The 144179-nt window shown below is 39.8% G+C and overlaps 1 protein-coding gene across 1 annotated transcript; it reads right to left on the bottom strand.

Annotated features, from left to right (window-relative positions):
- Positions 1–25842: 25842 nt before the first annotated feature.
- On the bottom strand, positions 25843–137730 carry LOC126482393 (staphylococcal nuclease domain-containing protein 1). Its single transcript, XM_050106507.1, has 15 exons — positions 137466–137730; positions 137126–137244; positions 136895–137037; positions 136649–136815; positions 119434–119604; positions 117273–117440; positions 116681–116845; positions 116473–116597; positions 116129–116335; positions 88252–88435; positions 79210–79351; positions 64464–64768; positions 63217–63666; positions 32610–32816; positions 25843–27703 (listed from the first exon to the last, which is right to left on the bottom strand). The coding sequence occupies exons 1-15, from the start codon at positions 137508–137510 to the stop codon at positions 27593–27595; spliced, it is 2709 nt and encodes a 902-aa protein (XP_049962464.1). The 5' UTR covers positions 137511–137730; the 3' UTR covers positions 25843–27592.
- Positions 137731–144179: the final 6449 nt, after the last annotated feature.

The raw sequence follows: 144179 nt of genomic DNA, 5'->3' as shown, positions 1-144179 counted from the left end.
AATGATCAATCTGATGACTACAGGATGTGGATTGAGAGTACATAAAAAAAAGAATGAAAGCAATGAGAAACAGCAGAAATGAGAACAGTGAGAAACTTACTATCAGATTGATGGTCACAAAATAGATGAAGTTAAGGAACTCAGCTACCTAGGTAGCAAAATAACAAATGATGGATGGAGCAAGTAGGACATCAAAAGCAGACTAGCACTGGCAAAAAGGGCATTCCTGGGTAAGAGGAGTCTACTAGTATCAAACATAGGCCTTAATTTGAGGAAGAAATTTCTAAGAATGTACGTTTAGCACATCATTGTATGTTAGTGAAACATGAAACATGGACCGTGTGAAAATCAGAACAGAAGAGAACTGAAGCATTTGAGATGTGGTGCTATGGATGAATGTTGAAAATTGGGTGGACTGATAAGGTAAGGAATGAGTAAATGAGGAAGTTCAGTGCAGAATTGGAGAGGAAAGGAATATGTGGAAAACACTGACAAGAAGAAGAAGCAGGATGATAAGATATCTGTTAAAGCATTAGGTAATAACTTCCATGGTATGAGAAGAGGGTGTAGAGGGTAAAAATCGTAGAGGAGGACAGGGACTGGAATACATCCAACAAATGATTAAGAACGTAAGTTGCAACTACTACTCTGAGATGAAGAGGGTGGCACAGGAGAGGAACTCATGGGGCAGGCCACATCAAACCAGTCAGAAAACTGATGACTAATAATAATAATAATAATCAATGAGTACTGGTTTAGAAACAGGGAATGGAGCAACAATGAAATGAGAAATGAAAGGGAAAGACTAGAGTGGCCGGCACAAAAGTACTGTCCTCAAGGTCACGGCTGCTGCCAGCCACCAGTAGGGTGATTCGCCCGCCTCTCGGCTTTGTTGCCATGTAGGTACCGTTAGTGGTGTGGTAGGTCAGAGTAGCTCAAAGCTCAATGTTACCTTGCTATATCGAGTGTTCACTTCTGAGCTCAGTGTCTTACTGTCTTTATAAAGGTGCTTTGACGTGTGTTCGGTGGTGAAGAACAATGCAAGAGCAATGGCCTACTTGTAGTACTCCTCCGGTCGGTGTGCGTAAAGGGTGGAAAGACATTCATAAACAATTGAAAATTATCATATCAAATATGATCAATTTTTTTTATTGATCTGGCCGACAATGAAAAAATGAGGAAAAACTTAAATTTTGCACATATTCATAAACTTATTGTTAAAGCGTGTGGTGTCTCCAAGTCAACTGTAGGCCATATTAGCAAATCTGTATCATTGGCAGAATCTCCAGATATGAATGAGCATTTAAATTCTCCAATAAAGGAATATGAACGTGAACGGAAATCAACCAACTTTGACAATTTTAACAAAGAGCTCGTGCGTAGAACTGTACTTCACTATTACGACAGAGGAGAGTATCCAATGGCTAAAAAAATACAGATTGACCACCATGAAACAATTAATTACTTGGGCTCAGAGACCTCCGTTCTTCGTCTTCTCCGCTCCCTTGGTTTACAATTCAGGAACTGTAATGACAGACGGAATTTCGTAATGTAACGCAGAGATATTGCAGCAGCAAGAGCAAAGCTTTTGTGTACAATGCACTTCTTGCGTGCGGAAGACAGCAGGGCTGTATTGTACTGGGAAGAAACTTAGGTTTCACAGAACCACACCAATAAGTATATATAGCACGTCTACAAAGGAAATGGCAGTTTGACAATGCCTACTGGTAGAGGTGGTCGATTAATCATTGCCCACGCTGGTTCATTAACCACAGACTTCACATCAGAGGCCAAACTCGTTTTTTGTGGTGGGAAAAGTTCTTGCCAATCCAATTACCATTCAGAAGTGAATGGAGAAGTTTTTAAGAATTGGTTTATTCGACTGTTGTCTGCACTGGAAGAAGGATCAGTTATCACGATGGATAACGCCAGCCACCACTCCATTCAGATAGAAAAGCTGCCAGGTTCAAATTGGCTTGTGGCAGATATTATTATTATTATTATTATTATTATTGTTGTTGTTGTGGAGTGGTTAAAGAGAAAGAATGTTTCATTTGCTGTCAGTGAAACGAAGGCTGAATTCCTGTCTAAGGAAGAAATCGTAGGTGCCATAAAGATTTACGAATTAGATCAACTGGCAACTGAAATGGAACACCAAGTGGTATGGCTACCACTGTATCACTGCCACTATAATCCCATTGAATTGATATGGGTCCAAGTAAAGCGATAAGTAGCGAAAAGACATACTACTTTCAAACTTGCTGATGTCGAGAAACTAACACACGAAGCTCTTGACAACGTTACTTAGCATGACTGGGAGAGGTGCATAAAACATGCAGAAGCATTGCAAGAAACTGATTTCTTGAACCAGGGTTTGAGAGAGACCATAGTGGAATCTGATAATACACCTGGCTGAAACAAGCAACAGTGAATCTGAAGACATGGAGCCAGAAGATCCTTCAGTTTGAGTAAGTGCCATCTATGTAAAAAGCTGACTTGATTTAAATGTTTGTCTATTCATTTCAGTTATAGAGGACATACTGCAAATGTTTTTCCCTCACAGTAGATGTCTGGTAAATTTATCACAAGCGGTGGCGATTAGTTTACTTGACATTAACATTAATTAAAATAATTTTGTCAATTCTGCATTAATTAACAACAGTTTTCCTAAAAACATGTATTGAATGTCTTTACATTCAGATATAATCTTACTGCATTCAGTTTACTTGTACATTCGAAATTTAACTCCCTTTTTTCATAGAAGGATTTACTGGCTGTTTCGTAGTAAGGATAATGCAGTTTATAAAATGACAAAACACTGTGAAGCTTCTGTATTGACTGTATAAATAATTAATGCAGTAACGTCAGAACAGTCCCAGCACCTATTCTGATTCTCCAGGAAGAGCATAGAACTCTATGATATTTGACGAATTTACAAAAATCTAGAATGTAGAATTGTGTTACTTTAGTATGACAGAGGTTAGTATCTGATGGATAGAGAAATACAGGATAATGTCCGTGATAAAATTGATTATTTTGGCCAGTCATTTCAGTGCACTGTCTTCTCTGCCCACTTGGTTTTTAATTCAGAAATTGTAATGATGGACGATATTTGTAACACAAGACAGGGACATTGCAGTAAGAAGATCAAAGTTTATGTGTACCAAGCACTACTGCGTGCTGAGAATGATAGGCTTACAGCAAATTTAGAAAAAAACTTGGGTTTCACAAAACCTTTCGAACAAATATTTTGCTCAACCTCAGTGAATGACGAAGGATATGTACTAGCAGCCAGTAAAATATTTTTGGGAAGCAGGGAATATCCTCAGTCATATTAAAGTAAGCTGTCCGAACAAAACTCTTGGTGATGGCCTATGATGACTTGGGCGCTGTTGCACACGGGATATCGCAGAAGTAATTTGCCTCTGTACATGGTACGGTACAATAATGATGTCTGAAATGTTAGTAGTTGTCTTAACAACTTTCTCGCAGGAAGTTTCTTTGCAGTCTTACAGAACGAAAATTCATCATCGACTACATTTTCCACTATGCTGTAGGCACAGTTTCACACCTCTTGTAATATTTTATTTTTTATCTCAGAATACTTTTTATGCTTCCAAAATAAAAGACACAGCATATCCATCTAAACTTTGAGGATGTTCATACATTTTTGTTTTCAGTCCAATTACATTAGTAATTCTGTTACTACCATAGGTTGAAGTAAGAAATTATTTTCCTTCAAAATTTCATGTAATGTTAGTTTTAATTTTTTTTCATAGCAGTATTCCATCATATTCTAGACTGAAAATAGAACTGCCCAATGCTCCTTTTTTTTTTTTTTTATGAACATTTGAAATTATCACTATGAAAAAAAAACTGGCAATGCTGTAAGACTGCGTGATGACCTTGAAGCCCTATTTCTGTGCCAGCCACTATAGCTGTTGTGGTTGTGGAGAAACGAGTGTTTGAAGTAGTTGCCACCACATTATGGTGATCACCAGGCCATATTATAAAAGAAATGAACATGAAATGGATTAATGTTCATAGAAGAGACACAAATGTTGATGGTGTGTCACTAGAAGGACCAGGTACAGCTTCTTCTTCGCTTTTTTTTTGTGGTAGTATTATCATCGCTATGCACAACACTGCATGCTACAGCGCACAATACTGTTATGTAGCTAAGACTGGCAGAGGGTAAAAATTCCAGAGGTGCACAAAGTCACCAGACTTTAGCTGATCAGAGAGGGGCCAAGTTAAATTATGCAGTCTGGGGTACTTCCAGTAAAATGAATCATCTTCAAACAGGTCAGATAAGTTTTGTAATAGAATACTAATTGAAGTGGCACAATGATTAAAATACTGGACCCATATTCTAGAGGAGGGGGGCATTATCAGAGGGGTCCTCACTACCACCTTTTAACAATTTATAGTTAAGTGTGTCAGCCCATCTGTTAATTATAGAAAATTAAACTTGTAAGTTAACTAACTGGAAAGGACCCACTTTGCTTCGTCATTTTTTCAATGTACTTTCTGAATTGCAAAAAATTTGCAGTTAATGATTTCATTTATGCAGCATCTCACTTATTTAAAGTATATTTTTTGTAAACTGCTTTTCATGTTTTGTTTTTGGATGTGAAGGTGAACATGCTATGTATAGGTATATGTGAAAGAGACACTGTTCCTTTAAATTCAGTATGTGGAACTGGAAATTTTGCTGTAGTGCTCTACTGACAGTCACTCTGTTCATTGATTTTGTTGGAATGTGGAGCCTTTCAAAGCTGAATGGTAAATTAGTTGAAATGAATGAAGTTCATGGTATGAATACTGATTTGTCTTCTTCTATTCCAGTTAATATTTCTGCCCCTATGATGTTGTTTACTAGCTTTCTTTGGGAGGGTATGCTGGGGACATTGAGCAAATTTATGAATTCTATTGGGAAGTTTACACTTTTCTCTTAGTTCATCATTGTATCGATGGATACAATGATGAGAGTACTCTACGGCATTGGCCCCTTACATAGCTTGCATTTATTGTGAATCTCTAGCCCAGAACAAAGTCCCAAATGAATGGAAAAAAGTGCAGGTGACTCCTGTTTACAAGTAGGGCAAAAGAACAGACTCACAAAATTATAGACCAATATCCTTAACATCAGTTTGCTGCAGAATTCTTGAACATATTCTCATTTTGTATGTAATACATTTCCTGGATGTGGAAAAGCTTCTCTCAACAAATCATCAGGGATTTAGAAAGCATTACTTATGCAAAACTCAGCTTGCTCTTTTCTCACAGGATACTGTGTGAAACATACAGGAAGGATGAGAGGCAGATTTCGTATTCCCAGGTTTCTGGAAAGTGCTCGACACAGTGCCCACTGCAGACTTTTAAGGAAGTTATGAGCATACGGAATAGGTTCCCAGATAAAAGACTGGCTCAAGGACTTCATAAGTAATAAAACACAGTATGTTTCCTTGACATCAAGTGTTCATCAGACACGAGGGTGTTGTCAGAAATGCCCCAGGGAATGTGATAGGACTAGTCTTATTCGCTACATACATAAATGACCTGACAGACAGGATGAACAGCAGTCTGCAGCTGTTTGCTGTGGTGTAAGGGAAGGTGTCATCATTGAGTGACTGTAGGAGGATATGAAAAGACAGAATTTCTACCTGGTGTTATAAATGGCAGGTTGCTTTTAATGTGTAAAAATGTAAGTTAATGCACATGAGTAGGAAAAACAATCCTGTAATATTTGAATACAGCATTAGTAGTGTACTACTTGACACAGTCATTTAAATATCTGGGTGTTATACTACAGTGATAAAATGGAGTAAACACATAAGGACAGAAGTAGGGAAAAGAGGAATCATCAACTTCAGTTTATTGGGAGAATTTTAGTAAAGTGTAGCTCAACTGTAAAGGAGACTGTAAACAGAACACTAGAGTGACCCATTCTTGGATACTGCTCAAGTCTTTGGGATCCCCGTCAGATTGGATTAAACAAAGACAATGAAGTAATTCAGAGGCATGCTGCTAGATTTGTTACCAGTAGGTTTTATCAACCTGTGACTATTACGGAGGTGACTTGTGAACTCAAACAGGAATCGTTGGAGAGAAGGCAACACTATTTTCACAAAACACTATTAAAATGTGGAGAGAACTGGCATTTGAAGCTGACTGAAAAACAGTTCTACTGCCATCAATATACGTTTCACTTAAGGACCATGAAGACAAGATAACAGAAATTAGGATTCACACGGAAACATGAAGACAGTTGTTTTTCCTGTGCTCTATTTGGGAATTGAACAGGAAAGGAAATGACTTGGAAGTGGTACAAGGTACCCTCTGCCATGCACCATATTGTGCTGGCGGAGTATTTATGTAGATGCAGAAGTAGATTTAAATATATTTCCTCCCTGGATATCATGTTCTGGATTCGCCGATCTGTTTGTCGAACTACGTCATTTTTCGTTGCTAAAATTGTTTGCTCACATAACCATTTTTTGTTTACGTAGTTTCTCTCTATAAGCAGATGCACTCTCTCTTTTTGAGTTTCTCCTGTGTTATTGTGATGCAAAATTCTTTGGTTAAAATGATTTTTACAAAGTTTGATGTCTACCCACTTTCATACAGTCTTTCCTTTTCAGTATAAAGTTGGGAAAGTCCTATTTCACCATTTTAAGCAGGAGAGTCTCTCAAGGAGAGTTCTAAGTGTTGTGGCATTTGCTATTGCGATGAACAGTACTATGTCCACAGTATCGCATCCTGTACTGTGTTACTTGTTTGTGGACAACTTCTCCATTTTCTGTGTGTCCTTTAATCCTGCAATGGCTACTCGGCAATTGCATTTGATGATCAGATAGTTGAATGAATAGTCAAACAACACAGGTTTTAATTCTCACTGGACGAAACTGTTTGGGTTGACTTTTTTTTCCTCTCCCACTCTCTTTTAATTTACTGATTTTAAGTGGGTAGACCAGGGTGACACTTGATTTTGGAACTGATATGTGTTGTTTTCATTACAATAACAAACAAAATAACAGAACTGACTTCAGACCTTTATTGTAATCCTTAAGATTGTATTATGTATTTTAAAGTGAAAAATGTGCACCCAGAGGATGTTACACAACGCCAATGAAAGGCCTTCACAGAGCGTGAAGGCACTTGGTTGGAACTCTGAATGTCCAATTGTCAACCTAGAACAAAAGTTCAAAAACTGCTTTAAAGTTGGTGATATTATGTAATGTAGTACGTAAGGATACTAAAAAATTAAAAAATGGCAGCACTCTGAAATAAAAATAAATTTTTTTGACAAAAAAGTCATAAAACATGCACCAAAAATCAAAATCATAGTATATAGCAAAAATACTACATTTTTGTTGTTGTTATCTTCAGTCCAAAGACTGTTTTGACCCAGTTCTCTATGCTACTCTATCTTGTGCATCCTCTTCATCCCTGAATAACTACTGCAACCTAAATCTTTATGAATCTGCTTATTGTATTCATCTCTTGGTCTCCCTCTACAATTTTTGCAACCCACACTTCCATCCAATACTGAATTGGTGATCTGTTGATCTCAGAATGTGTCCCATTAACCGATCCCTTCTTTTGGTCAAGTTGGACCACAAATTCATTGTCTCCCCAATCTATTCAGTACCTCCTCTTTAGTTTCATGATTAACCCATCTAATCTTCAGCACTCTTCTGTAGCAAACACATTTCAAAATCTTCTGTCCTCTCTTTCATACATGGCTACAATCCAGACAAATATCTCCAGAAAAGATTTCCTAACACTTAAATATATCTTTGATGTTAACAAATTTCTCTTATTCAGAAATGCTTTTCTTGCCATTGCCAGTCTACATTTTATATCGTCTCTACTTCGGCCATCATCAATTATTTTGCTGCCCAAATAGCAAAACCCCCACTACTTTAAGTATTTCATTTCCTAATCTAATTCCATAGCATCACCTAATTTAATTCAACTACATTCCATTATCCTTGTTTTGCTATTGTTGATTTTCATCTGATATACTCCTTTCAAGACACTGTTCATTCCGTTCAACTGCTCTTCCAAGTCCTTTGCTGTCTCTGACAGAATTACGTCATTGGCAAACCTCAAGGTCTTTATTTCTTCTCCCTGAAATTCAATCCCTACTCCAAAATTTTTTTTTGTTCCTTTACTGTTTCTTCAAATCCTATGTACTACAGTAGAAAAAACTCCAACTCATATGTTACAAAAAGATATAATGTAGTTGCATTTATACTTCATGAGTTTTTCCTAGTCTAATTCCACAGCATCACCTAATTTAATTCAACTACATTCCATTATCCTTGTTTTGCTATTGTTGATTTTCATCTGATATGCTCCTTTCAAGACACTGTTCATTCCGTTCAACTGCTCTTCCAAGTCCTTTGCTGTCTCTGACAGAATTACATCATTGGCAAACCTCAAGGTCTTTATTTCTTCTCCCTGAAATTTAATCCCTACTCCAAATTTTTTTTTTGTTCCTTTACTGCTTCTTCAAATCCTATGTACTACAGTAGAAAAAACTCCAACTCATATGTTACAAAAAGATATAATGTAGTTGCACTTATACTTCATGAGTTATAGCTCCCGCCATCTTGAAAAATGGCATTTTGAAAATAAAAGCATCTAAAGTTTCAACTTGCATTTTTAATATTGAAACTCCAGACCTTTAATTGGCAATGCCAGCACTGGGATTACTTTTCACACCTTTTTCTCTATGTATAAATATGTTAGTTTGTCATTTTCAAGCACTTGTGATTTACTTGATGTAAAAAACAAGCGAAATGACAAGTTAAGCAGATGCGAGACAAGCACATGCTTTCAGACTGTTTACCACAAACGGATCATGTTACAATGAGAAATCTTGTTGGGAATGGTATTTTAGTTGATACTAATGCAGTCTGTGATACTATCCAAGACTAACAGGGCCTCGGTTCAATTGGTAACTATTATACACTCCTGGAAATGGAAAAAAGAACACATTGACACCGGTGTGTCAGACCCACCATACTTGCTCCGGACACTGCGAGAGGGCTGTACAAGCAATGATCACACGCACGGCACAGCGGACACACCAGGAACCGCGGTGTTGGCCGTCGAATGGCGCTAGCTGCGCAGCATTTGTGCACCGCCGCCGTCAGTGTCAGCCAGTTTGCCGTGGCATACGGAGCTCCATCGCAGTCTTTAACACTGGTAGCATGCCCCGACAGCGTGGACATGAACCGTATGTGCAGTTGATGGACTTTGAGCGAGGGCGTATAGTGGGCATGCGGGAGGCCGGGTGGACGTACCGCCGAATTGCTCAACACGTGGGGCGTGAGGTCTCCACAGTACATCGATGTTGTCGCCAGTGGTCGGCGGAAGGTGCACGTGCCCGTCGACCTGGGACCGGACCGCAGCGACGCACGGATGCACGCCAAGACCGTAGGATCCTACGCAGTGCCGTAGGGGACCGCACCGCCACTTCCCAGCAAATTAGGGACACTGTTGCTCCTGGGGTATCGGCGAGGACCATTGGCAACCGTCTCCATGAAGCTGGGCTACGGTCCCGCACACCGTTAGGCCGTCTTCCGCTCACGCCCCAACATCGTGCAGCCCACCTCCAGTGGTGTCGCGACAGGCGTGAATGGAGGGACGAATGGAGACGTGTCGTCTTCAGCGATGAGAGTCGCTTCTGCCTTGGTGCCAATGATGGTCGTATGCATGTTTGGCGCCGTGCAGGTGAGCGCCACAATCAGGACTGCATACGACCGAGGCACACAGGGCCAACACCCGGCATCATGGTGTGGGGAGCGATCTCCTACACTGACCGTACACCACTGGTGATCGTCGAGGGGACACTGAATAGTGCACGGTACATCCAAACCGTCATCGAACCCATCGTTCTACCATTCCTAGACCGGCAAGGGAACTTGCTGTTCCAACAGGACAATGCACGTCCGCATGTATCCCGTGCCACCCAACGTGCTCTAGAAGGTGTAAGTCAACTACCCTGGCCAGCAAGATCTCCAGATCTGTCCCCCATTGAGCATGTTTGGGACTGGATGAAGCGTCGTCTCACGCGGTCTGCACGTCCAGCACGAACGCTGGTTCAACTGAGGCGCCAGTTGGAAATGGCATGGCAAGCCGTTCCACAGGACTACATCCAGCATCTCTACGATCGTCTCCATGGGAGAATAGCAGCCTGCATTGCTGCGAAAGGTGGATATACACTGTACTAGTGCCGACATTGTGCATGCTCTGTTGCCTGTGTCTATGTGCCTGTGGTTCTGTCAGTGTGATCATGTGATGTATCTGACCCCAGGAATGTGTCAATAAAGTTTCCCCTTCCTGGGACAATGAATTCACGGTGTTCTTATTTCAATTTCCAGGAGCGTAGTATTGTATCAATTGCTTTCTAGCGTTCGGATGCACCAGACTCCCCTGCAGTAAGTCGAAGTTTTAACATATTTTAACATTTATGGGACACACTGTATGAATGAGTCTTAAAAATATTCATTCTAAGGAATATTTTAAGCCAATAAAAAATCAGGCTAAAAAACATTACCCTTGTCTACCCCCATAAGGCTTGGGGATACTGTTCTCACTTTTAAGGTAAAGGTGGAATATCTGGGCTTCACTTTTGCTGAGAAGGTAACATGGCTGCCACATCTTAAAGAACTGAAACTGAGATGTCCCAAGGGGCCTTTGTGTGACCCCAACCTTAATACAGTTGCCAGGTTTACAGATCAGCAGGCCGTCGAACCTCAAAGTTGACTATGAGCGTGTTAAGCTGTAATCAGGGGCTTATTGTACGAGTTAAATTGCTAGCCTGGGTGCAGAGGCCGGTGAGACTCTGCTGTCTGTTAGACATCATCTCCTCATGGTACACCAAGCATACAAGACTTTGTCCATTCAAAAATCGTTAGCATCCATCTCCGTTGCAGAGCTGTCATTGGAACAGCTGTTTCATCACTGTCCGTAAGCAACGAGACCGTGTGGGATCCATGCATGGGAGAACCTCGAGTTAATACAGGTGGGGGCGTTTAAGGCCCAAAGCCAGGGGTGGAGTAGGGGATTCCCCTGACTACTAAAGACACACAGCTTAGTTTTTGAACTGCTTATAGTAATAACTGTACACCAGACAATTTTTTCAAAATTAAATTTAACAATATTTTACATTGACACTTGCATTTTAATACTGTTTACACTGATGAGTCTAAGCAGCTGGATTTTATCAGCTGATCTATCATGTTCCCCAACAATGTCCTCAGGGTGGGGCTCCTAGAGCCATTTTCTGTTTATTACATGAAATTCCTTGCTATTCTGAGGGCACAAGTTTTTATTTCTTCTCCATGGATTTTAATACCTACTCTGAACTTTTGTTTCCTTTACTGCTTGCTCAATATACAGATTGAACAACATCGGGGATAGGCTACAACCCTGTCTCGCTCCCTTCCCAACCACTGCTTCCCTTTCATGTCCCTCGACTCTTATAACTGCCATCTGGTTTCTGTACAAATTCTAAATAGCCTTTCGCTCCCTGTATTTTACCCCTGCCACCTTTAGAATTTGAAAGAGAGTATTCCAGTCAACATTGTCAAAAGCTTTCTCTAAGTCTACAAATGCTAGAAACGTAGGTTTGCCTTTCCGTAATCTTTCTTCTAAGATAAGTCGTAGGGTCAGTATTGCCTCAAGTGTTCCAACATTTCTACGGAATCCAAACTGATCTTCCCTGAGGTCGGCTTCTATCAGTTTTTCCATTCGTCTATAAAGAATTCGGGTTAGTATTTTGCAACTGTGACTTATTAAACTGATAGTTCGGTAATTTTCACATCTGTCAACACCTGCTTTCTTTGGGATTGGAATTATTATATTCTTCTTGAAGTCTGAGGGTATTTCGCCTGTTTCATACAACTTGCTCACCAGATGGTAGAGTTTTGTCAGGACTGGCTCTCCCAAGGCCGTCAGTAGTTCTAATGGAATGTTGTCTATTCCCGGGGCCTTGTTTCGACTCGGGTCTTTCAGTGCTCTGTGAAACTCTTCACGCAGTATTGTATCTCCCATTTCATTTCTATCTACATCCTCTTCCATTTCCATACTATTGTCTTCAAGTACATCGCCCTTGTATAGGCCCTCTATATACTCCTTCCACCTTTCTGCTTTCCCTTCTTTGCTTAGAACTGGGTTTCCATCAAAGCTCTTGATATTCATGCAAGTGGTTCTCCTTTCTCCAAAGGTCTCTTTAATTTTCCTGTAAGCAGTATTTATCTTACCTCTAGTGAGATAAGCCTCTACATCCTTACATTTGTCCTCTAGCCATCCCTGCTTAGCCATTTTGCACTTCCTGTCGATCTCATTTTTGAGACGATTGTATTCCTTTTTGCCTGCTTCATTTACTGCATTTTTATACTTTCTCCTTTCATGAATTAAATTCAATATTTCTTCTGTTACCCAAGGATTTCTACTAGCCCTCGTCTTTTTACCTACTTGATCCTCTGCTGCCTTCACTATTTCATCCCTCAAAGCTACCCATTCTTCTTCTGCTGTATTTCTTTCCCCCATTCCTGTCAATTGTTCCCTTATGCTCTCCCTGAAACTCTGTACAACCTCTGGTTCTTTCAGTTTATCCAGGTCCCATCTCCTTAAATCCCCACCTTTTTGCAGTTTCTTCAGTTTTAATCTACAGTTCATAACCAATAGATTGTGGTCAGAGTCCACATCTGCCCCTGGAAATGTCTTACAATTTAAAACCTGGTTCCTAAATCTCTGTCTTACCATTATATAATCTATCTGATACCTTTTAGTATCTCCAGGGTTCTTCCATGTATACAACCTTCTTTCATGATTCTTAAACCAAGTATTAGCTATGATTAAGTTATGCTCTGTGCAAAATTCTACCAGGCGGCTTCCTCTTTCATTTCTTAGCCCCAATCCATATTCACCTACTATGTTTCCTTCTCTGCCTTTTCCTACTGGCGAATTCCAGTCACCCACGACTATTAAATTTTCGTCTCCCTTCACTACCAGAATAATTTCTTTTATCTCATCATATATTTCATCAATTTCTTCATCATCTGTAGAGCTAGTTGGCATATAAACTTGTACTACAGTAGTAGGCATGGGCTTTGTGTCTATCTTGGCCACAATAATGCGTTCACTATGCTGTTTGTAGTAGCTTACCTGTACACCTATTTTTTTATTCATTATTAAACCTACTCCTGCATTACCCCTATTTGATTTTGTATTTATAACCCTGTATTCACCTGACCAGAAGTCTTGTTCCTCCTGCCACCGAACTATATCTAACTTTAACCTATTCATTTCCCTTTTTACATTTTCTAACCTACCTGCCCGATTAAGGGATCTGACATTCCATGCTCCGATCCGTAGAACACCAGTTTTCTTTCTCATGATAACGACATCCTCTTGAGTAGTCCTCGCCCGGAGATCCGAATGGGGGACTATTTTACCTCCGGAATATTTTACCCAAGAGGACGCCATCATCATTTAATCATACAGTAAAGCTGCATGCCCTCGGGAAAAATTACAGCTGTAGTTTCCCCTTGCTTTCAGCCGTTCGCAGTACCAGAACAGCAAGGCCATTTTGGTTAGTGTTGCAAGGCCAGATCAGTCAATCATCCAGACTGTTGTCCCTGCAACTACTGAAAAGGCTGCTGCCCCTCTTCAGGAACCACACGTTTGTCTGGCCTCTCAACAGATACCCCTCCGTTGTGGTTGCACCTACGGTATGGCTATCTGTATCGTTGAGGCATGCAAGCCTCCCCACCAACGGCAAGGTCCATGGTTCATGGGGGGAAGTGGTATTGAGGAGAGATGAATTTGTTGCACAGCTAAACATTAGCAGGTCCAAGGCCAAACGCACAGGGCGCGCTGCAGCCAACTTGGCTGGTTGACCATTTCCGCCTCAGGTGAGCAAGTCATCAGAAACAGGTAAATCCTAGATCTGTGAGGTAGGAGACAATGTACTGAAGGAACTAAGGCTGTAAGTACAGGTTGGGACTTGTACTCAGGTAGCTCAGTTGGTAGACCAGTTGCCCGTGAATGGCAAGTTTCCAGATTCAAGTTTCAGTCGGGCACACAGTTTGGATCTGCCAGGAATTTTCAAATGTCATTTTGTTAGTGTACCATTAAAGAGAGAGAGAGAGAGAGAGAGAGAGAGAGAGAGAGAGCAATCATCAGGACTGAGTACACTACAAGGTCTCTCTATGAGTCATTAATCATTCTGTTTCCCCTAAAAATTTTGAAAATTGTAAGACTGTTATTATATAAATCATCTTATACATAAAAAATAATCTAAAATATGCTCCCTAATAGTGATGATAATTCATTAGTAGCCTATTCTATTGAAGGACTGTTCACAGCTGCCATTCCACAAACAGGAAATAGTTGAGTGAATAAACACAGTTGATTTGATCTACTGTACATTTGTGCACGTCTGATATATTGGATGTGTCAGGTAATGCTTCACTGTAATTGTCTGCTATACACGGACTGAGCACACAGAGTAACTGAAGATGTATGTGCCATGCAGAAATAGTCTATAAACATGTTTCATCAACGGAGTGCAACCAGTTTTCATACAACTCCTAGAAATCTGCAACTTCAAACACCCTGCCAAAATGGAGTGCCTCAATTGCACCAAAACTAGATCCTTTTTATCTGATATAATAAAAGGCAGTTATAAGATTAAAACCAGTTCTACAGGGTGATGGACAGCATCCCATATTGTGTTTGGTCCGTGTCTCCTCCACAATTAGTGACAATGCATTGTCATGGGGCAGCATTCAGGTATATGGCAACCTCCCTTTAGACCTGATGAAGCCTAACTCACAAAAATTTCTTTTGTGTAAGATATGCAAAAACATCTTCTGGATCATACTTAAAAAATTCATGCCTGATTTGTTCATGCTGGCTACTTTTGTCCAAGAACCACTTGTATGCCACTCAGCACCTCACCTTTATTGCCCTGAAATGTGATTAAAAAAAGGTTTGTTACCAGTTACAGTTTGGCCAAAAAGATTTGGATTTGTCTCCAAAAATTTCAATTTCTATGATGCCGTAAGACGCCTGGTACTTGGCAAAAAAACTTCTTTGTCTTTCCCTTCTGCAGATAAGAAGTTGATAGCACCACCAACCAACCAACCTTGTACTGTGGCGTTCTTGCCATGTGGCTCACTGCTTCTTCCTGTTTCTCCAGTGCTTGTGTATTTTCTGTCTGTACTCTATTCCAAATTTCCCTAATCACTGTGGCAAATTCCTTAACACCCTCTCCAATCTTCCCTTTCTTTGCTTTCAATATGTCGAACAGCGATGGCGTTTTTATGACCATATGGCTATAATCCTGTATTCATATGCTGTTCTGAGTTGTAGACGGAGACGACGTACTTCAAATAGACATCCCACTTGGTGTGACTGGATGCAACGTAGTATCCAAGCATCTTCCCAATTGTCCTGTGCACCCTTTCAGTTCTTCCATTGGCTTGTGGATGAAAGGACTTGTTCTTAACTTCTTCACATTCAATAACACGTACACAATTCCTTGAATAGATCTGAAATGGAATTCATTCCCTGGTCTGTTACTACTATTCGAGGCACTCCAAACTTCAGTATCCAGTTATTAACAGGTCCATGTCCCACTGTTGCTGCCTGCTGGTTTGGCATTGTGATCATTTCTTCATATTGTGAAAAATGTTCGATGATTGTGAGTACATACTTATTTCCTGCAGGTGTTTAATTTGAATGGACCTAAAACATCAATCCCCAGAATTTCGAATGGTGCTAATCATTCAGGCGACCTCTGCAACGGAACTCTTGCTCAATACAAATCTGCTCTCTGTGCACACTGTAAGCAATGCCGCACATACTGGTTTACATCTGTCTGTGCATTTCTCCACCAATACCTTTCTGCTACCTTTTGTTGTTAGATCTGCAATCTCCATCATCCGCTAATACATGACGTGAGCTTCTTGTAGCAGTCTATTCCTTAGCTTCGCTGGTACCACTACCCATGATCCCAGCTTGGTTTCCCTGCATAGCAACCCATCCTGCATACAATACTGCTTAAAATCGTCATCCATTGTCTGTGTAGTTTGTCATTCCTTATGCTTGTTACCCCCAATACATAAAACATCTATTTTTCTACTTAAGCCATCCACATTTCCATGCTTCTTCCCAGGTTTATGTGTGTCTTTGAAATTAAATTCAATTATTGTTACTGCCCATCGCATCAACCTACCAAAAGAATCCTTTAATCCCAACAACCACTTTAATGCCACGTGATCTGCTATTAATCTTCAACTTTTTACCAAAAAGATAACCTTTCATATATTTAATTCCATAAATAAGGCTTTGCATAATTTGTCTTGTTGGGCAAGCTACTGGATGTCCTGTGCCTTCTATCTCTTGGACAACACACAGCCAAGTGCATGGTTTGGTGCATCACACGATAAAAACAAATTCTCTATTACAATCCGGAAATACGAATATCAGACTCCATGTTAAAGCTTCTTTTAGCTCCTCAAAAGCATGCTGGCACTCTTCTAGTACCCTTTTTTAACAATTGTGTCAATGGTCTGGTAATATCCGCAAATCCTTTTATGAACTGATGGTAATAGTTATGTCTTCCATGAACATACGCACAGCCTATGTAACCATCAGGCATAGTCGTCTGTGTAAACCACTTCATGGCCCTGGTACATGTCAAGAATCGAGAGGAAGTGATAGCGGAGAGCCACAGGGTTAACGGAGTCCTTAGGGCCATGCGAAAGGTCCAGAAGAATCTGCGGCCTAGGTATACACCATGGAGGTGCACAAGAAAGGACCTCGAGGAGTGGTGGTAACGGCAAGGACTGCAGTTCAGACAGAAGGGACCAGATGCGAACCCCAACCTTAAGCCCTAACCTGGACCACTGATGTGGGAGATGAACAGCTATGGTTGGGAAAAGTAGATGGTAATTTGGATGCGCAGGAGAATTATGAACATGCGCAACATAACTGGTGGGCGATTGTGCATGCCTAACCTTCAATGGAGGGACTATGGCCTCCACCAGGACACTGGTCAACGGACTCGCTCTAAAAGCTCCTGTCGCTAGGCGAATGCCACAGTGGTGCACTGGGTCAAGTAAACGCAACGCTGAGGGCACCGCTGAACCATAAACCAGACAACCATAGTCAAAGTGGGATTGAACAAGGGCTCTGTAGGGCTGCAGCAGCGCAGAGCGATCTGCACCCCAATTGGTGTTGCTCAGGCAGCAGAGGGCATTGAGCTGCTACCAGCACTTCTGCTTAAGCTGATGAAGGTGAGATAGCCAAGTCAATTGGGTGTCGAAAATCAGTCCTAAGAATCAATATGTCTCCACTACAGTGAGTGGATCATCATTAAGGTAAAGTTCTGGTTCTGGATGAACGGTGCGACGCGACAGAAATGCATGAGACACAACTTCGCAGCTGAAAACTGGAAGTCATGGGCTAGAGCCCATGACTCTTCCTCACGAATGGCTCCCTGTAGGTGCTACTCAGCAACACCAGTACTGGAGCAGCGGTATGAAATGCAGAAGTCATCTGCATACAAAGAAGGTGAGACCCACGGGCCTACAGCTGCCGCTAAATCGTTAATAGCCACTAAAAACAGAGGGACACTCAATACGGGCCCTGCGGAACGCCATTCTTCTGAATACAGGGGGAACTATGGGAGGCACCAACTTGGACACGGTAAGTATGGAGCGACAGGAAGTTTCGGATAAAAATCAGGAGTGGGCCCGGGAGACCCCACATACACAATCTGGAAAGGATATTACAATCTGGAAAGGATATGATGTCGCCAGGTTGTGTCGTATGCTTTATGTAAGTCAAAAAAGATGGCAACCAGATGTTGAGTCTGGAAAAGGCTGTTCAGATGGCACACTCGAGGGACACAAGTGGTAGAGCAACCCTGGCGGAAGCCACCCTGACATGGAGCCAGGAGGCCACATGATTCCAGGAGCCAACCCAACTGCTGACACACGATATGTTCCAGCAGCTTACAAAGAAAGTTGGTGAGGCTGACGGGCCAGTAGCTATCCACATCAAGTGGGTTTTGACCAGGTTTGAGCACAGGGATGATGGTGCACTCCCGCCATTGCAGGAGCTGCGTCAGGGCAATGTGCAAGGGCACTGAGGAGCTCCCACTCTGTAAATGGGGCGTTATAGGATTCACTGAGGTGTGCAGTGAACAAGAGGACTTTCCTTTCCATCTGTCGTTTGAGTGTGTGAAAGGCTGAGGGGTAGTTCATACGACGCAGAGGCTCGAGCACACTGCTCAGCAAAATGCTCGGCAATCGCCTTTGTGTCTGTAGATAACACACCATTGATGTTACTGCCAGGGACACATGTTGGGGTCTGGAACCCAAAAAGATGTCTGATCTACATCCAGACTTTGGAAGGTGACGTATGGTACCCAATGATCGACACGTACCTCTCACAACACTCCTGTTTCCATTGCTTTATAAGCTGGCGGATACGGGCACGGAGCCACGTAATGGCTATTAGGTACCCTCTTTAATTGCCTCGGCAACTTCCAGCGACCACCAAGGGACTGTCTTTTGGCAGGGGCACCCTAAAGAATGAGAGATCACGTTTTCCGCCGCAGAAACAATCGTCATAGTGACCTGCTCAATGACAACACTGATGGCACCATGTGGGGGAGATTTAGTGGTGACAGCAGAGGTGAAGGCTTCCCAGTCTGCCTTGTTTAAAGCCCATCTGGGTAGGCGTCTGTGGCTATGACGCCAGGGGAGTGACAGGAATATGTGGAAGTGGTCCTTACCACACAGGTTGTCATGAGCTCTCCATTTGGGAACAATTTGGGGTCATGTTTCTTAGCATTGAAGTTACATCTTGATCGCTTGGAGACTGCTGGTGTTTAACCACCAGCAAGAGATGACGTACTACACTTCGTGGCGCATCACCCGCCCTGAAGCCACCCACTCCTTCCATGGGCGCCACCCAGCTGCAGCAAAGGCCACCTGGCAGGATGGCCATTGCCAGCAGACCCGATGCCCCAGGGTGACGGGCATCTACTCCTTGGCATATGTGGGTAGTTAACAGCGCAGGCATCAGCAGCGCGATCCGTGTGGTCAGGGGTCTACAACCAACAGGGTACATGCCGGCCCCATCACAACGGACTGGCTACCGTGCTGGACATCAGGCACAAACAAGCTAAGAAGTCCACTATCGTCGACAGCGCAGAAAGTGATACTGCACAGAGGATGAGGAAAACGCACCCAGGAGGGTGACCTCTCACAACAGCTGGAGAATGAGTGGAATTACAGATCCATGTTGACGAAGGATGGGAGAGGTCTCAGCAGCGCATGATGGACACTATGAGCCATGTAAGGCACCCTTCCCCAGTTGGCTCGCTCTTCGGGAAAATTTTGAAAAATGGAGGTAAAACCCTACAGGGGACCATCACATAAATGCTGAAACATGGGAGACTCCTTTTAGTTGCCTCTTACGACAGGCAGGTATACCTCAGGCCTATTCTAACCCCTGGACCCGCAGGGGGATCGGGCACCTTGGCTGTACACATCTCATTTCCGCATGCAACCCTCTTAAAAAGAGTGTCAAGCACCCTTTGCTCAGTTTCTTGCAAAATAATTTCATTGACTGCAGCATCCTGTCCTAAGTCGTAGGTACATCCATTAATTTGCCTGTCTTATCCGCAAATTATTCACAGTTTCTGTATTTGTCTTAGCTATTACCCCTAACTGTTCCTTATAGCTTCTGGGACTATTTTGTTTCATATGTCTCAGAATTAACCCTTTTTTAAATTGTTCAAATGATGTTGCTCTCTTAGAGCTTCTGTATACCCTTCATGTTTTTGCTTCCCCTGTTAGTCTCAATTTTGCCACACTCAATAATTCCTTATCAGACCAATCTTCCAACTGAGCGCTTTCCAAGGTCTCCCACAAAGGCCTGCACATCCTTGGTTTCCAACTTGTGACTGACAAATTTATACCCCATTGTGACGGTTGCAATTCTACCAAGCCATGCAGTTCTGTGTTATGTGCTGTTAATAATGCTACTTTTCCTAACAGTATGTGTACTGCTTCCAGTTCTGACACACCTTGTGTTTCTGGTTCTGTCAAAGCTTTGTCCTTGACAACACTCAGTTTCAGAACTAACACTTGCAAGACAAGGACATAAAATACATTAACTTAATTCTAATGTCTAACCATGAGCCATCTCAACTCCTGGCACTGCCTAGCCATATGTCCCCAACAGTTACATGTATAACATTTTACTGAAACTTATTTCGTAGATGGTGCTGAATGACCCCTCAAAGTTACACTGTGCACAGTAACAGGCACTAACAATCATGTTTTCCATTACCTCTAAAACTAAACAAATCCACTGGTTCTGTACTCGCAATAAAACCTACTTTACAAAATGCGCAATTGTCAAACTGCTCCTCCATGATCAAAATACAATTAAAAAAAACTTTTTTGACTTGTCGTACCATCGGCTGAGGGCTCAGATGGTGCTCTATGGCGATATCAGTATTCTGACAGTGTTGAATGATGCTTGGATTGTCACCTGTGAAGAGTGAAATGAATCAGTACAACAATAGATTTGTTCAATTAATTTCGTTGGCCCCTAGTTCATCAGAAACAGCAGGGGGGAGGTGTCCAGTTGCCTCTCTTGTGAAACAATATACCTCTGGCTTTGCTGAAAGCACAAAGAGCAGGGCCAAGTGTGGCGTCACTCGAATGCCGCTGTCAGTGACATCTCTGGCTGCATCCATGATGACAGTGCAGCAGCGCAGCCGATGATGGCTGTGAACTTCCTCCAGTGATCAAGCGGCTACCTTGTGACTCAGGGCAGGCTGACCTGCCTTTTGTGGTCAAATAGCGGACCCTGTATTGTATTCCAGTTGTCACTCTGGGTGTCACAGTCTTGTGGTGCAGGCTGTCATAATGAGAAGACAATCATTTAGTACACAATGGTTGAGTACTTATATGCTCCAGGCTATGTTCATTTAGGGCTTAAGTCACATACTCTAAACACTTCTGGTGATAAGTGAGGAAAAGTTTCCATCCCTCCACTAGCATAATGCATGTCAGTCACCAATGTTTTGCTTTGCAGTGTATAGCCCTTCACCTCCACCCAGCATGTCATTCTCAATGGAGAGCAGTCTTTCGAAGTAAGAGTGATTTCAGGTGTGCCGCGGGGGAGTGTCGTAGGACCGTTGCTATTCACAATATACATAAATGACCTTGTGGATGACATCGGAAGTTCACTGAGGCTTTTTGTGGATGATGCTGTGGTATATTGAGAGGTTATAACAATGAAAAATTGTACTGAAATGCAGGAGGTTCTGCAGCGTACTGACGCATGGTGCAGGGAATGGCAACTGAATCTCAATGTAGACAAGTGTAATGTGCTGCGAATACATAGAAAGATAGATCCCTTATCATTTAATTACAATATAGCAGGTCAGCAACTGGAAGCGGTTCATTCCATAAATTATCTGGGAGTACGCATTAGGAGTGATTTAAAATGGAATGATCATATAAAGTTGATCGTCAATAAAGCGGATGCCAGACTGAGATTCATCGGAAGAATCCTAAGGAAATGCAATCCGAAAACAAAGGAAGTAGGTTACAGTACGCTTGTTCGCCCACTGCTCAGCAGTGTGGGATCCGTACGAGATAGGATTGATAGAAGAGAGAGAGAAGATCCAACGGAGAGAAGCGCACTTCGTTACAGGATCATTTAGTAATCGCGAAACGTTATGGAGATGATAGATAAACTCCAGTGGAAGACTCTGCAGGAGAGACGCTCAGTAGCTTGGTACGAGCTTTTGTTGAAGTTTCGAGAACATACCTTCACTGAGGAGTCAAGCAGTATATTGCTCCCTCCTACGTATATCTCGCGAAGAGACCATGAGTATAAAATCAGAGAGATTAGAGTCCACACAGAGGAATACCAACAATCCTCCTTTCCACGAACAATACGAGACTGGAATAGAAGGGAGAACCGATAGAGGTACTCAAGGTACCCTCTGCCACACACCGTCAGGTGGCTTCCGGAGTATGGATGTAGATGTAGATCTGCTTTATATTTCTTGGCATTCTTTCTCGTAATTTCATTCTTATCTCCTGGCTTCACAGAATTACTCAGGATGTTTATTTGTTCCGTTTGCCGTTTCCTTTGGTTCCAATTATCTACCACAACTTAGTTTTCTAGAGCTGCAATCTTTTTCTGATTTGTTACGTATTATTCTTCCACACTTTGTGACCAAATTTCTTCCTCATTTTAGTGCTGGCTTCAGATCATCTACCACCAAGTCTTCTGACTCCTCAACTGTTGTAGGCTCCTGATTTGTACCTAATCTATAAAATTATTGCTTTCAGAGTTACTTAAATTTATGTTATTACATGATGAGGGTCCATTTTGTGGTGAGAATGATGCTGGTGATGCATTTGAAACTTTTAAGCAAGAAATGTCAAAATTATAGGACTATCTCCAATATTCTACTTGCCCTTGATCCAATAATTATTTATATAGTGTCAGGTTTCCTGCAATATCAAGGAGGGTGGAAAAATAGCAGAAAATTCGCCGATCGGATGTAAAATTTATATACTGTGTGGACTACTCTGTATGCTTATTATAGGCCCATAGCACGATATTACTATCTACATACACATAGAAGGATATGCAAAATGGCGATTACTCTTTGGTACAATAAAATACGCTAAAAAGGAGAAAGAATTGCATTATTCAGATCTAAGCTAACAATTTTTTTTTTTACGGTGAGTATGTTTAATAGGCCTACACTTTTTTTCCTGAAAACAGCACACGACATTATTATGCACTTGCCATTTTTGGTTAGTCTGTTCAATCTACTGCATACATCAACTAATCATTGAACCATTAATAACTCATTGCATGTTAATCACTACACTGCTAAACAAAGTTATTCATCACCAACATACTAATTATTGCAATGACATAACAATGAACGCAATATATTAAATTTCCAGGCAGAAACATTCTTCTGAGGTTCAATGTTCCATACCTAAGAATTGAATGTTACAGAATATGATGTTTTCATACTTTGCTATGGAAGAGCTGAGCATATCTGTATTGAGGTAAAGGATTTTTCATCTGACTTAATATGTAGAGCCATGTAAAACTGACAATTTTTTAGTTACTTGCATTTGCTGTCTGAATAATTACATTAAAAAAGTTTTTGTTTTAAATACTACACCATCTACTCGATGTTTACGAAGCCTCACATTTATTCTTCACTAAAGGTGATCATTTGTTCCCTTGTTTTAATTTATTGTGTTTGCACTGGAAATAAATCGAAGGTGTTGTCAAAACTGTCCGAAATAACATTTGTGTCAGACAGCATGCAGGCTTTATCACACAATCCCAATGCATGGGATACATATGTGCATTTTTGCTTTTAGTGCAGAATCCCAATAAGCAAACAGCTGTCAGTATTATGTAAGTGGAGAACATGAGAGTTCTAGACTTTGCAAGTGCACGAGTTCACCTACTCATCTCTTCATATTGGCCAGGAAAAAGAATCCATCGCAAGATTTACTGGACACACTTAGTACTTGGCGCATTTTACAATGCCACTTGTTTTCAAGTCATCAAGGGGCTTCATCATCTCTCTTTCCATCATTGTTGGATACCCATCACCCATGGACTAGCTATAATTGTTACCCTTAAGGCATTTGCCAAGCATCACTGCGTGGTCCACATGATGGAACAAGGGAGTTTGCCTTGCAGCACATTGTAGTTGATGGGACGCAGACCTCAAATTTATTGCAGTGGCTCTATGAAGGCTGCCTTCTGCATATGGAGTTTCAGAAATGCACCCAAGAAGGTATTCCTTAATGCAATATAACTTCATGAATATATGTCAATATGCAGTGTTCGCCTGATTTGCCTTTCACATGACCTGCTTCCATGGACAGAGGTTGCTTTAGCATCTACATGTGGGGCAGAATACAGGGAAGTACTTGTTGACAGATTGGGTGACCGCATTAAGGTATTGATGATTTTTCACAAAAAAGCACATTTTAGACAGATTATGGTTCCAATGTGATAACGCCTTCCAGGTACAAGGAACACAGAAGTGTATTCACGGATCATTTTTCTGGGAAATGGATAAATGTGGAGGCCTAGTTTCATGGTCTCTGTATGTCCATCCACCCTTCATAATGTTTTCATTTCCTATTCACACGACCCCCCCCCCCCCCCTTCTTCACTCGTGTCCACTGGTCCATTGCAGATAGCACTCTTAGTTTAAATTTACCTGTCTGTGATTTGTTCATGAACAGTACATAAATTTTTCCCACTGTTTATGTCATAGTAATTTCCCATCCTGATGGCCCTAATCCTGTGCCAGGTTAAATAAATCAGATAATAATAAATACGCTGTATTTCTTCCTGTGAGGGAAAGTATTCTTCTCTGCCTCTAAATGTGGAAGGCATGGTAGTGTGCATTAATGAAGGTCTAACTATTGATCAGCATATAGTTCAGTGATAAAGATCCCAAGTAGTCTAACTGTTTTGAGAGACAGGAAAATCACTTTGAACATTTGCTGCGAAGGCAACATATTTTTTGTGACAAATAAGCTGTCATTAATAGGTGGGGACAGGGAAAAATTGTTTTATTTTTTGTTTTTTAGCAAATTTGGTGTTATTTTTTTGATTTTTTTAAAACAGTTTGCTCTTATTTCTGCAAACCTCATTGTTGTTTTTGTACTACATTTTGTGTTATTTTTTCCACACTTCTAACTAGATTTTGCTAAAGGTTGTGCTGTTTGTCATATCAGTTTTATTTTTGCCAAAATCCGATATTGTTTTTATAAAATTCATTTTTTGGCCAAATTAGCTTTTTTGAACATTGACTGCATTTCTTTTAGTTTAAGTTGATGCTGTCTTTTTGCCAAAGTCAGAATTTTTTCCAAATTAGATTTGTCTGCTAAATTTGGTGTTGTTTATTCATCATTTCAATGTTTTTTTTTTGCCATCCACTGTAATTTCGTCATGTGGGTTGCATGGGAAATGAACTGAGATTTTAAGATTGTACACCAAAATCAGTCTTGAGAGAATTTGAAAGCTGCAGTTTTAACAATTAATACCTATTAATCATCCACTTTCTAAAACTGAGTGGTTTGAATACTAAATCTTGTTCAACATTTACACATTGAAAAACTTTATAGTTATTCTTGTTTTATAACAATGTTTGTTCAAGTAACTTATCCTTAACTGAACAGTTAATCACGTATGTTCACCATTGAGACTAGTGTTCTACTTATTTGTATATGTTTGGTTAAGGAAACAGGACGTACTATAGGGAAGACAAAAGTTAGCACATACAACCGAATCTACCTAGAAGCTATCCTTCCAGCTACAGGGTAGCACTGTTGCACTGTACTGGTTAAAGATTCTTAAGAATGCTATTACGAAATTGACATTTTATGTCAACCTAATCATTAAAGCAGTAACAGTTGTTAAAAACTAATAGGAAAAGTAATTGTAGGTGTTGCTATCTTCATTTCAATAAAATATTACATTTATTTCCATATTAGTATGGTATGATGGCATGTTTTGAAAGATAACAAAGATAGACAAGCCTTATTCAGCAATTCAAACCTCATTCTGGAAAACAGTCCTACTGACAATTTTCAGTTTTTGATTTGACTTTAGTACATTTTCACTCAGTAAACAGATACATACAATAGGGTGAAAAAAATTATGCATTTTACAATGAAGGAAAAAGGAACCCTGAGCACAATAAACTATATGTAATATTTTGTCAACAACTTTATTTACCATCTGTTTAAACACATCCCCAAAATCCACCAGAGTATTTAGCCATCATAATCTGCAACTCAATAAGGTAGATAACGTAAACCTCAACATCTGTTGCCATTCATTCTATAAAAAACAAACAAAAAACTCTAAAAAACTGTCAGTCATTGTCTGAGACATTCCCTGCCGATTTTACATGTTTACTGTCTACTCAATGAAATAGTTCTTAATACTAAGCAAATATGTTGCTACTGTGAATCAATAGGTCTCATTATACATGAAATGGCACATCACAAGACTGAGTCCAGTGTTGATAGTTTTTAATCAGATGAATATCTCGTATTCAGCACATTCTGTACTTATGGCTCTCTCTCTCTCTCTCTCTCTCTCTCTCTCTCTCTCTCTCACTCACTCACTCACACACACACACACACACACACACACACACACACACACACACACACACACAAACACACAAACTTTTTTAAAAAATTTTTACAAAAATGCTAGACAGTCACTTATCACAGTAACTATTACTGTGTCATTTAAATTTCATCATTCCAAAGAAAGCATAGACATGCGAACTCTCTTCCAATATGCAAAATTGAATCAGGTACACTAAATGTAATTGTTAATGATTTTTAAAAATTATATGTATTATTCTGAGTTCTTAAATTTACTATCACTTTTAAATCTGAGTTTTTGTGAAATGCATTGACAGTGTTTTATGCCATAGTGTACCAGTGTCTACTTTCAGTGCTCTAGATGTAAATAATAGTTTCTCATACAGAAAAGGAAAAGTCCTGTCTGTAACCTTACAATAAATTTAAAAATTTTATTCATATTAACAAATACACTGCTAATTTTCCAGCAGTGTTGCAAACTATGTGGAGGAAATAACTCCACCCCTGAATGCAATAATAAAATATGAAAGCTTTCAAACCTACAGCTGGCAGGACAGTGAATCCAGTAAACAAAGAAACTTTCAGGAAATAGATTAAAGACTTTAACATAAGGCTTTATATTTTCAGGAACATCCTCAGTTGATTTAATATTGTACCATCCATTTTTTCTGTCGAATGTATTTCTTCCATTAAATGGACTTTCCATGAAGTGTACGGATATAAGCAAAATTGGAGTACAAGTAATTACAAAACTTTATATTCTTTCTTTTTCATCACAGCTATAAAAACTTATTCCTTCCTTCAATTAAACATTCATAATATGCTCTATATTGATAATCTCTCAATATTACAGTAACCAAAACATAATTGAATGTAAAGTGTTTTACTAAATGAGAGCAAAAATCTATACTCTAGTACACAAACAAAATTTCTCACACTAAAAATTCTAGTATTCCTGCAAGGTCAAGCTAAATTAATATACATAATCTTAAAAGTCACATGATGCATCACAGCTCATGCAGTAAAATATTTTATATAATCTGGCAACACTGGTTATCTGAAACAATCATAATACACAATCAAGGACATGCCATTTCTCACTGTGACCTAAAAAGTAATCAATTGCTTCAATAATTCAATGGGTGTAATAAATACTGTGATGATCAATAAGAACTGTCATGAATACATTTCCCATTTACTCATTAAAATCAATAAATACAATGAATTTTTGTTTGCTCTTTCTTGTGGTTTACGTGTTTACCATTCCTGATAAGAATTCATGTTATTTCTGTTTTCCTCCCTGTTGCGGGCACCACTGTTTCTGCATTCAAAGCCATTTTCATTTAACGACCCAAACCAAATTCTTTAGCATCATCATCTCTAATGTCACCATATTCCCACACATTGAGGTGATTCTTCTTTGCCACTTCTTCTGCAGCTTTGTATTCTTCAACCTTAAAAAGCAAATATTTGAAAAGATTATAACATCAACAAGATACTCTATATTATCCATAGTACTTATGCAACTATTTGAGTACAACAGTATAATAATAAAAACAATCTCCCCCCCCCCCCACCCCATACACTCTGTCTGTCTGTGGAGAAGGAATTAGTCTAAACAATTAGTATATTTTTCCTTTCTGTATGTTTCATTTCGTTGAGGCACTAACTACACTGATATACTAAATTAAATTCCATTTTGGAATATTTATTAATTTCTTTGTTATTAAGTTATGGCAGACATCTTCAGTGTTTCCTATCATTACCACTTACAGCATTACAATCAGCTGTCTTGCTGTTGTCGCCAAAGTAATTCTCATTGATGCTGTACTTTGGTCCTGAGCTAGCAAATTTATTTAATTAATTATTTCTTAAGTTTTTAATTAAACCTGGCTTGCCATGCAGTATTTTTGTATTGAATTATCATGTGTTATTCCAAAAAGTTATATTAATAGCCTTGATCAGATTAGACCGTACATAAATGTGCTGGTAAACATTATTGTGTTGTGGCACAATTTGCATTATTACATGTGTGTTGTTTGTGTCACAATAACTACACTACAAATTTTTGTATTAGTCTTTCTTAAACATTTGGCCGGAAGTATGTTTCTTTTAATCAGAGAATGTGAACTGAAAAGGGTAATTTTCACTTTGCATTTGCATCACATTTATGTAATAGAAAATGGCCACATATTGTTGCAACAGTAGTTTTGGCCAGGCATTTGCAATCAACCAAAGGTAATTGAACGAGCCATTAGGACAATTCTGCAGCTAGGCACTCCAATAGTACTGGCTCATCATCCTGCAACACCTCTCTCTGCTGTCAGTGACGAACAGGACTGCTACATGCTGTAGAACAGTGCAGGGTATCCACAGCCCCCTACTTGACAGGAACCTCATTCCTAAACACTGTCGGAGCAAGTATAAATTCTTCCCGCTCAGGTGGTAGCAGAATTCCTTCACAAGCATGCATTCCAGTCATCAGCTGAATGCGTGACTAAGCTATCAGAGCCTCATCGAGTGTGTCGCCAAAAAGGCCAAGCTACTGAGCTACAAGCTGTCAGCTAGCGTTGACGATAACAGGCTGCTAACTGGAATCATTTAAATGAGGCCACCTTATGGGTGACAATGCTCGACACTAAAGCCACACTCTGAAGATTGTGGGTTGAACTAGGAATGTTGTCACATTCCTGGCACCTGCCTCGTGTAGCTTACACTAGCCAAGCCAACTAACTCTGCTGTGCCGCGGAGCTGACACCTAGGTTGGGGTCAGCAAAGGCAACGTCGACATCAGTTGCTGTCCCAGCATGCTTTACAGGCTGCTATGGTGATGATAATGATGATGATGATGATCGGTTTGTGGGGTGCTCAACTGCGCAGTGCTTGTACAAATTCCCAACCTTTGCAACATCCAGTCATCTCAAGGCAGGTGCTATGAGCCAGTAGGGTCAGCATGTGTTGCCATCATCACTGTATGAAAACAACTAATAATAAAAATGTTCTTGTTAGAAAGCACTCTTATCTCTGAGCTCGCCTCTGTATTGGAGGTCCCATCCCTCAGCTTCCCAAACACAGCTCGCCTGAGGCAGATGTTACAGTCCTTCAACACTGGTGTTAGCCAATTGTAGCAGTATGAATGAATTACGAGAGCCTCTTTTGGAATAACTAGCTAGTTATGTAGTGGACTAACAACCGTATTGTACTACAATTATTTTGTTCTTTTATACTTAAGCAACTAGTGAGCACTTCTAGTGATTCAGACTCAAAGCAATTTACACTGCAGTCACGAAAACTGCCACAAAGTTTCATTTAAAGTTCAACAGTAGGTGTACATTTCTTCCCAATCCCTTCAGTTGTGCTTCTAATTCCAATACCACATATTAGTTTCTTCTTATTCAAATAGCATGGTGAGCAATGGAAGATTTGATTGCTCCAATGAATCCATATGCGCTGTAATTAGTTTAATCTTTTCATCATAGTTTCCATGGGAGTGGTGATTAGAGGGCCTGAAATATATTCCAAGTTCTTCACTTGATACTAACAATAGAAATTCCTAAATGGAATAATACCTGAGACTGGTTGTTGAAACCTTGTGAACACAGTTTCAGAACTAACTGGTATACATCCTCAAACATTTCATGACACCCTTCTTTGCAAACATTCGAAATTCTGGTTAGTCCTATTTGGTATGAGGAACATACAATTGAGCAATATTTTATTACTGGATGCACAAACATTCACCTTGTGAACTGACTGTGGACCCAGTATTCAGACAATGATGATGCCTGCCACCTACCTCACCCGAGACTGAACCTACATGATAATTCTATTTTATACACATGCAGACTGTTACATCTAGTTATGTGTATGGCTTGACTGACACCAGTCGTGAATTACTGATTTTTGGCTCAGGGTGTAGTTAGTGCCGACTTGCCATCAAAAATAATATGCTGCATTCTTCCTACCAAGCAATCAACCCAATTACAAATTTTATATCTAACAAAAGCGCTGGCAGGTCGATAAGACACACAAACAAACACAAACATACACACAAAATTCAAGCTTTCGCAACAAACGGTTGCTTCATCAGGAAAGAGGGAAGGAGAGGGAAAGAAGAAAGGATGTGGGTTTTAAGGGAGACGGTAAGGAGTCATTCCAATCCCGGGAGCGGAAAGACTTACCTTAGGGGGAAAAAAGGACAGGTATACACTCGCGCGCGCGCACACACACACACACACACACACACACACACACACACACATCCATCTGCACATACACAAGCAGACATTTATAAAGATATATTTTTCCCACGTGGAATGTTTCCCTCTATTATATTCATATCATCAATTACAAATTTTGGTTGACATCCCCATATGGTTGCACTTTCATTAAGAAGTGTTGAGTGTCATGCTGAGTCAAATACTTTTCAGAACTCAAAAAACACTACATCTATCCGAATGCCTCGATTCAGGATGTCACGTGAGGAAAGTGCAATTAGAGATATGCATCATCATGTTTTTGGAATCCATGCGTATTGGTATTTAGAAGGTCATTCTGTCTAAGATACATGATTAGTTCTGAGTTTAGAACACATTCTAATATTCTACAACAGACATATGACACTAATAACAGGCAGTAGTTTTGTTTAAAACTTCTGCTAGCCTTCTTGTAGATAGCTAGATAGGACCTGTGGTTCCTTCCAACTATTGACCATAATGTTTTTTTATTTGAGGGATCTATGGTTTACAGGTGTAGCTTTACAAACTTTTACAAATGACCACTAGAGGACACTACTGAGATGAGACACTACTACTGTTTCAAATTATTTCATCTGTTGTGGTAAAAAATTGAATATTCAATCCTAAATGAATATTTATCTGTGAAGATAATTGTTTCTGATCACTTTCGCGTTATATTATCAAAGCTCTAAACCGAGATCATCTCAACTGGCACAAGGAAATGCCAAAGCCACACACAACACTGTAACAGGAGGTGAAACTTTTATATATTTGTATGAACCTGAAACTAAGCAGCAATCAACATGTTTGTGTATGCTAAGAAGGACCAAAACCAACAAAAGTGGTTCATTTGCTTGCTTCTGTGGTTATACCAGACACATCATGACCACTGATAGCAAGGAGTGAAGAAATGTTAATACTGTATGGTATACCATTTGTGTACCGTAAGTCACTGGTGAAATTAGGAAAAGCAATGGTTCAAATGGCTCTGAGCACTATGGGACTTAACAGCCGTGGTCATCAGTCCCCTAGAACTTAGAACTACTTAAACCTTACTAACCTAAGGACATCACACACATCCATGCCCGAGGCAGGATTCGAACCTGCGACCGGAGCAGTCGCGCGGTTCCGGACTGCGCGCCTAGAACCGCGAGACCACTGCGGCCGGCAAAAGCAATGGAAAACATTGCTTTTATCATATCAATGCCAGCTTTCACAGCATGTCAACCATTTCACTATTAATAGAGAAAATGATAATACTGCAATAAATGATTTGGGGGGGGGAAAAGGGAGAGAGAAAGAATGAAAAAGATGGCCAACTCACATCCAAATTCTGTATAGAATCTGATAGGGACTGTCGGGCAAGGAGTTTTGCACAATTTTAGTGATTATAGCTGTTGTTCAAGACCACTGGCATAAATATTGATGTTATCCACCTTTACTGTGGTTTGATAATTAAACTGGGGTAGTACTCCTGTATCATCCTTTTTAAAGGGACATTACTAAAACTGAGTTCAACATTTTTACTTTTACTTTGTACCTTTAATGGAGGTTGTGTGTCAGCCATGACTTTCTGGACACACAACTTTTGTACCACTAACAGATTTTACAGCCTCTAGTAGTTTTGTGGATTACTGAGAAGGTTACAGCCAAATACCATTTCAATCAGATCAGTCACTAATTTAGTTTTGTTCAACTGAGCTCTCAAGTTGATGTTTACTTTAATTACTAATCATTTCTGATTTTTATGCATGTCATCACATATGCTCAATGTCTTGGATTGATGTATGGGGTCACCTAACTTTCCTTTTAAATTGGGATGGAGGGAGGGAGAAGGTGTCCTATTCTTAATGGATATCTATTTCCAACAACCTCATTCTTACAAGTGGGTTCCTCTCAGCCTAGTTCGAGTGATCTGCCCTTTATAATGCTCCCCATTTTATTCCTCCATTCCCTTGATGTGGAAGACACTACTAGTTTCAAAACAATGATAGCGTAAACACATTCCTGTGTGTATCAGCAATACTGACATTTCTTACATGCTGGACAGCAATTGTCTTTTCTAATAAAAACATAATACGGTTAAGAACACAAACACGGAGCATTAAGTGAGAATACTTACTAATTTTTGGAGTCTTTTTTCTCTTCTACTGTCAACCAAAAGGAGACCATCTTTAATAAGATTTTTAACGATATCTTCTTCATGGTCATTAACTTCAACCAATGTTACATGGGGCAGGTTGCCTATCCTGTATTCTACGTTAAGTAAAACAGGACGATTTTCCACATCACTGATGAAAGCTTTGACTGCTTCTTCTCTGTAGTCATTCTGCAAAGAGAGAAGATTAAAAATATTTTTAAATGAAGGGATAACAGCAAGTAGGCAACTGCATGAAGGCCAGCAATGGGTTTTTCTCACTTTGTGTAATCATAAGCAATGGAAGATCAGATAATTCATGTAAGCTCTTCGCAGCGGTACATTTCTGTATGGCACCCCTCTATGGGCGGCTCATCAGTGCCATAAATGAATTGCGTGAAATTTGTGGAAACTTCATGTACTCTTTTTTATTTAGATAGCAAGTGTTCCATGTAAGTCTACTGTTCCAAACGCTAACTCAAAGAATATGGCAGATTGTGTGTTACTGATAACAATGGAAACCCCCATGGCAATATTATGAAAAAGATACATTTCCACTCACCACACAGCGGAGTTGCCGAGTCACAGATAGGCACAACAAAAAGACTGTCTAACAAGTAAGCTTTCAGCCAAAAAGGCCTAGACAATACACTAGACGACACACATGTGTAGGCAACTCACACACATGACCACAGTCACTGCCTGCCGAGGCCAGACTGTGAGCAGCAGTACGTAATGGGAGAAGCAATCCAGGTGGTGAGGGTCAGGAGGAGGCCGGGGCAGGAAGGAGAAGGATATCAGGGTAGGGATGGGGGACAGTAAAGTGATGCTTGTAGCAGCATACAGTGTGAGTGAGTGTGTGTGTGTGTGTGTGTCTGTGTGTGTGTGTGTGTGTGTGTGTGTGTGTGTGTGTGTGTGTGTGGGCGGGCAGGCGTGCGTGCATAGGTACGTGTCTCTCCACTGGATGGTGAGTAGTGAACTATCCTTTTCATAATGCTGTCATTATTCCATACTGGATTTTCCACTGTTTGGATTCCTCAGTGAGTAAGACAATCATCACAGTCTAACAAACACAGCTTTTAGAGTGTAACTGGCTTATGTACAATACTAACAAAATTCTACTATTGTGAGCATATACAGTGTCATACGCATGTACTGCACAATTTTCATGAAGTTATATGAAAGAATTTTTTAAAAAAAAGAGCAAAATAACTAATTCACATGAATGACCTAGACGACACTAACCCACATCTTAACACTGCTAGTTCATGTGTCTTTCAGAGAACTTGTGGTGGGTGGGGGAACACGGCAATCAGGTGTAGCAACACCTGTCGACAATGGAAAAGTAGTCACTGGTACCAAAAAATTTACCACTTAAAAAATACTCTGTGTCCATCAGCAGCAACATCTAGACAACAGCTAAATTTGTTATAAACTTTACACAATGTATCCACTTTTACAGAAGTTACGGTGGCTGTTATTCTGTTTTTCACTTCTTCTATATCATGAGGTAAAGTGGAGATGAACACAGTTTAGTAACTGTCAAAGTTTTCATCACTGAAGTGATGTTTCATACTAAGTTAAGTCAGTACTATGACTGGACACTATATTCTTTTTAGTTTTTGGAATCAAATGAAAACAGAAAATAATTTTCCCCCATGCACACACACACACACACACACACACACACACACACACACACACACAAACCCGAAGTTCCATCAGCTAACTTAATAGAGGAAAGGACTATGGGAAACAACACAACTGAAAATCTCATATTTTTCTACACCTTCAGCTCCACTCCTTTTGTGGCACCAAATGCTCTTCGACTGCCCCCTACCGTTTTCTCTCCCATTTTTCTTTCTTTCTGTTATATCCTAGCCAGTAATGCCAACCGAGCCCGCTGCCAAAAGGTTGGCAGCATCAAAGTCCGGACGCCGTCTGCATAAGCAGCGCCAGCGATACAGGAAATCGCCGCAAGTCTGCGCGCGCCACCGCTGGCTTCTGGCTTCTTAAGCGCTGGAGTCGTGAGCGCTAGGACAGTTCTGTATTCGCCGCTCAGTTGTATACTCGCCACCGAATTGTGCAATTGTTAGTCAGTTGTGTGTTCATCGCAGCAGAGTTGTTGTTTGTCGTCAGCCGACACTGACCTAGCCGCTCCGACTCGAACTAGACAGATTTCTGTAGACACCGAGTTCACTACTGTGTTTCTGTATCTTCATTAATAAAGATAAGTACCGACTTTTATTTAATCAGAGTGTTTGGGGTTTCATCTTTCTGTTTACTGTTCCAGCGGACGGGTCGGCCCGCTATTAAAAGTGTGGCGGTGACTTCGTAAGCCATTTCTACAGCCAAGTGTTTGTCGCTACGAACACCGCCACAAAACTGGCGACGAGGGCTTCAGAACTCGTGTGCAGGGCTGGTTCAACTTGTTTCTGGTTATACTAATTATAGCGATAAACTTTTGGGGGCTGGTTTAATTTGCGTTCACTATGTCTGCCGAATTACAACAGTTGATCTTGTTACAGAGTCAGCAAATACAAAGTCTGGTGGAAGCAATCGCCAAACAAGCGGCTAATCCTCCAACACAAAAGGAACAAGCACAGGCAGCACCACATTTCCGTGCTTTTGATGCATCACGAGAAGAATGGCGAGAGTATTTCGCGCAGTTGCAGGCGCACATGACAGTCTACAAAATCACAGGTACTGAGCGGCAGCTTTATTTAATTTCCACTGCAGGCGTGGAAGTCTATCGACTACTTTGTAAGTTGTTCCCGGAATCCCAGCCAGAAGCTTTAGACTATGACGTTGTTGTTCACAAGCTTGCTGAGTATTTTGAGTCGCGAGTTCATGTGGCAGCAGCCAGATTCAAGTTCTTCAGATTAAAGAAACTGCCACATCAATCTAATAAACAGTGGTTAACAGATTTACGGGGCCTCACCCGTCAGTGCCGATTTAATTGTGTGTGTGGAGCTTCCTACAGTGATGTCATGTTACGGGACGCTATTACTCAAAACATTGCAGATTCTCGTATTCGTACTGCTATCTTAAAGTTGCCTGACCCGTCATTAGAGACTGTGATGAACATCATTGAAGCCCAAGATACTTTTGACTATGCTGAGTGTGAGTTCGATCAGCCATGTATTTCTCAAATTGCCTGTGCTCAGCGAGTTGTGTCACGCCCGCGGCCCCACCGGCAGAGTCAGACTGTAAACACTGGCCGGCCGCGTCATGTTAAACACATTCGTCAGCCGCGTGTGCAAAATAATAGAGTTAAGTCTTGCCCTAAGTGTGTTCTTGCTCATCCTCGTGAACATTGCCCGTTAAGAAACGCGGTTTGTCACTTTTGTCAAAGGAAAGGACACATCCAGACTGTTTGTGCTGCCCAGCCCATGGATATTCATGTTCTTCAAAGCCAGCCCGCCCAGACGGTCGCGTTTAAAGACTCTTCCACGGTTCGTGTGGGTAATAAACTTGTTCGCAATAAGCCACCCACCCAGCCCTCTGCTATGCGACCCAAGCATAATTCAAACGCTGTAAAACGTAATGTACAGACTGCAAGTGAAGCGGGAGTTGTTGTTCCACCCGCCCAACCCACGAGTTGTCGTAAGCAGCGAACACGCGCTAAACGCGCTGATTTTGTGTCTTCCGCCTCCACTGCACCGATCCAGAGACAGTGTAATAAACTATTTGTGAAGCTACGCATCCAGGATAAGACCTTCAATTTTCAATTAGACACTGGTGCGTCTGTGACTCTCATAAATAGTGCTACGTATGCGGCTATCGGCCGCCCTAAACTTTCAGCGACAAAACATTCTTTGGCTACATATAGTGGCGAACAAATTCCTGTGTTAGGTGTATGTAGCGTGCCAGCCACATTCCGTGGCAATATAAAAACAGTTTCATTCACAGTGCTCCGCGCTAGACAGTGTAAACATTTTCGGATTAGACTGTTTTGACTTGTTTGGCCTGTCTATCCAAGACAATGTGTTGCAAATTAATTCTGTTGTTGTTCCTCAAGACAGCATAACCGATTTGTGTAAACGATACAGTGACATATTTAAAGACGAACTAGGTTGTGCTGCGAACTTTGCCGCTCATATTACGTTAAAAGATAATGCTCAGCCTCGATTTTGTCGTGCTCGCCCAGTGCCTCACGCCCTCCGGGCACCTGTAGAAGATGAACTTCGTCGTTGGCAAAACAACGGTGTTATTCAACCCGTTTCAGCGAGCCAGTGGGCTTCTCCCTTAGTTATTATAAAGAAACCGTCTGGCAAGTTACGTTTGTGTGCTGATTTTAAGTCGACAGTTAATCCTCAGACTGTCATTGATTCTTTTCCTTTGCCTAGACCGGACGAGCTGATGGATAAGTTAGGGGAAGCTCGTTTCTTTTCCAAAATTGATCTCCGTGAAGCATATTTGCAATTGCCCCTCGACGAGCAATCACAACAGTATTATGTCATAAACACGTCATTGGGGTTGTTCCGTTTTCTGCGTTTGCCTTTTGGTTGTGCGTCAGCTCCAGCTGTTTTTCAGCGTTTTTTGTCACAACTTCTGGCTAATGTGCCATCGTGTTGCAACTATTTAGACAATATTGTCGTGTCCGGTCGGACGCCTGCTGAACATTTCCGTAATTTGGAGTGTTTGTTTAAAGTGTTGTCTCAGGCAGGCCTACGTTGCAACATCGATAAATGTTCATTTTTCCTTACGGAGTTGGAGTATCTGGGACATGTTATTAATGCTCAAGGCATTCATCCCTCCCAGTCACATTTAGCAGCTATTCGTGATTTGCCCGCCCCTCGCAATCTGCAGGAATTGCAAGCAGTTCTTGGCAAATTGACGTATTATATTAGGTTTATACCTAATGCATCACAGATTGCTGCACCGTTGCATCGTCTCCGCCGTAAGAATGTTCCGTTTGTGTGGTCAGCTGATTGCCAATCAGCCTTTCAGCAGCTTAAAGAGGCTTTATTGAATGATCATTGTCTGGTCCATTACGACCCTAACAAGCCTCTGGTGTTAGCTTGTGATGCCTCTTCTTTCGGCCTCGGTGCTGTGTTGTCTCACCGAGTCGGTAACACCGAACGTCCTATTGCGTTCGCATCTAAATTGCTAAACAAAGCTCAGTGTAATTATAGCCAATTGGCCAAGGAAGCGTTGGCTATTGTGTTCGGTGTCACAAAATTCCATCACTACCTCTATGGTAGACCATTCTATTTAGTAACGGATCACAAGCCCCTGACGTCACGGTTTCATCCGTCTAAACCAGTTCCTCAGCGGACAGCTCAGAGACTACAACGTTGGGCTCTTTTGTTATCACAATACCAGTATGAGATACTGTATCGCCCTACAGCTCAGCATGCAAACGCTGACGCGCTTTCTAGATTGCCGATTGCTGCGGATGATGTCTTCGATTCCTCTGAAGACTCTTGCCATCAGATTGACGCCGATGAGCATCAATCCCTCCGGGATTTTCCGATTGATTATCGTCAGGTGGCACGTGAGACAGCTACGGATCCTCATCTGAGTTTACTATTACGTTTTGTTCAACGTGGTTGGCCGTCCAAGGCAAAGGACATATCGGATCCTGTGGTTCGTCGCTATTATCCGCAACGTCATCTGTTGTCTGTTTCGCAAGGAGTTTTGCTGTTACGCACCGAGAATGACCAGCTTCGTGTAGTGGTTCCCCAAGTGCTCCAATCCAAGGTCCTCGACTTGTTGCATCAAGGTCATTGGGGAGTGGTCCGCACCAAGCAGCTTGCCCGCCGTCATTGTACATGGATCGGCATTGATAAGCAGATTACGCAGATGTCTACAGATTGTTCGACGTGTGCCGAACACCAAGCTGCTCCGCCTCAACGCTATTTTGAGTGGGCACGCCCTGCCGGTCCCTGGCAGCGAGTACATATTGATTTCGCTGGTCCATATTGGAATTTTCGTTGGCTCATCGTGATAGTTGCATTTAGTAATTTTCCGTTTGTTGTGCCCATGCAGTCTACAACGTCTGCACAAACTATACAGGCGTTGACTTCAATTTTTTGTATTGAGGGTCTTCCAGAAGTTTTAGTGTCTGACAATGGTCCACAATTTACCTCTGCTGACTTTGAAAGTTTTTGTTCTGCCAATGGCATTCGCCATGTTCTTACTCCGCCGTTCCACCCTCAATCGAATGGTGCAGCGGAACGTTTTGTACGCACATTCAAGGATCATATGGACTGCCTTCGTGCTACGCACTCTCGTCAGCAGGCCCTCCTCACGTTCCTGTCGTCGTACCGGACCACGCCACGCGACGGCCCTTCGCCTGCGGAGCTTCTCCACGGCCGTCGTCATCGCACCCTACTACGGTTGTTGCACCCCCCGGATCGACCCGCCGCTTCTGAGCATCGCACGCGTTTTCCGCGCAACGACGCCGTTTTTTTCAGAGTTTATCACGGTCGCCGTCGTTGGGAACGTGGTACCGTGATAAGTGTACAGGGTCGCGGTTTATATAGTATTCAAGGTGCTACTGGGGTGCACAGGAGGCATCAGAACCAGTTGCGCCGCGCTGGCCGCCCGGATTCTGCCGCTCGTTCTTTGTCCACAGATTTGGTCCGCGGCGGGTTCCAGCCGCGCCTTCCGACTTCGCTGCCGCCCTCAGGGCAGCAGCAGCAGCAGCCGTCGCCGCTACCACGCCGACAGCCCGTCCCGTTGATGCCTCCCGCGCAGCTTCCTCCGGGAGCGCCCCGGGTGGTCGCTCCGGCGCCTGCGGTCCCTCTTCAGTCGCCACCGCCTTCGGAGCTGATGGACGTCGACCCCTCAGCCGGGCCGCCTTCCCAAGCGGTGGCTGTGCAGCCTGTCCTGCAGCCGCTTTCCTTGGGCACCCCCAAGGAGTCTGACACTGCAGCGCCTTGTCCGGCGCCCACTCAGCAGCCGTCGACGCAGCGTCAGGAGACGCTGCCTCTCTTCGTGGGTCCCGACGCCCCGTCGCGTCCAGTACCAGAAGCTGCGCCCGTGGTCACAGGCGTGCACCCTCACCTCGGTTTTCAGTCGGTGTTTCCCGAGGCCCCGCGCAGCCAATGCTGGGGTGCGGACCGGGGACTGCCACCGATGACAGTCTCCGCCCCGGTCTCGTCCGCTACGCCTGCGGCCAGACCCCTCCCCTGCCGTCGACGCTCGCCACGTCATTATTCAACGACGGTGCGGCGATTTGGGGGGGAGGAGTGTTATATCCTAGCCAGTAATGCCAACCGAGCCCGCTGCCAAAAGGTTGGCAGCATCAAAGTCCGGACGCCGTCCGCATAAGCAGCGCCAGCGATACAGGAAATCGCCGCAAGTCTGCGCGCGCCACCGCTGGCTTCTGGCTTCTTAAGCGCTGGAGTCGCGAGCGCTAGGACAGTTCTGTATTCGCCGCTCAGTTGTATACTCACCACCGAATTGTGCAATTGTTAGTCAGTTGTGTGTTCATCGCAGCAGAGTTGTTGTTTGTCGTCAGCCGACGCTGACCTAGCCGCTCCGACTCGAACTAGACAGATTTCTGTAGACACCGAGTTCACTACTGTGTTTCTGTATCTTCATTAATAAAGATAAGTACTGACTTTTATTTAATCAGAGTGTTTGGGGTTTCATCTTTCTGTTTACTGTTCCAGTGGACTGGTCGGCCCGCTATTAAAAGTGTGGCGGTGACTTCGTAAGCCATTTCTACAGCCAAGTGTTTGTCGCTACGAACACCGCCACAAAACTTTCCCCTCTACTACTCTTCAATCTCCATAGCTTTTAATCTCTCACTTATCACACAACAAATGTCTACAACAAAATTCTACTACTGTCTCCCCATTTTGTTCTACAGGATAGTACCAAATAATCATTTCATAACAATTTGCTTTAACAGATTAAATGTAGGAGAAATATCAAACCACCACCTTTACTGTGATAACAACAGTGTGACTCCATTTTCCAACCACCACCCACTTCCTTCAGCTAGGGTACGCATACTCCTTTCTTGTAAATTATCATTTGCTAACTTTTTATACCTCTCCATGCTCCCACAGTTATCTCTTGCTTTTTTTGTAAGCCAGTATAATTTTTTTAGTTAAATCAAATTTCTAGTTTGGAAACTGTAAGCCGATACTGAAGTAATTCATACTTTGTGATTGAACTAGGATTTATTAAAGGTAACAGGAAAGCGATGACAACATGTCATACTATCATTCCAAAATTATAGTAAAGGAAATTGCTGAAAAGTGATTTTGGGTTAAATGCATCACCAAATCAGCAGCTATTTGTGCCATCCGATATAAAAGTAACAAGAGTGTAGGACTGTCAAACTCAAATACGCAACTATTCTTTAGATATCATCAGTTTACTTTTTCTGTGGGACATTTAATGAAAGTATCTTTCTATGGCAGTGTGGCGAAATTTGGCATTAATGAGTTATGGCAGCAGATGAACGATGTGAATGTCTTTGCTTATAGCTTGAAACTGCCTGCAGTGTGTCTCCTGGGCTCATCACCATATTGGTTGGACTATAGATCAGGCTCATCCAAGAATTGTACCCAAGGGGTGCGGCCGCAAGGCAGTGTAGTTCAGCACCCCGTACATGACTGTGTCACTAGTGCCTGCATAGGAGCAAGATAGAGAGCTGTGGAGTGAGTGAGACTGCACAGCACTGCTCTGCGCTGGACTGCCCCGCTGTCAGATCCAACATAAACAAAACAACAGAGGAAGCGCAGCTCTGTAAAAGTGGTCGATGAGCGGTAAAACAAGCAAACCATTTCCGGTTCAGTTGACAATTAGTGTTCATGTCGCAGAGTTACTACGCGAAGCTTTAGAAAACGTTATCCAAAACAAGAATGGAAGGATTCTACTAGTACTGCACATGCACACTCGTCATACGTACGGTAGGCATCTTCTAAAAGAAGATCAATTTCTTAAATGAACTAGTGTCATAAATATCCTATTTTAGAAATAATTTGATGTAAGGGATATAGAGTCTCATTGTTACTGTTAGTAGTTACAAGTAAATGCTTTTGTTGTACTTCTTTTTTGTATCCCTTTTCGGAGCTTAGACATCGGATCCTTAGTTTGCTGTTTTGTACGCAATAATTTTAATTGACGAAGTTTGAAAACTTATTAAGTAAACAGAATTAAGGTTATAAAGATCTTTAATCCTTACACTCAACATTGTTAAAGAAGACAATTAACTCTTTTTCGCGAAAATGATTTTGTCTAGGTTTGGCACAATATTCCGGGAGACTGATAATCTCAAAGATTTAGTAAATTTTTATTGCGAAATAGTGAACGGTTCTTAGTCTTAGCAAGCTTTAAAACCGAAAAATGCACTCACTCACAAATACACATGGAACCCAACACAGAGAGAACTTTGGCCACGTGCTTATGTAATAGAGGATACTTCTCCCATGGAAAACAACTGTAAAAGTCATCCGAAGTTTTACAAATAAGGTCAATCAGTTCTAGTTGAAACACTTGTGAGATGTCCTCCGCCCGAAGGGAAAACGGGTGAACAAATATATCTAAGGCTGGTTGAAGCTCACTTATCTCCAAAAATCTGTTTCCAAACACTTCTTCTAATTTGCAATTGATTTGTACATAATCTGATATATCCACACCATCTTTAATGCTGTCTAATGCAGGGAAGTGTCGACAATTCTCCTTACGCAACTGTTTTTCCCCACAATTAAGTTCTTTTTTTAAATGTTTGAATCGTCTGCACTAAATCAACAACAGACTGATTTTCGCCTTGTTCGAAGTATTTAAATGACCAGTTGGGTCACTCACAAAAGTCAAATTTGCCACCCACTTAGGATCAGGAGTAATTCTTCTGGACATCCTTCCATTTCCAAAAATGTATTGATTACACCCATCAAGCAGAAAACCCGATGAAGCACCTTCCCATCTTACTTCGGCATGGTAGGGGACGTCTGGGTATTCCGCTTTGATATCAGCCAGAAATTCTTGAAATTGTCGACTTGGGAGTCCACGTGAGCAAAGATAATTAACTGTTCGAACAACTGTGTCCATTACATTTTTTAGTTTGACAATCTTTGCACAAAGTGTCACCTGGTGTATCAGACAATGGACTGTGGCGAATAAGGAACAGCTGTCTTCAGCTATTTTTGACGTGACGTAACCCAATAATTCAGTGTGTATCCCTCGTAGCGCAGAGGCTCTGTCCGTTGTTACACTGGTTAGGCATTACCATTTTAAACCCACTGACCTGAACACGTTTTTCACAGCTAGAAAAATATCCAAACCCGTGGTTGTTTCTTTTAATGGTCTAAGGTCGAGAAATTCTTCGGTGACACACAGACTGTCGTTGACAGCCCGAATAAATATAACGAGGTGAGATATGTCTGCAACGTCCATGGACTTGCCAGGAGCAATAGAAAATGAAACGGAGTTTGCCGCTATCTCCAGTAATTGCTGATCCATATCTGAGGCGAAAGAGATATTTTTTTCAAATTTTTCCACGAGATCTGCTGGACAAATACAAATCACCAAGTCGACCAGGCAATCCTTGATGAGATTCCCAGCTGCAAAGGATTTCCCTGCTTTCGCAATTCTCAGCGAGCATTTGTAACTTGAGTGCAAACTTTGCCCTCCTGTTTCCTGATCTAACCAAGTGGAAAAACCTTACAATTAATTTTGTATGATCCTGCTTTTAAAACACTTTTTATAATTTTAACAATTAATTGTTTCATTCATTGAAACCCAAATAAAAAAGTATCAAAAAGATTGGTTTCTGATTCGTTTTCCCCCCAATTCCTCTCAAAAGTGGCCATAGACACTAGCAAGGACAGTGAAATGTGGTTGCAAAATAAATTTTTATCTGTTGGAATATTTGCATTTTAATTAATTGAAAACATAGATCAAACTACAATATATGTTTTCCCATCCATCAAAACACAAATACACAAAAATAAAGAATGACTCTTAATGACACTTTACTGCCGGAGAGAGCATTTGCACGGTTTTTCAGAAAGTACCAAAAAATAACGCATCTGAAACTTTTGTCTGTGCGATGCAATTTAATGCAACCTAAATATAAAAATTAACAGAAAATAAATGTTCCTTGTTGCTCAGGAAGTTTCATATCAGCGCACACTCCACTGCAGAGTGAAAACTTCATTCTGGAAACATCCCCCAGACTGGCAAAGCCACGTCTCTACAATATCCTTTCTTCCAGGAGTCCTAGTTCTGCAAGTTTCACAGGAGAGCTTCTATGAAGTTTGGAAGGTAGGAGACGAGGTACTGGTGGAAGTAAAGCTATGACGACACGGTGTGAGTCTTGTTTGGGTAGCTCAGGCGGTAGAGCACTTGCCCGCAAAAGGCAAAGGCCCGAGTTCGAGTCTCGGTCTGGCACACAGTTTTAATCTGCTAGTACGTTTCATATCAGCGCACTCTCCGCTGAAGAGTAAAAACTTCATTCTGGAATCTGATATTCGTTAACTGGCACACTGCTAAGTGACATATCAGATTATGAAATATAATTTTATTTATTTCCCACTGGGTTTAAATAGTGCGGATGCGCCGCTGCTCCTTTTTTGTCTGCTGCTGTTGACTATCTTGATCCACTGTAGCCTTACATCTGTTGACTAACAGTTTTGTGTCGTATCAATGCTTTTTACCGCTGCTGTCACGGTGGTCTGTATTCCGTACGAAGCACACGTACAGCAGCATGGCGAGGCGCGGTAGGTGGACCGCACGGGCATCCAAGCAACACGGCTCGGCCACTGCAGCAACATACGAATTCGCTGGGGGCCAGCGCCCTACATATAAAAATTAACCGAAAATAAACGTTCCTTGTTGCTGACAATCTGCCAGAAAGTTTCATATCAGCTAGCGCCCCCCAAGGGCACAGTTTGGATGAGCCTGCCCTAGATGACAGGGAAACTGTGGCCTAGTCAGATGAGTTCCAAATTCAGTTGGTAACAGCTGACTGTAGGTTTCGAGTGTGGTGCAGACTCCAAGAAGCCATGGACCAAGTTGTCAGCAAGGTACTGTGCAAGCTAGTAAAGGCTCAATAATGGTGTGCGTCGTTTTTACTTATGTATTGGTTCCTCTATTCTGTTCGGCTATTTGGAGACCATTTGCAGCCATTATGGACTTCAGTTCCGAAACAAAGATGGAATTTGTGTGGATGCCAATGCGCCATGTCGCCAAGACACACTGTTAGCGATTGGTTTGCAGAACATTCTGGACAATCTGACCAAATGATTTGGCCACTCGATCACCTGACATGAAGCCCATTGAACATTTTTGGGACATAATTGAGAGGGCTGTTTGGGCACAAAATTCTGCACGGGGACCACTTTTGCAATTAAGGATGGCTACTGAAACAGCATGGCTCAATATTTCTGCAAGGAGACTTCCAACAACTTTTTGAATCCATGCCACTTCGAGTTGACGCACTATGTATGGCAAAAGAAGTTTCGACACGATATTGCAAGGTATTTCATAACTTTTGTCACCTCAGTGTGTATGCATTCACTTTGACACAAGTGATTCTTTAGTATGTCGCATTTTTCTCTTAGTAAGTGCAAATTTTTGTTACCAAAAATCAAATTTTCTACTGGTACAACGTTGTAGTTTTCCTTTACTTTATTTCTGCCTCTTGTAGAATCTTATTATTTCTTGGCTACAAGTCTTAATTTGAGCAGCATCCTTTTCTTCTTACATTCCACTCATATCATTGTAGTCTTTTTCCATTACATCCTACATTTTAAATGTATGAAGAATGTGCGTTTTCAACATCGAGTACAACAGATTTACTTCCATATTTTCTCAGCTAAGACACACTGCTTCCAAAGAAGTCTTCCTTTACAAGGGTGGACTGAAAGATAATGCCTCTGAGTTTTAACATAAAAACTGGTAAGGCTTTTTAAATAAAGCAAATGTTATTAACATTCTACATCTTTATTCTTCATGTCTACGTACATGCAGCCTTCTGCTACTAGAGGGCTCCAAATTGTAGCGCATAATATGGTGGTGTGTAATATAACTGTCAGTGCCTGAGAAACAGCGTGCAGTAGTTGAATTTTGAGACTGAAGAGTTCGTCCACACATGGAGCACCCTCTTTTTCACAACGACGATGCTAGAACTCATATGCACTGCAATATCTGCAACAATCCAATGGCTTGTGTTCACTATCATTGATCATCCTCCATACAATCCTTTCTGACTTGCCCCCCATTCAATTTTCAGCTGCATCAAAAATTTAAAGAACACCTTTGAGGACTTCACTTTAATAGTGATGAAGTGGTGCAAGCAGAAGTGAGGTTGTGGCTAAGTCAACGAAGTCCAATGTTCTACAGTAATGGTATCAACAAACTGATCTCTTGTTGGGGGGAAAAATATGTTCATTGCCAGGATGACTATGTTGGGGTATGAACGTACACACGAAGAATAAAGGTGTGAAATGTTAATAATGTTTGTTTTATTCACAAAATTTTATGAGTTTTCACATAAAAAATTCAGAGGCATTACTGTTTAGAATGCCCTCTTTCTTACATTCCTACTACTGCTGGCCAGAGAGGCATGTCACAACACCCAAGTTTTATTAGCAGTAAGCATGCCTGGCAGCTCGAAAACCCATGTGCAATAAGGAAGACTCCTGAGGACGTTGCAGTCCAAGAGAGTATAGACTGTTATTAAATACAAATTAGGTGCTACTGTTTGCAGCAAAGAATTTTCTAAAATGATGTTACAGGGCAAAGCTATTGTAAATGCTCCCAGTCAGTCCCACAATTTTTTCCAAAAAATGCATCTAACCATGGTTGATGGTATTGGTTACCTAAACAACATGAAATTTCTTAAGAATCTGGAGGAAAAGGGACTTATAACTGTGTGTAAGCAAACTGTGAGAAAAAAAAACAGAACGAGTAATTTAATCCTATGGAATGGGATACCATAAATTCAAAGAGGAAGTTGAATGAGAAAGACAGGTGAACAAGGTAAGTAAACTTTTTCTTACTGCAAAATTGCCTTAACTGTTAATATATTTATCCCACTGTGAGAGAAGACAGTCAAATACCTTTATGGAAAAATATTTGACGTTGCCTGTGGAACCGTGACTGTACCCAGATGTGCATCTCAGTCCAAAGTCAACTGACAGTCAGGAACGTCTTTCCTCAGGGCTCCAGAAATATGAAAATCACACAGGAAGAGATTGGAACATTTTGGCAGGTGTATTTTACAGCTTGGTCAAAACTACCTACAAACAAAATAAGACACACGTTGCTGAGGTTGTTTCGACTGTGCGGAAGTTTTGCTGGGAAGTGCTTGCACATCCTCCAAGCAGCCCTGATCTCTTCCCATGTGATTTCCATATTTTTGCAGCCCTGAAGAAAGACACTTGTGGCTATCTATTTGCTATGGACAAATAGCTTGGGGGGAGTCACTGACTGTCTTGTCGCACAGTGGGAGAAATTTATTAACAGTTATGGTGATTGCTTTTGAAATAATAAACCATTTACTTTTTTCCCCATGTGGTTCATCTTCATTTGATTGCCCCCTTATAAAAAAGGCAATTTGTAAAGAAATGACATATTCACATTTTTACTAATAAATCAGGTCATTAAATGAAGGACACATCTAAATTTCACAAGAGATAATGCTACTATGCAAGAAAAGCCTGAAAGAGGATATGTCCAATTTCCCTTCCTTTGATAAGAAAGGTTAATAAGAAAGTTCAATATCATTTGATCCTCAAATATACAAAACAACTATGCAAGCCATAAATGAATTTGGAGAGAACATAAGCTGCTTAAAACAAAAAAGGTTGTTATAATTTTCTGTGGACTTCCAACAGTATCTGATAGCATGAACCTGTCTTCCTGGTAAACTAGAAAGATGTGGGTTTAGGGGAAATGTTTTGCAGGGGATTGATCATGTTATACCTATCAAAGAAAAAACTAAGACTGGTTATAGCCTCGAATAAAAAAATAATCTGTAGTAATGGAAAACTGTTTTATAAGGTTTAATTCTAGATCCAAATATTTTCATATTTTACATAAATTATTTACCTGTTGACATAAATTCTATTTAGTACTATTAACAGGTAATACCTCAGAGGTGACTAAAACCAATAGCTTTGAGAAAATTCCACAATTTTTCTCTATTTCAAAAATAATGCAGCTACCTGGTTTTGATTAAATAGCTTACTATCAAGGTTCTGAGTAAAACTTAATTATGTATTTTAAAATTATACAATGAAGAAGAAATGAACTCCAAGTCACTCACAAAACCCAGAAACTATAGGAAGCAGATAACAGCAAATTCTGAAGACTATATTTGAACAAAAATCTGTTCTGGTCCATAATCTATTCAGCAAACAAATTGAAGAGTTCAGTGCTTGTAATGTCTAATCTTTCAAGACAACGAACAGGAACGTGAAAAGGTTATGGACAAGTCTTTTTTGAATCAGTTATAAGATACAAAATTATTACTTTTATTATTATTTGGAAATGCAAATGTTGAGCCAAAAATATTTGTCACCAGAAAGAAAAATTAGAAATATGTAAAATACAAAACCTACAGATTCATGGTGTTATTTCGGTATCTGACATTGCCAACTATTCTGTCTGAACAATTTTTATCTGCTTTGCTTCATGCAGCGCAAATCCTCAAATTTATTTGAGTTAATACATTTCCAACATAATTATTGCAATGTAACAGGACATTTGACTGAATACTTTGGTCCACTATTGATATTCATACCAGCTAAAGATGATTGTGGTAGTGGCTATTTGTTAAGTAGTGTATAAAAAAGGAGCAGGTATTGTGCATCCCAGTCTGCATTTGTAAGGTGGGTGCATGCACTCTAATAACACGGGCAGTGGCGAGCAGTTGTGAAATGCTCACTGTTCATTTGCCTTACGAGGCTGTGTGTTGTTGTTGTGGTCTTCAGTCCTGAGACTGGTTTGATGCAGCTCTCCATGCTACTCTATCCTGTGCAAGCTTCTTCATCTTCCAGTACCTACTGCAACCTACATCCTTCTGAATCTGCTTAGTGTATTCATCTCTTGGTCTCCCTCTACGATTTTTACCCTCCACGCTGCCCTCCAATACTAAATTGGTGATCCCTTGATGCCTCAGAACAAGTCCTACCAACCGATCCCTTCTTCTGGTCAAGTTGTGCCACAAACTTCTCTTCTCCCCAATCCTATTCAATACTTCCTCATTAGTTACGTGATCTACCCATCTAATCTTCAGCATTCTTCTGTAGCACCACATTTCGAAAGCTTCTATTCTCTTCGTGTCCAAACTATTTACCGTCCATGTGTCACTTCCATACATGGCTGCACTCCATACAAATACTTTCAGAAACGACTTCCTGACACATAAATCTATACTCGATGTTAACAAATTTCTCTTCTTCAGAAACGCTTTCCTTGCCATTGCCAGTCTACATTTCATATCCTCTCTACTTCGACCATCATCAGTTATTTTGCTCCCCAAATACAAAAACTCCTTTACTACTTTAAGTGTCTCATTTCCTAATCTAATTCCCTCAGCATCACCCAACTTAATTCGACTACATTCCATTATCGTCGTTTTGCTTTTGTTGATGTTCATCTTATATCCTCCTTTCAAGACGCTATCCATTCCGTTCAACTGCTCTTCCAAGTCCTTTGCTGTCTCTGACAGAATTACAATGTCATCGGCGAACCTCAAAGTTTTTATTTCTTCTCCATGGATTTTAATACCTACTCCGAATTTTTCTTTTGTTTCCTTTACTGCTTGCTCAATATACAGATTGAATAACATCGGGGAGAGGCTACAACCCTGTCTTACTCCCTTCCCAACAACTGCTTCCCTTTCATGCCCCTCGACTCTTATAACTGCCATCTGGTTTCTGTACAAATTGTAAATAGCCTTTCGCTCCCTGTATTTTACCCCTGCCACCTTCAGAATTTGAAAGAGAGTATTCCAGTCAACATTGTCAAAAGCTTTCTCTAAGTCTACAAATGCTAGAAACGTAAGTTTGCCTTTCCTTAATCTTCCTTCTAAGATAAGTCGCAAGGTCAGTATTGCCTCACGTGTTCCAGTATTTCTACGGAATCCAAACTGATCTTCCCCGAGGTCGGCTTCTACTAGTTTTTCCATTTGTCTGTAAAGAATTCGTGTTAGTATTTTGCAGCTGTGGCTTATTAAACTGACTGTACGGTAATTTTCACATCTGTCTGCACCTGCTTTCTTTGGGATTGGAATTATTATATTCTTCTTGAAGTCTGAAGGTATTTCGCCTGTTTCATATAACTTGCTCACCAGATGGTAGAGTTGTCAGGACTGACTCTCCCAAGGCCGTCAGTAGTTCCAATGGAATGTTGTCTACTCCAGGGGCCTTGTTTCGACTCAGGTCTTTCAGTGCTCTGTCAAACTCTTCATGCAGTATCGTATCTCCCATTTCATCTTCATCTACATCCTCTTCCATTTCCATAATATTGTCCTCAAGTACATCGCTCTTGTATAGACCCTCTATATACTCCTTCCACCTTTCTGCTTTCCCTTCTCTGCTTAGAACTGGGTTTCCATCTGAGCTCTTGATGTTCATACAAGTGGTTCTCTTATCTCCAAAGGCCTCTTTAATTTTCCTGTAGGCAGTATCTATCTTACCCCTAGTGAGATAAGCCTCTACATCCTTACATCTGTCCTCTAGCCATCCCTGCTTAGCCATTTTGCACTTCCTGTAGATCTCTTTTTTGAGACGTTTGTATTCCTTTTTGCCTGCTTCATTTACTGCATTTTTATATTTTCTCCTTTCATCACTTAAATTCAATATTTCTTCTGTTACCCAAGGATTTCTACTAGCCCTCGTCTTTTTACCTACTTGATCCTCTGCTGCCTTCACTACTTCGTCCCTCAAAGCTACCCATTCTTCTTCTACTGTATTTGTTTCCCCCATTCCTGTCAATTGTTCCCTTATGCTCTCCCTGAAACTCTGTACAACCTCTGGTTCTTTCAGTTTATCCAGGTCCCATCTCCTTAAATCCCCACCTTTTTGCAGTTTCTTCAGTTTTAATCTACAGGTCATAACCAATAGATTGCGGTCAGAGTCCACATCTGCCCCTGGAAATGTCTTACAATTTAAAACCTGGTTCCTAAATCTCTGTCTTACCATTATATAATCTATCTGATACCTTTTAGTATCTCCAGGGTTCTTCCATGTATACAACCTTCTTTCATGATTCTTAAACCAAGTGTTAGCTATGATTAAGTTATGCTCTGTGCAAAATTCTACCGGACGGCTTCCTCTTTCATTTCTCTCCCCCAATCCATATTCACCCACTACGTTTCCTTCTCTCCCTTTTCCTACTCTCGAATTCCAGTCACCCATGACTACTAAATTTTCGTCACCCTTCACTATCTGAATAATTTCTTTTATCTCATCATACATTTCATCAATTTCTTCGTCATCTGCAGAGCTAGTTGGCATATAAACTTGTACTACTGTAGTACTGACTACTAAATTTTCGTCACCCTTCACTATCTGAATAATTTCTTTTATCTCATCATACACTTCATCAATTTCTTCGTCATCTGCAGAGCTAGTTGGCATATAAACTTGTACTACTGTAGTAGGTGTGGGCTTCGTATCTATCTTGGCCACAATAATGCGTTCACTATGCTGTTTGTAGTAGCTTACCCGCATTCCTGTTTTCCTATTCATTATTAAACCTATTCCTGCATTACCCCTATTTGATTTTGTGTTTATAACCTGGTAGTCACCTGCCCAGAAGTCTTGTTCCTCCTGCCACCGAACTATATCTAACTTTAACCTATTCATTTCCCTTTTTACATTTTCTAACCTACCTGCCCGATTAAGGGATCTGACATTCCACCCTCCGATCCGTAGAACACCAGTTTTCTTTCTCATGATAACGACATCCTCTTGAGTAGTCCCCGCCTGGAGATCCGAATGGGGGACTATTTTACCTCCGGAATATTTTACCCAAGAGGACGCCATCATCATTTAATCATACAGTAAAGCTGCATGCCCTCGGGAAAAATTACGGCCGTAGTTTCCCCTTGCTTTCAGCCGTTCGCAGTACCAGCACAGCAAGGCCGTTTTGGTTATTATTACAAGGCCAGATCAGTCAATCATCCAGACTGTTGCCCTTGCAACTACTGAATGCTGCCCCTCTTCAGGAACCACACGTTTGTCTGGCCTCTCAACAGATACCCCTCCGTTGTGGTTGCACCTACAGTACGGCTACCTGTATCGCTGAGGCACGCAAGCCTCCCCACCAACAGCAAGGTCCATGGTTCATGGGGGGAGGCTGTGTGTATGCTTTGGTAATCCAAGCTGGCGGTGTCATGGATGGCTTTGAGTAAGAGGGCCACTGACAATGTAAATGGGGACCCAAAACAGATTAATTACTTTTATGTTAAAGAGAACTTTGATGAATGGCACAAGGATCAGACATAATGGGTCTGCAAATGCTAATGTTTTATATTTGGTTATAGTACTTTAAGTTCTAATTATTAAGATCTGTCATTGTGAGACTAAGACTTTAAATACCTCCAAGTAGTAGTCGTGATCTAGCACCGCATTATCACCAAGCAAGGATCAAAGTCCAGAACAAAAGACAGTTTATAAACAGTGGTGGGACAGAGTAGCTGGACCACCAGAACAATTTCTAAAAGTGACCATTCATCAGCAAGATTCATAACAGGTAACTGGCAGCACATCCGACATGGTGAAAATGTATCAAGCGCAGACAGCAGCTAAATTACACCAGTAAGAAGAAAACAACATCAATCTCTCATTGCATTATGAAACCAGGAATATCAGAAGTTTCACGTTTTCAAAAGATTTAAGATGTATGCTCAAGTTCTACAATAAATTTTTATGAAAATGTACAAACACTTAAAGACTAGGAATATACAATTAATGTAATTCAGCATTTAAAACTGAACTGTAACAAATGTCTTAACAGTTCATCTGTATGTGATGAGATAATAAAATTGACCTGAGTACACCATAAACATCCATTTCTGAGCATCTAATACAGTAACAATTCAATGCACTGCTTTAACTTCCTCATATAACATCTAATTTTACTACAAAGCAGAATCTCAAAGGAATAAATAAACTGCCTCAATACCGTATTTACTCGAATCTAAGCCGCACCTGAAAAATGTGACTCGAAATAAAGAAAAAAAAAAAAATTCCCGAATCAAAGCAGCACCCAAAATTTGAGACTCGAAATTCAAGGGGAGAGAAAAGTTTTAGGCCGCACCTCCAAATCGAATCAAAGTTGATCCATTGTAATATGAGACACAATTTAGGTTGAATGAATGACGATACGGCTGTAGTAGTTTGGTTCGAGTCGTAAGCTTAGCAGTTAAGCTTTACCAGGTAGCCACTGCTATGCGTCAGGCGCTCCGTCCGTATTTATACGGGTACCCTTCCTTTTTCACGTGCTTCGTCTGGTTTGAATCTATTGCTTATTTTGCTTCGATCTGATAAGTGCCGTTTTCTTTGTTATAGGTGTTTACGACACTCTAAGCTGAAAATGCATTACTGTACTGTGTCATGCATTGTTTGTCGCATTCTGATAGTGCGTGTTTACGGTCTGTCGCCGCTTGCAGCATGGCTTGCTTTTGTGCGCGCTACTGCCGCTAACAATAAAAAAATAGAGAGGAATCGTCTCATTAGCGAAACAATGGCACGAGACTGCTATTTGTTGTTACTTACACTGCTGCTTTCTTTGATAATGATCAACAAGAACCAAATAATAGACTGCGTATGATAGAACATGTTCTGAACGAGAGTTAGGCGAAAATTTTTCTCCGTTTGAAAATCTTTGCGGCCGCTTCTTTAGTACATCAAATTCTGCACATAAATTAGAGTCATCTTAGATTTGAAAATCTAGTCAGCTGCCGTGCTTCACTTCTGACTGTATCACTTAATACGAATATAAACATGACACGATACGTATATTCTTCCGCGTTTGCTGTTGTCTCACTCTAGTTTCGTAGTTTATTAGGCAGGAAGGATTTAAATGAGATAGCAGCAAACACGAAAGAAAACATGGCAAAATGTTTATATTCGTCTTATTCTTATGGTGAAGAGAATACTGCATGTGATTCACAATTCATACAAGTTCCTATTAGCAACCATCTCTTGTCACAGGTAGGAAAAATTTCAGAACGTAGAGTTGGCCATATCGACAAACATCCCAAACAGTCTTGCCAGTCGGATTTTCATAGTACATTAAAATTCTGCTACATTCGAAGATGAACAATACGGAGTTGTATTTACTTCGTTGGATAATGTGTGAAAATGCAGTTGTCGAAACTCTGGGCGGAGAAAAAAAGCTCGTCTTCCACCTTTTTTTTTTTAATTCATTTACTGACGCAGGTTTGGCGCCAGTATTTATCTTTGTGCCTACAAACCATGCCTGTGTAGCGCTACATATATTCGACGGCAGTTCGTTGTGGCGGCACCTACCAACATTTTTCAGAACTTCCGCTTGCTTTGCACCCGATTCTAAGCCGCAGGCGGTTTTTTGGATTACAAAAACTGGAAAAAAAAGTGCGGCTTAGATTCGAGTAAATACGGTATATCCGTTTTAATCAACAGATCTTGCAATCTCCACGAGTCTTCCAGAGTTCTCTGATTTCTTTTACAGTTCCCCCAAGATTTTTTCCACAGAAAAATCCACTTCCCTGAAAATGTCATGATTTCCTGACAAAATCACCCTGCGTCAACAGTATCCACGTTGGAACCTAAATTTAATCATCATCAGACTACAGCAACTGATGACTTGTGCCATTTTATTAGGAATCTATAATTTGCTATGCAACCTAAGAAAGGTACCTTTCTCATACTGTGCCTCACACTGGCCTGTGGCTCTACTACTGCTGCCCATAATCCCAGCTCTTAATTACTGCAGTTCCTTATAGGAACTCTTAACAACCCAAAGAGCTTACTATCTCTTCCAAGAGATTTTCATTATGCTCCCACATGGTGGCTACTCAAATTTAGAAAGAAAAAAAAAAAAAAAAGGTCCTGAGAATTCCAGATGTGAGGAGGCAAATGGCATCAAGAAGCTCCTGATAAATTAATCGTGTGGGAGGATGGCAGCGTGCCAGAATAATGACTTTTCTTTCCTCTCAACTGAGAGATATACCAGGCATATACAGTGTTTAACCACAGTTTTTAAACATACATAATTTATATGGAATAACATTCATATAATTAACGCACTTTGAGATATTAAGTATTTTAAAATTTGTGAGTCATAAAACTCAATAAAATTCAATTTCAATGCTCGATTAAAAACAAAGAATTCCCCAAGATTTTATGAAATTCCCTGATTTTTTTCAGGTAAAATTTAATTCCCTGAGAATTCCAGGTTTTCCAAGTGAATTGCCACCCTGTCCCAACATAACCACCACCTCTGCACAAAATTTCCTCAAACCTGTTACCTAACTTCTGCGGCCTACTGTCTAAAAAGCTGTATTCCTACATTAGTCAGGCCTGCACCAGTATTATTTCCATTCCACATACTACTAATTACTACGTCACCTTAACCTATGACAATGGGCATGGTTGGATGTTGGCAGAATATTTATTCCAACCAGTACCCACATGAAAGCAATATTAAGGAATCCTTTCCTCACACCTTCATTTCATACATAAATGTCTATTTCATCTTTGGTGGGTGAAGTGAAAAATGATGAGATCATCAAATTGCTCTGGAATCAAAGGTGGCATACCTACCGTACACTTTTCATAGATTTCTTGAGCGGGCTTTTTCTTAACTTTAGTGAACAAATCCAAAGAAATGGTAATATTGCACATCATGTCCATAATTAACATGTAACTGATTTTTTCCTTAGTGATGATTAACTCAGAATCAATCCCTATTTTAAGAACATGCAGCCCACTAACAACAGTTGTTTGCCTTTCTATGTGAAACACACACTTGCAACCCTGGAAAGACACTCCTTGCTACACAAGCACACTGCCTAACCCTTGTCTTCATTCCCTTCACTTGCATGAATACCCTAGTCTATAAACTTTGTTATGTCACCTAGCCCAATAAGAACAAGGTGTGTGTGTGTTGTGTGCGTGTTTGAGGTTTATGGGCACTAAACAGCGTGGTCATCAGCGCCCAAACGCATAAAAACAGGAACACATGCAGGAAAGGGACTAAGACGAACAGCGAACAAGGAGAATGGCTAAAAGACACAGAGCAGACGCAGGTCCAAATCCTCACATACAGAGGCAAAACAAGAGGAGAAGGAACACACTAAAAAGGAAGGGAAACAAGGAAAAGAGAACAGAAACCGAAGGGAAACAAGGAGGTAATCACGACTGGCTGACCTCTTACCTAAAACCTGGGTGAGCCAGTCACCCAGCAGCACATTAAAAGCCTCTCCCTAAAATCCGAGGCAACAAATTGGACAGGACAAAAAACCGTAAGACCTTAACTACAGTCGTTGCGTCATTTTGTAAAATAGAGGGCAAATCCAGTGGCAAAGAAACCACCGCCCTCTGGTCAGAGAATAAAAGACAGTCAAGCAAAATGTGGCGGACAGTAATCTGGACGCCACAAGCACTGCAGATTGGGGGGTCCTCCCGCCGGAGCAAAAAACCATGCGTTAAGGGACTGTGCCCGATGCGGAGGCGAGTGAGGAGAACCTCATCCCGCCTGCATGACTGGTAGGACGTACGCCATGGCCGCGTGGTGGCCTTGGCCAGACGCAGCTTGTTTTCACCGACTGCCAGCCACTCCTCTTCCCACTGACGCAGAACGCGAAAACGCAGGAGGGAGGTAACAGCATGGAGGGGGACGGCACATGCAACAACATGAGGGAGGGAACATGCATCTTTGGCAGCCACATCCGCCAGTTCGTTTCTCCTAATACCCACGTGCCCCGGCACCCAGCAGAAGGAAACCTCCTTCCCCTGCCGTTGCAGGTGGAGCAGGGCATCATCATGGATGTTCTGGACGACCGTATCCGCTGGGTACAAGTGTTGCATGGTCTGAAGGGCACTCAGGGAGTCAGAACAGATGAGGAACTTAAGACTGGGAACACATCTCATCTGCTCCAATGCCCGCAAGATCGCAAACAATTCGGCATCAAAGATGGTAAACGCCGCAGGAAGCCGTAACTTGACGACTTGATCAGGGAAAACAACAGCACAACCAACAGACTCCCCCTGTTTAGAGCCATCCGTAAATACTGGTACATGGTCCGGATGCTGGTTTAAAATATCATAAAATAAGGAGCTAAAAACAAACGCAGGAGTGCAGCTCCTCCGGTACTCTGACAAGTCTAAAAGGACGCTGGGCCTCTGGAGCAACCAGGGAGGCAGGCGAGTAAAACCTTGTCGTTGGGGGGCCACATGCTCCACACCAAGGGACTCAAGCAAATGCTTGGCACGAATCCCAAATGGTCTCGTTGCCCTGGGACGACTGGAAAAGAGACGTTCCATAGGCGGTCGGGCAACGGTGGGGTACGCAGGGGAGGTGGGACAGGCAAGGAATTGAGACACCCGTCGCACCATGAGGAGTTTCCGCCGGATGGCGAGCGGCGGTTCCCCTGCCTCAGCACACAGGCTGAGGATGGGACTGGTACGGAAGGCACCAGTGGCCAGCCTGATACCCTCATGGTGTACTGCGTCAAGAATCTTCAGATACGAAGGCCTTGCTGACCCATACACGGTGCAACCATAGTCAAGACGCGATCGGACAAAAGCCCTATAAAACTGCAGCAGACACGCCCGATCTGCTCCCCAGGACCGATGGCTCAGACACTTCAAAATATTCAGTGCCTTCAGGGCCCGCACCTTCAGGTCTTTAAGGTGAGGCAACCACGACAACTTGGAATCAAAAGTGAGGCCCAGGATCCGCACAGTGTCGCTAAAAGGAAGAATGGTGTCCCCCAGACGCAATTCAGGGGAGGTAAAAAGACGTCGAGAACGATTAAAGTGAACACACACACATTTGTCTGCAGAAAAGGTAAAAACCGTCTACGCAGTCCATGCCTCTAATCGCTGTATCGTAAGCTGCAACTGCCGACTAGCAGTGACAAGACTGGAGGAAGAACAGAAAACAGCAAAATCGTCCACAAACAAGGAGCATTGGGCAGGACTCCGGATAGTGGACGTGATACTGTTAATGGCGACGGCAAAGAGGGTGACACTTAGAACGCTTCCCTGGGGAACACCATTCTTCTGCACATACAAATCAGATAGCACATTACCAACCCTATATCGAAAGAGGCAGTGGGAAAGAAAGGACCGAATGAAGTTGGGGAGACGGCCACGAAAGGACCGAATGAAGTTGGGGAGACGGCCACGAAAGGACCGAATGAAGATGGGGAGACGGCCACGAAAGCCCCACTCATGGAGTTGATTGAGGATATGGCGGCGCCAAGTAGTGTCATACGCCTTATGAATGTCAAAGAAGACACCTAGACAATGCTGGTTACGCAGGAAGGCATGCTGGATGGCCGCCTCGAGCAGGGTCAAGTTGTCTATAGTTGAACGACATCTCCGAAAGCCACACTGAGAGGGGCTAAGGAGCTGCCTGGTCTCGAGCAGCCAAACCAGGCGACGGTTGACCATGCGTTCCAACGTCTTCCCGATACAGCTCGTCAAAGCAATACTCGGATAACTACTGGGATGCGTTCGGTCCTTCCCCGGTTTGAGGAGGGGAATCAAAATCGCCTCCCGCCACGAGTCAGGGTACATGCCGGATAACCATATCATATTAAAACAATCCAGGAGAACTTCCTTGGAAGGCAGTAACAAGTGCTGCAGCATGCTGTACCGGATTTGATCATGACCAGGCACAGTATCATGAGCCACAGACAGCGCCGAATCCAGTTCCCACATTGTGAAGGGGCAGTTGTTGGGCTCAGAATTTGGAGACCGGAAATCCAAGTGACCCCTCTCGATGGCAGTGCGGTAGCGGCAGAAATCTGGATCACAGTTAATAGTGGCGGTAGATGCCACAAAATGCATGGCCAGTGTCTGGGCAATGTCTCTCGGCGCCGTGAGAAGACTTCCCTGATGCAGCAATGCCGTGACAGGTAGTTGGCTGCGTTTCCCGGAAATCCTCCTGATGGCTTCCCATACTTTCGTAGAATTAGTGGAGTGGGAGATGGAGGTCAAGAACGATTGCCATGACCGTCGTTTGCTCTCTTTAATCACGTGCCGCGCTTTGGCCCTTGCCACCCGAAAGGCCGCAAGATTGTCAGCTGAGGGACGGCACTTGAAGCAGCGCAGAGCTGCACGGCGGGCTCGGATGGCTGAGCGGCACTCAGTGGTCCACCAAGGGACAGGACGCCTCTTGGGATGACCGGATGATCGTGGGATTGTTAATTCAGCAGCATTGGAGATCACGGCTGTAACATGGTCTACCCATTCGTGGACGCTGGCACGGTGTTCCAAAACAGCCAGTTGGCTGAAAAGTGTCCAGTCAGCTCGGCAGAGGTGCCACCGGCGCGGCACTGGTAATGCCATAGCCTCATCCAGGAGGTGAATCCAAAGGGGGAAGTGGTCACTAGAATGGAGGTCAGCAGCAACCTCCCACAGAGCAGAATCCGCGAGTGCTGGAGAGCAAAAGGAAAGGTCAATAGCTGATGACGGCCCAGAAGCAGTACAGAAATGAGTGGGAGCACCAGAGTTGAGGATGCACAGTTCTTCAGACATCATGAGGCTTTCCAGAATGCGACCCCTGGGGCAAGTAGTCGAAGAGCCCCATAAGACATTATGAGAATTGAAGTCCCCCAGAAGAAGAAATGGGCGGGGGAATTGGCTAATAAGGTCTGCGAGAGCCTCAGAGTCTATCGCATCATGAGGTGGTAAGTAAAGTGAACAGACTGTGAGCCTCCGACCCACAAGAAGGTCAACTGCAACTGCTTGCAAGTCTGTAATGAGAGGGGGCTCAGATGAAGGGTGCATGTCACGCACAAAAACCGCAACACCACCCTTTGCCCTTTTCCCCGTCAGATCATCTTTCCGATATACGGTATAGCCCCGTAAAGAAGGAGCATCAGTGGCCCGAAAATGTGTCTCTTGGAGACATAAGCACAAAGGGCACTCTTGTACAAGGAGTTGTAATTCGGCCACATGCGTCCTGAACCCATTCAGGTTCCACTGTAATATGGGAGCCAGTGATCAGGGGGGCTGAACTCTCACCCTGCCTCTGTGCTTTGGAGGAGAGCCCGTACTGGCCGGAGATTGATTCCTGTGGCGAGAAGATCGCCCCCGGTCGACGTCAATGTCCATCACCTCCGATGACGACCCACGGGAGATGTCAGACACTACAATGGCCTCGTCATCGGACCGACCCTGACTAGTCTCCTCAGGTGGCAAAACCTTCAGCTTCGGCGTCTTTGTCTTGGGGGGCTTAGAATGCAGAGCCTTGTCAACAGGTGGAGCATTACTCGCCTGGGCAGAAGGCCCCATATGGGGAGAGGGAGGAAGTACCCCAATGTCAGCAACCACAGCCTTGTCCGACGTTGCGGGGAGAGCCGCAGGTTGCAAAACAACTGCATCAGCACAAGTGCACTGGCAAACGCAGGTATTAGTGCTAACACTAGCAACCTCCGTTTGCGTAGCAACAGTGGCCAGTTGTACCGGTTTTTTCAGAGCGGAAGCGAAAGATGTAGTAAACACAGGAGGTTGCATGGCCTTAAACAGCTTCTTGGCCTCACCATAGGGGATGCGCTTAGATGTTTTAATCTCCTGTATCTTCCGTTCGTCGAGATAGATGGGGCAGACCCGGCTCCAGACAGGGTGACTCCCAGAGCAATTCACGCACTTCACAGGCGATGAACAATCAGCTCCTTCATGGGCAGGCTGACCACATTTACCACAAGTGGCTATCCCATTGCACCCCAACGTAGTATGCCCAAAGCGCTGACATTTAAAGCAGCGCATTGGGTTGGGGAAATATGGCCTTACTGGCAAATGTAAGAACCCCGCTTTAACATGCTCTGGGAGTCGTGGGCAACTGAACGTGAGAATAAACGAGTCGGATTTGACTAGGTCTCCATTGACTCGTTTCATAATATGCTGCATGTCAACAATACCTTCATCAGCCCATTCAGATTTTAAGTCGTCTGTGGGGATATCCACCAAGTCCCTACATGTCACAACACCTTTACTGTAGTTCAGAGTGGAGTGGAGCTCGGCCTCGATAGCGTACTCACCGAGACAGGTTGCTTTCCGAAGAGAAGCGACTTGACGGGAACTAGATGTCTCAACTAACAGAGTCCCATTGCGCAGTCGCTTCACAGATTTAAGTGTTCCTGCAATTCCCTCAAGACCCTTGTGGATGTAAAAGGGAGAAACCCTCTCAAAGCTACCCTCCTTCCGTTTAATAATCAAAAACACATTCTGATTATCACCATGTGCTCTGTTACGACAGTCTGATAAATCTCTATCAACACTAGACGCTGGAGGACTCGCAGCACGAAGTCGCTTCTTCGATGGGGTGTGTTTTCCTACCAGTGGCCCACCCAAGCCACTGGTAGGGGGAAATGTAGAGGCCGAAGGGTCCATTGCGGTCCCACAAGCAGCTAGGGAACTAAAGGTCCGCTCAGACAGAGCCCCGCGTGCCTGAGTAAGCCTTATACAACTGGGGTGCGGCAGGTGCCCCAGAGGTTGCCCGCTTGCGACTGTTCCACCTCAACAGCCATGCATCTCATAGGCGCGGAGCACACCGGAAGATTGAGGTGTTTTTATAGAGGTTGGCTTTCCTCGCAATCCAGGCGGTCAAGCCAAGATTACCATTCCCCGCAGCACACAATATTCCACCGCCGCGCCATACGGTCGTCGCTGAAGCATGTCCGGGGGATACGGTGACAGGAGACTGGCCGCGCCGACCAGTCCCCAGCTCAGGACCCCGGGGTCGCCAAGCCCGTACTCAGCAAATGAATGCTGAGCCCCTGGGGGCAATAAGAACAAATTTGACTTGGCAATATTTTGACACAAATTACTGTATTGGCATGGAATGCATCAATCAACTTCTCCACCTGAGTTGTTATTTCCGGAAGCCATGAAATGAAACCAGGCTCTCACTACCTATTACTTTCCTCCACCACATAGTGTACCCATTACATTTCAACCTCTGAAATTTCCATCTCAAATTCTATACTCCTTCTCCAGATCATTTTCTTGCCTTATGCATTGATGGCATACCATACCACAATATAATTCCCGCACATACTACTATTATTCCTGCACTTACATACACTAACAGTGTATGCACAACTGTTCAACTTTATATGACGACACACATTTGTCAAAAAGAAAGAATTAGCGCAGTCTATTCCGTCTGCCAAAGGACAAAATAACCATTAACCCAGTAATAATGTGTCTGGATGTCACCAGTCAGTATTGTTTTACAACAGGTGCTCTGTTCTCAATACCCAACTGTGCTCAAATTAAATTAACTAACACTATCATGATCTGCTTCCTTTCTCCTCTTCCTCCTCACAACATTTTTCCTATATCTCTTTCCAATTTAGTTTTCCATTTTGTATCTCCTACACCTTTCTAGCTTGCTCTCTCTCAGCTGCCTGTAGTGCCATTTGCTTCCTCCCACCTCCACGCCTACAGTGTTATTTATTGCTGCCCATTTTTGCTGCATTTACACTTTTTATGTTCAGACAATCCATCTCTTACATCCCTCTGGTTTTTTCACAACTCCATCACTTTTCGCATTTTCTAATATCTGTGGTTAGCATGGTTTACTTAATCCTTCCAACCTCCTCCTCTCATTTGTTGGATGAAAAAATCACCAGTGATTAAAGTAATGAAGTCTGCTAGACTATGTTTGAGCAGCACTAGTGTGCACACATACTATGTGGGCATACTATAGAAACTTAAAAAAAAAAAAAAATTTTTTTTGGTTTCAGGAGTAAATGCAAATAAAATGTTGCATCCTAACTGCATACAACGAATATGCTGCATTTCATTCTTACATTGTCCTAGTGCTGCATCTCAATTGGAGTGTGGATTGTGTAGGGTGGGGTGGGTGAGAGTAGAAAAAAGTTGGGAAGGGGAAGAAGGGTAAAGGGACACCAAAGATATGGAGGCAGGAATGTGCCTCTCCCAGAGGACCTGTGTGTGGCACTTGAAGAAAAAAAAAAAAAAAAAAAAAAAAAAAAAAAACCACAACAACAACAACACCACAAGGAGACTGCAGAAAGAAAAGTCGGGTTGAAATGAGTGGTATAAGAACTAGAAGAGATTGAAGCCAGAAAGATTGCAGGATGTGTTGTAAGGACAGGTTTATTCTATGTAATTGGCAGAAACTGGTAATTAGGAGGGGTGGTTGGGGGTGGGGGGTAGGGAGAGAGGAGGAGGAGGAGGAGGAGGAGGAGGAGGAGGATAATCTGGATCGGAATGGGATGGGTTGTGAAATGGCCAATGAAGTTAAACGGAAAACTAACAAAATACATACATGGTAATAGTTCTGCTGCATTGAAACATTGATTGGAAACCAGAAAATATCAATATATTACTGTGTAACACATCATTTAGTCAATAGTTTCTAATACAGTTAATTAACATGTATGCAACTGTTTTAGAAGAAAGACTAACAATTAACTACTTACATCATTCCTTGGTAGCTGAACACAAGCCAGTGCATATTCCTGAGCAAAATATTTCTCAGAAGAATATTCAGCTGGCAGTTTTGCACAATCTGAAACATTAATTGTTTCCCTGTTGCCATAGTCCACATAAAAAACAGACACATTGGAGCCAGAAATCTTCTCTACTTTTGCTCTGTACCACTCACGATCCAAACTAAACCTGGCAGCACAAAGTTCACCTTTCTTAGGTGTGTGAGCACCAGGTAACGGAGGATTAGTTGTGAATTCTTGTCTTATTTTTGCCATCAGCTGTTCTAAGTTTGGAACTTGGTCAACCATCTGAGCATAGAAATGCAGATCCGGAGTAGCTTCAATAATGAGTACTTTCTGGTAGTCTATTTTTCTTTCCACTACCCTCTCTTCTTCAATTTTTTTCTCTTCTTCATTTTCTTCAACATAGTCCTTCCATATCTAGGTACCACAGAAATACAATGTTAATATAAAAAATTAATTAGAACAATTAATTAATAATACTTGACTAATTTTGTAATAAACAGGTTAAATCTCCACGTTTCACACAAAGACCTACAATTTCAATGTATCTAAAAAATAACAATAAAGGAAACTAGAGGTGAAGGAACATTATGTAATAGTTTTCACTTGGAGTAACTGAATTTTTGATGTATTGCCTGTTGGCTTTCACCTTGGGATTTTTGGCCAAGATTAAATTAATGATTCATCTGACGTTCCTCCAACATGAGTGGGTGGCTCTGTCCAAGATTCACTAGCAATGAAGCTTGATTCAGTCACTTGTACTGGTAAAACATGAAACAAATGTCCATCAAAGATCCCCAGATCAAAGCCAACAGGCAAAATGTCAACATGGAACCACAAAAACCTCAACAGTTTTGCACTTTGTTTTGTCTACAGTCATCACATTTGTTAACTATGCACAATGATTACACTGATGCAAACTGAAAAATTGTCTAAAAGCTCTTTTCAGTAATGTAGATTTCCAATAGTTAACATAGCACTGTGAAGATGACTGGCAGTGACCAATAAAACACACACACACACACACACACACACACTTTATTGAATTTATTTATAGTACGATACAATCACAATGTGCTTATTATATTACAGTTTTGAAGTGTCCTACTGAACAACTAAAGCAACAGACATACGTTTTGGTACAACAATTCTACTACCTCCCCCACCATGCTAAACATATTATTTCTTCTGAAAGCTATAATGGACATACATACTTTTAATTTCTTCGCCTTTGCTGTGTCTTCTGCTGTTTTCAAAGCACGATAATGCTCTGATCGCTCAGCTGTTGGGTGAACAGATGCCAGTCCCGTTTCCACTAGTGCAACTGATAAGTTAACACCCTCAATCCATAGCCATCCTATGAAATTTCCTGCTTTGTCCATTGATTCCACATGAATTTCTACCTCACGTTGCAAACATTTGTCTTTTGTGAAGGCCAAGGCTTCTTCACCATAAGGTTCACCTTCCACAGTTCCAGTATTTCCTGGTCCTGGTCTTGAGCCTCTTGGGCAGTTAATACCTGTGACACAAATTTTTACTATCTAAGTAATGGTATATATTGAAAAATTAAGATTTGTAACACAGGAGCTTTAATCACCATGATCAACTGTATATACAAACGTATGTAGCCACCGCACAAACATGTAGAATACATGAAAAACCTTGACAAGAAGATTGACACTGTTCCTAAATGTTGTTCTCTGGAAGCCAACTTTTATAAGTTCATAAATGTAGTAATTGAACGCTTTTTGAAAATTGATAAGGAATAAGTAGCTTTTCACACATCACAGCAATGTACCTGCCCGAAACTTATCTGTAAAGGGCACTGAAAATGGTTGCTGCGACAGCTCATGTGACAGTGATTTCAGCAAAATTATTCAACCAGCCTTACAAATAAAGTTACTAGTTGTGTACGGTATGTGTAAAGTAGAGACTTTAAAGTGCCTTTGCATAAAATTCTTGTATTCACAACTTGCAAAGTTTGGGATATCCTATAGCACTGTTTAGTTCCTGTATTTCCTACTTCAGGTTGCTGTTACCCAGCCACTCCTTCATGGAGCTGTGTTGTTGGATCAAATTTTGAATGTTGTTAGTAGACACACTTATTAGGTGTTATTTCTTTGTTACTGAATACTATGGAATTACCTCCGTCAACACAATTTTAAATTACTATTCACAATATAGCGGAGATGCTGAGCCGCAGATAGGCACAGTTTTATTTGTGACAGTCTTTTTGTTGTGCCTATCTGTGATACAGCATCTCCATTATATGGTTACAATTTCCCTTTCATAATATTGTTACTTTCCATCCTGGATTTTCCATTGTTTGATTTGTTTTAAATTATTGATTTTTAATTTTCTGTTACTTTTTCCTCATTACTGAAACTTTTTATTTATTTATTTATTTTATTTTTTTTACGAGTTTGCACCTTTTTCTTTTTCTTTACTATCATCCTTGTCAAACTGACAGTCACTGCACAATTCTTATATTGTTCCTCTGTGTTATGATATTTTCAGTTTTTCTAATGAGATTCTTTATGTACTGTTATTTTATTTTTTTTTACGAGTTTGCACCTTTTTCTTTTTCTTTACTATCATCCTTGTCAAACTGACAGTCACTGCACAATTCTTATATTGTTCCTCTGTGTTATGATATTTTCAGTTTTTCTAATGAGATTCTTTATGTACTGAAACCTTTGCTCATGAAATATTTCCATCCTGACCCTGTTCTGAGTGAGACAGATTAAATAGGGATGAAATGAATATCAGAACACTATTAGTTCTCAGCAATATATCTCCATTTACATAAGTCTTGTCTTAAGACTTGTGTCAACTTATGTTTCATTCACCCTCCATGAATTTTGAGTGATCAGTTGTGGGCTTTTGTGCATGTGAAGAAAAAAAGAATATCTGTAAAGTGCCCAGGGTGTATAACCTCAAACATCTGTATGACAGCTAGTTTTTACAGTAACTAAAACAAGTATGAATACCGAAGTACTTATGTATGGATACTAATTATAAGTAATATTTTCAACATAATCACAGTGGTCATTACAACTTTTATTGTAATGGCGCTCCAGCCTTCCTAAAATGTGTGGCACGAAGGTAACTCTTGTGACTTGCTGCTTGGAGTAAGGCATTCTAGTTGAAGCCAGTTAAGACCCTTGTGTGAGAGATGGCTTTACTTTGACACAATGAGATTCATTCTTAACAATTTATTTTACTTTTAAACATAAAGCATGCAGCTTTACTGTATGGTTAAATGATGATGGCGTCCTCTTGGGTAAAATATTCCGGAGGTAAAATTGTCCCCCATTCGGATCTCTGGGCGGGGACTACTCAGGAGGAAATCGTCACCAGGAGAAAGAAAACTGGTGTTGTTCTGATCGGAGTGTGGAATGTCAGATCCCTTAATCGGGCAGGTAGGTTAGAAAATTTAAAACGGGAAATGGATGGGTTAAAGTTAGATATAGTGGGAATTAGTGAAGTTCGGTGGCAGGAGGAACCAGACTTCTGGTCAGGTGAATACAGGGTTATAAATACAAAATCAAATAGGGGTAATGCAGGAGTAGGTTTAATAATGAATAAAAAAATAGGAATGCAGGTAAGCAACTACAAACAGCATAGTGAACGCATTATTGTGACCAAGATAGACATGAAACCCATGCCTAACACAGTAGTACAAGTTTATATGCCACCTAGCTCTGCAGATGACGAAGAGATTGACGAAATGTATGATGAGATAAAAGAGGTTATTAAGATAGTGAAGGGAGACGAAAATTTAATAGTCATGGGTGACTGGAATTCGTCAGTAGGAAAAGGAAGAGAAGGAAACGTAGTAGGTGAATATGGATTGGGGCTAAGAAATGAAAGAGGAAGCCGCCTGGTAGAATTTTGCACAGAGCATAACTTAATCACAGCTAAACCTTGGTTCAAGAATCATAAAAGAAGGTTGTATACATGAAAGAGGCCTGGAGATACTTGAAGGTTTCAGACAGATTATATAATGGTAAGATAGAGATTTAGGAACCAGGTTTTAAATTGTAAGACATTTCCAGGGGCAGATGTGGACTCTGACCACAATCTATTGGTTATGACCAGTAGATTAAAACTGAAGAAACTGCAAAAAGTTGAGAATTTAAGGACATGGGACCTGGATAAACTGACAGAACCAGAGGTTGTAGAGTGTCTCAGGGAGAGCATTAGGGAGCGATTGAAAGGAATGGGGGAAAGAAATACAGTAGAAGAAGAATGGGTAGCTTTGAGGGATGGTATAGTGAAGGCAGCAGAGGATCAAGTAGGTAAAAAGACGAGGGCTGGTAGAAATCCGTGGGTAACAGATATATTGAATTTAATTGAAGAAAGGGGAAAATATAAAAATGCAGTAACTGGAGCAGGCAAAAAGGAATACAAACGTCTCCAAAATGAGATCAACAGGAAGTGCAAAATGGCTAAGCAGGGATGGCTAGAGGACAAATGTACAGATGTAGAGGCATATCTCACCAGGGGCAAGATAGATACTGCCTTCAGGAAAATTGAAGAGACTTTCGGAGAAAAGAGAACCACTTGTATGAATATCAAGAGCACAGATGGAAACCCAGTTCTAAGCAAAGAAGAGAAAGCAGAAAGGTGGGCGGAGTATATAGAGGGTCTGTACAAGGGTGATGTGCTTGAGGACAATACTATGGAAATGGAGGAGGATATAGATGAAGATGAAATCGGAGATATGATACTGCGTGAAGAATTTGACAGAGCAATGTCGAAAAAGGGCCCTGGGAGTAAACAACATTCCATTAGAACTACTGATAGCCTCGGGAGAGCCAGCCCCGACAAAAGTCTACCATCTGGTGAGCAAGATGTATGAGACAGGTGAAATACCCCCAGACTTCAAGAAGAATATAATAATTCCAATACCAAAAAAAGTAGGTGATGACAGATGTGACCATTACCGAACTAATAAGCCACGGCTGCAAAATACTAACATGAATTCTTTACAGACGAATGGCAAAACTGGATAGAAGACGACCTCGGCGAAGACAACTTTGGATTCCGTAGAAACGTTGGAACACGTGAGGCAATACTGACCCTATGACTTATCTTAGAGGATAGATTAAGGGAAGGTAAACCTACATTTCTAGCATTTGTAGACTTAGAGAAAGCTTTTGACAATGTTGACTGGAATACTCTCTTTCAAATTTGAAGGTGGCAGGAGTAAAATACTGGGAGAGAAAGGCTATTTACAAATTGTCAGGGTGTATACGCGAACAAGAAAAAAAAATTCCCGGATTTCCTGATTAAAATTACACTTTCTCCCAGGTGGAGATACACTTTTTCCGTGTAAAGTGACAGTATAGTTTTCCTTGGAACTGTAAAACTTATCAGTCCTTTGAATGGTTATGTATGGTTTTATACTCTCGGCTCTTTAGAAAACCAAAAAAAAAGATCACACACGTTTTGGAAAGATCTTTGATGTGCAGCAACATGTATGCTACATATTTTTGTATCACGAAAGTCTAAATTTAAATTCTACCAAACGCCGCATGGTACTTTCCGAAGCATTGAAATCAAGATTGCAGTGCAATTTGTAGCCAGTCATAGCTTATGTCACATGCTCTCGCCAGCCGATGACAGAGGATATTCGAGCATAGGACACGTGATGTAGTCAGCCAATAGCGTTATCATTGTTAAGTAGGGCGTGCACACAAATAGGAAATGTCAATGGTTTAAATAATAATATATATACTGTTACTACAAGAAGAGCGGAGTTTTCACATATTATCTTGGTCTCTAAGATTAATAAGGCGCGTGTTACACTTTGAGATACATCCCACAAATGTGCCAGTAAAATTTTTAATAAAGACATAAATGTCTTGATCTTCTGGGTTCGAAATTTTTATAAATGTTTGTACTCATAGACCTGATTTTTAAATGACAGTCAAACGCTCTGTGATCTAAGAAATTCATCGTACTTTCTCGCACACAGTTCATCCCACATAAAAGGAAATTTACTTTGAAAATAACGCTTTTCAAATAACCATTCGCAATATTTTCCCGCATCCTGTTAGAAATAGGTTTGTTTCAGTAGTTGCCAGAGAGCGCCAGATAACAGGCGTCATCGCGCTTGCGCAGCTACCAGGATGCTGGAAGCTCGTATGTTCGTAGGTGTAAGGCATTAAAAATCTAACATTATGTCATAAAAGAAAAGAAACATCAGAGGATACTCCAAGAGCATCGAAATTTCATGCACCATACTAAAATGCGTAATTCGGCTTAAAGTGCACATTCACATGTAAATTTTTTTGGAGTACCAGTGCTGTATTATCTAATGTTTGGTTCTTCATTATGGCATAATGTCATACGTGATAGAAGATGAAAACATGCACTTTTGAAATGCAGCGAACAGTTTAAACTAGCCATAGTGTGGAATGAAACCACTTCATTTTAAATAAACTTATTGCCTCATCGGGAATGATTCAAAAGCCAAATTGCTTTAGCAAATTGATAAAAATAACTTCATTGTTTTTTATTTTTTTATTTTTATCAATTTGCTAAAGCAATTTGGCTTTTTAATCATTCCCATTGGCCCCCCCATGAACCATGGACCTTGCCGCTGGTGGGGAGGCTTGCGTGCCCCTGCGATACAGATAGCCGTACCGTAGGTGCAACCACAACGGAGGGGTATCTGTTTGGAGGCCAGACAAACGTGTGGTTCCTGAAGAGGGGCAGCAGCCTTTTCAGTAGTTGCAAGGGCAACAGTCTGGATGATCGACTGATCTGGCCTTGTAACAATAACCAAAACGACCTTGCTGTGCTGGTACTGCGAATGGCTGAAAGCAAGAGGAAACTACAGCCGTAATTTTTCTCGAGGGCATGCAGCTTTACTGTATGATTAAATGATGATGGCGTCCTCTTGGGTAAAATATTCCGGAGGTAAAATAGTCCCCCATTCGGATCTCCGGGCGGGGACTACTCAAGAGGATGTCGTTATCAGGAGAAAGAAAACTGGTGTTCTACGGATCGGAGCGTGGAATGTCAGATCCCTTAATCGGGCAGGTAGGTTAGAAAATGTAAAAAGGGAAATGAATAGGTTAAAGTTAGATATAGTTCGGTGGCAGGAGGAACAAGACTTCTGGTCAGGTGACTACAGGGTTATAAACACAAAATCAAATAGGGGTAATGCAGGAGTAGGTTTAATAATGAATAGGAAAATAGGAATGCGGGTACGCTACTACAAACAGCATAGTGAACGCATTATTGTGGCCAAGATAGATACGAAGCCCACACCTACTACAGTAGTACAAGTTTATATGCCAACTGGCTCTGCAGATGACGAAGAAATTGAAGAAATGTATGATAAAATAAAAGAAATTATTCAGATTGTGAAGGGAGACGAAAATTTAATAGTCACGGGTGACTGGAATTCGAGTTTAGGAAAAGGGGGAGAAGGAAACATAGTAGGTGAATATGGATAGGGGCTAAGAAATGAAAGAGGAAGCCGCCTGGTAGAATTCTGGACAGAGCACAACATAATCATAACTAACACTTGGTTTAAGAATCATGAAAGAAGGTTGTATACATGGAAGAACCCTGGAGATGCTAAAAGGTATCAGATAGATTATATAATGGTAAGACAGAGATTTAGGAACCAGGTTTTAAATTGTAAGACATTTCCAGGGGCAGATGTGGACTCTGACCACAATCTATTGGTTATGACCTGTAGATTAAAACTGAAGAAACTGCAAAGAGGTGGGGATTTAAGGAGATGGGACCTGGATAAACTGAAAGAACCAGAGGCTGTACAGAGTTTCAGGGAGAGCATAAGGGAACAATTGACAGGAATGGGGGAAATAAATACAGTAGAAGAAGAATGGGTAGCTTTGAGGGATGAAGTAGTGAAGGCAGCAGAGGATCAAGTAGGTAAAAAGACGAGGGATAGTAGAAATCCTTGGGTAACAGAAGAAATATTGAATTTAATTAATGAAAGGAGAAAACATAAAAATGCAGTAAATGAAGCAGGCAAAAAGGAATACAAACGTCTCAAAAATGAGATCGACAGGAAGTGCAAAATGGCTAAGCAGGGATGGCTAGAGGACAAATGTAAGGATGTAGAGGCCTATCTCACTAGGGGTAAGATAGATACTGCCTACAGGAAAATTAAAGAGACCTTTGGAGATAAGAGAACGACTTGTATGAATATCAAGAGCTCAGATGGAAACCCAGTTTTAAGCAAAGAAGGGAAAGCAGAAAGGTGGAAGGAGTATATAGAGGGTCTATACAAGGGCGATGTACTTGAGGACAATATTTTGGAAATGGAAGAGGATGTAGATGAAGATGAAATGGGAGATATGATACTGCGCGAAGAGTTTGACAGTGCACTGAAAGACCTGAGTCGAAACAAGGCCCCCGGAGTAGACAACATTCCATTGGAACTACTGACGGCCTTGGGAGAGCCAGTCCTGACAAAACTCTACCATCTGGTGAGCAAGATGTATGAAACAGGCGAAATACCCTCAGACTTCAAGAAGAATATAATAATTCCAATCCCAAAGAAAGCAGGTGTTGACAGTTGTGAAAATTACCGAACTATCAGTTTAATAAGTCACAGCTGCAAAATGTTGTTGTTGTTGTGGTCTTCAGTCCTGAGACTGGTTTGATGCAGCTCTCCATGCTACTCTATCCTGTGCAAGCTTCTTCATCTCCAAGTACCCACTGCAACCTACATCCTTCTGAATCTGCTTAGTGTATTGATCTCTTGGTCTCCCTCTACGATTTTTACCCTCCACGCTGCCCTCCAATGCTAAATTTGTGATCCCTTGATGCCTCAAAACATGTCCTACAAAACCGATCCCTTCTTCTAGTCAAGTTGTGCCACAAACTTCTCTTCTCCCCAATCCTATTCAATACCTCCTCATTAGTTACGTGACCTACCCACCTTATCTTCAGCATTCTTCTGTAGCACCACATTTCGAAAGTTTCTATTCTCTTCTTGTCCAAACTGGTTATCGTCCATGTTTCACTTCCATACATGGCTACACTCCATACAAATACTTTCAGAAACGGCTTCCTGACACTTAAATCTATACTCGATGTTAACAAATTTCTCTTCTTCAGAAACGATTTCCTTGCAATTGCCAGTCTACATTTTATATCCTCTCTACTTCGACCATATCCGTTATTTTGCTCCCTAAATAGCAAAACTCCTTTACTACTTTAAGTGTCTCATTTCCTAATCTAATCCCCTCAGCATCAACCGATTTAATTTGACTACATTCCATTATCCTTGTTTTGCTTTTGTTGATGTTCATCTTATATCCTTCTTTCAAGACACTGTCCATTCCGTTCAACTGCTCTTCCAAGTCCTTTGCTGTCTCTGACAGAATTACAATGTCATCGGCGAATCTCAAAGTTTTTACTTCTTCTCCATGAATTTTAATACCTACTCCGAATTTTTCTTTTGTTTCCTTTACTGCTTGCTCAATATACAGATTGAATAACATCGGGGAGAGGCTACAACCCTGTCTCAGTCCTTTCCCAACCACTGCTTCCCTTTCATGCCCCTCGACTCTTTATAACTGCCATCTGGTTTCTGTACAAATTGTACATACTAACATGAATTCTTTACAGACGAATGGAAAAACTAGTAGAAGCCAACCTCGGGGAAGATCAGTTTGGATTCCGTAGAAACACTGGAACACGTGAGGCAATACTGACCTTACGACTTATTTTAGAAGAAAGATTAAGGAAAGGCAAACCTACGTTTCTAGCATTTGTAGACTTAGAGAAAGCTTTTGACAATGTTGACTGGAATACTCTCTTTCAAATTCTAAAGGTGGCAGGGGTAAAATATAGGGAGCGAAAGGCTATTTACAATTTGTACAGAAACCAGATGGCAGTTATAAGAGTCGAGGGACATGAAAGGGAAGCAGTGGTTGGGAAGGGAGTAAGACAGGGTTGTAGCCTCTCCCCGATGTTGTTCAATCTGTATATTGAGCAAGCAGTAAAGGGAACAAAAGAAAAATTCGGAGTAGGTATTAAAATTCATGGAAAAGAAATAAAAACTTTGAGGTTCGCCGATGACATTGTAATTCTGTCAGAGACAGCAAAGGACTTGGAAGAGCAGTTTAATGGAATGGACAGTGTCTTGAAAGGAGGATATAAGATGAACATCAACAAAAGCAAAACAAGGATAATGGAATGTAGTCTAATTAAGTCGGGTGATGCTGAGGGAATTAGATTAGGAAATGAGGCACTTAAAGTAGTAAAGGAGTTTTGCTATTTGGGGAGCAAAAAAACTGATGATGGTCGAAGTAGAGAGGATATAAAATGTAGACTGGCAATGGCAAGGAAAGCATTTCTGAAGAAGAGAAATTTGTTAACGTCGAGTATAGATTTAAATGTCAGGAAGTCGTTTCTGAAAGTATTTGTATGGCGTGTGGCCATGTATGGAATTGAAATGTGGACGAAAAATAGTTTGGACAAAAAGAGAATAGAAGCCTTCGAAATGTGGTGCTACAGAAGAATGCTGAAGATTAGATGGGTAGATCACATAACTAATGAGGAGGTATTGAATAGAATTAGGGAGAAGAGAAATTTGTGGCACACCTTCACTAGAACAAGGGATCAGTTAGTAGGACATGTTCCGAGGCATCAAGGGATCACCAATTTCGTATTGTAAGGCAGCATGGAGGGTAAAAATCATAGAGGGAGACTGAGAGATGAATAAACTGAACAGATTCAGAGGAATGTAGGTTGCAGTAGGTACTGGGAGATGAAGAAGCTTGCACAGTACGAGTAGCATGGAGAGTTGCATCAAACCAGTCTAGACTAAAGACGACCACAATACCAAATGTATTCTCTTAAAGGTAGTGTGTTTTTGGTAGCTATATATTGGTGGACAGTTTGCAATCTTCACAGCATTACTGGAAGTCCTCGTATGTATCCACTCTCAGGTATTAAGTTCCAATGCTTATTGATAGCACAAAGGCAATGTCCTGACAAGTGCTTTTTTTTAAAACTAGGGCAACATCAAAATCTTAAGGACCGAGTTGTGTCTAGGAAACCATTGTCTTTGTGGAGCATTCCAGTGTCCCCAATGTTTGACATATGAAACATACCTTCTGCCCACATCCCTTCTTTATGAAAACTTGTTCGACAGTTTTCCAGAAACACAAATTCCCTGCAGTTAAGAAAGAATATTTGTTCATTTGTCCTTTCTTCTGTCAAAGAGATTGGCTAGTGTACAACTTTTCATTTTGATATTTAGTTCTGGGATCGTATTCTAAATTCCTCATTTTTTCCCCTTTCAAGAAAGTCAAGCATACATTCTTAGAATCAACCTTTTGTTAAAGTGTGAGAACCATCTAATCATAGGCCTTCATCAAGCCTAAATCTTCATCTGGTGAAAGGCTAAAGATTTAAATTTAGTTCACTACCTAACTGGCCTACAAGTCTTTCTCCTGATCACTCTTCATCAGTTTTTCTTATTGAAGACCTGTCTGAGAAATCTGTCTTCAAATTTACTACTTGGATCTCCAAGAATGTTCCCACAGGCTTCCTGCAACATTTTAAAATGGGCGATTCCTCCTCAAAGATTTTAATGGGCACATACTATCTCTGAATTTCACTGTTCCATTTTCTGTAATGAATATAGTAACTTAATTTATCGTACACTGTACAATTACATATTTCACTGACAAAGTCAACACCTTTACTTCGCATTAAGAAGTTTCTGAACACACAAGTGAGGGGGAAAAAGTCTGCAGTATTAGCAGATCATTATTAGTGGTAAAAGTCTAATTTTCGGCCACATTTAATATTTACTCTGCAAATAAACTTACTGTTAAGCCAATTCATCAAAGTGCACAGCATATCCTAATTTGAATCAAAATGATCTGCCTGTCAACATCTGTGGAGCTATGTACAGCTTCACAAAGTCTCAAACGAATATTGACTGCCTGCCACAACACAAAGCTTTGTTGCTTCTGCAATTTGCAAGCTACTGGGTACCATGATGACTTTGCTCTACAAACAGCCTATGGATTATGTTTCCATTTGCAATATAAATGGGAGAACTGGTAAATCACAACAAATCATTGTGGCGATTAGTTCAAAAACAGCCAATACATTTATGTACTATCTGTAGACAAAAACCATTTTCATATGTAAGTTTGTTTTGTTTTTGGACCAGACACATTGAAGCCCATCCAGTAACACATTTTTAAGTGAACATAGGTATGACTTGGACTAATCAGAATGCTTTCTTAATAAAAGGCAAATGCCTTGGTGCACCATTTGGTGTTTTCACTCACTGCACAAAAGACCAATATTATGAAAATATTTTTATATACAAGTCAAGCTCAATATAAGAAACAGTTTCCTTGGTTATGTAATGCTGATTGAAGTTTGTTCTCTCTCTTTTATAACATTCTCAGCAAAGAAATAGTTTTACACAAAATCACAGAAAATACTTCATGTATACCCAAATGAAGCATAATATTTACTCTTATACAGTATGTTTTATGTAGTGTTATTTTCAGTTTTTGGATATTAACATTGTTGTGTTCTGCAATACGAAGACTGGATTGATGCGGCTCTCAACACAAGCCTACGCAAAACTGTTGCATCTTATAACCAGTTGAACTTGCCAAACCTTTATCTCCATCTACAATCTTACTCCTCATGGTTTCCTCTCTCACAAAATGAACTGTTCCTTGATGCTTTGGGGTGTGTGATCAACCTATCCCTTCTTTTAGTCAAGCTGTACTGTAAATTTCTTTTTCCTCCCATTTGATGCAGCACTTCATCATCAGTTAATTGATCTATTTCTTTACATAAAGTGTAATTAAAAAAAAGCACTCTTTGAATAAACAGCTTCGTTAACAAGATCTTGCAGCCTAAAGGTAGCAAAATTCTGAGGCTCATATTTTTTTCAACTACTTTCATAGATATGTAAAGACTACACAGAGAAAAACAGAAGCTGCATTTTGTAGGCTAGTGTTACTAGCAAGACTTTGAAATATATTTGTTTATAACCCACTATTATTTCCTGATTTTTTCAACAGCTTGTTTTTATCTGGCCAGAGTTAAGAACTATATTTACTTCTCTTCCAGCTTTTTTACACTTTTTTAAGAAACTCCAAAAGTTAAGAGTAAACTTCGCGCTTAAAGCTAAGAGTGTCACTCTGTAGCAGCTACTCCTGTACCAGAGGCCTGCAAACAGACTATCATAAATGCTGTTAGTATGCTTATTTACTTCCACTTTGGAAAGATTTAAAACTACTCTTTTTTAATGGAGCTATGTGATGTGAAACAATTGGTTACTACTAGTTTTAATTACTGTTTCTGAAATCAAATGGGTTTAAATTACTGTACAGTAAATCTAAAGACAAACAAAATTGTTCATACAGAAATCTGCAGAGTCATTTAGTTAAGCCCAGAAAACTGTAACACTGTAAGACAACACATACTTAGTAGTGCTGGAAAGCAATAAAAGGAAAAATACTGGGAACAGGGTTTTTGTTTGCAGATGACTTTCAGTAGTTCTCTCTGGCACAAAGCAACATAGAGCTCTACGAGTAAGTGAATTAAAATGTAGAACTATTTGTCATTCTGGAGACGTGACTCAGTAAAATGAAACAAATTATATGAAATGTTGCAAATACTGGTTACAAATGCTGTTTCAGTCTTCTTCACAAATTATTATGTTAACAGTAAGGAATAAAGATCAGCACACTAAATAAAAACGAAGCAGCCTTAAGATTACATTAGCATATTAACTCAGACACTACAACAGTCTGAGTAGTGCACAAGAAAAATGGAAAGAAGATTATAGTTTCAAATTTCACTGATAATGACACCTTCAGGTATGGCAAACAGGATCGGGAGGGGAAGGAGGTGTCCTCTTTTTCAAAGAAATCTCACCCATTCATCTTACTGAATTTGGATGCGTATTTGAATCCCATTCCTCTAATACGAGAGCTAACTGCCTTAACCACTATGTCCCCATGTTCAGAGAGAGAAATAGATGATGTTGGAAAATAAGTTAAATTGCAAAACCCAACAAAAATCACAACTGATAGCTTCCATTGCCTTTCCAAGAAAATGTATCAAGAGAAAAATTTAAAGAATGTGTGTATATATATATATATATATATATAAAAAGAAAGATGATGAAACTTACCAAACAAAAGCGCTGGCAGGTCGATAGACACACAAACAAACACAAACATACACACAAAATTCTAGCTTTCGCAACCAATGGTTGCCTCGTCAGGAAAGAGGGAAGGAGAAGGAAAGACAAAAGGATATGGGTTTTAAGGGAGAGGGTAAGGAGTCATTCCAATCCCGGGAGCGGAAAGACTTACCTTAGGGGGAAAAAAGGACAGGTATACACTCGCACACACACACATATCCATCCACACATACACAGACACAAGCAGACATTTGTAAAGGCAAAGAGTTTGGGCAGAGATGTCAGTCGGGGCAGATGTACAGAGGCAAAGATGAAGCTGAAAGACAGGTGAGGTATGAGCGGCGGCAAATTGAAATTAGAAATTAGCGGAGATTGAGGCCTGGCGGATAGCGAGAAGAAAGGATATGCTGAAGGGCAAGTTCCCATCTCCGGAGTTCTGACAGGTTGGTGTTAGTGGGAAGTATCCAGATAACCCGGACGGTGTAACACTGTGCCAAGATGTGCTGGCCGTGCACCAAGGCATGTTTAGCCACAGGGTGATCCTCATTACCAACAAACACTGTCTGCCTGTGTCCATTCATGCGAATGGACAGTTTGTTGCTGGTCATTCCCACATAGAACGCTTCACAGTGTAGGCAGGTCAGTTGGTAAATCACGTGGGTGCTTTCACACGTGGCTCTGCCTTTGATCGTGTACACCTTCCGGGTTACAGGACTGGAATAGGTGGTGGTGGGAGGGTGCATGGGACAGGTTTTACACCGGGGGCGGTTACAGGGGTAGGAGCCAGAGGGTAGGGAAGGTGGTTTGGGGATTTCATAGGGATGAACTAAGAGGTTGCGAAGGTTAGGTGGACGGCGGAAAGACACTCTTGGTGGAGTGGGGAGGATTTCATGAGGATGGATCTCATTTCAGGGCAGGATTTGAGGAAGTCGTATCCCTGCTGGAGAGCCACATTCAGAATCTGATCCAGTCCCGGAAAGTATCCCGTCACAAGTGGGGCACTTTTGGGGTTCTTCTGTGGAAGGTTCCGGGTTTGAGGAGATGAGGATGTGGCTCTGGTTATTTGCTTCTGTACCAGGTCGGGAGGGTAGTTACGGGATGCAAAAGGTTTCCACTGTATGACTACATGTCTATGTTGCAACTCTAATTATTCACACACCTGCCAATGATGTGTACATGTATGAAGTTACACTGACATCTGATCACGTCTCCTGGCTGATTCACTTTTTTTGTGATAAATTTCCCACGTGGAATGTTTCCCTCTATTATATTCATATATATATATATATATATATATATATATATATATATATATATAGAGAGAGAGAGAGAGAGAGAGAGAGAGAGAGAAAAGCATACAGCCAACTGATGTAATATACTGAAGTAAGATACAGAAAGCTGATTGAAGTCTGTGCAAAAGAAAGACTGGAATAAGTGGGGAATACTTCATGTTTGTTCGAGTGACTTCTCTAATATGATTATTTCTGTTAGTGTTTTCCAAAACTTTTTCTGTACTTAGTTTTGTACTTGTGTAAAGTAGTTACGTTATTATTCTTATGCTCTAGAGACCTATTACATTTTTCTACCCAATAGGGTGAGAGGAATGTGATGGATGTGTCCAATGAAAAAATTAATTCAATGATGCAACTGTAATTAGCAACAGTCATTCAATCTTTATGTTATTTTCATCAATTATATTTGCTGTATCACCAGTAGCACCTCAGAATTTCAATCAGATAGAGAGCAGAAAGACTTATAAATTATCTTACCTCCAAGTAGGAATGTAACAAGACACGTCTCCTTTGGGATATATAGTCTTAGGCGCGAACCACTGGCAACGAATTCTACTATTGCTTCTGTGCGTTGTGCCCTCTGGAGGAATGGTAAGAACTGTTTTGCTTTATTTAAATCCTGGAAAAAAGTTTTCAAAAAATTAGTCTTATCTGGAATGAAAGTCATTAAAGGACTGAATAAACACATAATGCAAAAAGTTCATGCCCATTATTAATTCCTATATTTTAGTGATATTCATAAAATATTTGCTTCATGTTACTTCAATTTTCTTCTCTAGATTACTTCAATTGCAAAATGCGTCCGTAACAACTTGACAATCCATTATACATTCCAGTTTGACACATGAAATGAATAAATTGCTAATGATAATCACCTACTGCGTATCCATCGCTCTTCAACTATCAAGGTTTCCACTGTATGACTACATGTCTATGTTGCAACTCTAATTATTCACACACCTGCCAATGATGTGTACATGTATGAAGTTACACTGACATCTGATCACGTCTCCTGGCTGATTCACTTTTTTTGTGATGCAGTTTATGTCTAACCACAGTCTGTTGGTAAGATGTAACGAGGTGGTATCCATGTGGCACATACTTTTACTTTCCTATTGTTGATCTTGCTCTCAGAACCATTACTCAAATTTATTCCCTGTAACTGAGTTCCCTGACCACATCCATGCCTTGCTACATGCAACTGGAATTTCCTTCTGGGATACAATTAGGAGACCATGAATTTACCCAGCATCCATGACCTCTCGTTTTCATCATTTAAAGCCATAGGTTACACATGTAAAATTTAGTAGGTTTTAGCAGTTGTCTACTCTTTCAATTCGGATTCTAAAGTCATGTAATGGTAGTCTGGGTCCACTGCCTCACCCACCGAAAGGTAACTTGCTGAAGTCCATCTTTCGTGTTGTTGTTGCTGCTGCTGCTGAGGTTTTCATTTGTAACACTGGGATAGTGTCAGCTCTAAACCAAGTGGAAATTGGTTCCTGCTACACTGTTGCTCACAAACTTCAGCCTACTAAAATGTTAAATGGGCTCTGGCATTATTTTGGACTTGCCAGGCAGGTATTACTACAGTTGATGACATGACTGGCCACCCTGGGACTGTGTCAATAGCGTATGTTGAAAACATCCATCATTCTTATCAAAGGTGTCGCTTATGCAAATTATTTATTGCTTTAAGTTAACATCTTGACTCTGTCCTCTTCCAGTAGCCCACATCCTACACCCTATTACCGAACTTTTGTGATCAATGGCCCTTTATGACAATTTCAACATGCTGCGCATTGCTTGTCTATATCGATACATATACTGATACATATACTGATCCTAGTTTCTTCACATGTCTTCCCAACAGTCTTCGTATTTACAAAAGACAGGACTTCGTTTTTAATTAGGCTTCTTTTGAATAATCACTCTGCTGTGTACAGGAAAGCAACCCGAGCCTGTAACACCAACTTTCTCGTTCTCTGCTTATTCTCTTTAGGATAATCACGATTTTTGTAATACACTTACCAATTCTGACAAGTTGCTGTAAAACTCCTAACACTACAACTACAGCCTACTCAAACAGCAACATCTCTCTGTATGAAACTGAAACCAGTCTTGCCTTACAATGAAATGATTGTTACCATCAATTTTCCTGCAAAGTATGTTGGTCATTGAGAGTTCCAACATTACATGGAAAATGAAGTACCTCAGGAAAATAGCTGGCAGGTTGGGAAGGAAGGTCAGTTGTGGTCCCTTGCCCAAGGATATGGAGGAGGCTCTGCCAGCATCTGCTGAACATACTGAGTGCAACGGACTGCAAATCTCAACATTTGTTGGCACAAATAACACATCTGTAGTCAGAGGCCATGCTCCGTACCTATAGCTGAATTCACATGAGAAGATGAAGCACTGCTCACTATCTGTAGCATTTTACCCAGTATTGATAAAGGTCTTTTGATTTGGAGTCAAATGGAAGGCTAAAGCTAGAGGTTCAGACAGTGATCAGCATCTCGGATGAGGATTTCTTGAACTCTGCTATCATATAGTGACATAATCTGTATAATGTGCACACATGGTAGGCGTGTCTGCGGATCTAGTCCTGCATGTAGCCAGTGACAATTATCAAGGAGATTGTTAGTGGAACTGTCCAGGAGGCATCCAGCTAGCAGCCACCATGCAGTGGTGATCAGCCATACAGGGTCACCTTTGGGTCAAAGGCACACCATGATAATGGCAGACCTTCTCGAGCATCCATACATGGTGAAATATCACTATAAATTTATGCTGAAATAATTTGAAACCCGTAGAACTAACAGAAACAAACAAAGTCCATGCCGATTTGGGACACTGAAAACTGGCAGTACACCTCTGACTGTTCTGCCACAATCCATGCACACAATTGAATTTTTGTTTCTTAAATGTTCAAGTTGCTGAAAGTAAGACCTTTTCATGACTTTTTATGCTTTAGTAGTATTGATTAAAAAAGTTTAATGCACACTGTAATTCTATGAAGATTAATAACAGCTGCACAAAACCATATTCCATCCCGAGATGCTGGAGTTGGCGGTCATGTGTGCATGTCGTGTGCTTGCTTGTGTGTATGAATAGTGTGTGTTTCTCTTCTGCTGTTTAAGGGTGTGGCCGAAAATTTTATGGAAGGGTCTTAATTGTGCCTGTCTGCAACTTAATATGTCTTCTTTACATCAAGTAGCAATCTATCTTTTCCTACACTGAAAATATATGCCTGTAGGGCAAGAGCTACCAGAATATATGACAATCTGTGCTAACACTGTTAAAGATTCTAATGACTTCATTAACTATATACAACAATTAAACACATACAACAACATGTAATAGGGAGAGCCTAAAACAGGTTAAGTAATTTCAGATCATACCACTGCAACAGGTAATACCTGATTAGCTTTTTAAACCACAAAAACCAATTCATACAATAACAGGCAAAAAATGTAAACTATATTATCAAAAGTATCTTGATACCTATTAATGGGCATTTATGCAAGGTGTGCGTCTTTAGACTTTATGTCTGCCTGAACTCTGCTGGGAAGACTTTCAATAATATGTCTGGATGTGTGTGAAGAAATAAATGCAGCCCAGTCTTCCTTAAGAGCCGAAAGCAAAGAAGGTAGTGATGTCGGACTGGGGTCTGGAGTGAAGTTTGTGTTCTAACTCATCCCAAGTTGTTTCATTGGGTTCTGGCTGGGAATCTAGGCAGGGTGGGCCAGTCTGGTTCAGAACAGTTGCTGTCTGTAAACCAATGGCTTACATATGACACTTTATGATTGGGTACACTGTCATGTTGATATAAACAATCATCATCCCAAACTGTTCCTCTATTGTACACAGGCACAATGCTGTAAAATGTGTTCACATGCCTTTGCATTTTATTAATCACAATAAGAGGACCATACTCAAACCATGGAAAACAATATGCTTACCACAACACGACTTCATTCGTACTTCAATGCTGGCAGAATACTCGACAGGAGGTAATATTTTCCACGCATTCACAGAACCCAAACTCTTTCTTACAATTGCCACAGGATATAGAAAAATTCATCATTCCAAATCATTTGTGTTCAGTCACCCAGTGCCCAGTGGCATGACTCTTTACATCATCTCAAGTGCTGCTTAGCATGAGAAATAGTTTGTGTGGATTGTAAGGAGCTGCTTAGCCACTGTACCTAATTCGTTTTAGCTCCCTATGCTGTGCTAGTGGACTGCTGGCAGCACTTTGGAACTCAGGTGAGTGATTCCTCCTGCCAATTTCAAGTAATATTTTACAACCACCGCCTGAAGTGTTCAATAGTCCTCCTTTGTCAAGAACATAAAGTCTGCCTGGTCTTTGTTTGAATAGAAAATTTATATAAATGCTAAAGTCAGGATCTGACATTACCTCCATACTACAAAAAATACTGCAGTATTTTAAGGAAAGTCATTAAAATGTCCAGAAGTATGGAAGTCCTGAAAAATAAACAACAGAGATAATAAGATTAAAAGTATATGGGATTGTCAAACAGGAGAAAGGACAGCCAGCCAATGTACAGGATACTAATCAGTCACAAGTTCCACAAGTACTTTTAACAAACACTTTCTAAATGGAGGAGCAAAAAACGGGGTTCAATGGTTCAGTTGAAGAAGAAAGAGGATATATTAAAAATGTCATTCCATAAAACTTTATGCTACTAGAAGCAGTACCAACATCCTCCACTGAAAGTAACAGAATTCTAAAAAGCAGGAGCTCTCATATGCTGTTGACAGAATTTCAAACAGAATTCTGAAAAGTTGCTCTAACTTAATAAGGAATATCCTCAGTGATATTGGTAACGCATCAGTGGCATAGGGAATCTTCCAGGCAGCTTAAAACATATAATTTTACGCCTCTTCATTAAAACAGTGGGTGGCTAAACAGGCTTAAACAACAATCATCCAGTTTCCTTACTGACGTCTTTAGCCAAACAAAATATTTGAAAAAGTAATGTACTTAATAGCAGTCTCACACTTTAGTGGAAACAATTTACTTGGCTTATCACAGTTAGGATTCCAGAAGGGCTACTCAACTAAGAATGCGACTTTATAAATTCACTCATCAAATAGTACACACCTTAAATAATAAAATACCGGCAGTTGGTATTTTTTGTGCACTTTCAAAGGCTTTTGTGCAGATCATGTAACTATTAGAAAATTAGAAATAGGGTGGAACTGATGGTTTTATGCACAGCTTATTTGAATCGTACTTATGAAACAGAATGCAAAAAGTTGTGATGAATAATTCACTGTGGAAAAATCACAATGAGTCCTGCAGGGTTAATTTTGAGTCCAGTTCTGTTCCTGATATATATGAATGACATTCTACTTAACTTTCAACAAGCAGAATTTGTTACTTTTTGCAGATGATATTAGTGTTGCTACTGCAAAACCCATTATAGGGAAAGCAACTGAAGAGATTGTAAATAATATTTTCGAAACAATTAGAAATAATTATAATATAAAGAAAATTATATAAAAAATAATTATAAAGTAAATGGTATTTTCAGAAGAATTACGAAGTTGCTCTCAGAAAATGGACTCTCCCTAAATTGTGGAAAACACACACACACACACACACACACACACACACACATTCTGTACAACAAACAGAGTCATAACAACAACTTATGTATCACAATAAGCAGGAGTCAGAAAATAGGATAGAATACTTCAAATCTTTGAATATACATACTGATGAAAACTTGCACTGGAAGAAGCATATTACTGAGCGTCTCAAACAATGAAATTCATCTACTACTGCTCTTTATACAACTGCTTAGCGAAACGAATTAACCTTTTGCCATATTTAGCATTTTTTCCACTCAATAATGTATTGTGAAGTAATTTTTCTGGGGTAACTCACCACTCTCAAAGAAAGTACTGAGTGCACAAAAGTGAGCACTAAGAATAATATGTGGTGTTAACCCACAGATGTCACACAGGTACCTCTTTTATCTCTTTGAGGAGATAACTTTCACTATGCTGTCACAATACATACATTCACTCATGCAAATTGTGATTTGGGAACAAAGTGATGTCCAGTGTTTCCAGTTGTTAGTGCAGCCATAGGTACAGCACAAGCTTAAATTGTGAAAGGATGAGGAAGGAAATCATCTACGTCATTTTATCAAAGGAAGGTCATGGCATTTGCATGGAGCAATTTAGGGAAATTGCGGAGAACTGAAATCTGGATGGCCAGACAGGGATTTGGATCAGCATCATCCAAAATATGAGTCCAGTGTGCCACCTTGCTCTGTCACAGTTTTTAATTGCAGGCGAGCACTGTAGTTCAAACACTATAGCTTTTAGGCATTTTACATTACATTTTGGCAATCTGCAGGCTGTGCGCTGGAAGAGTGTTGTACGACAAGACTATATAAGGTCCAATGAGTGAGCAGACGAAGTAGTAAAAATACAGACAAGAAAATTTCGCATAAATGATGAAATGAAAAATAATGTGAAATCTGTAATTTTTAACAACAGTCACAAAATTTGGGGGTTTCCCTGTTCAATGTAAAAATTCTATAAAGCCGAGGGTGGCAAGTTGACTACTATTGGTGACTGATAAGTTAGTGAATAATGAAATTGGATTGACCTTTTTTCTCAAGGCTGAGAATTTTGTAAAATTTTAAAATGACATATGATTTCCCGTGTGGCTCTAGATGTGATATCAAAAGAAAATACTCTGTTTCCAACTACCTCCATTTCAGTAACAGTTCTTCACCCAATGTCATTTTCCGACACCTTCGCACAAACTGCTGTACAAAAAAATGCGTAATTTTGACAATCTTTAACAATCTGCATCAACCAACTACATATTTTCATTGTACAAAGGTGTCAAAACTGGCACTTTAGTTGTACAAACATGTAAATCAACATAATGCCTGACTACTTTTCAATTAATTAATTACAATTTTGTTACATAGAGTGTAGTATATGAATACTCTGTGTTAAAATAATTTTTGGAACTGAACTAAGGAATACAGGTTTTCATATTTCCACATAGCTAGTACATAATTATAACTTATAAATAACTTAATTATAGAAAGCAACTATGAAGTTCAAAGAAACTCAATCTTATCAGCAAAGACTTTACCTTTTAAAGTTGTGTATGGAAATGATTAATTCAAGATGGAACAGTTCCTTATTGATGTGGGGACCATGTATGGTGCAGTAAATGTCAATAAATTGCCACCTCATCCAATCACTATTTCAATAAATTTAAAGGAAACAGGTGACCGTCTGCTTAAAGCTTTTCTGAAGAGGTGAGGAATGTTTTTAGTGACAGAGGAGGGGCACCAACAGTCAATGAAGTGATTCACATTGTAAGATAAATGACAAGGAGTGACTACACAGTAACAGTCAAGGAGGACAGTATAACAAGAGTTGAGTTTTGGGCATCACAGTTTTCGGGGATGAGATTAAAGAAGTAGAGAAAATATTAAACAAGAAATTATTGGAGGAAATATTAAACAAGACATTACAGTGTTTCAATTTATTCAGCACTGTGCAAAACATGTTTCTTGGTGAAAGAGGTCCAAACACTGGAGCAGCACTTCGTCAATATAAGGGGCTCTCACACTCAGCGCACATACTCAATATTGTGCACGAATGCACAACTCTAAGACGTATCAATGATAAGGAGAATGATTTACAGTGATTAATAAGTTCTTGTCAAACTGTCAACTGTTGTTTTAAAAAAGATCTGGCCTTCAGAACCACCTGCAGAAATTGAGAGGAAATTTGGACACACAATGGGATACCAAAGTAGACATTTTTGAGTCAATTAAATTTCAGTGGTTTGAAGTTCTAGCAATTCTGTCAGAGATAAATTAAAAAAAATTAATTGATTCTGGTGACGAAATGTTTGATGACAATAAGCTTTCTGACACCATTTAAAAATTTTTACTGTTCCCAACAAGAACATTTAACTTCGAAGTCAGATTTGTAAAATATTATGAAACTACATAATAATGATCTGTGAAGTGCCTAACCAAACTTTTAACATGTGTGACAGTAATATTATTCTACAACAGGCTGTTTCAGATATGGACAGGGACAGTGGGGAGCATTGTCTCTTGTTGTGAACAATCAAATAGGGTGGCACAGCAGGGTCTTGTAATCTGTCTGCCGTAGTTTACACGATTGCTGACCTAACACTCTTAGCACTCGCATCAAAGTGTCTCTGAGCAGCTGCAGTGAGCACTCCATAGAGCTCCTGCTTTATGACACTCATTGCACCTTACTTGGTCCACAGAGCAATAAGGAACTCTACCACCTCACGTAATTAATCTCCACATGCAACTTCAAAAGGTAAAATAACTTTGCTGACAAGATTCATGAGTTTTTTTTTTTTTTTTTTTGCTACCTTCAAATACCTACATATATGAAACTCATGGATGCATATCTTGTAGATGTGGATAGCATTTATTGCATCCAAGCTGACTTCTACCTACTGAAGTGAACAGGAGTGCAGTCCTGACTTCATAGATACACTACAATGGTCATGCCCAAAGGTGGATAAGCCACACTTACCACAAATTGTACTACCAATCAAATGGCAAGTTCTTCAACAACAGTTTAACTAAAAGTTATTTTTCAGCATTACCTAGAATAAACTATAATTTCCAGTAGCAGTATCATATGCTGGAGAATTTTAGCCCTCCGTCCACCCACCTCTCTCCAGCATGCACTGCTCAAAGACAGCAGTTATTACCCAGATAGAGTATGTGTTGCACGCACAAAAGGATTTAACTTAGAGGTACCCCTTCCTACATTGATTTTGCAATGATAAATACTACAGCCACCTTTGAACTATTCTGTCTCAAGTGTTGGACACTTTTCAACAAGTACTGGAGTTTGCAAGATCACACAGCAACATAGGTAAATCAACTAAGTGCAGTTTGAATACTAACTGATTATCTCGTGATTCTTCACTGATATGCTTAAAAAATCATCATTTATATGTGGATTCAGCAAATACTTGTGAACATAAAAACTGACGTGTGTGCGCAGCTTGACTACTCCTGCGAAACATGGCTCCACACACTCATCTTTGGCGTTTTTGACCAGTTCAACAATGCCCATAATCTAAAGAGCTACAGATTATCAGGGTTTTCTATTCTGCAGTCCATGGTGGAAATGTAGTCTTTGAAAAAACACCAAACAATGTTTAAGTAAGATACACTGCTCTTACACAGCACTAAGTGTGAGAAGTCCTGCAAAGTCTCAAGATCAAATATGTCTCCACAGAAGAAAAATCATTCTGTTCACCAGGAGGGCATTAGGAATTTATCAGTTATATACCTGTAATATTTACACCCTTTCTTTTTCTTTTAATTTACAATCTGATGCTTCTGACACAAAAAATGGTTCTAACTTTTCAAAACACTTAGACTTATTAGAGACATGGGTTGTACAGCAGTGCATTTGAGAATTTAATGCTGGATGTAATATGCATGTACTCACCCCAGACACGTCTGCCACACGATGATTTGGTATATTTTTCTTAGAATGCAATCCATTGCCAGACTTCGCTGCCTTCATTTCTGCTGCCAGCAGTTCATCATAATGAGAAGATCGCTGGTCATCATCTTGGCGATACCTGACTACGGTGGCCAGACCTTTACTAACCATTGCCTCTGCAACATTCCTTAAAAATAAATAAATAAAATCAAACAACAGGCTCATATGAAAAGTCTTTTAGATAAACAGATGTGTCAAAGTATATCATTCCCATATCTTCCAATAAAGGACAGAACGAAGTCCCAATGACATGCTGAGCTCGTAATCGTAAGAACAAAATAATATGTTACTAATAAAACTGAAATAAAAACAAAACATTGTACCAAGTTACTGAATAAATGGCTCTTAAAATTAAACTAATTTTATTACTGTTACAATGTTTTCAGTACGAACAGGCAGAAATCAGGCTTCAAATGCACCTTATTCCAAAAAATGCTCAAACATCATATGGATTGCATTTTGCCCTCCCAAAAAATTTCCAATTCCAACAGCCTTGTCGCAGTGATAACACCGATTCCCACTAGATCACCGAAGTCAAGCGCTGTCGGGCTGGGCTAGCATTTGGATGGGTGACCATCCGGTCTGCCGAGTGCTGTTGGCAAAGAGGGTGCACTCAGCCCTTGTGAGGCAAACTGAGGAGTTACTTGACTGAATAGTAGCAGCTCTGGTCTCATAAACTGACATACAACTGGGAAAGCAGCATGCTGACCACAGGCCCCTCCTTGTCCACATCCAGTGACACCTGTGGGTTGAGGATGATACGGCAGCCGGTCGGTACTACTGGGCCTCCACGGGCTGTTCGGACAGTGCTTCGATTTAAATACATATATTTTTTTAAATTTCCAATAGCAGTATTTCAGGACAAAGATTCAACACCCTTTAATAATTTTTTTACAGAATTTTCTGCCAACAATTATTCCACTTTTAGTACTCATTTGCTGCACGATCTCACCTCCTTCCTCTACCTGACCATGATGTTCTTTTTAATCACAGTCAACTGCAGCTACTACAAAGAGGAAATAAGGCTGCCTACAGTTGGAAGTATATGTAAACAGTAACATGTGTAACTGTGTAAAATGGTATTCAGTAAGTCTGTAATAAAAAGAGTTCTCATACCCTGTCACTTTGTGTTTAATATAGGATGTATTATTATTATTACTTTGTTAAAATTTGACATACAAAACTACCTAGCAGCTCTTTAGTCACAATATACAACAAATACATAGTTTACAAAGAGTTACAGCACACACTTGTGCCATGCAACTGTTATTGGATGAAGACAGACTACACATAGTACAAGTCCACTCACCCCAACCCAGTTAACATGATGGGCAAAAGAAAACTGGTCCGGAAAATATTTACAGGACTGACATGAGATTGACCCTTGTTAATGAACAACATCCTTTTTATTCACTACAGACCATGTTTCATGGTAAGTTTTGCATTGGGGACTTTTATGGAGGTTTCACCAAACACTTCCAGCCAAACACTTGCACAAATGTTTTGCACAAATTTTCCACACACTGTGCTCTGCATACCACATATAACAATCAACACGTTTTATCGTGAGTGCCATTTTGTGTTGCATTTAACTGGTCACTAAACAAATTTACTCATCTCATTCAAACATTATGACACAACAAAGTACTCAGGACAGAGCATGTGGGAGATGTGCTTGTGCAGACAAGTGATGGCAACTTATTGGTGCATTGAACTCACAATTTCCAGCATTTTCTATGATGAGCACTTCTTTTCCTTAAGAAGCGTCAAGCGAGTCGCTCTTACAAATATTTTCTGTGCTATTTTTGTTATTCTGTATATTACTGACGTAATAGTGATAGGGCACTAACTGGAAAAATTAGAACCTGCTTCATGATCACAGTCCATCAGTTAATATCACAGATCTCAAAATTAAAATGTTGCTTCTGCGCAGGAAATTCTCATTTCACAAAATTCAACAGGTTTGAATTGTCAATATTGGAACAAGCTTCCTGAAAACTCACTGGAGGGCTCCAACAGGTTTGTTGGTTACAAAAGCAAAGTACATTTACCAGGAGCTACTCTACGAAGATTTTTAATGTTCATCTGTTCATCACAGTTCTTTGCCGGGACAGGATTCTGACCTGCGTTCAAAACAGACATCACGTCATATTTCTTTACATGCGCCTAGTGCCATCAGACGGAAATAATTTTCTTACTATGCAGTTCCCACCGGCTCCTCATGTTCACAATATCATATCAAAGATTTCCGATACAGGCCCAGTTATTTTCAATTTCAAAAATGAGTTCCAAAACATTTAACATGTCTGATATTCTTTCTGTTGAAGCTGCCAATACCTTATCTGGCTGCTTCTGCAGTGTCAAATTTAAGTCTGTTAGTGTAGTGGGTGAGACCATTGTTTCAAATTTCTGCACTGTCTGACCAAGTCCAACCTCACATTTCTTTTTCCTTTATTTTTTTCATGGAAGAATATTACACCAATATTTTTTTTGTGATTTGAAATTCATTGAAATTACTGTTAAGGAAATGAGCATTTCAACTATTATTAAAAATAGATTTTTATCATCACATATCTTATGACATTAACAGCAAATGTGTCAACAACAATTCACTGTACAGTGGAATCTTGCATGGCAAGTATAATTTCTCCCATAATCCTACTCATAGCATGAAACACTCATTAAGTGAAACAATTTATCCCATATAAATTAATGTAAAATACAATCGTGTGTTGCGTCCATATATTCAAAGAAAAGTAGACATAAAATATAATGTACTTTATTATTCATGATACATAACTAATTCTTTTTTAATTAAAAGCTATCTATAGTCATTTGTTTCTGCTGACACTTCAACACTTGGCAAAATTGCGACACTGTATTATTGTCAAATTTGTAGTGCATGTAGCCACTGCTTTATTGGGGTGATAATTTTCAGTGTACAATGCAACCGATTCCCACACTTTTAGCATTTCTCTTACTGTGACAGAAGACAGGTGCTTTGTTGTTACCACCTCCTCCTCCAAAGCACTCTTGACAACTTCCTGCAGTGAAATACTCCAACTCCATAAGTCTTCGGTGTTCATATTTTGGCTGTGATCTTCCACAAGCTCACCGATATCACTGTTATCTAGTTCTAGTCCCATGCTCTTGGCCAACGACACAATCCCACAGACTACAGGCTCCACAGGTACTGGAATCAAATGCCTCAGTCACATTTGACAACGCATTCTGGCCAAGGTTTCTTCCAAGCAGAAGTGAGAGTTCTCTTGGTAACCCCTTCCCACACCTTTTCGATCATCCTGACACAGGCAACAATGCTGAAGCGATATTTTCAAAACTCTCCCAGACAGATTGGTAGCTTCAGTCAACTCAAAACAATGCTAAAGGAGTGCTTTAGTTTAGAGCTTCTTAAAGTTAGAAACAATCTGCTGGCCCGCAGGCTGGAGTAACAGAGTGGATTTGGGAGGCAGAAATTGGATCTCAATGAACTGAAATTCTTCAGGGAGGTGGTCTTGTAGGCCTGAAGAATGAGCAGGAGCACTGTCCATAAGAAGCAAGATATGGAGTGGCAGATTCATTTCAAGCAAATATTTTTTTGCGAAGGACCAAACACCTCATTGCTCCAATCACAAAACAGATCACATGTCACCCAAGCCTTGTTGCTGGACCTCCACACCACATTTGCCACGCTCTTGTGGACTTTACCCTTCTAGAAGACTCGCAGAGTTTCTGAATGGTAAACAAGCAGTGGTTTAATTTTCAAATTGCTGGTTGCACTGGCACAGAATAGCAGTTACGGACGGTCTTTCATTGGCTTGTGACCAGGCAATGCATTCTCCTCTGCTGTAATAAAACTATGTTTCAGCATCTTTTTCCAGAACAGTCCTGTCCCGTCACAATTAAAAGCCTGTTGTGGCACTTAGAAGCTACAAGCATCTTGGAGTTGCTGATGAAAGTTATCTGCTGCCTTCACGTCGGAGCTAGCTGCTTCTCCATGTCTCTCAACGCTGTGGTTGCCAATTCTTCCCTTAAACATCTCAAACCACTCACGGCTTCCTTTAAACACTTTGGCCACTGAGGATCCTGGCATCTTCTTAACGAGGTTGACGAAAATCATTCACACCTTCTCACAAATTATGTTCTCGTTAATAGTGTCTTCTTGCAATTGCTTTTTATTTATCCACATAAGGAGCAATCTATCAGCATCATCCAGAATACAAAACCGTTGTTTAGATACTCCTGTTACTCCCTTTGAAGCATTTATGTCCTTAATCTTGTCCTTGTTCATGAGGATAGTACAAATAATTTATGTAGACTGAGTGCATGTGTGGGCTAAATCAGCAATGCTCACACCATTTTAGCATTTTTCAATGATTTTACTTCTCATTTCTAAGGTCATTTTCTTTCCTTTATGGTGGTCTGCTTGCAGCTTTATCTTTAGGGACATTTCTACAAAGGTTATTAAAATATGCAAATCAAAAAAAAAAAAAATTTGTGAACACAACTTTAGAAAAAAATGTCTGATCACAAACTGCACTGTGATGGTAGCAGAAACAGCACTAAACCTAGACTGCAGCAGTACTAAAGACGTTGTTCATATGCCACTGCCAACAATGAAAGGTTCATATGAACATTTCCCACACTGCACGCAAATGGCTAGATATGTCAAACACAATTGTCGTCACTTGTTATGCGAAATATCACTCATTAAGTGAGCCATTTTTTTTACAGTTTGTTTTGCCCATTATGCAAACTGTGTGTTATGGGAAGTGCTCATTAAGTGAGGGTCCACTGTATATGGAAATTGAAATATTAGAATTGTATTTTTTCATTTTCAGTTATTGTCCATACGATTATATAAGATTTCTAATGATAAAATCGTCTTTTTAATAAGAACTGAAATACTTATTTCTTTTGTCAATAATTTCATTGTATCTCATGACAAGGTACTGGTGTCACATACTTCAACAACAACAACAACAACAACACATAAAACACACACAATTTAAGATTGGATTTGAGCCCGGAGCACAAATGTATGAATCTATGCTATCAGGCATTACGCTACTGCATCACTAGGTTGCACACTGCTCAAACATACTGATAAAGTAGGCCAAAACTTTCATCATCACATTCTCAGAAACTACAGAGTGCAAGCACCTACGTCAAAATGTGTGTCCCTTTATTTTGACCTCCCTTTCACCCTGTAAAGTTCTATCTGTGTCAGAAGGTTACCTATGGTGGGAGCTCCCCTTGTGGGCTCACAAGAGTGGAAAGCTTTCGGAAAGTCACCTGTGTGATACACTCTTCACAAGGCTTGTTGCTGACTTTACTAGTTTCACTTACAAAATGACTAGACATGGCACTGTTGTTTCTAATTGCTCATATTTCTTCTTCTTTCATCCAGTCTGTGGCAGACTCTAATACTTTTGCAGTTAATGTGTCAAAGGCGGCGACATACGGAATATAGTATGCTTTAGCTATATTAATAGCAAAAACCCATTTCACCTTAATTGCTTGCTGGAACACACGCCACTTGTTCAACAATATAGGAGCAAAAATAGTTACTGAATGTTTCACGAGTAAAACTTTTAAAGCTGACAAGAAAAATTGACACACATAATATATAGCTAAGTTTGGTGTGAATCTCCTACTATATCTAGTTTTCAAATTAAAATAATTTTTAATGCAACGTCAACTCAAGTATTTGAACTTCACTGACTTCATAAACCAGGTGCAAAGACAGACATAAGCCACAACTCCACACAGTGCTGCAGCTATAGGATCGAGAGTGGCATGTTGCGGTCAAATGCCAAAAAGTATAATTTATTTGAGGCTGAAAGGGGAGAGGGCTCTCTTGAAAACAATTTCGATCACTAGCTTCATTTTGTACATATAAATATATAACCTAAAATGCACTGAATATAAACTTGCCAGTGACCACATTTTTCACCATAGATTTCTCTATATATGTTTTTGTAATTACTTAATTTTGAAATATTAAAATGACTAAGTATTATCAAAAAGAGAGCAAGTTCATTATCAAACTGCCATACCAGACTATAAAGTGTAAAGGAATTAATTTTTTTATAGATAGTTTCTTTAAAATTGAATGAGAAAAACTGTGTTGCAGAGAACATATGCAAAACCTAAAACAGTGGCTTAATTTTTTTTAATGCCAAAAGGGTCTCCCCCCTCCCCTTCGTACATTACATTCTGCACAGAAATTAGAGTTGTCTTAGATTTAAAAATCTAGTCAATTGCCGTGCTTCATTTCTGACTGTATCACTATTAGCCATAAGAATAATATGAATATAAACATGACATGATACGATATGTATATTCTTCCGTGTTTGCTGTTGTCTCACTCTAGTTTCGTAGTTTATTCGGCAGACAGGATTTAAATGAGATAGCAGCAAACACGAAAGAATACACGGCAAAATGTTTATATTCGTATTATTCTTATGGTAAAGAGAATACTGCATGTGATTCACAATTCATAAAAGTTCCTATTTGCAACCATCTCTTCTCACATGTAGGAAAAAATTCAGAACGTAGAGTTGGCCATATTGACAAACATCCCAAACAGTCTTGCCAGTCGGATTTTCGTAGTACATTGAAATGCTGCCACATTCGAAGATGAACAATACGGAATTTGTATTTACTTCATTGGATAATGTATGAAAAAAGCATGCCTGTGTAGCGCTACATATATTCGACGGCAGAAGTTAGTTGTGGCAGCACCTACCAACATTTTTCAGAACTTCCGCTTACTTTGCACTCAATTCTAAGCCGCAGGCGGTTTTTTGGATTACAAAAACCGGAAGAAAGGTGCGGCTTAGATTCGAGTAAATACGGTAAGCCCACACCCACCACAATAGTACAAGTTTATATGCCAACTAACTCTGCTGATGAGGAGGAGATTATGGAAATGTATGACAAGATAAAAGAAATTATTCAGACAGTGAAGGGAGATGAAAATTTAATAGTCGTGGGGGACTGGATTTGGTAGTATGAAAAAGAAGAGAAGCAAAAGTACCAGGTGAATATGGACTGGGGGAAAGGAATGAAAGAGGAAGCCACCTGGAAGAATTCTGCACAGAGCATACTTTAACCATCGCTAACACTTGGTTTAAGAATCATGAACAAAGGCTGTATACATGGGAGAGACCTGAAGACACTGGAAGGTTTCAGATTGATTATATAATGGTACGACAAAGTTTCTGGAACCGGTTTTAAATTTTAAGACATTTCCAGGGGCAGATGTGGACTCTGATCACAGCCTATTGGTTATGAACTGCAGATTAAAACAGAACAAACTACAAAAAGGCAGGATTTTAAGGAGATGGGACCTGGATAAACTGAAAGAATCAGAGACAGCTGAGAGTTTCAAAGGGAGCATCAGGTAACAACTGACAAGAACAGGGGAAAGGAATACAGTGAAGAGGAATGGGTAGCTTTGAGAGATGAAATAGTGAAGGCAGCAGAGGATCAAGTACATAAAAAGTCGAGGGCTAATAGAAATCTTTTGGTAACACAAGAAATACTGAATGTAATCGATGAAAGGAGAAAACATAAAAAACGCTATATATCAAGCAGGCGAAAGGGAATACAAATGTCTAAAAAATGAGATTGAGAGAAAGTACAAAATGGCTAAGCAGGAAAGGGTAGAGGACAAGTGTAAGGGTGTAGAAGCATATTATCACTAGGGGTAAGGTACATGCTGCCTACAGGAAAATTAGAGAGATCTTTGGAGGAAAGAGAACCAGCTGCATGAATATCATGAGCTCAAATGGAAAACCAGTACTAAGCAAACAAGGGAAAGCAGAAATGTGGAACAAGTATAGAGAGGGTCTATACAAGGGAAATGTATTTGAGGGCAATATTATGGAAATGGAAGAAAACATAGATGAAGATGAGAAAGGAGATATGATACTGCATGAAGAATTTGCCAAAGTGCTGAAACACTTAAGTCGAAACAAGGCCCTGAGAGAAGACAATATTCCATTAGAGTTACTGGTAGACTTGGGAGAACCAGCCATGACGAAACTCTTCCACCTGGTGAGCAAGATGTATGACGCAGGTGAAATACCCACAGACTTCAAGAAGAATATAATAATCCCAATTCCAAAGAAAGCAGGTGGTGACAAATGTGAAAATTAAAAAGAAAGTCATGGTTGGAAAATACTAACACAAATCCTTCAGGGAAGAATGGAAAAACTGATAGAAGGCAATCTCGGGGAAGATCAGTTTGGCTTCAGGAGAAATGTAGGAACACAAGAGACAATACTGACACGACTTATCTAAGAAGATAAGTTAAGGAAAGGCAAACCTACGTTTATAGCATTTGTAGTCGACTTGGAGAAAGCTGTTGACAATTTTGATTGTAATACTCTATTTGAAATTCTAAAGGTAGCAGGGAAAATACAGGTAGCAAAAGGCTATTTACAATTTGTACAGAAACCAAATGGCAGTTATAAGAATTGAGGGGCATGAAAGGGAAGCAGTGATTGAGAAGGGTGTTACACAGGTTTGTAGACTATCCCCAATGTTATTCACTCTGTATATTGAGCAAGCAGTAAAGGAAAAATTTGGAGCAGGAATTAAAATCATGGAGAAGAAATAAAAACTTTGAGGTTTGCTGATGACATTGTAATTCTGTTAGAGACAGAAAAATGCTTTGAAGAGCAGTTAAACGCAATGGACAGTGGCTTGAAAAGAGAATAAAGCAAAATGAGGATAATGGAATTTAGTCTAATTATATCTGGTGATGCAGAGAGAATTAGGTTAGGAAACAAGACACTTAATGTGGTAGACAAGTTTTGCTGTTTGGGAAACAAAATAACTGATGACGGCTGAAGCAGGGAGGATATAAAATGTAGATTGGCAACAGCAAGCAAAGCATTTCTGAAGAAAAGAAATCTGTTAACACTGAGTATAGATTTCAGGGTGAAGAAGTCCTTTCTGAAAGTATTTGTATGGAATGTATCCTTGTATGAAAGGACGATAAATAGTTTGGACAAGAAGAGAATAGAATCTTTTGAAATGTTGTGCTACAGAAGAATGCTCAAGATTAGATGGGCAGATCACATAACTAATGAGAAGGTAATGAGTAGGACTGGGGAGAAGAGAAATATGTGGTGTGACCTGACAAGATGAAGGGATTGGTTGGTAGGACGCATTCTGAGGGATCAAGGGATCACCAATTTGGTACTGGAGGGAAGCATGTGAGGTACAAATCATAGAGGGAGGTCAAGAGATAAATACAGTAAGCAGATTCAAAAGGATGTAGGTTGCAGTAGTTACTCAGAGATGAAGACTCTTGCGCAGGATAAAGTAGCATGGAGAGCTGCATCAAACCAGTTTGGACTGAAAACCACAACAACAACAACAACAACAACAACAGCAACATGCGAAAAGTACAAGTTTTACTGAAAAATTAACTACAGACATGAATTTAGCTATTATTCATCTACATAAAACATTACTTAAATTGATTAAGGCCAGAGAACTTTCATAATGTGAAAGAGACACAGTGCCACATTATTCCTATTGGTATTGAGTCGTGTGCATGACATGTCACTGCCATGTATCTGCTACGCTGTGCGTCATGTCACTTGTCACATTACTTCGGTGGGCCAGTCTTCTTCTTAATCTTCCTAGAAGGGAAGTGGTCTGGACGTATCAGGCAGGCTCAAGGCTGAGTGACCTCTCAAGGACAACCAGTGTTTCCAACATCCACTGCAGAGAAACTTAAAAGTCCTTATTGGAAGCAGCATCTTACAGTAGCTTTTTAAGTGGGGGCATGAAATGGCCAATGAATATGCCTACAGTCAGCTCAATTCAGACTTACTGGAGAGCTTAAATGTAAAATAATTTTGTGGAGCAGCCTGGAGCTCACACAATTGAGCAGTCAGTCAGCAGCCCCCACGAAATGTTGATGGAGGGTGGTGTTTTTATTGCATTTATCTGAAGCCTGGAATGGGTGCTTCTTCATGATAAACCAAGTTACTCATTGCAGTGTTGAAGATTGACAAGAAGAGATTCCTACACATGCAATCAAATTTTTGAAACCACCAACAGAGTAACGTAGGGTTGGGTCCCCAGGAACTACACACTGTGTCATTCACTCAAGTGAGCCCATGTTTGCAAGTAATTGACAATAACCTGTAGTGCTTCTCTACAGCCTTAACAATAGCATTAAATTACAGAGGAGCACCATGGCATATCAGTTAAGTTATCTGACTGGGAAAATAAAGTTAGAGTTTGAGCACTGCTGGGTGCTTAGGGTTTTTTATGGATTTGACTAATCTTTTTTCAATTAATATGTATAATTTTTTTAAAAGTTTCTAATCATTTGCTGCATCATTTTAATTGTCATTAACTATCTTACGTGTTCTCATTTCCATCCATTCTTTTTTCGTTTGGAATCTGTCCATGTGATTTCAATTATTTTTATGCTTCTACGTAAATTTCATTTCTGTCTTTTCATTATGTCAGTGTACAAATTATTGCAAATGTTACTTCTGTTACTCATTTTCCTTGAACTGAATTTAGTTTTATTTGTTAACCTTACTTTGTTTATATCATTTAACTAAATAAAAATAATGGTCAAAATCATTTTGTAAATGGCAGTACCTCTTGGGACTTGACCCAAAACCTTCACCATGCCTGCTGAATAAATTAACCCTTCTGCTAGAGTAATGTACTGAGATCCTGATGTTATTTTTAAGGCTCCAGAGGATCATAAGAAATTCTGAAATTCCTTTTAATCAATTAGGGGCCTTCAGATTGAATGGCACGGTGTTATGCTTGGGGCCATAAACTACACAATTGTGTACGTGGTTTCAAAAAGTTGATACCACCACTGGTGACCTGTCCTTGTGATAGTATAATCCATATGGTGTCCCTGGACAAAGTAGTGGAATTTTGTTTAGGTACTGTCCTGTTTTCCTCTATAAGTTGTAATGTAACTAAATTATCATGCACACTGCTCCCCCCCCCCCCCCCCAAGTTGCGTAAAGATACGTAACAATATTTGAGGAGGTTAGTTGGTACTCACCATATAGCAGAGATGCTGAGTCGCAGATAGGCACAACAAAAATACAGTCAGAAAATGAACTTCCAGCCCAAAAAAAAAACCTTCGTCAGAGATAGAATGTAAACAAACACACACACACACACACACACACACACACACACACACACACACACACAGCAGTCTATGGCTGCTGAGGCCACTTCAGCCAGAGACTTCAGTCATGTGAATGCAAGTTGCATTTTTGTGCATGCGCCGTGTGCATGTGTGCGTGGGTGGATGCGGGGCCACGTGCGTGCACATTCTGTCTCCGATGAAGGTCCTGTTGGCCGAAAGCTCATTTTCTGATAGTCCTTTTGCTGTGCCTATCTGTGACTCAGCAGCTCTGCTATATGGTGAGTAGCAACTATCCTTTACATAATATTGTTACATTCCATCCTGGATTTTCCATTGATCAAGATATATATTTCTTTTAAATTTTCATTAAAGAGTTTATACATGTTATTATTTTAGGAAATCATTACAAAGTGTATTTTTTTTGTCTCACACGGAACAAGTGCGGATCTGAGCAACACAGAAGTGTATATTTCACTACGAGTGGACAATTGCTGTGATGGTCAGAGTGACAACGGTAACCAATGACCAGTGATCATGAGAAAAAACCACTGCTTTGTTCAAAGACTCTGGGCCAGTTTTAACCAAAAAACAAAAAGATTATACCCTTCGTATTTAGCTTTGGAAATGTTTACTCTGTATGCTATACTTCATAACAAAAGGTCGTCTGTTAGACCATAAAGTTGTGCATATGAGAAACTTCTAATAATTGTGATGTTAGATTACTTTGAAGAGAGAAAATATTTTGTTGGTGGAGTGTTAATATAAACCACACTCATCTGAAAAGTTTATCTGAAAAACAGTTATCCTATCTTAATCAAAGCTTTAAGGAAGGTTTCATGAACTGAAAAGTCTCACATGATTACAAGAAATGAAGCTGTCAACAATTACATCGTTATATTATCAGATTTGACTTACACAAGAATTACTAACTTTTGAGACATTAAAAGATTGCTTAACTAAAAGATAAAGCTATAAATAAAAATGTGAATTTCACCAACATTTAGTGAAAGGAAATTTCTGTATTTTACGATATTCTGTTTTCTAGTCATTTGTTGTATCTTTAGTTGATATTGCAATTAAAACAATCAATATATTCTGATGCTATCTTACATCATCCAAAGGCAAAAATGATCTGAATACTAACTATAAAACATTCCCAAAAAGAACTTGCATACGAAATGAAATTGTACTGATATACAACATCTCAATAAACACATTTTCAAAAGAATTGTGTGTTTATGGTGCGGCTGCCCATAGTTGTATAAATGGAAGCATATCATGGCATACTGTTGTGGATTAATGAAAATGGACTTTCCAGCAAAAAACAGAAACCCAAGAGCAGCATGCAGAGCCCTTAGCTAATTGGAGGTGGGCTGGATAAAAATGACAGACTTGGCTAGTACTAATTCATGCCAATAAATTTCATTTGTTCGCGTGCAAATTTGAGAGATACTTTTTAGTGTCTTTCTACAATGAGGTTTAACTGGATTCCAGTACTGTTTTGATTACTGATGATAGTTGCTAGTGACCAGGTGGATACGGTGTATGAACTGCTAGCAGTTTACACTTTCCACATCAATGATTGGGTAGCTACATCTTCCTGAAAGTAATTTGATTTTTACACGGCTTTATTTGCTGAAACTGGAGCAGTGAGAAGTTTAACTTTGTGTGATGGGTGACAGTGAGAGTTGCCTACCCCAATTTAAACTGATTTTACATGTGTAGCAAAGAATATATTTAATACAGGTTCACCAATAAATGTTGCCATTTTATCTATGTAGTAGTAAATAATCTAGTTTTTCACATTTAATAAAGACTGGACACAGCTGCAATTTTAACATCACTTTATACGCCTTGCCGTGATTTGAAGTCATCACTAGAGATCTAAATCACTGTTACGATACAGCAACAACTACACTTAATCTGTCAACTGAATGTAAGTTCTATGGCTTTATGCACCTGTCTATAGCACAATGTTTAGTATGAAGTGTCAACTGTGTTGTGTATGTTTCCTTTAGTGGTATTTTTATTAGTGGAAATTTTAAGGTAAGGCTAAGATGATTGAGGGTAACCAGGGAGATTCATTACAGCAGATTCTGCATTCTATAATGTTGCAAAATGCTCAAATGGAGAACAGATTAAAGCAGGGAAAGAAGAAAAGGGAAAACAGGAAAATGAAGAAGAAAACAACAGATAGAAAGGAAAGGGAGGAGAAAAAGCAAGAAAGAAATACTGCAGGCGATATAAAATTGTCAGGCTCTATTTACCCAATTTGTAGGAGGAGGGAAAAAAGCAGATTTTGAAAGGTAGCCAAGAAAATAGAAAAAGGGGAAAGGACAGCAGCGAACCTCAAGCACGAAATGAAATCCCAAGGAAAGGGTAAGGCACCTAATCAAAGAGGGACCTTGCTTATTGCTGGCAAGTTCTCTACCATCTGAGCTACCAAAGCACAACTCACGACCCGTCCCCACAACTTCAATTCCGCTCGTACCTCGATTCCTACCATCCCAACCTTCACAGCTCTCCTGCGAGGTCCCAAGTTTGAGCCTTGGTCCGCCACACAATTTTAATGTACCAGGAAGTTTCAATTAAGACTATGTTCGGAAGCAAGCTGCTGGCCTTTTCAATCTGATAACTTCTCAAGAACTGAGCATTCACACCTGGTAGCAGTTCACAGTGAGTTCAATAATTTGTATGACAGGACTTAATGGGATGGACGGTTCATAATCTGATCAGGGAAGCAGATTTAATGGGAGGACCCAGACTATATGTAGCAAGTTTTCTGTATTTCAAAGAAATGCAGGGAACAGTTTTAGTCTACACAGTCAGGAGCATTGCTGTTTGAGTATTTGCCTGCTTTCCACCAAAACAGTAGTAGGATTTACCTACCCGGCAATGATCAGCTGTTGATTTTTTGCAGTTAGATCATTTTTCTGGATCATGAATCATTTTAACTTCTATTGAATTATCAGTTTCCTTATAAATTATTTAATGAGGTTATACCTGAATGGTTTTAGTTATGTAATTTAGATTTGTATGCCAAGTTTGTTTACCTAACATTAGCTTCAAAGAGGTGTACGCAAACCACCTACACGTTAACTGAATATTTAAAGCTGGGAGGCTCATAACCTGATAAGAAATATTTATCTCTGTTGCCATAAAAATGGTGGGCTGCATGTCATTTAGTTTTGTGGCAGTGACTGTATGATGCTTCCACAGCTATTCTCTCATACAGGGCTGGTTACTGGAAGGATGTGGCTTTCTTCAGCTTGGAGTTGATGGACCAGTCATTCCTAATCCTCCTAAATGGCTGGTGGTCTGGACAGAAAAAGTAGGCTGAAAGTTAAGTGACTTTCCCACAACAGCCTGTGTTCCAACACCCATTGCAGAGGAACTTGCATCAGACATGGCAGGAAGCAGTGAGTCACATTAGCACTATAACTGTGAGTAGAAAATGGCAAACAAAAATGCCTGGAGCCTGCTTCTAATTTGGACTGTTTGAAAGGTTTAAATGTAAAATGACTTTAAAAAGTAATCTGGAGTTCACAAAATTTAAGAATCGCTGGCAGTCCTTGTAGGGCCCTCTGGCTTTGGGCAGGGAGGAGGTTGTTTATTTCTGAAGTAGGTACTTCTTTGTGATCCACCAACTTACTTATTGCAGTACAGAAGACAGAATAATCTAAAGAGCATTCCCAGGAATGGGAGAGCAATTCTGTTTAGGTACTTTCTTATTTTTCTTGGCGAGTGCTATGGATTAGTAAGCATGCTCCAAATATTTGTCATTTTAATTTCAATTCTGATCCTGGCAGAATTTCATCTTTCACTGCAGGAGGGGCCAAAACAAATGGTGCAGCACTTATGCACTTTATGAATGGGCTATGCCATTTTATTTCAGTCCCTCTAGCTGTATGCTGCATTATTGTAGTGCAGGTACTTCAAAGTGTATGAGGGCTGCGTAAATGTATTTGCAAACAATAAATTAATTGGTGTATTGCCTATTGGCTTTTGCCTCTGGCTTTGCAGCCAACATTTGTTTAAGTAGTTTTCTGACATTTCGTCAACACAAGTAACGCGTTGTTCAAGGCTTAACCTCCATTGCTGGCGTCAGAAAGGCAACCTGTGATAATGTCAGCCACTCATGCTGGTGAACCTTCGAAGCATTCGCCAACATACAACTGCTGAAGATCCTGAGACCCAAGCCAACAGGGAATATGCAAACACACTCCAACAAAGCTTCAACAATTTCATAAATTAATTCTATATTTTTGTGTGACAATTAAAACTTCAATAATAATGCAACCTTTCATATGTAATATCCTTGTAATTTGGTTTGATTACAGTTTAAATCAGCAGTAGTTGCTGCTGCTGTTTGTCATTATTGCTCGTAATTGTCCAGTCTCTGGAAGTGTGTTTTCCGTCAATGATTTCTTAAGAATTTTCCAAAATAAAATTCAGTCAACAGAAGCGGTTATATTTTTATTATACTTTACCAGTTTCAACAAATTAATTTGTCATCTTCAGAAGTTGGCTTAGCAGCTGTCAGTATCTTCTTTACAGCAGCATAATGCCATAATGTGTCCAGAAATGTACATATTTTAGGTGATTATTGTAAAAACAGATCGACAATTTACAATAATTTAATCACTTCTACCGTATTAACTATTACAAGATGAGGTTTTTCCCTGAATTCTACATTTGAAAACGACGTCATCTTGTATTTGCATACTGCACTATTGCTGCTGGGTGCCAAATTTTTACGTTGTTTAATAGAGTGATAGAGACCTCATTCTACATTTGCAGATGAAGCCTCACTACTGAGGTCATTTGCTGATTTATTTACAAGAATTTGGAAGGATAGCTAGACCACATGATACTCACACTCTAATAGATTCGAGATTTCCTGATACACTGAAGCACTCTATACAGTACTGAACTTGCTCAAACAATGTTGCAACATTTGACTCAGTGCTAGCACATGGGATACACGACAAACTAGGAACTAGCCACCACTTTAGTCTATTATTCTGCCTAAAATTTGACAATTTTCTGAAACTCAGGAATTCATAGAATTTAATGCTATCATTTTACAAACTCTTGTATTTGAGCAGGTTTGCAATAAAAGTTTTCATACATGTATGTACATGGTATACAACATTTATGGTGCTTTTTAAGTAACATTGAAAGGTAAATATACCCTTAAAAAAATTAAAAAAAGTACAAGGCACTGTAATGATTTGCCAGGGTTACAAATGAGAAATCAGTTGCTGCTCACATATATTAGAATACTGGGTAAAAACTTACCACCTTTTTATCAGCTTTAGGACAAATGTTTAAAAACTGAAGTGAACCATTTTAATAACTGGTTCTTACGAGTATAAATTACAGTAGCAAGACCCGTCGTGGGGAGAGTACCAACTGTCACTAGATTGCAGGGCGAACGAAAGTTTGAGAATTTTTCTGCATTATAACGGATACCAACTTGGCTGAGAGCTACGATGATTGCAGGGAGAGGAGTAGTGAGCGGGCAGTAAATTACTGCGTGCTGCCATCCATGCGAACCTTCACCACATACTTCGGCTTTTTAGAACATCTATCATGTTTAAACTGCAGCTTGCCTGAATCCATTTGAATTAACTTTGAAACTGGACAAATGTTTCCTGCAAGAATGCTGTCAACACTCACCGTGAAGTATGATGGGAACAAAAGAGGGTGTGTCAAAATAGCTGTGTTCTCTGGTTCCACCATAGCCCTTCAGGTATCAATATATTTGGATGAAACAGAAATATCAATGACAACGAAGATATAAATTTCACAACTGTGCTGTTAGGATGATGATTGATTATGATTAAAATCCACAAACAACAAACTCGGTAGGTAAAAAAGGGAGTGAAGATACAAATTAATGTACACTATTCTTTTTTACATTATTTCTTCTTGTATTATCAAAATGTAGACAATCAATAAAAGGCCCAATTTTAAAATTGGTATAATGGCAGATATTTAATGCCACTACAAATGTAATTTTGATTGGTCACTGCCAGCGTTTCTAGTACCATGCTTTGCTGTTAGGAGTGAACATTCCAGTTAGTAAGCACAGTGCTACCACTGAAGGTCAAGACTAGTTTTGGACGATTTTATAACTGTTTTGTGTGATTGTCGCTTTCGCAATGGTTGATTTTTGTGAACAGCATGTGGTGGTGAAATTATGAGTTTTGCTCGAAAAAAGTGGAATAGAAACTAATGCCTGAATACTGTTTGCGGAGTTCATTCTGTTGCCCCCACAGGCTATTACTGGTATACTGCCATTAATGGTAGATGGTACACAAGGCAGTTATTCTGCAACAAATTTTTCAGCCCTAATGATCTATTGTGGAACAATTCGAGATACAAAGTATCCCACGTGATTACTTGCATTAAATTTTTTTATACTAACAGACAGCTGCCAAATTTGGCACAAAGTCATATGCAAGTTTTAATGCACTTTCCCACCTTATTTTGTTTTTATCCAAACACTGTCACTTAAGTGCACACAAAAACAAAATCTGAGGCAATTTACATCACAGACCATTCAAATACCAATAATAGTAGTCATCTCATTAAACAATCGAAAATCCAGGATGGGATGTAACAATATTGTTATGAGTGTGGTTTCAGTTGTCTGAGACTGTAGTCGTGTGTGAGAGTTGCGTTTGTGTGAACGTGCGTGTGCGCCCAAGTTTCTCAGTATAGATATGAAATTTGGTAAAGTGTCCAGTTTCATTTGCCAGTACGCAAAATTTGTATCCACATTTTATGGGTTTCTGTGGCATATACTGCTTTAGGCTTGACCTACCTTTGAATCAAATCATAGATTCATCCACAGCAGGATGTTCTGTTGGCAAATAATTTTTAAGAGTGTCTTGCTTAAGCTGTCAGCACACGGACCGTGCAGCCGAACGTTGAGCGTGCCGAGTTTCTGACGTCATAGCGCGGAATAGCACGTTCGAGAGTCTTTCCGAACATGCAGAGCAGTATCTGGCAAGTCAGATATTCTGAGCGTGCGTCTGAGTGTTGACCAATGAGAGGGCACAACGCCACCTATGTCACATGACTTCAGTACAGAGTTGTGAGGCACCATATTGGCATTCATTTCAAGCCCCTCTCCCTTAAAACCCACTTCCTTTCGTCTTTCCCTCTCCTTCCCTCTTTCCTGATGAGGCAACAGTTTGTTGCGAAAGCTTGAATTTTTTGTGTGTATGTTTGTGTGTCTATCGACCTGCCAGCACTTTCGTTCGGTAACTCACCTCATCTTTGTTTTTATATGTAACTATAAGTATATTTGCCGTTTCTGGGCACCAGCAAATTGAGAATTACTGGAAAACCTGTTGTTAACTGTGCGATTCGTTTCCAATAAAATAACGAGGAACATCATATTTGTGGCAAAAGAATTACTGTAACTTGCGTATTACGAGAGTAGGCTATTTGAAGGCAGCGACACACTGAAGATGCACCCAAAACGTATTGTTCTTTGTACAATTTGTTATAATTAAATTTCAATTAGTAAAATTTCTACAATTAAGGTTTTCAGCGAGGCTTAAGATAACATGATTAAGTTCACATGGCGTGGTGTTGGTTTAGCATAGTGAGTAGCGTCACTGTCCTCTAATGAGTTGTTGGGTGGTGTGGCAGTTCGCCCCTTGGCACTACCAAATTTTTTTTCCTAAAATTTGCGTTTTTATTAGGTTCTGATACTTTATTATTTGATTGATATAAATATATACTGTAATATTTGATGTTATGTATATATAAGTTCATCTTTTTTTTTTGAGGGGTGACTGACTGACTGGCTTAATCTACAGGACAGCTTGCACTACTTGTATAAAGATATTTTGCTACTTTTTCTTTTACTCTTTGTAATTCGCATGTTGCAAAGATTCTGCTACTGGGTACGAACAGTGATCAAGTAAGATTGACCTTGGGGTTTTACTAAAATGTGGGAATGATGAAATAATGTTGCTCTTACGCGGAGAAGTATTCCAAATTTGTAATGCACTCTTTGTAATGGAACTTTTATAAGCCTGTGTCCTTATTGACTGGACATGGTACTTTCCTTTTCGTGGACAATGGAGTAAATGTGCATTTTATTAGAGCTAGCATGTGAATTTTAGGTGCGTCTGTTGAGTAAACAGTGTGATTTATGAACTAGAAGCATCCTTCAACTGCCACGGGAGTGCGTTGCGATCGTGTATACCACTTTGGGGCCCATGTACCATATGCCCAAGTCGCATCATTCCTGAGCGTTCCATCAGGTGGGCGTATCGTCACAGTTTATCATAACCTTTTCCTTCACTTTTTGGCTGCTGATTATAATCATCATCCACGTGTATATGGCCTAGCAACCACGAATATCTATTCCGAGGCATGAGAGCTGAAATGTATGAATCACGGAGAGCTGGGTCAGAAGACCAATAATCCTTACATGAAGGACATTTTTTGATCCCCATTAATAAATTGATGGCAATAAATTTCTTGATTTCCTCAGTTTCAGTTGGTTTGAAACTGGCGGAACTTCCAAGTTTCTGTGCCACATATAAATTTGTTTGAAACACAAGAATATCTAGTATACCACCACCAAATAAGCAGCCAAATATTTTAATGGAGTTTGTTTTGTCAGAAAGAATATTTGAACCCTATTTACGTGAAAATTCGATAGTTTCTTTAGCAAGTACATCTTGCAACCACTCTATATGCTCTATTAGTTCTACATTATCACACACATCATTGTCGTTGACATCACTAATGCGAACAGAGTCACTCAACAGAAACACTTTCACGCACATTGAACTATGTTCTCATCAGGTACAGTAAGTTGTGGTTGCTGATCGGTTTCATCTGATTCACTTTCAATGTCTGAAGCAATTGACTCTGGATCACTTTAAATTTCTGCTAGTACGTCCATTAGCATATCAGTACTGAGGTCATAAGCTCTAAATTGCTTGTTTGCCGTCTACTATCCACACTGACGATCTATAAAGAATAAAAAATCTGCTCTCAGATTTACCTATGAAGGTCTTTAACATTAGGGCATTTCTATATCATTAACTTGTGCGGTCTTCTCTTAAATCTTGTAGTTTCGAGAATAAGTCCATGATCTGTGCAAAGATCAATTAGTCTTTGACCATTCTTGTTTTTCAGTTTATGAGCCGGCCATTTACCAACAGCAGTGCGACATTTTCTTTCTTTCCCAATTTTTCCAATGACAACTCCTAGCAAGATTTTAATATGAATGTCAGGGATGTTTGATATCAGTTGGTCCAGTTCTTCCCAAAATATTTCCCTTCCTTCCTTATCTTTCATGTTTTTGTCATTTGTTGGTGCATAGACATTAATCAGTGTATATATTTTGTTCTGTGTTTTGATTGTTAAGGTTGCTGTTCTTGGCGAATTTGACGAGAGGTCCTCCACCGAGTATCATATGCTATTATGAACCAGAAATCGCATTCCCAATTGCACGGCACTTTTTATTACTCTTTTTCCCCAGAGGTCCTTTGTAGAGACAGTATCCCCCCCCAGATTCAAATGGGTCCTGATCTATGTTTCAAAGTTCCTGAAGGGCTGTTATTAGAATTTTGTGTTGATTCATTATGTCTGTTAAGTGTTTCAGTTTACCAGTTTTCATTATTGAATTTATATTTAATGTTGCAAAGAAAGCAAATTTTCCAGGTTCGCTGAAATTAAGTATCTGTCTGCCTTTTGTCTGTTGGGCTGCCAGGTGTTCCAACTCACCACAATCTTCTAAGTGACACCCCACCATATCCGAGTGGTGTCTTATCTTGGACCCACGATGCTGTTTATCCAAGACGGTGGATTCTTTCGTTAGAAGACTCTCCATGTTGGATTAATTGTCTGACCAATGATCAGTGTTCTGACTATTGTCAGGATTTACGATTCCAGATGTGATCTGGAAAAGTGATAAATGAAATATGGTGGGACGATGAATGATCCTTGTAGATAAATATCCTGATTATTTTTTCCCCATGTTTAAAAAGTATGAAAGTATCTCGATGTGATCATCCTCATTGATAAGTTGGAAGCATTCCATTCGGCATCTGGAATTTATTAAGTAATCGTAAAGCTTGTAGCAAACGCTATGGAATTTATATTACACTGAACTTGTTGAATGGTGCCTTACCTGCAATCAGAGCCGAAAATTTTTCCAGCAACTGCTTTCCCACTGTAGTCATCATATGGCAACCCATGAACTATAGCATCCTTGATTCTCTTTCTCTCATGCTCACTTTCATTTCATTTTGTTTTGGGAGACATTCCGAAAGATCAACAACTCGCAACACTCAACAATAAACACGAAACATGATGAAGTTGGCACCAAGCTAGTGTTTTGTTACGCTTTTTGTGCCTGCATGCTACAAGCCAATGCCATCTAGTTTGAAAGTAACGTAGTACAAGATGATTGTACTTTTGACAATAAGCATAGGTGCAGTACGGAGTCAAATTCTTTTCAGAAATCAAGAAATACTGGTTGCCTTGATCCAAAGCTTTCAGTGCGTCACATGAGAAAAGTGCTGAGTTGGGTTTCACATGATTGATGTTTTCGAAGTGCATGATGGTTGGCATTGAGGTCATTCTGTTCAAGATACCTCATTATGTTTGAACTCAGAATCTGTTCTAAGATTCTACAACAAATAGCTGCCAAGGATATTGGATGTTAGTTTTGTGGATCACTTCTACTACCCTTGTTGGGGATGGGTGTGGTCTGTGCCTTTTTCCAAGAACTGGGCATGGTGTTTACTTGAAGGGATCTACAACAGATTATAATTAGAAGAGGGGCTACCACAGCTGCAAATTCAGTGTAGAATCTGATGGATTCCACCGGGCCTTTGTTCAGTTTTAACTATTCAGCTGTTTCTCGACACCACTGACACTAATACTTATTTCATTCATCTTTTCGGTTGTACAAGGATTAAAGTGGGGCAATTCTCCTGCATTTTCCTTTGTAAAGGAACATTTGAAAACAGAGTTAAGCATTTCAGCTTTTGCTTTGCTCCCCTCAGTTTCTGTTCCTGTCTCATTCGCTAGGAACTGGACACTAACTTTGGAGCCACTAACAGCCTTTACATGCGACTAGAATTTCTTTGGGCACTGTGTAAGACTATTTGACAATATTTTGCAATGGCAGTCATTGGAGACATCGCAATAGTCACAGAGGGCATCACACATTGCTCTCTTGCCAGCCAAATGCATTTCATTCAGCAGCATTCTATCTATAGCCTTACACTTTGTTTTACACCTATTGTGCAGTAAACTGTTTCTTTAGAAGATTCTTTACAGTCACTGTATACTATAGAGGTTCCCTCCCATTACAAGGAGTTTCTACTACGTACATATTTATCCAGTACATATCAGCTATTCTTTTAAACTTGAGCCATAGTTCCTCTACGTGGTACTGCCCTGTGCTGAAAGTTTCAAGTTCCTCATTGAGGTATGATGATATTGATTTTTTTATCTGGTTTCCTGAAAATATACAGTTTTACATCGATTATACATTCATAGCCCCTGTGCAAAACCCATAATGTCAATACTGAAAATTCCCCGATTTTACACATCTTACTAGTACGGTTTACCTCAATTCTAAGATCTTAATTGACATCTGGCTTGACTTCGTCCCGTTTCCTTCCTACTGACATTTGATGTGACTGAAGAAGTTATAAGAGGCACAAAAGAAAGGTGGTTAACACCACAGGTGATGGAAGAGTTGAGGGAGTATTTTAGGCCATCACAGATAATAGGGGAGACGTGACAGAGGAAATGCTGACATAATCCATGATCAGTGCTGTCGACACATCCTGCAACACTGAGTTTCACCATTAAATTATAACACAACTACTGCTAGGTTGCAGCAGTAATGGAGAAACAAGACAGTCGACACCAAGTGTTACAGACCAAGCCAATACGTGATGAAGGCGCCCATCCACCACCTCTTCTTGTGCCACTTGCAACTCAGTTTCATTTTTTTTGCACGAATCTCCAATGTAATGCATTCAGCAATAATATCAATTGTCAACCTTTTACATACAAAAATTGAGTAATCAAGGAAATGTCCTCCATTCTGGCTAGTGGACTCTTATTGGCTGGAGACTTGTTACGTCACCCAATAGACAATGCAGCCACCACACCACACTAAAAAATGTAAAATTAGCCGCCTACTGGATGTTTGGAGAGGGGGAGTGTCTCTATAAAAATGGGAATGCAGGCAGGGATGAAAACATCTTGTTAATTGCTGAAAATATACTTTTCGTGCAGATTATGTGCTATGACAGACACATCACATGGAAATAGAACAAGGGTTTTGCAACAGCACATTTTAAAGACTTTCATGTTCAAATCTGACACGATACAGTTGCAACACCTACATACACTACTCATGTATGCACTTTTCACCCCACATTGTAGATCGTAAAGACTGGCAGTGGTGACAGAGGGCATGAAGCAAAACTGTAGCACCCGAGTTTTCTTTCACAATTACATTTTATACAATGTACAGAAAATCACTGACCAGACTTCTAATAAGCTAGTAATATCAACTGAGGAAGTAAACTCATTTTTTCGTGTCTCTGTTTCTCACATCAGGCCTAAAATAAAACATTATTGGTGGTGGGCATATGAACTACAGCTCTTAAGAAAAGCATTAAATAATAACAGCAATGGTGACAAAGTGTCATTAAGTAGATCTTCACATTTATGCTTATGGTTTAACCATTTAGCTGCTCTGATGAGTTTGGTTTGATTCCACATGTTCATCAATTTTTGCTTTCTTCTAGGTGAGCACAAAGGATGATCTCCCAAAAACATGTGTTTTGAACATATAATTTGAGGTCACAGCATGTTAGAAAAAAATAGCTCGATTAGCTTGTACCCAGATATTAATTTCAATTTTTTCCATGAGTTTTTAAGTGCTGTTACACATCTAATTTTTTTTTAAGAACTGATTATTTTATAAACATTCACTTAACTACCTTCACGTAGGCAAACTGTATACAAAGGATTGCTATTTTTAATCATATATGCCAATTACACATAATTTTGCTCGTATTTTTGGGGTTTTAACATTTTCCTTAAGTCTGAATTTTCCTTAATTTTGCATTTTTTAAGGCTGGACCACATGAAAACATAAAACTGGGTTTCACTGTATATCTTTTTGCATGTTTCTGCTTTTTGTAGTTTGGTAATCATAAGGTGTGATTTACTTGAAAACTAGCATTATTTTTTTTATTTTTACAACATTAAAAAAAGGAGTCAGGCCAGAAACATTTGGAACCTACCTCCTATATCACCTCGTCACAATTTGGCTGTTTCAAAAGTGTTGCAATTTCCGAATTTCCGGGGTTGCAGTTATGGTGGGACCATTTCTTTTTGGGTGCTGGAAACTTATCGGATTTCACTTCTATACTGATGTGAGAATGTTACAATGTTTCTTGTTTCCTAACATACAGTCTGCCTCATTCATTATGTAGAACCAGCAGCTGACATACCCCCTTTTGCTCCCATCATACCTTAGGTAAGCATCGATGACATTGCTGCAGTAATTTAGACTATTCTGTCCCCTGCAGAAATGTATGCTAATGTTGTGAATTTGTCCAATTTTGAAGTTGTTTCAAAAGGATTCAGGCAAACTGCAGTTTAAACAGCATTAAGCGTTCATAAAAACCCAAACTATGTAGTACAGATTTCTGTTGGTTGGCAGCACGATGCAACCTGCTGCCTGCTCACCACTCCAGTTCACACTCATCATTGTCCTCAGCAAAGCTGGGTGTCACTGTTTCCCCTCCTGAACCTTCTGTAGCACCGTGCTTGAGCAACTGTGAATCTGACTGAAATATCTTCGAGGATGTATAACATCAACTAATACATACATGAAAGTTCGCAATCACGATCCAGTTCTATTCTCAAACTTTCACTCATCCCACAATCGACTGATATTTGTTGGTACTATCTCCACAGCAGGTCCTGCCACTGTAACTTATTCTTCTGATGACAATTAGTTTTATTTTGTATTTTAGATATTTTATTCTGTATTAATTATCTTTCTTGTTTTATCTGAATGACACCATCATTGTCGATTGAAAGATGGTAACACTTGTACTCAGTATTCTAATACATGAACAGCAACCAAATACCTCATTTGTAACCCAACTGGTATCTCATAACAGTCTCTTGCAACCAAATAAAATAATGACTTGCAATGAGAATCAAGTAATGTTTTTTAAAGGACAACATTTTTATCTTTCAATATCACCTTTACTTGAAAAGCACCATTAATGTTTGTAAATGGTATCCAAACATGTATGAGAACTGTTACTGCAAACCTGTTCAAATACAACAAGAATCTGTAAGATAAAAGAATTTAGTGCTATGCTCTCTTGCTTTTCACAAACTTGTCAAATTTTGAGCAGATCAAAAGACTGTAGTCTGTAATAGTGGCTAGTTCACAGTTTCTCATGTATCCCATGCATTAGCGCCATGCTAGTCATATGTCATGTGATTGATTGAGCGAAGTCATTACTGTATCCAGCTTACCAGGAAATCACGAGCACAAGTATTGTTTGTCGACCTACCCTTACAAATTCTAGTTCACTCTGGGAAAAAACTATCTAGTAATTGAGTAAATATGGTATTTTGTTCAAAATTACTTTAAGCTAAACAGGAAACCCCTACCCACAGCAATCACCTGCAGCTGCCAAGCCAAACCTTCATCCCCCCCCACCACAATATTTACTGCAGCACTATGCTTCAGTTTCAGACAGTGTGTTCTCAAGTGGGATTGTTTATTTCGCAACAAGATTTTGTTTGTTTTCCATTACTTACAGCTGCTCAGTTAACATTTTATCTGTTATTATTACTATTTTTTCTGATACTGGACAATGTCTGAAGCAAGTTCATCAAACATTTAGTGGGAAAAGTTCAGGCAGCTCTTTCTTGGCAAGGGAGAGGATAGTCAGTAGTATTGGTTTGCACGTTATGTGCCTACATTGTCAACAATTATTCTTGATAATGCTCCCAAGATGTGCTTAAAATGATAAGACCATATCAAATGTTGTGCTGGCAGCAATAATTTTAAAAATCTAGTACAGTTTGAGCACTCCCCAACAAGATTATTAGGGAAGATACCGCAAAAAAAAAAAAAAAAAAAAAAAAAAAAAAAAAAAAAAAAAAAAAAAAAAAAAATAATAATAATAATAATAATAATAATAATAATAATAATAATAATAAATAAATAAATAAATATCTGTCAATCATGCACTGCACACCAAGAAAAAAACATGGCAGGATGGCAGTATTTTAGAAAATTCAGTAAAGGTAATGACCATTTAATAATTGTACAGATGGAGTCAAATGAACGTTTTGAGTGTACAGCTTATTTATATATTTATTTTACCTGTCAAAATTTGGGCCTTCACACCTTCTCTTACATCTAACCAGAATGTCTAAGTAATTGCATAATAAATTTTGAACTAACAATAACAAGGTAATTAGCAGTAGCTGAGTATGAATGAGATTACTCTCAGGATCTTAATTCTCATCACACACTGTTGCTGTTTTCAATGTAATTGTTGCCACACTGATGTATTTTAAAATGTATTGCTATTATTCTTTCTTCCAACTGGATAGGTTCAAATGGCTCTGAGCACTATGGGACTCAACTGCTGTGGTCATCAGTCCCCTAGAACTTAGAACTACTTAAACTTAACTAACCTAAGGACATCACACACATCCATGCCCGAGGCAGGATTCGAACCTGCAACCGTAGCAGTCGCACTGCGCGCCTAGAACCGCGAGACCACCGCGGCCGGCAGACTGGATAGGTTTCCTCACTTCAATTAAGAGGCATATCTTTTTTAATTTTGTCAGAAATAAGTAGAAAGTTTGATCACACTCTGTGATAACAGGTTAACTGTAAATTTAAAGATATGTTTCTCATAACTAAACAAAAGAGGAGACATCTTCGTTTACAGATGCATGAGGGTAATATCAAATACAGAATCTCAAATTCTCTCATGCGGGAGATCTGACAGATAATATTATGTATCCTGAAGGTTTTGTTGGCACAATATTTACAGCTAAATTCAATTAAGAACTTTCGATGATGTGAAAGTAAAGTAAACCCTCTGTGTACACTATGCTTATCTTCCTATTACCGTTTGTGTTTATGTTTATGTTGTTTGACTGAGGAGACCACAGCAAGGTCACTTGTCTCATCGGATTAGGGAAGGAAGTCAGCTGTGCCCTTTCAAAGGAACTATCCCGGCATTTGCCTGGAGCGATTTAGGGAAATCACGAAAAACCTAAATCAGGATGTCCGGACATGGGTTAGCCTGTTTAAATAGTGTGAAATTGACTTCTTGTTTTTGTTCCAAGTCAGGCACAATTAACCAATGGTAAAAAATTGCTAAAAAAATATCCTCCGTGTAAAATTAAGTTAAGTATTCCCAGTACTATTATTAAATACTTTGAACAGTCTACTCAGCAAAGGTTCATCAAACACCACAATTATTAAATTTCTGTGCAAATTGTATTATTTTTTAAATTTGTTTGCAAGTCAAAAAGCACTCAATTTTGTGGAACTTATTAAAACAATGATTTCAGATAAAATTACTATCTACTTACACTCCTCCAATAGTTACTGTACAGCATATTTTTTCAGGAAAGTTGTCTCTTGCTGTTTGAATGTAATCAACAACAACATTAACCCTTTTCCCAATAAGTTTCTTCCGAAGAAATTCACGAGCTTCGAACATCCATGGGATGTCATACAGAGGACGGAAAACTTTGTTTCTCTGTTGTGGAGCATCATCTGTCTTGCCATCTGCTTGCCTGCAAGCACACTGTCCACATTATTTCCAATGATAAATACCAGAAACTTAATACTTTTTTACATCACATCTTAAATAATAAAGATTATGTTTCTATCATTAATCAGAAAACTTAACAGTGGGGAAGGAAGAACTGACCTTGGTGGCCGAATACTGGCAAGAAACACCTTTTTAACCTTGCCATCAGGTAAACGAACATTCAAGGCATCTCCATTCATAACTTCAACTACAATTCCCGAAAACTCTTTTTCTTTTCCAGAAACCTATAAACAGATTCACAACAATTAAGATTTTATTGACAGTGCACTGGCATACAGAGAAGCCACACACAGTGTTCATACTGTACCTGTGGACCTGTTGCTTGGTAATCTTTCCACAAGCGTAATTTTTTTTCCTTTGCCACTTTCTCTGCTGCCCGTAACTTTTCAGCACCCGTTGTCATGAATGCCATTGACCAATCAACACAACGTGCAAAACCTTGCTTCAAGAGGACTTCAGCAATATTTCCCTTCTGCAATAAAATGAAAGTGAACATCCACGTGTTTTAGAAAAGACAAATTTCATTTGGACAAAAACTCAAAAATTTGAAAACTGCACACTTATTGCATTAGTAAAAGAAACCAAGAAGTAACAACAAATTTTGAACTTGAGTTATTTAACAAGAAGTGAGATTCTGTAAGATGAAAAAATGAATATCAAACAATGGAAAATCCTGGATGGAATGTAACAATATTATGAAAAAAAGTTGCCACTCACATACACTGGAGATGCTGAGTCGCAAATGAGCACAACAAGAGGGCAGTCTTTCTGTTGTGCCTATCTGTGACTCAGCATCTCCGCTATGTGGTGAGTGGCAACTTTCCTTTTATAATATTGAAAAAAATTAATATAGGTTATTAAGAAGAAAATTGCAGGAAGAAATAAATGACTTCACACACCGGGTGAAGGATGCTGCCAACAAAGTTGTTGTTGTTGACAGATTCCAGGACAATTTCAACATCCCTCTGAAGCAACATGCTTTCCACGACAAACTTGGCCTCATCTGCATATGGTACAACTGCTGTAGGATCAGGCTTCCCATCAGCGTCCAACTTGAAACCTGGGCACTGCAAGGTACAAAAAATTTCAGATATCAAAGTAGTGGTAAAACGAGCTCAGATTTGCCACATGAAAACAGTACAGCAGCACACTCATTATTATCAAAGCAAACAAGGCAATAAACCAATACTAACACTGCTTGCTAAAAACTAATGTTAAACAAATTGTTTCCAGCTATGAAATTAGTTCACGTACATATAGGTGTTTATCAGATGTGGTACAGCAATGACTTCAGAATCTACTCTTTGCCACATTTCCCAAAAAAGACATAATTACATCCAATCTAATTTATTATTATAACAATTTATAATAAATACGAAATTATGGATTGATCAAATGTAGAACTCCAAACAGCACTCATTTGCTGTCAGTCATTAATATTAAACAAAAGCCATTTCATTTTGTCATTTCGAACGTTCTCTATTTCAATAAAGCAAATCTGTTAAGTCCAACAGATTCACCAGAAAAAGGGACTCTCTTCAGTAATAAAGTCTACCATATAGACTAACAACTGATACTGAAGAAGCACTTTATTTCTTGGAACAATCAAAATATAATCTGCTTTTATATACTCTCTGGATTGAATCAAAGACTGTCATGAAGATGTTACACTAATGTCTTCTTTCAATAGCTCACTAAATGCAGTTACACCAATTTGACCCAGTGACAGTAATATATAGTTCTTTGTTTACGACATTACCATCCAATAAATGAGAAAATTCAAGTCCCACGGTTTAAGAAAGTAGAATAGTATTCGTGCACTGATTAATTACAGCATGTGTCCTATGCTATATGTGCATGCTGGCATGCAATCTCTGTCAGCTGTAACACACACTTTCCAAACTGCCCAGTGTTTCTAGAGGAGTTTTGAAAGTAATTACTTCTATACCCACCATACAGCCTAGACCTGGCACCATGAGATTTCTTCCTAATAAGAAGCAAGGAAAGCTAAGCTGCATCATAGTTTGCAGTCCACAATAAAATATAATCACTGGGTTGAGACAGTTCATTGCAACTTTTATTAATAAATCAATGTGTTTCAAGGTATGACCCTCATCTTCCGGCTACAATGGCAGTACAAAGAAACATTTAGCAAAAGAAATAAAGTATTGACGTAGTTCTTTACAGTCTAGGCATGTCCTCTGGAAAAAGAAGGGTGCTCTAGTATGAGAGAATATTGACTTCATCTGTTGGTTACCTATTCTCATTTTTTAATAATAAAATAATCATTCACTTCTATCATATGAAACGGCTGTCTTGTGGTAACAGAACACACCACAAGATGCCGGCCATTTCATACGAACAAAGCTTGTGGTTATTAAAAAAAAAACCTTATGTGAAGAGCAAACTAAACTAACAAATTAAGTGAATATTCCCTTATATTTGATTATACTTCTCTTTCTCCACAGGATGGCCAGAGGACATGCCAAAACCGTAAACAGTAACTTTAACATCTAAGTGTGCTTTTGTTAAATGTTTGTGTGTGTTGCCACTGTAGCCTGAAAATGATATCCGTACCTCAAAAGATGTTGCTTTATTAAATAATTTATGTACCATCAAAAAATCTGACTGGTTGCAGTCTCTGAAATCTTTGGTATTTATTGTTTATAATTTCAAACTTGCCCCTCTTTTGCGTGCCTGTCAATGACTCAACACTTCTACTATGAGGTGAGGGGCCTCCACTACTCCCAAATTATTTACATTTGACCGGAACTTTCCTCAGTTACAAACATTAGAATGAAAGCCATAACAGTACACCTGTCACTTAAAATTATACATTTGCAACCAAAGGAAAAATACAACTGGGAATAATTAATCCTTATTGGTGATGAAATGCACCTTCCTAAGATGTACTTTTTTTCTCATCTGTATGATTACCACAATGTCTAGATTATTCAACAACAGCATTTACAAAAACTATATATACATTAATGAAATATCTAAGTTACATTTAACACCATGGGGTTTTTAATATTGCTACATGTATTGAAAGATACTTACACGAATACCAGATATCATCAGTGTTATGTGATAAAAATCAGGTAACAGAAAAGCACGAACTGTTGACCCATCACGGACATGCTCAATAATTGCTTTTATTGGTTTTTGCTGAAATTTGTCCACAAAATTTCTTGGATTTTCAATTGCCCATTTGATGTCTCTTACATGTTCCTGGAATAATAAAAACCAGTAGATAACAAGAGTACATGGATAAAATGTGGTACTACCTCACCAAGGGAAGTGTGTGCGCTCAGTATTGAGAACATCCTTTTAATGTGTTGCAATTTCAAGGACAAAAGATGTTGGACAGCTAGCTACCGTCATTTACAGTCCATGTTGTTCTTTTAGGTATAAAACACAGTGAGAACAATGAGTATAGACTTCCCTGCTATATCACCTTAAATTAGTTTCTCAAAAACACTGCTTTCCAGGCACACACCTTAATCAGGTAGAGCTATAACTGTTCATTCATGCAGACTTAAATATAATAGCATAACATGGTATTTAACAATATTATGAAAAGGGAAGCTGCTACTCACCACATAGCGGACATGATGAGTCGCAAATAGGCACAAAAATAAGACTGTCTCAAATAAAGCTCAGCCACTTGTGGTGGTCGCATCTGCAGTCACGAGTGGTCCCTCTCGAAATATAGCGAGGGTCTCACTGAAGCCTCCACAGACTATAATTATCCTCCCAACCTCATACAAAAAAATCTCCCGTGGTTTATCTTTCAAGTCTCCCACCATCTCCTTAAGTCCCACTGTCCGGCCATAGAGGAGCATTCGCCTTGCAACTCAGCACCACCCAGGACTGGCGCAACTGAATTACTTTCTCCACGAGGGTTTTGACTAACTCTCATCGTGCCCTGAAATGAGAAATTTCCTGCACTATCCTTCCCACCCCTCCCAAAGTGGTATTCCACTGTCCACTGAAACTACACAATATACTCATCCATCTCTACACAGCCCCTGCTCCCAACCTCTTATCTCATGGCTCACACCCCTGTAACAGACCTAGATGCAAAAACAGTCCCATACATACCACCACCACCACCTACTCCAATCTAGTCACAAATGTCACTTAACCCATTGAAGGCAGGGTTACACGTAAAACCAGTCACGTGATCTACAACCTAAGCTGCAACCGCTGTGCTGCATTCTATGTGGGCATGACAACCAACAAGTTGCCTGTCCACATGAATGGCCAACGACAAACTGTGGCCAAGAAACAAGTGGACCACCCTGTTGCTGGGCATGCAGCCAAACATGAAATCCTTCATTTCAATGACTGCTTCACGGCCTGTGCCATATGGATCTTTCCCACCAACACCAGGACTTCTCTCCCATCAAGTCCCACCTTTGTTCCCATTCCATCACTACACAGCCCTCATTGCACCATTGCACCCAGTCTTTTTACTTCTCTCCTTTTAGTTATCTTAGTAATCTTGTAGCCGTGTGTGTGTGTGTGTGTGTGTGCGCGCGCGCGCACGCGCTTGAGTGTTGTTTATTTGAGAAAGTCCACTGTGTCTATGAATACCAACATGCCGCATATGTTCACTCACGGAGAATATGCAGACATATTGTTTGTATACGGGTTCTGTAATAGCAGTGCCCATGTGGCTGTGACAGAATATCAGAAATGTTCCCTGATCGACAAACCCCCCAGGCCAGGGTATTCCCCAGGATTTTTCAACCATTATGTGCATTTGGATACAACCAGTGTACACGTAACACCAGAACATGAGGCCGCCCAGTTAGTTGAGGAAAGGGAAAACATAACTGCAATGATGTAACTGAGTCCCACCACCAGTACACGGCTTATTAGCAGTCAGCTCAGTATTCCACAAATGCAAGTGTGGTGTGCTTTACATTTTGATGTGTTGTTCTCGTTCCATGTGCAGCCCATGCTACATCTGCGTACAACAAGCAGATAACAGTTTTATGTATTGTGGGCTGTACACAAAGACGTCATGCAATACACTATTTACGAATGAGGCTACATTTACATGCAATGGTATCATGAACACCCGGAATTCTTATATATGGGTGACAGAGAACCCACATGACACTAGGGAAACAAGATTCCAAATCAGGTTCTCAGTGAACATCTGGTGTGGTACGACTGATGGCCTGCTAATAGGGCCTGTGTTCATGCCAAATTGAATAAGTAGATTTCCTGATAGAAGCCCTACCTACACTTTTGTAAGATGTGACATTAGAGCAACGATGGGAAATGTACGTGCAGCATGATGGACACCACTTCACTGTGCTGGACAAGTAGCACAGAATCTAAATAACTCATTTCCTCAATGGTGGATTGACCATGGTGGACCATTAACTGGCCTGCCAGATCACCGGACCTAATAATGTTACACTTCTGTTATCGGGTTGGTGAAAGGGGAATGTGTATGCTATGAAGATGGCTAAATGTGAAGAACTTGTTGCTCACATCAGCAACACTTTTGCCCGCCGAGATGATATTCAATATGCAACACAACACATCCTAGAACAAGTTGACAAGTGCACTGAGATTGGTGGGGGACTTTCTGAACACCTCTTGTCAATTGTCACACCATAATTCTTTACCCAACAGCACCTATACAGCATTTTGGTAAGTAATATTCACATTCGTCTTCATGATCATTCATGGATGTGTATAGTCTTCAACCCACTCCAGTTCTGTAATGATTGAAAATCGGACACATGTTCATAAGACTTTTTGGTGTATTTTCACATGTTGTTGTTGTTGTTGTGGTCTTCAGTCCTGAGACTGGTTTGATGCAGCTCTCCATGCTACTCTATCCTGTGCAAGCTGCTTCATCTCCCAGTACCTACTGCAACCTACATTCTTCTGAATCTGCTTAGTGTATTCATCTCTTGGTCTCCCTCTACGATTTTTACCCTCCACGCTGCCCTCCAATGCTAAATTTGTGATCCCTTGATGCCTCAAAACATGTCCTACCAACCGATCCCTTCTTCTAGTCAAGTTGTGCCACAAACTTCTCTTCTCCCCAATCCTATTCAATACCTCCTCATTAGTTACGTGATCTACCCACCTTATCTTCAGCATTCTTCTGTAGCACCACATTTCGAAAGCTTCTATTCTCTTCTTGTCCAAACTAGTTATCTTCCATGTTTCACTTCCATACATGGTTACACTCCATACAAATATTTTCAGAAACGACTTCCTGACACTTAAATCTATACTCGATGTTAACAAATTTCTCTTCTTCAGAAACGATTTCCTTGCCATTGCCAGTCTACATTTTATATCCTCTCTACTTCGACCATCATCAGTTATTTTACTCCCTAAATAGCAAAATTCCTTTACTACTTTAAGTGTCTCATTTCCTAATCTAATTCCCTGAGCATCACCCGATTTAATTTGACTACATTCCATTATCTTTGTTTTGCTTTTGTTGATGTTCATCTTATATCCTCCTTTCAAGACACTGTCCATTCCATTCAACTGCTCTTCCAAGTCCTTTGCTGTCTCTGACAGAATTACAATGTCATCGGCGAACCTCAAAGTTTTTACTTCTTCTCCATGAATTTTAATACCTACTCCGAATTTTTCTTTTGTTTCCTTTACTGCTTGCTCAATATACAGATTGAATAACATCGGGGACAGGCTACAACCCTGTCTCACTCCTTTCCCAACCACTGCTTCCCTTTCATGCCCCTCGACTCATAACTGCCATCTGGTTTCTGTACAAATTGTTAATAGCCTTTCGCTCCCTGTATTTTATCCCTGCCACCTTCAGAATTTGAAAGAGAGTATTCCAGTTAACATTGTCAAAAGCTTTCTCTAAGTCTACAAATGCTAGAAACGTAGGTTTGCCTTTTCTTAATCTTTCTTCTAAGATAAGTCGTAAGGTTAGTATTGCCTCACGTGTTCCAACATTTCTACGGAATCCAAACTGATCTTCCCCGAGGTCCGCTTCTACCAGTTTTTCCATCCGTCTGTAAAGAATTCACGTTAGTATTTTGCAGCTGTGACTTATTAAACTGATAGTTCGGTAATTTTCACAACTGTCAACACCTGCTTTCTTTGGGATTGGAATTATTATATTCTTCTTGAAGTCTGAGTGTATTTCGCCTGTCTCATACATCTTGCTCACCAGATGATAGAGTTTTGTCATGACTGGCTCTCCCAAGGCTATCAGTAGTTCTAATGGAATGTTGTCTATTCCCGGGGCCTTGTTTCGACTCAGGTCTTTCATTTTCACATGTAGAATCAAATCACAAATTATGTGACATTCTGCCAAAATCACCCTATATATCAATGCAGAAACTCTTATTAGATTGCATTAGTATAGTGGACAATTCAGAATTTAAAGAGGTGTCTGCCAATGGGAATTCCATCACTAAAGCTACTATTAAAAGCTCCGGACGGTTTTCAAACAACTAAACTGGGAAAAATAAGGAAGATGTGTTAGTGGAACATAACTAAATCAGGATGGTTTTGCAAATGGCTTTGTACTGTTTGCCACCTGTGCAAAATAATCTTCAAAACTGGAAAAAATTCAATACAGTTACTTTGAAAGTAGACCTGAAAAAGACTTATGCTAATACAAAATCTAATACCATAATAATCACACCGAAAGGAAAACTGTACAAATTAAAAACAAAGTAACAGAACCAGAAGATGAGATTTTATACTTTGAGTAAAATATGGTGGCAATGGACTGAAACAAATGAGTAAAAATAGCCTTTAATGTTTTTGATAAACCGAATAAAAACCGCAAAAATAAGTTTAAAATCTTCCAATCAGCCTTTAGTCATTAGTTTTGACTTCCAGCACTAATGGTCAGTTGTGCAACCGCAGGATAAAGCCAGTAACAGCTATCTGAGGAATAGGCAAACTATGGTATAACTGGGAGCATGTATCATGTAATGTCATTTTATTCCTTGGTTAATCATTCCTGGAGGAGCGTTTCAATTCAGTCAGGTCGTGAATGGAACTTTCAGAGTATTTTGTATGCAAAGTTCATGATATTTAGTTGATTCCACCATTGACTGAGAAAACATTTGTAAACATGAGTGCAAAGTATTCGAAATGTCAGAATTATGCTCTTGAGGGGACAGACTAGCGAAGCAGCCATGGACTTCAAGAACTTGGTAGGAAACAAGAGCGTTGACATCATCACAAGTAATGAAAATATTGATAAACATTTCTGCAAACTTGAAAGCTATGTATACATATAACACAACACTAATACAGGGTGATCAAGATGTCAGTACAAATTTTAAAACTGAATAAATCACGGAATAATACAGATAGAGAGGTACAAATTGACACACATGCTTGGAATGACATAGGGTTTTATTAGAACCAAAAAAATACAAACATTCAAAAAATGTCCGACAGATGGCGCTTCATCTGATCAGATAGCAATAATTAGCATAACAAAGTAAGACAAAGCAAAGATGATGTTCTTTACAGGAAATGCTCAATATGTCCACCATCATGCCTCAACAATAGCTGTAGTCGAGGAATAATGTTGTGAACAGCACTGTAAAGCGTGTCCGGAGTTATGGCGAGGCAATGGCGTCAGATGTTGTCTTTCAGCATCCCTAGAGACGTCGGTCGATCACAATACACTTGCGACTTCAGGTAACCCCAAAGCCAATAATCGCACAGACTGAGGTCTGAGGACCTAGGAGGCCAAGCATGACGAAAGGGGCAGCTGAGCACACGATCATCACCAAACGACACGCGCAAGAAGATATCTTTATCTAGCAATATGGAGTGGAGTGCCATCCTGCATTTTGGTTCTAATAAAACCCCATGTCATTCCAAGCATGTGTGTCAATTTTTACCCCTCTATCTAAATTATTCTGTGGTTTATTAAGTTTTCAAATTTATACTGACTTTTTTATCACCTGGTATATTAAAGTACGTTAAATAAAGAATCACATACATTATATATAAAAACAAAGATGAGGTGACTTACCGAACAAAAGCGCTGGCAGGTCGATAGACACACAAACAAACACAAGACCTGCCAGCGCTTTTGTTCGGTAAGTCACCTCATCTTTGTTTTTATATATAATTTTTCCCACGTGGAATGTTTCCTTCTATTATATTGAATCACATACATTGTTTGACCAGTAAGAGACTGGTTTCGAAAGTTCACAATTTTCCAAATCCCAAACATTTTCATGCAGACTCGGAGAACAGATAGCATGGAAGTATAGGAAACAAAAGAGGGAAGGGGGGCACCATCTTGGAGCTTCATTTTTACGAGGGATAAAGCAAATCCAATGGTGCTTGTGGGTACTAGAATAGAATTAGTAAAGAAGTAATAAATTAAAACATCATGTCTGATGCTGAAGTTTTAATGCACGAACAGTGAAAATATAGAAAGTGAAACTTTTTTTTCATTATTCTGTAGGAGGTGCCAGAGAAAGAAAGTTTTGAGGTTTTAAATTACATGTAAAGTTTGTCGTAAGTCTCTTAAGTGCTTTCATTTTCAAATACTGGATGAATATAGTCTAGATAATTCGCATGCTGACAGTTATGCTGCCTGAAGATGTATACACATTTTAATAGTTGACTTATTGTTTTGAAGTTTTAATGTAAAATTCTACCTTCTCATAAATGACAGTCAATGTTTTTGAACCTGTTAATAATCTAGTGATGATTTCTAATCAGCAAGTAGCTTGTCTCAAGGCTACACATGGAAATGCCAATTAGTTCTATGCACCAGATGTCTGGGTGTGTGGCTCCTGTGGAATACAGCTCTTATGGGCCTACCCAAGGCTATGTCCTTTCAGCCTACAGCTGTCCTACCAACCACAACAATTTTCACATACCACTGCTTACATCAAAAGTGAATGAACAGAGTGACAAAATCCCTTTTGAATCCTTTTCCCTTTATATGTCTCTATTGCTGTTTGATGCATCATTGTGTGCCTTTAGTATTAATGTTGTCATAGTGTTTTAGATGTTTTTTTGTTCTTGGCATTAGCAATTCTATTCATTGTAGGAATAAGATGAATCACTAATATTACATAACAACTGGTGTTCAGCTGGTTTGACTGTAGCGACAGACTGATATGTAGCACTGCCCGAGGCCTATGTTATGTAGAAAGGTGATAATTTGGTTATGATTTGGCTAAGTCAATGAAAATGAATGCCAAAAAAGCAATGGTGACCAGTGGCCTGTAGTGTAGCTTGACGTTTACATTTGCACCCTATTTAATCGACTGATTTCGGGAGAAACTAATTTTTTTGTACTCATTTTAATTGATCTTAGAAAAAAGTTTGTAAATGTCTCACTACTGCGCACTGACATACGATAACACGTCACCATCTAGAGAGAGGTTCATGAATGAATAGAGGAAATAGGGGTATGAAAAACCAATTCCTTGCTTGCTGATGGCTTATGCGGAGATAACTGACTATCACCGGGAGTAAGAAGAACCAACTGCAAAATGCGAATTTCACGGAATCAAGAAAGGCATGTGCTCAAGACATATGCGACTTCATCATAACTCACATCAATGATTTGATTCAGTTTTAATGATAACTTGTCAGTTGCACAGTTTTTCAAACTGTCATTTTGGAAACATCGAATAGCTTTCTCAAGTACAGAACAAAGTAGATGTGGATTTGTTTAAATTACAGCCTTCAGACTTACATCATGAGCTAAATTATATCATATAGCCAAAACGATTTCATGAAAGCATCAGATACTTTGAACTTAGTGGAAACAACTTGGCAGCTCTGCCTCAAAGTGATAAGCTACTGCACTTAACAGCGATCTACCCCAATGGCAGCCACATGCCAAATGATGCTTCTTTACACCAAAACAGATGAAACAACTCATACGAAATACTATGAATAAGGACATGCTGTGCACTTGTAATGCATTCTATTAAAAAGGACTATCGGATCATCCACATTTCAATGAAATGGCAACTGGACCATTACGCAGTGCAGAAATGGAGATGAGCAAATTTGATCAATAAACAAATGAATAAAAGTAAGCAAAAGAATTGCATTAATATGTAATATGTGATAAGGACCAATTCCTTTGTTGTAACCTATGACATTAAAGTTCTTAAAAAGGGGTGGTAGTGTGTTCCAACATATGTGAAATTTTCTGACTCTTTAGTACAAACCTTAACAAAAATGATACATTTTGGACAGCTCTTTAATGCAACGTATCACTCAAAACTGCATATCTTCATAATATACAGATATATATATGAAAACCAACAAACACTACATGTTAGCACTGCAACATAGCGGCCTATCAGTTTGCTTCTGTCAGCCAATCACAGCGAAAGATGCATGGTGTCCCAGAAACATTGCTATTTTGTCTTGCAAACTCATTAACACAGCGGACTGTACACATTCAAAACATTAAACACCAAGTTTGGAATTGAAAACAAGAAAAACGTTACACATGCAGCAAAGCTACCATACACCACATTAAAGATCTCTCCAAGACGTGTCTTTTACAACAATTTCTGCGATAACGTACAGAGAAATGTGAGAATATCAGATAATTGTGCTACCTATGGACCCTACCTTGAAGTTAGCTTTTTGTGTTATTTAGTAGTTGATTAATGAAATGGAAAGGAGAGTATGTAAACTTTAGGTTAGAGATAAATATTGCACCTCTTCTGGACTCTTGGTTGCGGTTACAGACTTATCTGTTGTGTACATCTAGGTTAGTTCCAATCAGCAAATGTAGCAGACTTCTCCTCTGTGGGACATAAGAGCCATACCTGACAGTGAATGTAAACTATTATTAATGAAAGAAAGCAGCTGAAATTTAGGAACCTATAAACACTGAAGAAACAAAGCTCCACAATGCCTTTGAAGAAAATGTGAAAAGAAATAATGGCATGTCATGGAATAGTTTTAGAAAACCAATGGAATGGAATGATCTTAAAAGAAGTGCAGCAAATTCACAGGAAAGTACTACAACTGAGAAGGTGGAAAAGAGGCAGCCATTAAAAACAAATGGGGCAGGATTTAACAAACACAGCATGAAAATTTAAAAATGTTGAAAGTGAAAAGCACAATATTGGTCACTCAGAAATGATATTAATCCAGAAATTAGCAAAGATGAGGAATGAATGGAAAAAGATATGAAACTGACATTAAATTTAAGCATCATATGGGTGCTGCAAGCTGACCAAATAACTTTAGAGTGTATAAAAAGAGCACAACCATTACAGGTGAAAAAGATAATTAGTGAGTGGAAGGGGAAAATAATGTAAGAAATCAGGCCAATCGAAAATGTGGATTCAGTGCAAGAAATTGAGAGAAGATTAGTACACCTTCAGAATTTCTAATAGAGCTGCGCAACTCTGAAAGAACAAATATTCAGATATTTATGAAATACCAATGGAACTTACAGACATCATGCCAAAATGTGGGACAAGAACTATACAACATCAGCAACTAAATTAATTTAACTGGGGAAGTTCCATCAGATTTTAGAAAGAACGTAATTATTACAGTTCCCTAGAAAGCTAAAGCGGACAGATGGGAAAAATACTGTACACTCAAGGTACAAGCATACGCATAAAAAAAAAAAAAGACTCAAATATGTAGTTCACTGCAGACTGGAATAGAAAATAAAGGGAGTTAGGAGAAGATCAGTTAAGTTTTAAGAGAACAAGTACTCAATAATTAATTTAAGTAATGTGATTAACAAACCAAGCAGATTCAAGAAAAGCAAGAAAACATACATTATTGTATTCATATATTTGGAACAGGTTTTCAATAATTAGTAACTGAATAAAAAATTTTTAATTGTTAGGCAAATTGTGTCAATTACAGGTAGAAGGGAAGACATTCTCTTGATGCAAAGGAGACTTGATTAGGAAGCACTGACAGTGGCATGAGAGATCTAAATTAGAAAGATTTAGAACACAATGCTCACCCAGCACTGACATTTAATTTGTCTACTGAAAGGGGAATGAAGGAAGTATAAAACTATCTTGATACAATGTTTGGACAGAAATTGGTATGATACAATTAACTGAATACACACTAAGACATTGCCAAAAACAAACAATCGAGTTGGGTGCATTATTAAATGAAATTTGGGCCATCTGATAGCTACAATATGCACACGGTCAAAAAGAAAGCCATAATGTTGGTTTGTTCTACAGTATTTCAAGCTGCAGACTTGTCTGAACAAACAATTTTGTGGCAGAGTTCAACATTCCAACAATGGATGAAATTGCCAGTAGTGATATACCACGTGCTTACATGAATGATGCCTACAAGGTCTGCCTGCTCATTTAACCGATTTCAGACTTCTTGCTACATCCCCTTCCATGTGTAAGACCCTTATTGTTTTAATGTATTTTATACTAGTCTATTTGCACAATGATCACCAATTTCATTTTTTACAGAACATACTCATTTATCACTGATGTAATGGATGCTGTGCACAGAAACTGAAACCCATTGGTCACTCTACACCAGCTATCACTGTGAAAATAAGCAACAATTTTACATTTTATTGTCTGGTCATTAATTTTCATTCCCATTTTTCAGTTAATTTGGCATCAACCTCAGCTCTTCTACAAGCAGACCGGCCTGCAGTATTATCTTGTGTCACAATTTAAAACATTTTCTGCAATTTTAACATCAATGTTTCCATCTATTACTGTATCTCAGCAGTGTGACATAAGAACTAACATCTTAGTGTGGTAATACTTCACAACATGTCTAACAGGCAATGGTCAATTACCAATGAAGATTGATTTTGAAATTTTCTCCAGTGTTCAGTTGTGTGTGTTATCTAAATGGGACAATACTCTGGCAAGCTTGGTTACTTCCACCTTCAAGTGGTCTTTATCATATGCCACAGGCACCATCTCACATACTGCCTCCCTCCCATCGTAGAGTTCAGGCCCACTGTTTCTGGGCACAGTTCTGCTGGCCAGGTGGAAGGGAGTGTGTGCTGCTGGGACAGGTTTCAGTCTGTGCTGCAAATGTAATTGAAGATTTTGCTGATTCAGAGTGGGTGGGTGTGCGCATCTATGTGGTGTGATCTCAGCTCTTCTGTTGCCATTGCATGAGTGGATCTTCCAGAATGTCATGCTGTGAGCACGTTCAAGTATGGGTATCACACCTGCCTTGTTAGGAAACCACCATTTATCAGATCATCATGTAATCCAATCTCAACAGATTCTTTTAAAATGCAACCCCAGAGTGTGTTGCTGAAATACTGGTGTCATTTGGACAACACCACCTGGCTTATTACTTGAAAATATTTCAAAATCCTCACATACCTGTAAAGTTTCAAACCAAACACTAATTAAGCCTGCTGACTCAGCTGTGAATGCAACTGGAGTTTTAATATAAGGCTGTTCCACTTTTATCGTAACATTTACTAATTCTTTCTGTATGTACATGGCATAAATGTTTTGATGATAAATAATGAAAGAACACAGTATTTCAGCTCACCATTCCTGTCAGTTGAGGCATTTGTGATATCTGTGAATGAGGCAACAAGGAGCACTATTGTTAAACATCACAGAAAAAACAGTGGGTATGCGTGTTGACAAGATTGTGCAGTTCATGCTTAGATGCATCGTGGTACACTAATCTACCTCATCCTCTGCAGGAGGCGGCAGCAATATCTTCCTGTCACTGTCAGCCCCACAAAAGTGCCCAGCCATGAGGACTAGAGACATGTGCAGCTATATCAATATCAGAGTAATGTAACACTCAGATAAACAAGCAGTGGATGTTGATAGCTGCTCTGACATTTTCATTCTTTTAATTATTACATAGGCTATAGGACAGCATCCAAAATTAGACTGTATTAGCATTGCAATATATATTAAGAAAGAGTAACCATAGTTTACTGAAGCAAAGTCACCATAATATTTTATGAGAGTCTGAATGAACAATTACAGTCATTAAAGGAGTGAACACTGACCACTAACTCAAGTACAGCCTGCTTATTGTCGGTACATGAAAGGAAGAGTAGTGCCAAGCAGAGTCATGGATCCAAGGAGCTCTGCCATTCACTGCTTGATGGCAATGGCATCATTTTCACAATGTTAGTTGACTACTACTTCGTAGTTCTACTGATATGCCACAAAACATTTATAAATTATATACTCAAACCTTCCTCCAAAATCAATTATCGATTAATGAAAACTGTAGCAAAATCTCTACACTAGCATCAGATTATCCCAAATACACAAAAAAGAGTGAACAGGTACTGTGTGTGTGTGTGTGTGTGTGTGTGTGTGTGTGTGTGTGTGTGTGTGTGTGTGTGTGTGTGTGTGTGTCCAAAGTCCACAAACAAAATAAGATGAAAAAAAAAATTGCATGTTTGATGTAGATGTGCTGGTACTTCCATTGTAAAGCTTCGTATGAACAGACTGACTGTTACACTTTTTCTGCAATTTTTTGCTGCAGAACCTTTGTGACTGGGACTTCCTCACCCCACTATGCAAAGAATCGTGTTTGCTTCTTTGTTTGCCTCAAGGAAAGCGAGAAGCTGAAAGTTGAGTCATCTGCTGTGCTGCTGCAAAATATACATTATATAAATAAAGCAAAGCTGCATTCCTCGCCGAAGTAGACTTTCAGAAATGATTTACTTTATGCATAAAACTTTGAAAGCCTCTTGTTTTGAAAGCTCATGTTTCACTGTGCAGTTGTTCTGAAACATTTTCAATCAAATTGATATCACTTAAGATGAATTGTATATCTCTAATCAGTTTTCCAATGGAGGAAAGGGCAGCTACATGAAGCTTGGAATACAAACCATGCTCCGTTTGTGGCGAATCTCCACATCGCTGAGAGGTGAATGCTAACTGAAAATGCAGAATGAAAAAACGTGACCTGGTTGCGATCTGATCCCACAGTCTTTCAGTTTGCGGCCACATGCTCCCCACCACTAGACCAATGCGCAAGATTTGAATTTGGTCACGTCTGCTGCTCTCTAATTATGGTAGCTGTATGCTAGGTGGCAATGGTATTGTTTGTGCAGTGGTTAAGGACTGTAATTAACCATAATTCAGACAACTTATACGAAATATTTTAAATGTTATATATAAGAGGTGACATTCCAAATGAGGAATGGGTGAAATATATATCTGTTACGCTGTTTCCTAGTTCTACATTTTACATAAGAGGTTCAACTCTGTGTATCACACCAGAAATGAGAAAGACACAACCTGCCCCTCTCAATGTGATTTTCTGACTCCAATAGGTCTAAAACATAAGTTGATCCAGCCTTACATCACAACTACAGGGACTGGATAAAAATGTGGAAACACTGTAAGAAATGCTTGTTTGCTCATAACTAGAGGGGACAGCCAAGCCTGCAGGTTGCACTGTTGAGTTTGAACACGAATGGCACCTGTGCAAAGTCCAAGAGTGCAAGCGTCAGTCATGATCAGAAGTGTGTTCTGCATAGTTTTGAATGCATTATATCAGAGCTAAGTGGACTTTAATTTGAGCAAATTGTTGGTGCTTGTATGGTGGGCACTTTTGTAACAAAGGGAACCAAAGTTGTTTGTGGTTTCAACGTGCACCTTATCAACGATTTATAGTGCATGTAGGGAAATCATCTGCTAAGTCACAACAAGTGCAAAAGTCTGTGTTGAGTGATTGTGCTGGATGATCATTGGCAAGGATGTTGACAAAAAATAAGAGGACAACAGCTGCAAAAGTCACTGTTGAACTGAACATTGCACTCGCGAATCATGCAACACCCAAAGAGCACAAAGGCAGCTTCACAAGCAGGGAATTACAGGCGAACTGGAATTCCAAGACCACTAATCAATGCAAATGCCCGTAGCAAGAAAGTGGTGCCAAAAACATAAAACCTGGACAATGACACAATGGAAGAATGTCATTTAGTTGGCTGTGTCTTCTTTCACATTGTTTCTGACAACTGGTAGCGTTTACATCCGTGAATCATGGCAGGGTTTCAGTGATTATTTGGGCAGCCATATTGTGGTATTCCACAGATCCTCAATTACTCTATGGTCACATAACTTTCAATGATTATGTGAGAATTTTGGCTGATCGTGTCCAACCCATTGTAAAATGGGTGTTCCCAATGCCAATGCTGTGTTCAGGGAGCCTGTTCACACAGTTCACATAATCCAGGACTGGTTCTGTGGATGAGGATGAACTGTCACATTTCCCCTGGCCCTCAATCATCAGATCTCAAGATTATTGAACCCTTGTGGTCTGCTTTGGCAAGTAGAGTGCATGATCCTATCCATCTCCATCACTATTACCTGAACTTGGCACTATTTCATAAGAAGAGTGGTATAGGATTATCTTGAAAACACAGTATCTGTATCTATCCATTAAGAGATGACTGGAAGCTGTTTTGAATGCCAACGAGTTTACTGAACCGTATTAGGCATGGTAAAGTGTTATGTTTTTGTACATCTACACTTTTATACCAGATACACTGTAAATTTTGTATAGCCTTTCCTTCATCATGCTCTTAAACTCTTTCTTCCCTACCCCTCAGGGTCTCCTAGCCAAGTATGTCATATGACTGTCTTTCCTAAGAATGTCATTTCCCTGTACACAATTGCAACTTTGTTACCTGCAAATAACCTCATACAGCTAAAGACATTACCCGTCAAGTCATTTACCTATATCGAACAGTTTCACTCTTGACTTTGCCGCCCTATGAAGAGTAATGTACTGAGTGCCTTTTTTCTGTTTGGTATGAATTATTCAATCCAACAGCATCTGTCAACTAGATAACTGTGCTTAAGGGTTTCTGGTGAAATAAAAAAAGTATCAACCCCAGCTCCTCTACCTACAGACTTCTGGATTGCATAAACAAATAGACCAAGGTATGATTCACATAATCTGGGCTTGTGATACCCATATTAGTTCCTGCAGAGAAGTTACTCAATCTTAAGAAAATTCTTCACTTATGAACACAAAATTCGTACTATAATTTTATGGCACAGAGGTCAGTTACATGTGCCTATACTTGTGTGTTTCTGTACTGTAGCCATCCTTATAGATTCGACTGACATTTGTCTTTTCCAGTCAGTGGCACACTTCCACCTATCTTTGAGAATTTTATTGAGGAACCGCAATTCATTTTCAATTCTGCACTTGTTTCTATATTTGTAATTTTTGAATCTGGTCAGCAATCAAACACAGAATCTCATCTGTTTGTTAGTGAGGACAGACAACCACTGACTACTACAACTGCTACTACATTTTAATTAACACAGTCACTGGAACCAACAAATAATTTTAAATTACTATCAACCTTTTTTCGTAATGGATTGTATGATGAAAGATGAAAACTAACATGATGAATCAAGAATCAATGTGAGTAGCCAATCACAATGCTCACTAGTAATTTTCTAAGTTTCATAAATGAAGTTAGCTCTTACTTTATGCTATGATGTACCAAGTTACCCACATCCTCTGAATCTGTGAAAAAAAATCTGAAGTAAGACACACTAGTAGATGACTGCAAATGCAAACATATCTCTGCCTACACTGCACAGCAATCATTTCTGACACTTAGGTTATTGGCTTTGCCATCTACCAACCTATTTATCACATTCCAGCCTAAGTCAGACCTTGGTCTACACTACAGATCAAAGTCACCACAATCAAGGTTTCAGCTGGGTGAGCAGTATCAAACTAGTCAATAACCGTGGCTTTCAGTGTTATTGCTGCATGTTTAACTAACAGCAGTTGAATTTGTGCTATTAGGTCACAACCTAATCAGTCTTCACTGACTGTCTACAACCAATAACAAAAAACTGAAAACAGCAACACCTAATGTAAGAGCAGCTGACACCATAAATGCACATTAGGCCATACCTGGATAGGATGTGCAGGTGTCCCCCCAATAAGTACTATCAATATTGCTGTTTATACTAAATCATTGGCCATCTTTTCCTCTTGCACTGCAATGCAACCAATAGAAGACTTAAAAATGTGCTAAGTTTCACAGCCAGAATATCTAACCACATAAATATCCAAAATTCTATGACTAATACAACAATTTTTTTAAAAATCCACATATTGAGTATCCACATTCAGTTTATATCAATGCACTAAATAAACAGCACTTTTATGACAAATCCATTGCACGACAACTCTTTGTCAACCCTTGCTAAACACAGTGGGAAGTTATTTCACTGACCAGGTGAACTATCTCACTGGTAAGTATAAATTAAATCTTTTACCAGCTTGGACTAATTTCAACTACAATTGAGCAATTCATTGTTTACATTGCTGTCAACATTACACAAGGCTGAACTGAAAGATATAAAAAATGTTCCCAACCAGAAAATTGTACTATAGGAGTCTATGGTTTGAGACATCATTAAGGTTGCTAAGCTCTACTAAGAGAAGAAAATTATATGCTCCATATGTAGGCCTATGCTTAATCTACGTCATTTATGCAACAATGTCACATCAGACTACTGAAGTTTTCTACTGAAGTTGTAAAAAAAAATGAAAAAAAGAAATTAAAATTATATACTGAAAAGATGGGGATGGTCCACTTAGCATATTGTAAAAGAAAAACCATGTTCGAAACAGAAACGTAGAATGAAGAAACACATTTCACTGCAGCAGAAGTTCTCTCCCCTATTTCCCAAGTAATGCCAGAGGAGACATTTATTAATTTGGAACACAGGCTGTCAGTGAAGGAAACAAGTGGAAGAGAATGCTAAAGTCTTTAGGACTGTTGAACAGGCATGTTAAATAAAACAATGCAGTAGCAACTTTAAAAAAAGGGGGGGGGGGGGCAAATCAAAGTGCCAAGACTAAAATATGAAGCAGACTTGTTATAAGCCTTTAAAGTACAGCACCAAATTAGTGCAGATACAAATGCAATCGGTTTTGCCTAGGGGAGTTACACAAATACTATTACATGAAAGGGGAAATTTACCAACCAAACAGCCTCCACAGTTGCAAATACAACCAAATAGCAATGAAGTAAACTTCTCAATCAGACTATAAGGCAGTGGATTTTTTCCACCAGGCTGTATGTGAAAACTAAGCAACAACATTATTTACTGGGAGCTTCAAGACTCCTCACTCTTCAACTATCTGCCAACAGTAGTGAGACTGTTAGTAAACTTAAAGAGTAGCAATGAAGCATTCATCTTCTAGCAACACATATACTTCTTTTCACATTAAATCTTCTATTGTACATCATGGTCCTTCCCACAATTGTTAACTGTGCAGTAACACTTATAATTACCTGTGCACCTGTCTGAGCCCACTTTCCCTTTCCTGCTGCTTTCGCATGCTCCTCAAGCTCTGCGAGTTTTGCATGTTCTGGGCTTGCAGACCGACCACCTTCTCGGCGAACACTTGCCAGGCCCTCTGCTACCAGACTTTCCGTTACATTTTCTGCCGTACTCAAATCTGATGATAGACGGAGAAAAATTAGTTAATATAAACTTCATTACATAAGTTGAGTAGTCAAACAGCTTCATGCACCCACCTTTTCCAAGATATATACATCCGTATTCTCTGCTCGTGTTCTGAGTCTTATCAAGAGTGAAAAGAACTTCTTCACCAATAAGCTTTTTCCGTAGGAATTCTCTAGCATCCCATGCGTATGGTTCATCCTTGGTTTCCTCTGAACTGAGAAAAAATATACCTCGATAAGTACACGGGCAAATATTCATATTGTACATAAACTGTATAGAAAGACTGGGGAAAAAATGTTTACTTGGCTGTTGCTCGACGACCCAATTTCGGTGCGATTATATTGGAAAGGATTATAGTTTTCTCCTTTGGCGGACCGCCTTTCGGTTGCCCTCGGATGATTATAGTATCCCCCGACAGGACCTAAGGCAAGAAACTATTCCAGTAACACTGCTTAGGTTGTGTTCCATGAAAGCCATATGCGACGTTCGTCTCAAGCATGGTTTCTGCTATGGCAATGTTATGCCAACAGGGCACTACAGAAAGCATCTCGAGGAAAATCCTTGAACACAAGGCACATACAATACCTACACACTTATCGGCTATTTCTAATAGATCAACTTTATTTCACAAACTTCACTTACTTGTTTAACAATACCACGGTTTACTTTCGGCTGTTGAGTAGTCATTCTGCTGGACCATGCAGAGGTGTGCTGAAAAAGGTCAGTCACGTGACGTCACACGCGTCTTATCGTCGAAACGCTGCCAAAGTGTCTGCGTAGAAGTCAGAACATTCATTCGGTGCAGCTACTGCTTCGTTTTCTATCTGGAAACATTCTCTGTACGTCAAGCACTCTTAATGTATTTCACTTGCTTATCCGCTGCTATGGGTTGCCTTTCTCCTGGTGATGTGAAGAAACAAGTGTCACTCCTATAGTTTCTATAGCACTTAGAACCCACTTGCACTTAAATAATAACTTTGACGGAAGTAAGCACAAGACGAGAGCTTAAGTGTTGACAAATCAATGTGTTCTTTTTTTATGAGAAGTGATGTGATAAGCGAAGAACTGCTACAGTACAGAGGCTATAAAATAAATCCGAAAACAGCAGCTGTTTCATGTTCTCGTCGATTATTCACGCAATTGCATGGAATAATATACCAGAAGCACATTTAGTGAAGTAAGCTCTGGAAGTAGATTTTATTGAATTTATTTTCACATCACTATGCTCCGATCGACAAATCGTGCCCACTTCTGCGCAGATATTATTTTGCTCCTTCAACAATCATACCCAACATCAATGCTGAGAATGTAGACCTCGTACAAAACCCAAAGAAATTCTCGTTCTTTGTTCAACTTCAGTAGCGGCACCAAACCCAGTGTCCAAATACTCAAGGATAAGGCAGGAACCGAAATCGAGGTTATGAAAACTGAAGCAGAAATGCTGAACTCTGATGTTCCTTCACAAGGAAGATCCAGATGTACTGCCCCAATTTCTCAGACAATTTCAGAAATGAGTGACATAGATATTAGCTTCCCCACTTTAATTCTCGCACAAGTGTAAAATTCTACTCTATGACAAAAATAAGTGCGTGTGTTCTGAGAAACGGCTGAAAAGTGAAAGCCATAAATAGGGGGCAATCAGTTGGATGCTGTCCTTCATCACTCCGAAAAGCAGTTGCTTATCAGTACGACTCTAACGATTGTATTGCTATCAAACAAAGTTTGTGACTGGATGGCGGTTCTTGAGAGGATGAGACATCACGTTATCTTAATGGAGGAGTGTTATTGACCGGAGGGAAGCTTGTTGGTAACCTAGCTGGTCGTGCTATGTGCTCTGACAGACAGTGTCAATTGGAGCCACAGGCTACAGAGACATTTTCCTGAAAAGGCACAGTCAGGGGAAGAGACTGTGACAGGCTTCAGTATCTGGGTACCGGAGTCAGCCCACAATGGAGATAGCATATAAGACGTATACACATACAAATATTAAACATATACACATAAGGGCAGCAAGAAGCGTTGCATTTGTTTGATTCTGAAACACCTAAAGTGGCAGAAGCTTGAAAATAGACATCAACCATCCACCCAAAGCTTACATGAAAATTTCAAACAGCCAGAACTAACACATTGACTGCCGCGAGCGCACACAGTTTAGGTTAGCGCCTGACACTGTGTGTCCGTCGGCGGCCAACCTCTCAACTCTATTTAATATCTTCAGCTTTCTATGGAGTGTAAAGTTGCGAAAAACGAAGTTCAAAACATTTAGGAAGAAATTGCACCCGTTTTTTTGGACAACGGCGTCAACTCAGTCAATAAATGCAAATAATGCACTGAACATAGTGGAGCGTGTGGCCGAAGGCCGGCGCACGGAGTCATGCGTAGGTAGACCTCGGCTCGAGGATATGTCTGCCGGAGCTTCGCGGCGGTCAACTCGTTAAGTCAGAAATGTCGGAATACACCACAATCCCCTACATATTCCTCCTGCGGGGAGCACGAAGACATATTTTTTGGCGTTCCTTAGTTGCGTTTATTCTTGGAGATGTGAAATGTCAACGCAACTGAACTAAAGGCCGTTAGTTTTGTGCCTACGCATTTAGATTCTTTTGATTTGTGAAGCATTTCATGGTGATCTTGTGAACTTGGTGTTCCGTATGTATGCTTAGTTGGCCCGTGTAAGCTTCACCAGGACGGTCGATTTTCGGTATTTCGAAACACATTTCATTTAATCACTTTACATTTGAAAGTGAAAATCGGCCATCCTTGTGTGTGCAGGTCACTAAAGTTGGTTCATAAATAAAAATAATAGAAACTCATGCACAAAATGAGGCATTTAACCAGTCATCCTACATGTGTTCCATGTGCAAGTGGAACGAAAAGAAACCCTAATTTGTGGTACATTAAGATGTACTCTCTGCCACGTTTAACCAGTCATTCTACATGTGTTCCATGTGCAAGTGGAACGAAAAGAAACCCTAATTTGTGGTGCATTAAGATGTACTCTCTGTCATGCACTGCGTAGTTGTTTATCAGAGTGAGTCTGTAGAAGTGGATTTATTGGGCAAAATTATTTACAGACAGTGTTACTATTTCTCAATAAAGACACAACAATTTCCTTTCACTGTATTTCTCTTATCTCAGCTGAGAGCTTTATTCAAAACTATCATCATCAGTAGGCCTGTTTGTGATATATAACAGGTTGACTACAGTATTTTCACCTCTGGATTAGGCCAAGCTAATAATCAGGGCTGCCAGTGTTTATTATGCATTTGCTTCTCTGTTGCAGTGTTGCATTTTTCTGGATAATCAAACACTTTCTCATATTGAATTGACATTCTTCCCCTTGAGTCTCCTCCTGTCTTTTGGCAGTGCATAATTTCATAAATCTATATCTACATCAATACTCTGCAAACCACTATGAGATGCATGTCAGAGGATATGTCCCATTGTACCAGTTACTAGTGTTTCTTCCTGTTCCATTCACATATGGAGCATGGGAAGAATGATTGTTTAAATGCCTTATTCTAATCCTATCCCCACAATTCCTATGTAGAGGGTTGTAGTATATTCTTGAAGTAACCATTTAAATCCAGTTCTGGAAACTTTGTTAATAGATTTTCTCAGGATAATTTGGTTCTATTTTCAAGAGTCTTCCAGTTCAGTTCCTTTAGTATCTCAATGACACTCTCCCACAGATTAAACAAACCTGTGACCATTCATGCTACCCTTCTCTGTATACGTTCAATATCTTCTGTTAGTCCTATAGGGTACAGGTCTCACACACTTGAGCAATACTCAAGAACTGGTTGCACGATTGATTTGTAAGCAATATCTCCTTTGTAGAACCCATGTGATCATTCCATTTCGTATCCCTACAGAGTGGCACACCCAGGTATTTGTATGAGTTGGCCAATTCCAGCAGTAACTCACTGATGTTATATTCATAGGATACTACATTTTTTCGTTTTGTGAAGTGCAAAATATTATATTTCTGTACGTTTAGAGCAAGTTGCCAATCTTTGTATCACACTGAAATCTTGTAAAGGTCTGACTGAATATTTATAATACTGTCTTCAAGGTCATTAAATATACAATATGAGCAGGAAGGGTCCCAACACATTTCCCTAGGGCACACCTGAAGTTACCTCTACATCTCATGATGACTCTCCATACAAGATAACATGCTGTTTCCCCCCTGTCAAAAAGTCCTCATTCCAGTCACAAATTTCACTTGATACTCCCTATGATCGTACTTTTGACAATAAGTGTAGGTGTGGTACTGAGTCAAATGCTTTTAGGAAATGAAGAAATGCTGCATCCACTTGGTTGCCTTGATCCAAAGCCTTCAGTACGTCACATGAGAAAAGTGCGGGTTGAGTTTCACATGATCGGTGTTTATGAAATACATATGGTTGGCATTGAGCTGCTCATGCTGTTCAAGATACCTTATATGTTTAAACTCAGAATATGTTCTAAGATTCTACAACAAATAGATCTCAGGGATATTTTAGTTTTTTGGATCGCTTCTACTACCTTTCTTGTAGACAGGAGTCACCTGAATGAAACTTTCACTCTGCAGCAGAATCTACACTCATATGAAACTTCCTGGGAGATTAAAACTGTGTGCTGGACCGAGACTCGAGTTCAAGTCTTGGTCTGGCACACAGTTTTAATGCGCCAGGAAGTTTCATATCAGCGCGTACTCTGCTGCAGAGTGAAAATCTCATTCCGGAAACATCCCCCAGGCTGTGGCTAAGCCATTCCTCCAGAATATCCTTTCTTCGAGGAGTGCTAGTTCTAGGAGAGCTTCGCAGGAGAGCTTCCGTGAAGTTGGAAGATAGGACACAAGGTACTGGTGGAAGTAAAGCTGTGAGGATGGGGTGTGAGTCGTGCTTGCGTAACTCAGATGGTAGAGCACTTGCCCACGAAAGGCAAAGGTCCTGAGTTCGAGTCTTGCTCCGGCACACAGTTTTAATCAGCCAGGAAGTTTCAGGTGTCACCTATGCCTATTTCCAAGAATTGGGCACAGTTTTTTGTTTGAATGATGTATGATAGATTATAGTGAGAAGAGGGGCTAACTCAGCCACAAATTCGGTATAGAATCTGACAGAGATCCCACTAGGACCTGGGGCTTTGTTCAGTTTTAATGATTTCAGGTGTTTCTCGCCACCACTGACATTAATACTTATTTCATTCATCTTTTCAGTGGTATGAGAATGAAACTGGGGCAATTCTTCTGGGTTTTCCTTTGTAAAGGAACATTTGAAAATGGAGTTAAGAATTTCAGCTTTTACTTTGCTACCGTCAGTTTCAGTTCCTGTCTTATTTGCTAGGAACTAGACACTAACTTTGGAGCCACTAACATCCTTTACATACAACCAGATCATTTGACAATATTCTGCAATGATAGTCATTGAAGGCATCACACACTGCTCTCTTGACAGCCAAATGTGTTTCATTTAGCTTCTTTTTATCTATAGCCCTACACTTTGTTTGACATCTATTATGCAGTAATCACTGTTTCATTAGAAGTTTCTTTACGGTGATTGTATACCATGAAGGTTCCCTCCCATTATCAACAGTTCTACTGGGTACATATCTGTCCAGTGCATGGTCTTTTAAAATTATCTTTAATAAATAGTTGGCCTTAGGTTCTATGAAAACCAAGCTATGGTGCTTGAATATGTCTATTTCATTGTTTGTAACTCTTGTTTCACTCTCTGTTGAGAGTGTAATAGTTCCCAATCTATGTCCCTTAAATCGTGGTAGTAGGTAGCAGAAGCTTCATATCTACATTTAAAACAGAAAAGCTGTATTACATAGTAGACAAATCTTAAATGAATATTTTGGTGCATTTTATGTACTGGTGTGGTTAAAAATGTGGAAACACCAAAAACACAACACACTACCATGCCTAATAAAGCATAGGAAAATCATTGGCATTCAAAAGAGCTTCCAGTCATCTTGGAAGGGATAAATACTTGTTCTGTCTGGTTGGAAATCTTATACCATTCTTCCTGCAAAGTAGTGGCATGTTACAGGTAACAATGACAGAGCTGGATAGTGATCATGCATCCTACTCTCCAAAGTAGAAAATAAAGGCTCATTAATATTCAAATCTGGGTAACAATGGAGCCTATGCTAGTCAAATCATCGCAGAACCCCGACCTTGTTTCACTCTTTGGATGTAAACTCAGGCAGAAATTGGAAGCTGTGAAAAAAGACTCATGCGACCAAATAACTATTTTTCAATGCGCCACAGTCCAGGTTTTATGCTTTTGGCACCATGTTGTCTTTTTATGGGTATTTGCATCACTGTGAGTTGCTTTGAAATTCCAGTTCACCCTGCAATTCCATGTTTATGGAGCTCTTTCATGTCATTTTGATACTGCAAGGTTCGAAGTGTGACATTCAGTTCTGCAGGGGCTTTCACAGCTATCATCCTCTTATTATCATCACGATTCCTCTTCAGTGACATCTATCATAATCACACAACACAGACTTTTGTCTGCATTGTGACTTAATGAATGATGTTTTTCCACTTTCAATGTGTGTGGTACAAGTGTTCGATATGGTACCTCATGAAACACCAAACACTTTGGCTCCCTTTGTTACAGAAGTGCCCACCATACAAAGCACCAACAAGCCCACGTTTGAATACACTGCGCTATAGCAATGCACTCACAACTACACAGAACACTGTTCTGGACACAACTAACACTTGCAACATATCAAGTACATTACACATGCTGTCCATTGACAAGCACAACAGTGCAACTTGCAGGTTTGGCTAGCATCTTAATTTATGCTCAAGCATCCATGTTTCCATATTTTTATCCATCATGTGTACATAAATTGCACCTCCGCTATGAAAAAAACTGCAACTATAAAAAATGCAAAAGGGAGGCACTACTGAATTTTAATTCAGTTCCTTATAAATCTGCTGAAACCACCATCATTTTGTGTAAAAGGAGATTAGTTAAAAATAATTAATGGATATCAATCTTGACTGTTGGACAGGTAATGACCAGTACCACACAGAGGGAGCAGTGATGTACTGTAATTCTCATGGATTGTTATAGGTGATCCCAACCACCAAAATAGATTTTCCTTCCTTATGCTACAGTGCCTGGTTACACATGATTACAATTTTAAATTCTTTTGTTGAATGGTGTGTGCTTCTCCGGGTAAATGGACATTGTGAGATCATCAGTTTGATTCAGGTTTATGAACCATCCTCTGAGCCTGTCAAGAGATATTGCTATCAACAAAATTTAGTTTTACAATCATCTAATTGTATATGACGTGTTATGTGACAATGATGTTTCTATTCTATTCTAATTCTAGCTGTTTGTACAC

The sequence above is a fragment of the Schistocerca serialis genome, chromosome 5, assembly GCF_023864345.2.
Source record: "Schistocerca serialis cubense isolate TAMUIC-IGC-003099 chromosome 5, iqSchSeri2.2, whole genome shotgun sequence".
Classification (NCBI taxonomy): domain Eukaryota; kingdom Metazoa; phylum Arthropoda; class Insecta; order Orthoptera; family Acrididae; genus Schistocerca; species Schistocerca serialis.
This window is presented reverse-complemented; position numbering and strand designations above follow the sequence as displayed.

Coding starts and splice junctions, on each gene's coding strand:
- LOC126482393 (XM_050106507.1), bottom strand. CDS start 137,510: ATGACTACTCAACAGCCGAAAGTAAACCGTGGTATTGTTAAACAA. Junction 136,816..136,894: donor ATGTATATATCTTGGAAAAG/GTGGGTGCATGA, acceptor GTCTATCATCAG/ATTTGAGTACGGCAGAAAAT. Junction 32,817..63,216: donor TTCAGCTACCAAGGAATGAT/GTAAGTAGTTAA, acceptor CTCTCTTTGCAG/AATGACTACAGAGAAGAAGC.